The sequence below is a fragment of the Ylistrum balloti genome, unplaced genomic scaffold (genome assembly GCF_031769215.1).
Source record: "Ylistrum balloti isolate Yb309-2 unplaced genomic scaffold, AGI_CSIRO_Ybal_v1 Utg369898, whole genome shotgun sequence".
In the NCBI taxonomy this organism is placed as follows: Eukaryota; Metazoa; Mollusca; class Bivalvia; order Pectinida; family Pectinidae; genus Ylistrum; species Ylistrum balloti.
In genome coordinates, this window is record NW_026782027.1 from 1,392,737 (window position 1) to 1,512,561 (window position 119,825).

General features: G+C 35.4%; 1 protein-coding gene and 2 pseudogenes across 1 annotated transcript; 1 reads left to right on the forward strand and 2 right to left on the reverse strand.

Annotated features, from left to right (window-relative positions):
- Positions 1 to 72,241: 72,241 nt before the first annotated feature.
- On the reverse strand, positions 72,242 to 89,410 carry LOC132546585 (mucin-3A-like). The gene is made up of 10 exons (XM_060210305.1): positions 89,316 to 89,410; positions 89,043 to 89,158; positions 88,744 to 88,844; positions 87,179 to 87,284; positions 84,436 to 84,548; positions 82,889 to 83,053; positions 81,649 to 81,745; positions 77,945 to 78,081; positions 75,208 to 75,351; positions 72,242 to 73,684 (listed from the first exon to the last, which is right to left on the reverse strand). Exons 3-10 carry the CDS (start codon positions 88,787 to 88,789, stop codon positions 72,768 to 72,770), a joined length of 1,725 nt encoding a protein of 574 aa, XP_060066288.1. The 5' UTR covers positions 88,790 to 88,844; positions 89,043 to 89,158; positions 89,316 to 89,410; the 3' UTR covers positions 72,242 to 72,767.
- A 2,723-nt stretch (positions 89,411 to 92,133) lies between these two features.
- Positions 92,134 to 93,795, forward strand: LOC132546622 (uncharacterized; annotated as a pseudogene).
- A 5,332-nt stretch (positions 93,796 to 99,127) lies between these two features.
- LOC132546623 (uncharacterized) lies at positions 99,128 to 115,486 on the reverse strand (annotated as a pseudogene).
- Between the last annotated feature and the right edge of the window lie 4,339 nt (positions 115,487 to 119,825).

The window sequence follows — 119,825 nt, forward strand, 5'->3', positions numbered from 1 at the left end:
AGGACCACAGATAGCATCACACGGCCTAACAATGATGGAACAAGGACAGGACCAAAGTTAGCATCAAACGGCCTAACAATGATAGAACAAGGACAGGACCAAAGATAGCATCACACGGCCTAACAATGTTAGAACAGAGACAGGACCAAAGATAACATCCCACGGCCTAACAATGATAGAACAAGGACAGGACCAAAGATAACACCACACGGCCTAACAATGATAGAACAAGGACAGGACCAAAGATAGCATCACACGGCCTAACAATGACTGAACAAGGATAGGACCAAAGATAGCATCACACGGCCTAACAATGATAGAACAAGGACAGGACCAAAGATAACACCACACGGTCTAACAATGATGGAACAAGGACAGGACCAAAGATAACATCACAGGCCTAACAATGATAGAACAGGGACAGGACCAGCAATAATATTACACGGCCTAACAATGATGGGACAAGGACAGGACCAAAGATAACATCACAGGCCTAACAATGATGAAACAAGGACAGGACCAAAGATAACACCACACGGCCTAACAATGATGGAACAAGGACAGGACCAAAGATAGCACCACACGGCCTAACAATGACTGAACAAGGACAGGACCAAAGATAACACCACACGGCCTAACGATGATAGAACAAGGACAGGACCAAAGATAGCATCACACGGCCTAACAATGATGAAACAAGGACAGGACCAAAGATAGCACCACACGGCCTAACAATGATGGAACAAGGACAGGACCAAAGATAGCACCACACGGCCTAACAATGACTGAACAAGGACAGGACCAAAGATAACACCACACGGCCTAACGATGATAGAACAAGGACAGGACCAAACATAGCATCACACGGCCTAACAATGATGAAACAAGGACAGGACCAAAGATAACACCACACGGCCTAACGATGATAGAACAAGGACAGGACCAAAGATAACATCACACGGCCTAATAATGATGGAAATTGATAGTCGGCAAAGAAAACAGCTCATGGCCTGGACATTACGTGACGGAAATTGCTATATATAAATATAACCTGCCATAAGCAACCTTTGTATATAAATATACTCTTAACGAAATGTTCGACTTGCAGTTATGACGTAAAATCCATTTGAAGTAGCATGACTAAGGTATGTCATTATTATGTAATTTGAAAGGTGTCTCTTATCTATTTGGACTTTTATTCCTTTTAAATTTAAATTTTACTTTCGTGAAACCGTTCTATATTTCTTTTCTCTGTAAACCGTTTAGAAACGATTCCATGGATTTTTTGCTTAATCAAAATGCATTGTTGATTCTAGGGGAAATGGAGAAAAATCGTTGTGAAAATAAATGAGTATTGTACTTGAGTGTTCCTTTTTTGTCAAGTTAATACTGCGCTCTATAAGCACACCGCGTTAAATATTTATTCTGTGGTTGCTGTTTCCTTCCGCCCAGCACATAAAACGTGTAAGAAATGTCGTGCCGGGTGTTAATTTAGGAAGTGTATAGAAAAGGCCAGGATCCCCGCTAAGATGAAATGTCACACCTCTTTGTTTTAATTGCTCGATGCAAGCGTCTATAATTTCCCCATGTGAAGGAAATGTCACAGATGAAGGTCATAAATACAAGGTCTTAAAACATACGAAACAATTTTAGTTTGACATTTACAAATAGGTAGTGATCCAACATTCGCAATATCTATTTGAAAACAAATCGAATCAAAACCTCGACACAAAATGAAGGGAATATGTTCACAGTATACCGGTATATCCTACAGCACCAGGAGTTTGGAGTTAATGGTGACATATAGGGATGATAAACATGAAGAAAGACGATTCTATAGAGGTAAGAGATAACCAACGCAGAGGGATGACACGAAGGGGTAATAGAGACCGACGGTAAACACGTGTTAACTTGTCTTTTGGAGAGATTGTATAGAGAGTGTGCATGGAAGGCTGACATTAAGGTTCAATATATACGTAAATCTTGTGGGTTATATAGAGGTGTAGGGGAGAAACATAAAGTGGTCATCTATATATAGAGACGGCATAGAGAGACGTCATAAAGCGGTGACTTAAAGGGAAGAGAGAAAGACTGATATGTATGAAAACGGTCTTTTTGAGAGACAACATAGAGAGAGGCCATAGACGGGTGAGATGAACGGAACGTGGAGAACGGACATAGAGAGGTGAGAGACACGGGTGATAGAGAGCGGACTTAGATGGGTGATTAAAACGGGGGAAGACAGACGGATAGTAGAACGTGGACGAAAAGGGGTGATCAAGAGGGACGAGAGGGACGGACTGCAGATAGCGGAAATAGAGCGGTGATATAAGGGGATGAGAAACACGGACGATAGAAAATGGACATAGAGGGTGATATAGAGGGGTTGAGATAGACGGACGGTAGAGTGCGGACATAGAGGTGTGAAAAAGAAAGGGAGACAGAGATGAACGGTAGAGAGTGGTCATAGAATGGTGATATAGAGGGTTTGAGATAGACGAACGGCAGAGAGCGGACATAGGGGGTGATATAGAGGGGCTGAGATAGGCGGACATTGGACAGCGGACATAGAGGGGTGATATAGAGGGTTTGAGAAGGACGGAGAATGGACAGCGGACATAGAGGGGTGATATAGAAAGGGAGAGAGATGAACGGTAGAGAGCAGACATAGAGAGGTGATATAGAAATGGAGAAAGAGAGATGAACGGTAGAGAGTGGTTATACTGTGGTTATATAGAGGAGCTGAAATAGACGGACAGAGGACAGCGGAAATAGAGGGATGATATAGAAAGGGAAACAGAGATGAACAGTAGAGGACAGATATAGAGAGGAATGATATAGAGAGGTGTCAGAGACGGACGGTGAAATAGAGGGTGGAGATAGACGGTCAGCGGACATAGAGGGATGATATAGAGGGTTGAGATAGACGAACGGTAGAAAGCGGACATAGAGGGATGATATAGAGGGTTGAGATAGACGAACGGTAGAAAGCGGACATAGAGGGATGATATAGAGGGGCTGAGATAGACGGGCGGTAAAAAGCAGACATAGAGGGATAATATCGAGGGTTGATAGAGGCGATTGGTAGAGAGCAGGCATAAAAGGGTGATAGATATGGACAGTAGAGAGTGGATATAGAAGGGTGATATAGAGAGGTGACAGAGACGGACGGTAGTGTCATAGAGGGATGATATAAAGGGGATGATAGACACGGACGGTAGAGAGAGGAAATCGAGGCGTGATATAGAGGGATGAAAGAGACGGAGGGGAGAGAGCGGATATAGAGGGGAGATATAGAGGGGTTGATAGACACGGACGGACGGAAGAGAGCGAACATAGAGGGGTGATAAAGAGTGGTGATAGAGACGAAGAGCAGAGAGGTGAAATCGAGGCGTGATATTGAGTGGGGAGAGAGACGGACGGTAGAGAGCGGATATAGAGGAGTGTGGTTTCAGACAAATAGTTGGCATAGCGAGGAAATATAGACGGGTGATTAAAATCTTTTATCGATTTTTTACGAAAAATTACAAAATTGTATCATACATACATTGTGTAGCTGGTTAACGTAGAGATGATACATGTGACATATTTAGGTATATTAAGGATGTTATGTAAAAAATAAATATTCTCAGAAAACATTGATTTCTTTCACATCTCATACATCTCCTCTGTAGAGCTTATCTAGCTGTTAAAGAAGAATTATTGAAAAAAACGTAATATACTACTCGCTGTTGCGAAGCTACAAAAAGCCTTATTTAGGCATGATATTCTGAAGACGGAGATGCCATGCTTATAAAACAGACTACTATAGAGCTTTATTCCAGGTGAAGAAATTCGTTATCAGTGTTTCTCAGAGACGTTGACTATTGTATTTTTACGGTGACGATTTTTTTATGTCAGTCGGTATTAATTGATATAAATATAAACGACTCACTTCAGTATATAATAATATATACATATGAATAATGATTAGAGTGTTTAATCTACAACATACATACATCATATTAGTTCTACTGCTTCCAATAACTAACACCATGCATCAATTTACTCCCTCGGGATCTATTTTTCATTATTCAACATCTGTATGAATATCCTTGCCCATTTATTGAGGTATTAGAATAGTGGCATTGGTAAATAGGCATCTATTGTTATTCTCAATTAATCGTTATCAATATTATTATTACCTATTTTTCTTCATTAACGTCAGCTTTGCTGAATACATCGTGCGACCTACATTAAGTTTCTGCTGTAATAAGATCAGCGCAATGGAATTCATTGTCGCTAATTTTAAACAAGTCTCGAGCTGCATATAATGATCCATAATTTTAGTTGTGTTTAAAAAAAAAGATTAAAACTGTTGATGTGAAAACCTAGTTAAAAAATTAATTTAAATTTTAAATTTCACAGTATTTGAATAAAACAAACTTAATATGCATGGTTTCCAATTTAGATCTTCACATTGAAAAGTATACCGTCAGGAAATGATTTTAAAGTATCAATACTGTATTGCGTTCTTTCATATTAATCTGCATTTTTATGAGAGAAAAAAAAGCAAAAAAATAAATAAATAAATAAATAAATAAAAAATAAAATTTAATAATAAAAATCTGCTGATTTGTGATAAATATAGGATAGAATAGTTATGAACAGTATGGTACATGACTGCTAGAATAGGTCACTATGACCGACAGCGTAATAAATAACGACTTCTTGGACAGAGTCTATTATTTTAAGGCGTAATACAGAGTTTCTAAAATATTTATTTAAACAACCAACGATATAGAGATCTGAAATACATTTTCTTATTTATATTTCACGATACGAAAATCTTCATCACAACAAACAGCAGGGGGCTTGATTAGTGGATAAATAAACATTACAGGGAAGGATGATTGAGTTGTATAATCAAACAGAAATTTGATGATATAAAGAATACAATGCTTTAGAAAATAAACAGATTCACAACAAAAACAGTATTTCAATTACGTAATATCAAAATGTTGGGGAATAAAAATTTTATTTATCAAAAATTAGAAATATCTAGATTACAAGCACGCTGGAGACGAACAAAACAGAAATCTACACTTAAAAACAGATTTAGATGTTAAAATTTTATATAGGGTTAAACTCAAAATTGTACACAAAATAAATTGAAATAATGCTACAAGTCTCGAATGTTGAAACGATTTCAATTTCCCGCCTGCCGAAATTCTCAGACATCTCAAATTTTCTTTCGGTGAATGATGGCTGGTCTGACATAGATGAATACGACTTATGTCACCGTATATGAATGATGCATTCTTCAAAAACAAATAAAAAACAGAGCTTGTATCAAATTATGTTTACCTGATAGAGATGAAGTAGATAATTTAGCATTTGATCTATGTCCGCTTTGTGTTCTACCCCTGGAGCCAAACAGGCCACGGTTACCGTTGTGCTCCCCATACTGTACGCTTCAATGTTCGTGTTTACAATTACATTTTAATCAATTACCTCCCTTTGATAAATAATATGATTTATGTTTCCCTTGATTACATCAGTCCCGGAATACAGCTTACCCAATAGTGAGAAACAAATACCCAAACACACATAAATCGCCAAATGACGTGTAGAATGCGCGTGCTTTAACTAACGACACGTCCCCTAGCGGAGGATCATCGATCAGACACGAAAGATCAAACTCAAAATGTTTCTGAATATCATACATGAACATCAAAGGAATCTCTAACATAATGTATCTTGTTTGTAAAATTTTGCCTCGATCCTTCCGTGTTTATCGGCAAATCTTTCTTCTTTAATATCAGAAGTAGACAATTAGAGGAATGGAATTGTGAATTATAGCGTATGCATGGTCTCCCTTGATGAGCAGACAGGGCAAATATCCTGCTATATGAAGTATCGAAGTTTTTATTTTATAATCCATTCTATCACGCGTTTTATTCTGTTGTGTGTTTATTGCATGTAAATCACAGCTGGTTCAATGAGTTTGCTTGACAAAAAAATATGATTTTTATAAAATGTGTTGTTCAAATAGTATATCATGACTATATGGAAAACACGTTCCCGTATCAAGAATCTATATAACATGAAAATAGTGATGAGGAATATATTTTCGAAGTTACATCACTTGATCATATTGTGGAACAACACCAGGACGCTTCACATAACAAATTGTTCGGTTTACTGAGCCTTTTACCCGTCATGCGTCATCCGTGTACGTTTAACATCGTTTCTTCTTCTCAAAAACCGCTGAGCTTATTCAAACCAAACGTTATTGCTCGTATTAAAAGCTGGAGGACAATATCTGTGTTCCCAATCCGTTGGGTTCAGAGTGCGGGGAAAATATTATACAATATCTCCTACCCTTGGAGACAAATAGTATTAAGTATTTTATATTTGTTTTTTTATGTCAAATAAGAGCTATAGAAAAAAAATGGGGTCTCTGGAGGTGTACTATTTGGCTTCCTAAGTCGGAATTTGTTTTGGCGGAGCCAAAATACTGAAACAGCAATTAAAGTTTGATTCGTTTGAAAACGGTCAACTTCTGTATAGGCATACCTGTAAGGATTTGTTAGGAGGCGACTTCAATCGCCAAGTTGAAAGATCACATGATCAAAAGCTAAATGTCATCAACACTTTTCTCGATTTTTTTTTTCAAATATCTGTTTCGGCTAAATTAAACAGCCTGTGGAGAATGATGTGAAAATTATCTTTAACTTACTAAAACCGAAGCCGTTACTCTTTTTTTGTATATCTAGGCAATATGTAACATTATTTTTTTCATCGCACAAAACACCATTTCTTTAATCAACACCTTGTCTGAGTGCCACATGCTGGTTATTCATAGACATTCCAGTTTTTTGGAAACTCGCGTACCGATATAAAAGTACATCGAGGTAGACATTAAGATTTTAACTATTCGCCCCTTGTTCTTTTGATATTATAAAAGATCACAGAAAGATCTTGATGTTGCAACCAAACAGTCTTCATTAATTAGTTTTAGCTTATAATCATATTACTGACTCATTCATTACTGGTTGTAAACGACTATCATTGAATATCAAAGATTTTCTGTCTACCATCCTGTTTTATAATCCCTACATAGTAAAAAGTACAGTGTCTCTACGTGGTAAAGTAAAGTGTTTCTTCGTGGTAAAGTACAGTGTCTCTACATTGTAAAGTAAAGTGTCTCTACGTGGTAAAGTACAGTGTTTCTACGTTGTAAAGTGTCTCTACGTGGTAAAGTACTGTGTCTCTACGTGGTAAAGTAAAGTGTCTCTACGTGGTAAAGTACAGTGTCTCTACGTGGTAAAGTACAGTGTCCTTACGTTGTAAAGTAAAGTGCCTCTACATGGTAAAGTACAGTGTCTCTACGTTGTAAAGTACACTGTCTCTACATGGTAAAGTACAGTGCCTCTACATGGTAAAGTAGAGTGTCTCTACGTGGTAAAATAAAGTGTCTCTACATGGTAAAGTACAGTGTCTCTACGTTGTAAAGTACACTGTCTCTACATGGTAAAGTACAGTGCCTCTACATGGTAAAGTAGAGTGTCTCTACGTGGTAAAATAAAGTGTCTCTACATGGTAAAGTACAGTGCCTCTACATGGTAAAGTACAGTGTCTCTACGTGGTAAAGTAAAGTGTCTCTACATGGTAAAGTACAGTGTCAACAACACCAACATATCATAGGTCAACATATTTTGTGTAGTTTCTAGGAATATCTGGTCAGTATTTTTCTATGGATGACGGGTAGAGGCAGATTGTCGTCTACATCGTGTTTAAAGATATAACGGTAAACTATGTTCGCAGATTGAAAATTCAACAAACAGGTTGTATCCCATAACCAATTGTATCTTTTTCATTAGTTACTGACAATATGTAAATAATGTAAGCAAGACGCATGCATATTCATTTATTGCAAATATGAAAAAAGTTATTTATAATTCAGGGGCTTTGCGGTTTTAGTTTGTGAATTATTGATATATAGAAACTTAATTAATCTATTATATATTCCGAAAAAAATACAAAAAATAATTAACAGATGCCAGCCTTTCAGTTATTCAACTGACATAAAATAAATGGTCTTAAATTTAGAACCTGCTCACTATTTTTGTTGACAGCTATGACTCAAATTACGTTAGAGTCATCCATGTGGCAATTGATTTTTCCATTCATGATGAAAGTTTATTGTGTTTGATGGGGTTTAATATTTTTTAATGTTAAACAAATAAGGAATCAAAATGTTACCATACACTCATCGGTTACACCACTTTGGTTCGTCTTTTAATCACAGCAAAAAATATGTCGCAACTCTACTGGCCAATGAAATGTAAGAAAATTGAGAACATTGTTATTCTTTGTTTAAGAGAAATAAACATTTGAACGCTTAAACAATAGAATCTCTAACCGGATAAATATGAAAAAGTGGACAGTTCTGTACAACCATGACTTTATCCTAATACCAACACGAGAACACCTGACCAGTCCCATACATAATGTACTTCATTCCTATCCTGATATCTCACGGCTAATCCTATATCCCAAATACCAACACGATAACTCACTACTTCCCTTAGCCAAGCTTGCCAACCCGAGAACATAATTCTTGTACCAACCCTATATCCCAAGCCAGCCGATTGTCGATACTGTTACATAATGTATCAGGGGACTTTTAAAGTACGTTCATTCCAAAAACATATATAACATGTTTGCATATGACTGTTTGGTGCGAAATTCATATGGCCGCTTCACCCTCAGGATTTGACTGTAGAGACGGCACTGAATCATAGTCGGCTAAGAGTGCAAACACAAGCAAACGAACCAATTGACAGTTGCTACAGCTATTACATGCAGTGCAGCGTCCTAAAGAGTCTCCGAAACGTTGACGTGGTTATCGCTCTCCCTCTGGTCAGGACTGTGACAGATTATACTGGACTGTAAACATGGCGTCACGTAGAGGGGAGATAATTTGTCTTTGACTGGTGATCTATGAACTGACATTGGACGCTATAAACAACAAGTTGTCGTGTGGTTACACCATTAACTTCAGGGAAACATGTCATTTGCTTTCCTCTGGGTGTTCATTTCCGGTGTACTTATCGTCATCCGGACAGGGCAAAGTGTGTTCGCAACCCTATGGAATCCCTGTAGCCCTATTGCTGACGTCTGGTGTTAAAGAATGATATCTCTTGCGAACGACGTGTTTTGTTTATTATATTTTTATGTGGTTCAGTAAGTGTATTATTTACGTGGTAGTAAACTAGTGGCATTAATTAACGATCACTCATGCATGTTATTGTACACAGCGTCCAGCAGGACAAGTTGAATTGGGTACAATGTGACATAAAGAGATAAAATGATGATAACATTCGGTGACTGTCAGTACTTTTCCGTTTGAACTTCTGTGTGCTAGGTTGGGTGTATGGTGGTAGACACTGATTTGAGTAATAGTGTGCTGGCACAATTATGTAAATGTTAATTTGAACGTCGGTGTGCTGGCACAGTTCTGCAGAACGTGTTGTGAGCATCACTATGCCTGTGTAGATCTGTAAAATTGGTACAGTTCTGCAGGCCTTGGTTTGGTCCTAGGTTTGCCGGTACAGTTCTGCAAGATTTAGATTAAGTCTCGGTGTGCTTCAACAAATCTCTTAATCCTGTTTTGAACCTTGTTATGCTGGTGAAGTTCTGTAGTCTCTGGGTTAAACTTTGTTGTGCTGGTACAGTTCTATAGTCTATTGTTATACCTCGCTTGTGAATGTCACCTCAGGAAAAAGAATTTCTTATACACTAAATATGTTGGAACGAATTTTGCTCTTTCAGTTTTGATATTAAATGAAGGCAAATGACAAAACACAAAAAACATTTACACATAGATTTCCCCAAAACGAACAATGACATTTCAGAAGAGTAAGAGACAACACTTGCCATTTAAATACTGTTCGGAAAATGTCACGTTCCTAATGAGTAAATCAAATCAGGGAAATATCAGTGAAAATGTTAATGGGAATCAGATATCCATTATACTAAAGTAATGCTATAGAGAATTAAGAAAATGCTTTTTTTCAAATACCAACATGGCATCATAATAACAATTCAACTCAAGTTCCATAAAACTATGGCAAAATATGAAAACAAGAAAGATTTACGCGGAGCCTCCTGAAAAAGTAAAAAAGGAAATAGACCAGGTATTCCGGAAGAGTAAGCGTCTTCTGTTTTATCGACGACACCCGCCGTGTAAACCTTGGTCAATCCAAGCAAGTGAAGTCAAGTTCTAAAATGAGAACAAGGTATGCAACAACGGAACCAACGGCAAATCAACGAGCATCAAATACATCCAGCTTCATATCACACATGGAAACAGAATATTTCTCAATGAGATAACAATGGTGGCCAAAAAACATAGGAAAATATATAAAATTATCATGAAATATATACAATTAAATAATTATAATGACAATTACTGAGGAACAGTGGAGTAGCAGAAGCTCGTTTAAGTAATGTTCGTTAGTTCACTCCTGGCACGGACACTGTGTCCTATCCTAGGATAAAATTCTTTAGTCTGCTTGTTGAAGGCGAAGGAAATGAACGCGTGATTGCCTCTGATTGGCAGTGCTGAAAATATTGTTTACATGCCGTTTGCTTCGAAGGGAGTTTCAGTAAGAAAGATTATGTCAAGTAGCAAAAGGTTTAATAGTTTTTGAAACAGATATGATGCTGTGATACAGCGGTATAGAAGACATTTTATATCATTTTTTTAAAAAGATACCCTGAATCAAATGAACAATATCATACTTTATACAAAAGGTGAACGAATCACTAACCTTAAAATCTGCCTTTGGAACTATTTGTTATTATGGTGTTCAATAAAGCCCAGATGACGCCCCGTACTGTTTCCGGTACAAATTACATGTATTATATGGCAGCCCAAATAAGTTCGCTGCAGGTGTAACAATGTACTAGAAGTACTTCGTTTGTAAATGTGTGGTGAAAATACGTGGTTATCAAATGTAAATATAAGGGTTGTTATTTATTTTCTGTATAAGCACCAAAGTGTATTTACATGTGGGAAATAACATATTTAATTTAATGCTCTTTGAAACCTTGCTTGTTTACCAGGTACTTTAGGTAGTGAGAATAAATATTTACGAACTTGTTCTACTCAATGACCAGCATTTAGCAACAGTTACCCTTCAATACCTGTAATTTGTTCCAGTAGACATACATATCCTTTAAAGGATCAGGGTGTTTATATTATACGAAATTTGCTTACATACCTGTTATTTGTTGTTCCAGTAGACAGACATAAGTTCTACAGGATCTGGTTATTTAATTTATTCAGATTTTCTTTTATCTACCTGTTGTACCAAAAGAACAACACGCTCTTCTGGTCATCTGAATGTCTGTTTTATATCATTTCTGTGTTTAATCCTAAATCAAATGGTGACCAGAGTCTTGTCTCACTGATGGTTTAGGCTCTATTGTGTGGTTGTTCAATATCATAAGGCGACGGCGGTCAGTTCTGATTTACGGACTAAGTATGGTCTAGCTTTGTTTAAGACTTTGATTATATGTTGGTCACGTAAAAAAGCTCTAGAAAATAATTATAGAAAATGTACCTTGTATTATCACCCTGCCTTGACATGATCAACTGGTACATTCAACAGGTTCTGTTTTTCTTCGTGGTCAGCATTAACCATAGTTTTAATCCTAATTTGTTAATTATCTGCTGAACTAATTGATTTTATTATTTAAAGCAGGTTTGCAATCCTGGTATGTGATTGTGCTTGTCTGTACGGTGCGATGTGCTTAAGTGTATGTAAGGTAATGTCACGTGTCCTTTTGTTTCGATACATTGGTTGCTATTATTCAGTCTATCCTTGTTCAGTAATGAGAGTTTCCGGCATTGATGGCAGCCTATACATAAATCCTAAAACAGAAACGCTTGCTCTAAAACTAGTTGCTGTTGACAGTTTTTTGTCAATTTTCTCGAGATGAAAAAAACAAACAACAAAAAGGAAATTAGCCTGAAAAAGATTCGAAATACTATGCACTAAGAAAATCGAGACTTCATTCTTTATGCGTCAAGGTCTTGGCCTGCAAATTAAGATTCAATTATACAAAAACATCTTTCATTGTATTTGTGTCAAGGTTTGCAGTTTGGCTTTAGGTTGAATTGGATCCTTTCCATCACTTTGAGAAAAACGATTTTATACTACAAAGTGCAATCTCTGTAAGGACAGAACAATAGATCTTCACATCTCTTCTCCAGTATCTTTTGTCTGTCACCGTTTCATCTCGACAAAGGACTTACAATCCAGCTAGATTATGACCTGTGATATTTTCCATCCTTTGAATTGTCAGAGTCAGTAATGTTACTTCTGGAGTTGGTGCTTTTTCTAACACATACTCCAGGCGAACAAATCTTAAGTGAGAGGACTGTTACGTTGGTTTTTAATGGAAAAGAATGGCTTATCCTTACGGATATAACTTGTTACCCGATGCCATTTACTGAAAGTTATTAACCAATACTGGTAAATGAAAAGGACATGACACTGGAGGCCATTACCCGATATTAGCTATGAGATATCGCCGAATCGCAGCCAAAGTTTTTTTAACAACATGTAACTAGAGACGCGTTCCCATACAATTACTTAACCTTGCTGTAACGTGTCGATTTCCTGCCATTTACTGCAGCGTTGAAACGCATGTTGACGGCCATTGGAACAAACAAGCTTAAAATGGAGACTTGTCAAGGAAAAGGTCAACCATACCCCATCAACCAAGCGATACACATTAGAGATAAAACGTGTGGGTGGCTTCATTTATTTTTTCAAATCGAATTTAGACAAGTAATTTCCGAAGTTTTCTGTCACACTTTACGTTTATCATTACCAGAGACGTTATTCCCTTTTGAAAACGATTACGGAGATGAAGGAATCGCTTTTTTCCTTCAACTTTTCGACTTTCACCTCGAGGATATTATGTCCAGCATGTCTATAGTGACTTCGTATTCATAACCAAGGATAGTTTTAACCTTACAAAACAAAAACAAAAAAACGGTCTTTGTTCAGGTTTGGACTTTCCCGGCAATTCTGGATTTACGTTTTAAATTAGTTCTGTCATTCATATAAACAGATGAAAGGAAATTTCAATTTTCTGAGATCTCTGTCTGAATTTTTTCGTCATGAAGAACTGGAGCTCCACGACAATGCCAGGAATAAATAGTTAACCACGTTTAAATGAATGTTGTCAGCGAAAGAAAAACTATAAAAAAGCAAGCAAACAAAGAAAAAAATATATAAATAAATAAATAAAACAAACAAAAGCAAAAAATGAAAACATTAATAATAAAAATGAGAAAAGAAAATACAAACAAAGCAAATTGCAAGCTATTTTCTGTCAGTATACGTTCTGAACAATTCTTTTGTTCAGGAAACATTACGCGACGTTATGACATACTTACAAAATATATTAACTGGCGGCCAATACAAAGAAAGACTTTATTATGTAAAATAGTGTGTACAGGTATATATTGATGACAGTATTAAATAGTGTGTTGTGATTGAACATATTTATCGACTGTAATAGTGTGTGTTTGCCGTAATGATTGGGATACCTGTCAGAGTGATATCACCCTGTGTCATAAGTATGCAGATTTATTGCACATTTTTAGAAACAATCGGGCACAGTCGACGCAAGAGGCATGTGTCTTTGCGGTTTTAATATTTAAAAAGATTTTTTTTCTGTATCTTGTTTTATATCATTTTCGATAACGACCTAGCGGTATGTTTGTAGGTTTGATGGTATATTAATGTTCTCGCTGTCATTCTCTATGGAGATGGAACTCTAAAAACCTATAAAACACAACAATAAAAAAATATAGCGTCGCGGGATTTATCATCGAAGAGTATTTGCGCATAGACAAATGAATAATTCACAATCCCCATCCATTCCGGTGTCCTGTACATCTGAACGACGCAATAATGTAGATATTTGTGGGTGTCCCTATTGTTATAACAGAAGAAAACATGTCTGCAATTGACAAAAGCTTCGTGTGAATTCTACCCTCACAGGAAATATGGCTATTGTGTTCGCATGTGACATCAAGGGTTTTGTAAAGCTATAAACATCGACACTTAGAAGGGAGGGGACCTTGAAGCGTACACAGAGGGTATGGTAGCAGTCACGTCACTGAATGTACAGAGATCAATCATACATACGTAGAAACTACCAATTTATGAGTGTAATGAGAATATTAAATTGTTTTTTGAACACATACAAACTGATGTTTTGTATCACATGTCTGTTGCTGCCTCTTTACAGCACTCGAAACAAAGCAGTTATAAGCTCTGCACGTGCATATATTATTCATTTACTAAAAGTATATATTTGAGTGTATGTGATAGAGTTTAATAATCGTATCTAAAAAAATAATTATAGGAGTTAAACTTTAAGTAATATTAAGAAAGTTATGTATCACATGGCTTTGAATCTGGAACGGAAAAATCTTAATATACAATAAAAGAAAAAAAAAAGAAAAAAAAAAGAAAAAAAAGTGCATTTGTAAATAAGATGGCGTTAACAACAGCACACGCTGAGTCTGTATTCCCCTAATGAAATAGGCAGCTTTGTACAATGTAAATCTTCTCATACAGAGAGAATTTAAGCTTAAGTCAACCTTATCTGCACGTGTGTACTATATTTAGGCACGGAGTGGTTGGTGTCGTATGTACCCGTGGTCAGCCATTACCGCCACAGCTTACTTAATTATGTCCTCTGGGGTCCTTACGAGCAGTGCCTCACATTAACCTTACAGAGGGACCTGTACGGCAGTTTTAATCCACAAATGTCCCTATTATTAACTGTTGAGACAGGGATCAGTCTTTGTACTCTACCACCATGATTAAATCCACGAAGTTACGTTTTAATGGCAGATTAATGTACCAACTTATGGTTTGTATAATGAGATACTAGCCGGGAGGTGACGGCAATACCTCAATTACCATACCTACAGGCGCTGTAAATGGATAGAAAGACCAGTGACGTGGGCGATAATGTTATGATAAGGACGGCGGTAATCTGACTAGCCCGTCGATTGTCTAGACCTATCAGGCAGCTGGCTAGTGTCCACGTGTTTCTACTGCCCAGTGAGCATATTCTATGCGTTCCTCTTTTCATACATCTTTTCTTTATCAAGTTACAGAAATTAATTCAAAATTTCCCGCGGGTCATCTTCTTGGATCAGACTGGTACTTTCTGTCACGGTTTTCACGGATTGTAAATGATGAAACGGAACCGGTGACCCTAAAATGGGGAAAAAATTATGTAGACATTTTCTGCAATGCATTTGACACTCTAATGTCAGCATCGTTTCGAGACAAATGAGGTGCTTCCAGCTCAGACTAATGCTTTGATATGTACCAGGGAAAGGAATTTAAATCAGTTCTAAACTTGTTTTCCCATCCCATAGTATTATGTGTATGTGTTCAGTTGTTGAGTATTGAATGAAAGATTGTTTAGGTGAATAATAGAGAAGTCACATGGAATCCATCTTATATATTTACGAGACACATTTTTATGTATATGTCTAAAATGTTGGTGATGATATGTGAAATTGTGACTTTTCAGCCTATACTGATGTTAAAGCAACAAAGATGGACAACTCTGTTTTTGAATTCCTAGATCTACCATGGAAACCCCGATACTGCACCGATACATGGAAATAACTGAGAAGATTTATGATTTATAAATTCATAAAATTATAACATTTTTCACCTGTTTATACAAATATTGCTCAGGTTAAGGATAAAGACGCCGAAGCGCCAAAATATAGATATTGGGGCTGTAATCGATAACTCTCGGTCAAAATCGCGATGTTTACCGATGTTTCCACTTCGGCAATCTTCGGTTTACGCGACGATAAGGCGGAGTCCATTGTTAATCTTAAGGTAAGACGGAAATAAAAAGGTATGGGCGCTTTACTTTCAACAAGACAAAAACATAAGGAATAAACTGTACAATTCGCCCCGCATTCCTTGGTAAAGAAATAAGTAGACCTAGCCTCGGTGCATATATAAGCCTAGATAGATAGTTCTAACTGTTGATGACAAAAAGGTTAATATTGATGGATGCAAACAGGAGTGGCAGTTGGTAGAATTTCATTTGTCTGCTATCGACAATAAAGACCTTTAAGTTTTGTCAGAGGGAACACAATAGTTCAGGGATGTCCCAAAGTTATATGATATTGTAAAACAGGGATTTCACATTGTAGTGTTGTATTTGGTTACGGCTATGTGATATAATGTCTGATATGTAGTATCTGTATGTTAAATGTAGCGCGTTCCCAATCGCAATTTTAGCCGCTGTTTACTGGTGATTAAAATCTTCCAATCAATGTTTGTAATAGAGACAGCATAATTGAATTGAATATTGTATTTATTCTAATAAAATATAAGTATTTATCATTTATGAGTTTTCATATTTATTTTTAATCAGTGACAAAATTTTATTTTTTTAAAATTTCTATATCGTGTAATTAATCGTAGAAATCTCATTTCAATGCTTACATTGGAAAAGCTTCACGACAAGTATTTACATATTAAATAGAAAGTGTCGATCGTATCAAATTAGACTGGTTGTACTGTGCTCTGATTTTTGATACTGCTGATGGAGTTTTCAGTCTTCAATGTTTGTGGTAACTGTATGCCACCTTTTGATTTATTCTAATAGGAGCACGGTTCAGAATATACACATGTATCTAAAATTACAAAATAAACGAAGAACACGAAATTTATCAAAATATTGGGCAAGTGACCTTTTCGATCTATTATTATCATTATTTTGGTTTTACCACAGTTGCCTCTTATGTTTTAAAATTAGACCTCCAGCATCACTGACGAGTCTTGGAAGGACGGAACAACTGCACGATGTAGTTTTATTAACTATTTCGGCTCAACTTTATCTAATTCCTTTGTATTTGAACTGTTATTCATTTGTATTTTTGGTACAATATTTGACTTTATTTCCACTATAAGGTATTGAAGTTGGATGTTTGATGTAAACTACAGTTCATTGCCTTCCCTCGTTCTTTGTACCGACATTTAATTGAATTCTTCATTTCGATTCAACATATTTTATTGTCCAATTACAATCGTACAAGGCAAAAAATAATCACAGCTTCGTAATACTTTCTCGAAAGTAAAACAGCAAAAAATGTACATGGCCGCAATTACAAACCTTAATACAATATACATGAATAGAAAGCTGGAGCTTCATCTCAGTCGTGCAATGTTAGAATATAAAATCCGTAATTGAACGTGTAGGTTTTGTTTGCTTTAGCTGAGAATGGAATCTTGTCAATTAAGCTGTGTTTGTTGTTGAGGAGATGTAGAAATAAGGTTCTGTCATCCGAGCATTTGTTAGAGCCACAAGGTATTCATCAGATACAAGATAAAAAATCACGATGAATCACCCAGAATGTGTGTCTACTTGTAAAAGCGTCCAGCAGCCACCAACAAGTAAACAATATAATGACTCAGAGTGATAGTCACTTAAGTAAAAAGTAATGGTAAACAAGGGACATTGATAAAACATCAGCCGGGCCAATAACGCTTTTGTTTTCAATAATTATTATCGCCTAAAAATATTCTGCCCAATAAAGTAATTGACGTAACCGATGATCGTTACTTAGAGTCAAATGTTTTATATTTCAGCAGGGAATATTTCATCTATATTCATGAAATAGTACACAAATTTCTCTTAATATCGCAAACATAACTCACAACTATTTTGTTTTTATATTGTTTTTATTAAGAATTTATTAGTTGTTGTTGTTGTTTTTCTCGACCACCACTGATACCTACCAACATCACATAGCTTTATTGTATATTATGTCATTGATTACTTATGAAAAGACAGTTCAACCTCATAATCTGGAAGTCGACAGGTCAGAGATAAATTAAGATTTAATTGAAGTCGAACGTTTGGTGTGAAGTGAGGCTATAACCGACGAAATAATTCGAATTAAACGGAGTCTGCGAGTTATACGAGTTTGAAATAACGAGGTTCGACTGTATGAACATTTCAGAGTAAATTCTGAAGACTGTATTGATAATGGAGAGCAGTTCTCAGCTACAGCTAAAGGTAATACATTTCAATGTTGTTGATGGTTTAATTCCTCCCATTTGTATCGAAATGACACAAACGCGTTACTTACATTAACCAAAAATTGATCACTTTTAGATGACAAAATATTTGTCTCTATAAAAATCATTTATCAATTTTCAACCAAGGTCAATGTAGTTAAAGCGCTGTAGTTCAATAGTTGTTGTAAATTATTCCCAATTTTTTAAAAATTTCCTTATTATGTCAGACGAATTTCATTAAACATATAAATCGTTAGTTAAGAAGTATTTATGGTACAGCAATTGTGTTGTACAGTTACGTGTATTCACTTGTCCGATACACATGTCAAATCAGCCTCTGATACCCTGTGTTCACTGTTAATGCTTAATCCTTAGTATTCATACCAGAACTGGAAATCAAAGGCACGACAGACACTTCTGTATCAGTCATTAGCCTCCATCTTTCCCCCACGACACCAGCATTAATAGCTCGCCACCAGTTTGTATGATAAACGTGATAGCGGGTGTCGTCAATGAATCAAAAGAATTTTTTTTCCTAATTTGGTGTAACATACACATATTTTTTGTTCCCTTTTTCACAATTTTTGTGTGTGAATTAAGATTCTGTTGAAATGTCGATAGTTGCTTTGTTGTTATATGTACTTTGTATAGAACAATTCCAACGGGTTATTTAGACCAGCGCATTTCTTACATTCGACATGAAGCTGGACGTGTTTGATACTTGTTAGTGTGCCTGTTGGTTCCATTGTTCCATTCCTTACATGGATTGATTGAGGTTTACATGGCGGGAGCCGTCGAAGAAGCAGAAGACGCTTACTCCTCCAAAACACCTGGTCTTATTCTTCTTGTACTCTTTCAGTAGACTCTTCCGCGTAAATCTTTTTGTTCATATTTTGCCTTAGTTTTATTGAATTTGAATTTGATTACGATGATGTTGACATGTTGATATTTTCTAATTTTTATTGTTTCATGACAAAATGAAACTGAAACTCAAACAACTGTATTTGAAACAACTTAGTAATGTATTGAATTATGGAGCAAATGCACCTTCCTATCCAGCTTTTTCAATCAATTTGTATTTACCTAGGTTGCCTCATAGGTTTAAGAATTAGGCCCTTCACTGACAATACCTAGAGGGATGAATTTATTAGTACTAAAAGGTGTTATTCGCTTGAATGCATTATTTCAGAATGAAATTATCGTTGCCACGTCTTTATCGACAACCAAATTTTGTAGGAATCAGTTTTAGTTGCATTTCAGAGGTTTAAATTATTTCTTTTTTTATGTTCCTTTCCTTTTCTTTTCTCTTGAAGCTGTCACTTGCTGATAAGTCCACAGATTAGAATATTGTCTTTTATTCTAAGATATTCTAAATTTCTCCGTATTGCATTTTGATTAATTTTTCAAAAAACTCTAAAAAAAATTTTATATTTTGCTCATGACCTCTCACACGCGCTACATGGTTTTTTATTCGCACAGACACTATTTTCATCTTTTTGTTCAGCTGACAGATAACTAAATATACATAAAGCATACTGCAGCACCGATACAAATGGTTAAAGTCTGTGAAAGCAAGTTGTAAAATATCGCTATCAAAATAACTACTTCCTCTCTAGACAATTCCAAACGTGCAAAGCAAAGTCAGGACATGCATTTCGTTGTCTCTAACAGAAAAGCAATTAACCTAGGTACATGACCATTGAACTGCGGAAAAGAGTATCCGTCTGAGAGATGACATCTGCAGAAGACAAAGCAAATTAGTGTTCTCTGAGAATACTTCCAAACGTCACTGCGACCGAGATCGTATCCGTCGGCAGCATGCTTGACACTCCATCACGGGCAGTCGTATATCAACACTATATAGTCCAGACGCTCAATTTGATTGTTAGACAGTTCTCATTATCGTAGAAATATATCCTTTTCACGAATAACTACACTCGATGAATGAATAAAGAATAATGTCGAACAAGGTATTATATTGAGAATAGAATAAGAAACACGATACATATACCTACATATTTGTTCTCCTATTGCAAATGAATTGCAAATACATAATTTACGTCTGATAAGAGTTAAACAATACAACGAGGCGGGCAACTATCAACATGCTTTTGTTCTACAATGAATTTGATTGGATGAAACGTCATGAGATCTGGCTCAAGATTCACGAGATCAAACTTGGTCGCTAGATCATTGAAAAAAAATATGCGTTCATATTTGAAGTTCAGCACAGGTAACAATTATCTATATTCATTGGAAATATACCTGAAAAAGGCTACAGATGACGTCATTTGTTAATTATAAGTGACTACTAGGACTATCACCGTCTACAGTTTACAGTTTTAACTTCTCACCAAGTAAGAGACACGATACACTAGTGTAAATCCGCCAACAGATATTGAAATATATAAAACTATTCATTTTTGTAAACTTGAAATTTTGCCACCCATGAAATTTTGTCATTCATTTCAAACGCGTTTCGGATGTAATTATGTTACGAAATCTTAATGGGATAATCCATTACCTTTGAATGAAACAGCCTGCATCGACCTACTTAATGAACCTATACGTCATGTTTTAATATATCTGCACATGGTAAAGACCAGAATGTACTCATGAGATTGAAATCTCAATGTTGAGATCTATAGGAGTTATTGAATCATACGTAAAGCCCCTCCTTCCTAGCTGAATTATAATACTTATTTCGACCAATTTCGATTTTCCACCGTCGCCTCTCCTAGACTTAAATGCGTTTGGGTCTAAGCATCACTGACGAACCTAAGGGATGAACAGTTTGTGATGCAGGCAAACCGCATATGAAAACAAGGGATGTGTAGCAGAATTCGTTAATATTTTCGCGAGTTGTTCCTACCTGTATTTGTTCAAATTATTCTTAATTCGAATTCGAGGCTTGATCATTATCTTTTCATGTTACTTAACTGACTGACCATCATGCTGTATAGACAGCTAGTGTCCACTCGGTGTCTCTCTAAATAAATGTCTTGTTTGTGTAATGACTGTGATACATAATAAAGACAATGGACAGGGACCAGATACACGACCTGTGACTATAAACATAAGCATGTTTCTATTACATCACCAGATAATTGTAGCCCTGTAATACACTTAACACCGGACATATTGCCTCTTCTGATTTCTTATATACATCAACTCTACTGGGATAAAGACTATATTGTTTTATGTCTGTCTGTAATAATAAAATTCGTTCTTTATATTCTGTCTCTTCTTTATAAACAGGCTTTAGGAAGTTAATGGACAATTACTGGATAGCCATATGCCCTTATCTGCAGCAGAAATAAATGCATTGAATAGATAGAAAATTGTCTTGGAAGAATACTATAAAACTGAATCATATTAAGACATGTTCATAGATAGTGGACGTCTGAAGATAATTTAGATACGTCAGATTATACCTTTATCTTAGTTTAAATTTATGAATATGTCGCCTGTGTCGGTTTAAAAACTTGACATAATACATGTACCTGTTCACAGGATTACTCAATATTAATATATATATATCAACGAACAATGTACAAACCGAACATTTGTTTATCTGGCTAATTGGTGAATATACCAACATGATATTTTTACGTATTACACTTTTATGATATACTTCATCGTGACGTCACCTTAGATAAGAAATGACGTAACGCATTCAAATATTATAATGTGATGTAACAATGGTGACCATAGACATAGAGCGGACATGGGTTCAAGATGGCGTAGAAGTGTCTGTTTGACACCATATTTGCTTCGGAAAATCGAATGTGTTTCATAAAGTCACTTCTCAAAACTAGTTTGCTCGTTAATCAAGATATTTTAAAAGACAACTTTATTTAGATATCCATTTTGCTTCATTTATCGGATACTTTGTTACCGTTGTAAGATGTGAATATCATTTATATTTATTAATAAAGAAATGACAGATTCACAATCCAAATCAGTTGACTTTAAGATAACCATGAAATCGTCCATTTTTAACATTTTTTTTAAAAAAAACAGCTTCTTTATTTCTCATTTTTCACGCATTTTTCATAGAAACTTGCTGTAGTTAATGATTCACGCTGATTCCAGCGACAAAAGTTACCATCATTAATAAGTTTTGAAGGCTTTTCTTGAGCAAAACACGAAAGCAGTGTCTAACTCTGGCGGTAAATCCCATCAATCTTCATCAGTGTATTGTAATTGTGCCTGACAATCAGTTGGAAGGGGAAGTGCTATGTTTTGATAGATACGAAGAATTTAGAACACTATTCCTCATTCACGCACAATTATTCAGACACAAAAACCTTTGACACATAGCTAACAATCATTTTAGAAGATAATAACCGTACTAATGATTTTTAAGTTGACCTGGCAACGGAATAGACATTCATCATACTTTGGTATCTCAGCGATCTTCCGTGGTAGTTCTTCTCTTCAAAATATGTTTCAGTTATAATAATGCTTTATATTTCTTCCTATCGACTGCATTTATCAAGTTAATAGAGACATCCAGTACATATACACTTAATACCAAAACCAAGGTTGGAATGTTCGAATGGTTTGTCTTTTGTTGGAATGCTTGATCAGCAATTCTACATAAAAATTTAACATGTGCAGCTTTGTATGCATAGATAAATAAATGGTAAAGTGTTCAAGAACAATCCTGTTTCAATGGGCCCTTTTCCATCACACCATCATAAAACACTAAAAGTATTGCTTAATGATTTGAAATAGTAACTATAACAGATTTAATGTTAAGGCAGAGAACACCAGTACAAACAACATGTATGATAGGAGTAACAACCATACACTTGCACATCTAAAAGTTCAATATACTTACAGCGATTTGACCAAATTTTATTAATTTCTATTCATCAAAAGAATAACGCTTATCGTTCTTGCACCACTTAAATATAATTTGCGATAATTTGAAAGATAATAACATATACGACATCATTCTGACTACATACTATAACTTTTCATGTTTTAAATTATACCGTTTGATAAGTTCTCGGTGCCCACTGTTTGATATGTTCTCGGTGTCTGATATGTTCTCGGTGTGCACTGTTAGATATGTTCTCCGTGTCTACTGTTAGATATGTTCTCGGTGTCTACTGTTTGATATGTTCTCGGTGTGTACTGTTTGATATGTTCTCGGTGTCTACTGTTTGATATGTTCTCGGTGTGTACTGTTTGATATGTTCTCGGTGTCTACTGTTTGATATGTTCTCGGTGTCTACTGTTTGATATGTTCTCGGTGTCTACTGTTTGATATGTTCTCGGTGTCTACTGTTTGATATGTTTTCGGTGTATACTGTTAGATATGTTCTCGGTGTCTACTGTTTGATATGTTCTCGGTGTCTACTGTTTGATATGTTCTCGGTGTCTACTGTTTGATATGTTCTCGTTGTCTACTGTTTGATATGTTCTCTGTGTCTACTGTTTGATATGTTCTCTGTGTCTACTGTTTGATATGTTCTCGGTGTGTACTGTTTGATATGTTCTCGGTGTCTACTATTTGATATCCTTTCTTGTTTTCATTTCCGCCTTCGGTTTAGTAAGATATTGATATAGATGAACTTGTTTTCTACCTTTTATCAACAGGAATAGTTTTCGACGTGTATGGACATTTTCCTGAGAGACGTTTCCCCTGTTTTGTCTTACTTTTCAACACTCAGAGTTTCTCACATATGATACATGTACCAGCTTTGTTAACTCATAATAACGGGTTCGTTTTCGTCACAAAAATAAGTTCTATTTGTAATCCTGATTGATACCTTAAATGTCAGGGGTCTGTAAACATATCGCCGCAGTTACAGAATAATGAAAGTGATCACTTAGATTTTGTCCACAGTAATCTTTCAATTTTCCATATGATAATAACCATACTTACCTTGACTGTGGTGACTGAATGGCGTAGTTATTTAGATAAACAAGAAAGTGTGTATGACGAACATGCTCTCCGTTCACGATGTCGAGAGCAGGCAGAAAAACTCCCAAGATAGGGCTTCAGCGTCGGTTAATGTAAACTGTGGGGGACGTTTTTTGCCATTATTTTATGAGAGATATGATATTTCCTATTGCAGTATGAAGTTAGACGAGTTCCATACTCATCGTTTACCTGGTAGTTTGGTTGTTGTTAATCTTCGTTTGATTCGCTAACGTTGCATACTTAGATTAACTAAGTAGCAAGTTATGTTGGCAAGAAGGAAACGCTTATCCTCTTGGAGCTTTTTTTCTTATCTTTTAGCCACGATGTCTTTGATTTTCAAATTTGAATCGGGATTCTGTTGACGGCTGGGTGTATCAATACCAGTTTTAACATCATATTATTTCTACAGATCTGACCATAGAAACTTACCTTGCACAAACATCAATAAATTAAAGTGTATATACAGATTTCGTTTTTTTTTTTTTTTTTTCTTTTTCTTTTTTGATCTAAAAAGCTTCTTTTTAAACGTGCTTATAGTTAGTTTCTTAAGGGAAAAGTTATGAAGTTGAAACCATGGAATCGATTTTAGCTCCTCTGAAGCCACGGAGCCCAATTACCGTTCTGCTTCTTAAAATGAGTTTCCTTTAAAGCATAAAAATACTGTTAAAAGGTTGCAATTTAAGTTTGACTCTAACATATCATCATTATTCTTCTCCATCATAATGACAGGCATGCAAATCTGTAGTGACTGACTGTAAATTACTCGGGTTCCAGATCTTATAAAGCAAACAATTAACATAGAATTCTGCAATTTAGAATCTTTATTTTTGCATGGTGTTCATTTCATTTTACATGGCCTGCGTCTGATTATTCGGGCTGAAATCCGTTTTTGTAAGAGACAAATGTTTTACGACCTGGGTCATGTATCACTCTCGTGTTAGAGATCGTGTGACGAGGTTCAATGCATCAGGTGCTGCTATCAACATCTGACCTCGCTCAATGCTATCTGTATCGATGTTTTTTTTTCTTTTTGCAATTATCTTTGATTCACCAATAATTTACTGTTTTTACTGGTCATGTGATTGATCACTGGAACACACCTCCCCAATTTATATTGTATAACAGCATATCACATATTTGTTTAATAACATTCGTTAGTGATTTGATAAGGAATAAATAGTCTTTAAAAATGAAAAGAAAAATCTTCGTTGGAGATTTTGTTTGCTTTGATTTCTTGACAAAGTCATATTTTCAATAGCAATAAGAATTAGCATAAACAGCTTTATCGAGGTGTGTTTATCATCCAAATAGTAATATTTTGAAAGAAAAAGACACGAAAATTGAACCCAGCGAATATGATTCTACTGTATTTATTTATGAATCTGATTTGAACGCATCAATTGGAAACATAATTGCACAAATATTCTTAAATTAAGACATTCATTTTCATAATGATTATCATTTCAATTCTTAACAGAGATAACGAATTCTTAGCGCTTTCAGTCTAAAGTAAAGGATTCCGTAAAGTCAAACGCATTATTTGGATTCAAAGCGTGATAAATATAACGGGAATTCTTTATGATGAACATACACTAACATTTGAGAAAAGAATAACATAAAAGCAATGCGCGTGTCATGTCTATAATTTTATTGGATGTGTAAACTTTTGCGCGTGACGCAGTATAGATCATATTCTGTGATGTGTTGGTCCTCGTGTGTGATGTTGATATTTGTGTGACGTATTAAGTTTCATTGATGACGTGTTGATCATCTTGTGAGATGTGTTGTTATTTTGTGTGTGACGTATTCAGCTTGATGGATGACGTGTTGATCATCTTGTAAGATGTGTTGTTATTTTGTGTGAGACGTATTCAGCTTGATGGATGACGTGTTGATCATCTTGTGAGATGTGTTGATATTTTGTGTGTGACGTTTTCAGCTTGATGGATGACGTGTTGGTCATCTTGTGAGATGTGTTGATGTTTGTGTGACGTTTTCAGCGTGATTGATGACGTGTTGTTTATTGGATGTGCTATATTTGCTTGTTACACTTCTTTCAGCCTGTGACGTACTGATGTATAACTACCCTATCGTATGATATATACCACTGAGTCTGAGAACCCGTAAGAACCACGTGTTTGTCTCAGATTGTTGCGGTTGATTAGTGTGTCTAATTCCGTGTTCTATTTCAGAAATTATCACCAGCGAACTCCGTTTGGTCATATTTGATGCTTCGCTGCCCTTTTGCATTTCTCCAAGAGCCTTCTTTAATGGGGCCTGCAAAAGGTTCTTAATATACACTATGTGATCGTGTACATATCTAGTGTTTGGTAACTTCATTTTGACCATAGACAAATTACAACAGGCAATAGTGAGACGCCATGGATGATTTGTTAGAAAAAAAACTCTCATTGAACTTTCGTGATTGTTAACATACAATGTACCATAGATGCATGAAGAAAAATGTATCTGCTATACATGAAAACACATATGTATACGTGTACACACATGCAAATAAAAGTATGTCACTGGATTTTATGATTGTAGACATCGACGTATTGGAAATGTTGACTTGAAACGATGACAGATCATGGAACCTAATCGTGGAAGACAGACAGACAGACAGACAGACAGACAGACAGACAGACGGGCGGGCGGGCAGGCAGGCAGGCAGGCAGGCAGGCAGACAGGCAGACAGACAGACAAGGACATTTGATAATGGCCGTTGTTGCCGTTCAATGATGACACACAATCATGCTCAATGATGACAGACAGCATTTGATAACGGTAGACCTTGTCATCTGATGGTGAAATAAGCAACACTTGATGATAATATGGTGTGACATTTCATAATGCCCGTTCCTTGAGTTAAATAATGACAGACAATAAACATTTCATATGTATATACAGCTTGTGTACCTAATACACGGGCAGATACTGACTATCAGACAGACACACAGAACAAATTATCATGATGTCTATAGTGAGACTGACGAAGATGACAATTTAGTCTTCTAAAGTTCTTTGTTCTACTCTTGTTAGAGTAGCCATCTTCGGCTACGATTCGGAAACAGTATGAGAATAAAAAAAAACTAACAGTAAAGGACACATTAAGACTGCATTAAAATAACAACTGTTACCATAAGGTCGATACTTGTACATATACATGTATATATATATAGATCTGTTTAAATGTCTTACCAACAGAAAGGCACGTGAGGTAATGCCTAGGTTTGTGGTCCCATTTTACTATGCACTTAAGCGCTCTTTTTTTACCCGGATCGAAAGATCGGGGATATATTGTTTTTTGTGTTTTCTCTCTGTTGTCAACTTTAACCATGCTGCCCAATACCACTGTAAGAAGTAGAGCTTTCATATTTGGCATGTGTGTTCCTTATGACAGGTTTGACCTTAACCGTAACATTTTACCTACATTTGAAAGTTTTAAAAAAGTGAATTATTACAATGAACATATAAGTGTTCCATAAAGTGTGTGTACTATAAGTACATGCCTTAAACAGTACAGTTTAAAGTCCCACTTCAGAACGATGTTACAACCGGGAACATAGTGTTATAAATGTGATCGAAACATTTTGGTTCATCTCGTAACTCATAAGTATTGAATCTAACAAAGTGTTAGAAATGACCAAATGGACCCTCAATAGTGCCTCTTAGAGAGGAGCGAGTGTACAGAAGCGTGCAAGTTTTTTGCGGTTTGCGTACTCTACAGTCAATACCTATATACAACAAACGATCCGGAACTTAAGTATATATGTTGTTATGGTCAACAGTTCAGTGACAAGTTAATATTTCACGACTCCGAATGGAAGTAAGTCATTCATCCATAATAGACATCACACGTTTCACTTCTACTCAATTAATATGATGGTGTACACCAGAAGCCCTTCCTTCCAGCAATTCGTGTGTGATGTCAATATTACCGGTTGCCTGTTGCGGTCTAATAGCAGGTTCACATGTTGAAGTATAATCCAATTCTAGTGTGTGATTTGGTGTAGTATTGTGACAAACTATGCAACAATCGCCATAGTCATCCTAGAACGTTGTTTAACTATTTTTTGGGGGATTGTCATCACTTTGCTTCATTTTCGTTTTCTTTTTAATTTGACCTTTCTGTACTCTGTATTAAATTTAAATGTCTTTTTACTGCCGGAAATGTCATATATTTGTCTGAAGGTTTCTTTCAATAACTCAATATTGCAGATTCAGATATTTTTCTAACTTCACATTTTATAAACAAACTTCTCTTAACAAATTTGCAGTAGATATTTTAATCGTCTTTGATATCTAATTTGTTTGTTATTTTCACATGTTAGTGGCAACATATCTAAATGAAAGGACCTTGTTCTGTAATTTGATTGCTACCAACGTTTTACAGAGGAAGAATACTAGCTGAACCAAACACTTTGTTTATTGTAGTAAGGAAGACACGGAGACATTTTCCATCGAAAAAGAAAGTTTTTTCTATCCATTCCCGAAAACCCGTTTTGTGACACTAAGTACAGATTGGTACGACCAAATGTCTAAATGACGGAAAAATCACCCACTTCAAGATATTACGTGCATCACAGGATAAAAAAGCGTTAAGTGTTTAGTGTTAGTGTTTAAGACAAAACAATCTTTTATGCCCCCGGATCGAAAGATTGGGGGCATACTGCTTTTGTGTTGTCAACTTTAACCTTGCCCATAAATATCATATCATTTCATATTTGGCATGTGTATTTCTTGTGGTAAGTCCGATATAATGGTAGCAAAATGTCTGTCCCTTTGGTCTTGATAGTGACCTTTAACCTACATTTGTAACTACAATATGGTGACTGATATCTGTCATTTCGTGGTTTCGTCTTGTCGCCCCGACAGAACGATAATTATCGTCTTTTCGCCCACGCTAAATTCCGTCTTTTCACAGCGACATAACGAAAAGACGACAAATCTCAACGCGAAATAACGAAAACTTGAAGTCGCTATTTAGCGGGGACGAAGTTATATTATCGTTTTTTCGCAGTGACAAAACGATAACTTTCGTCTCTTAGCCCCGCTAATCGCCCCGATGATTATCGACGAGAACGAAACAACGAAATGGCAGAAATCAGCCACGATACTACAATGAATATACACGTGTTTCACAAAGTGTGCACGCACTTAGCACATGCATTACTCAGTACAGTAGCAATGCTCCACTTCAGGGAGCATAGCGTTTCATAAGATCGTCTTGTCTCTGAATGACTCTACTGTGTGAAACGGTAAATGTCAATAACGCCGATACAACAGCAGTGTCGTTTTAGATAATAAAATTCAGAAATCCTCTCCACACTCACCACTCCGCAGCTAATATGTATTCTTAATATATATTTGATACAGCCCCTTTGGAAACGAAATTAAGCGTGTCCCTCACAAAGCCTGTCCTCAATATATTTCGTCGCGTTTTATCGTGTTCCTATCAGTTATCAAAAACTCAATTATATGAAATTCTTAGCTTTATTACTTTTTTAGTACGGACATTTCTGCTTAATATCTATTCACCTCCAAAGAAATTGCAACTAAACAAACACAAGACATTGAGGTCCAAATATTATGGTGTGACTAAAAACAATTAATGATCAATAGTTGGTCAATTTGGGTCGCAAATAACAGATAATTATGACGTGAAAAATGTGACAAATCTTATCAGGCTGTTCTGATTCTGTCGCTTGTAGTTGATTGGCTACGACGGATATTGTCATATCCTGTAATTAGCGGTCATTTGTCACGCGATCGTCTATCCAGGAACCACATATTGTCACTATGGGAATAACGGCAAATACATGACCATGCTCAGCGGTCTGTGCCGGACTAGAATAACACTGTCTAGATTGTAATTCATTCATCCATCAAGTCATTTCATATTCATCGTCCGATATTTTTCTACTCAGGGCAAAAATAAAAATGGATTTTCAGAAATTGAGATAGGAGAACTGTTACCAGTACTAACGACATACTAACTATATTGATACTTTGGTATATCTTGGATAGAGGCTTATTATATAAGAACCGTGTCTTATATATATGGATTCTGAACAGCTATCGCTGTCTAGGCAGTTATAGAAAAGCCACACACACGTAAAGTCGGTAAAACTTGGAAGAATCTTGAGAATCGCCAAAAAGAAAAAAAAAAAAAAAAAAGAATAAAAAAATGCATTAATTTCATTGCTGTATTTGTCTGCCGTCCCATTCATAACCACTTAACCAATAGATATATGATGTCAAATATATTCACAGCAAAAATTACTTGATATCCTATTGTAATTTGTAACACATTGTTGTCTGATATCCGTACCCTAGAGATAAGCTTTAGGCTACATTAGCAGTGTTGTTAAATACAGGTCTATTAGCCCTTGAAATCTTGTCAGACTGACTGGTAGGATTTAATACACAGCTTTTAATGATGTTATGTAAAACTACACAAAGTTGGTTATAAAATGTCAGAAGGGCTTATCACTATATATACCGCCTCCACATGGTCAATAGTTTCATAAATGTTTGATGCCGTTTGGGTAAGATTATCTATCTACGACTAAAACGTTTCAGTTATCGTCAATTCTATTGGCGTCGTGTCATAACAATGTTATATGTCTGTGTTAAGAACTTTCAAGTATCTTGTTCCTCAGTTGTGTTGACACTGTGGCATATTTTGATCTGAAGTATAGACGCTGTGCAATACATTCCCCAAAATTCACCAGTACTCACTTTCACTTCTCAACCATATTTGCCAATGAAATATTTTACATGTCCATCAAATTGTTATTTCCTTATTCATTGCGTTGCTTGTATTCATTATCGGAAATACTGATCAAACAAAACCAACAATCGTGAAAGGAGACACTACAGAAATCACACATCTATTAAAAATATTAGCAACGATAGTAAAAGTGAATTTGATAGAAGTCAATAATAAAGCTGAAAACTTTGGGTGTGATGCCCTGGGGTACTAATACTGTTTTTACACCGCCTACGCATGTTCGAATTCCCATTTTAGGGAAAGGCTCCCCGTTCAGCAATTATAACTGGTCCGTATCAATCGACCGTGCAATATTATATCTCTCTTCCAAATATAAAAAAAAATCTATAAATAGGCAGCAGGAGTTAGTAGTTTGGAGAGTCAATCCCAATTCACCTAGCAATACTGTTCGTAGTTTCTGTAAAGTCCTCGTCTCATATTTTCTGAAGCATTTCCGATAACGTTTTTTAGATCCTTAGATTTTTAGAGAATTTAGATCCTTAGCAAGCTTGCTAGATTCAGTTTGGTGACCAGTGTTTTATGGGGTCGTGTATTATCACCCATTAGTATAAATTATAGTATATATTAGTATCTGTCATTTTCAGCGGCCATGACACCCTCGCCGCGTTGATGAGGATATGGTCATTCTCCATCATGCAGAGTTATGTGGATTTTAGCTTCGTTCAGCCGATTTGGAATATGACATTTACAGTATCAGCATATCAGTTGTGTTTCAGAGGTCATTTGAAAGTCGTTGTTACCGTGTCGGTAAAAATGATAAAAACACGAACATGTTGACATAATCATAATCCAAACTCAAATTCAATAAAACAAGAACAAAATGGAAACAAAGAAAATAAGGAAACTTCTGAAAAAGTACAAAGATAACAATACCAGGTACTCTGGAAGTGTTAGCGTCTTCTGCTTCAACACCAACACCCAACATGTAAATGTTAGTCAATCCAAGTCAATCCAAGGCTCGTTCACAATTGAGAACAAAATATACAACAGTTGAATCTAGAAGCAAACTAACTTAACTTCTTATTGAGATCACTATGACAACCGTAAAACTTACCCATAATTTTCTTCATCTGACATCTTTTGAAACCATGCGTTACATGTTTGTCCGCTAGTGGACAACTTGCACAATAAAAGGAACAGGTCCTGAAATATCGAATCAACGTAATTCGTTTCAGGTGCTGTTGATTTTGTGTTACCTCCAACAAGACGTCTAATGAGTTTCGGAAGACTTGTAAGCGATTTTATACACCATTAGATATGCAAAGGTTTGTTTTACCTAACGTCTTGATGTGACAGTGTCTGTTACGTTGGCGTTCCTGTTCAGTTTTGCAACATTCAGTTGATGTCAAGTCAGCCTAATAAGATATACTCTTTATTCACGCGTATTTTGCAACCATTGCGAAACATGTTATCCGAATACCGACAGGTGAACAGAATAATTAGCCAAACTCAAAGTCAATCAATCTACGACAAAATATGAAAAAATGTAAGAATTACACAGAGACAAAGCACAAGGTGGAAAAGACCAGGTTAACTTTGCTTTATCGTCAACACCCGCCTTGTAAACTTTGGTCAATCCAAGTAGATGCGACAAATACTATTCACGCTTGATAGTCCGAATTGAAGCACTCGATGAGTCTCACCGTGGAGAGGAAATAGGAGAATCAGGGAAAACCCACGCAGTCGGGCAGTTGACCTGGTTTCTTTTCACGTCCCTTCCGGGAATCGAACCTCGGACGTCCAGGTGAAAGTTGGGTGCGCTACCATTTGTCATCCGACAACCCAAAATTGTATTGAAGCCGTATTTAAATAAAAGACTAGACATCTTGGAAAGAAACACATTCCCGGGTTAGGTGATCACGTGCCCATTGTAGTCTTTCTTGTTTGTTCCTTCCAGTCCACAGACATTTCACTGGTTGGCGTGATTGAAGTTGTCTATCTTTTAAACATCTGTTGATTGTGCGCTAGAGAACACTGACGTTCCAATGAGGTTATAACCACGGAAATGACATTTATAATAACCTTTTTTACTGGTCAACTCAACCAAGCATCAAGAAGTTAAGTTGATCCCTAACTGTTGAAGTGAATGCTCTGTACCAGATAACTGACATTTTTGCATCACTCTGCCGATATGACTATCAGAGAGCTGCGTTGTCTTCATTGTGAGACCTCCAACATGGCGTCTGAAATGGCTTTTATTTAAGTAGCTATGTGGTTGCTGCACCTCCCCGTCTAGTCTTTTACTTTTCTTTTGATAACTTTGAATTTCCTTTAGTCGCCTCCTAGGCTTCAAGCCCTTACCATCACTGACGAGTCCTAGAAGGACGAAACAGCTGTATTATGCAGTTTAATTCCTTGTAACTTACTCTAAAATATGAAAATGTGCTATTCACTTGTGTGTCTTTTGTACATTCTATCGTAAGTTTCGAAATAATAACAGATCTTGGTACAAAACTTTAGTGCACACCGAGATTTGTAACTACATGGCGTTGTATTAAACTGGTTTCCGATTCTCCTGTTCATTGTTTATATGAGATGATAGAGGTTAGTCTTTAGTCCATGACGAAGCAGAAGCTCTTGTTGGACATAGATGAACATATCCCAGGGTTGGTTTACACGCCTATGCTATTCTCTTGAATACATGTGTTATTTCCAGTTTTTAATCAACATTTTCAAAATATCTTTAGTAAACTTCATGCTATATAAAGATACTTTGAATGACTTTCATACTCTATTTTCTCTCCCTAATGTATGTAAGACCTGATATTTTCAGTCTATTTTTTGTCTATACTTACATGTTGATAGCAATTTGCTTGTACAAACGAAATGTTACATTGTAACCACCTGCTTGTTTTGGCTTTATATGCGACTTGACATTTACTTACTCGAAATAATTGTAATGAATGAAGTCAAACTCGTACCAGTTAACCGAGATCAATGTCAGTTTGACAGCAAATCGATGCGTCTGTGGAACTATGACGTCGACTTCTACAGAACCAAATGACCGACAGGTTCCTTGGTGGATCCGTGTCGTAAGGTGCAGTATGTTTTAAACTATGATAACGCTCGAACAGCTTTAACTAAGAAAGAATTGTAAATGATGAAGTCACTTTTCAAATTGATATCTTTATTTCTGGAGTTTGACTACCTCTCTGGAATATAGTATAAACCCTACCGAACACAGGCTCTATGCAAAGAACATAATTTCTATCAACATTTTTGGCTATCATTAGGAACAACAACTCATTTTGTTTGCAAAGAAAAGGTTTCAATAAAAAAACACTGCATGAAGTTTGAGATTCATTAGTTAAAAGCACATTCTTTATTCTGCATTTTTTTCTGAAATATTGCGATGACCTTTATGCAGTTATAAGGATATGACTAAGGTAGTAACTGTATCATACTGTTGTTGTATTGGTCGACAGGAACGGAGTTTATCCTACGAAAACCAATCTATTATCGAAACTATTACAAACCTTGACATTTGGTTTTCAGACAAGATGCTTACAAATAAACGTTTTTGAGGAAACAATTTTGATTACGGCGCCTGAGGGAACTTCATGTTACTATGCAATAGACAATTGTGTAATGATAGTAATGGTGACCTTTGTACATACAACCCTGTGCTATTCTCTTCCTTGTTATCGCCTTATGATGTCGGTGGATTTTTTTTTACATAAATAACCTATTATGTCGCCTCCTTTTCTGATATGAAAGAGAAATTGTCAGAGAGATTTTGCGTCGTGTACATCTCTTTTTCTTCCACTGTCCGAGAAATCTACGTGTATTAGCCGAAAACAAATAACTGTCATACGGATATCAATTTCTCGAGATTGTATTAAATATGTTTATATAAACCAATCTAAATAACATAACCTTGGCATTCATATTTAGTGTCCTTAGATAATACAGCATATCGACTGAATACAATTAAAAGTTAAGATAAACGTAATAAAAGACGGGTCCTGTTGAGATCACACGTCTCATATAGTTTAAGTTCATGTACAGAAAATAATAGACATTCTTTAATAAATACTCTGAAATACAGACTTGGTCAACGAACGTTCACGCTGAACCCAAGCACTGTATAAAAACTCAGCATACCTCTACAGATATGGCTCGGACATAAAAGTGGTTTGGAGAAGGGATTATGAAAACACTATTTTCTGGAGTTTTGTTCATTTAACAACCCAGGCTTGACAGAAAAATTACACTTGGCTTTCTTTTTCAAAAACGTGTTGAACTCATTTTTTTGTTTCCTATATACATACAGTCGGATAAATCTCAAAAGCAATGTTTCTTTTAAAAATATACTAATATTATCAAAGAAATCGGACAGCGAAGTAACGTCGGATATTACATTTTGTAAGCTGTAGAACTAAATTTCTGTTTTCACATCCGTTTAACTAATCTTTGCTATACATTTTGTCCTGCAGAAGTGTAGGAAGTGGGATGTAGAGATTGATAATATGGTGTTATTTGAATTTTTGTGATGCTAGTATTATTATTCACTAATGTACATCTGAAAAAAACGTCCTTAAAATACTGCCCACATGCTATTTATCTTTGATTTTCTTTGTTTTCTCAAGAATGTGTTCAATATTTGAGATTTCAAATTTTTCACTTAGTCATGTATAACGTAACAATAACACAATGGAAAGCTTTCCGCTCTCGACACCATTGGTCACTAGATCGAATGTCTCATTGCCATTGGGTTTGTTTGGGTTTATTTTTTTTTTTGTTGTTGTTTTTTTGTCAAAAACCGTGTAATATCGAATCTTTCAAGACACCAGCTTAATTATTCATTTATGTAGAAACTATCTTTAAAACCTATGTCACACGTTATCTAGTTTTGTTTTTCATTTAGTTATTATTTTTACATGTTTTGTGTTTCAAGAAACACGCAACTAAACCAGTCTATGATCCGGCGTTTTATGAGAAGTTAAATCATATCTAAATTTAGATTTCGTTCAGAACCCTGACAGTTCAGATCTATAATCAGTGGCGGATTTTCCTAAGAAGAAAATTTGCAACTATCTGACATTGTGAAATTGTACAGTGTAAACGTATTTCAATATTCGTTGGCAGAATAACACATATGTAGATCGTCCGGCTTGTTGACCTTGAAAACGATGACGCCCGATTCTTTTTGACCTACCAAATTACATATGTATGCCATCTGTAGCATTTACCAAGTATGTATTAGGTTTTTATGAAAATTATGCAAAAAAATACGCAAGTGAAAAACCCATTTAATTTATAAAAAAGTTAAACACAATAGAGCAAAATGATCAATTAAACTGCATCATACAACAGGTTTAATCTTTTAGCACTCATGATATTTAGGGACTAAATTTTAAATCATATAGTGCGTCTACGGCTAATCCAAAGTGACTGAAAAACGCTAGACGATTGTCCATTGTGTTAAACTGTAAGTGTAAATTCTATAAGTATTAATGTTCAGTGTAAAAAGGCATACAGGGATTGGTTTTCTTTTTTGAAAGAAACATTGATATTTCAAACTTCCATTTATGAGTATTGAATCAGTAATGTAATGGCAGCACACAGTGGTTAGATCCCTGCCCTCGGCTCCAAAGGTTCTTGGTTCGAACACTTCTGTCATCGTTTTCTTTTCTTCTTTTTCTTAACATAACATTTTCCTTTTTCGTGCAAAAAACTTTAGAATATGAAACAATTAAATTGTTGATTACTGGGTATAAGAAATGAAATGTTAACATAAATATATATAAATACTTACATGTATATGGTCTACTTTCTCTAAAACTTCAGCGTATCTTCTTCGAATGCAAAATTCTTTATGTGGAATGTGGAATGACATAATTATTTGTATCAGGAATTCGTCTACTATCAATTCATTTAAATCAGTTATCAGTAACACAAAATCGATACATTAAATGCTTTCAGACATGAAGTTTACGTAAGTCAGAAATAATTTATTTCTGTTTGAGAAACTTTCAAGCTCTCTTGATTATGACATCTTAAGAGCAAGTTTAAGTAATACAGCTGAATGTAGATGCGACTTTTTATCACTATCTTTGTGTTTGTCCCTTATACACCCAGAACCGAAATCTATCAATAAACCACATCTACAACCTTTTCTTGAAGACTTAACTTTAGATTAACTCAAATAGGCGATCCGATATTAAGTAAAGACGATACTATCTTGTTTGTAAATATCAGTTCCAAATTACATGAACCATAGCAAACGGTTTGACTCTCTCTCTCTCTCTCTCTCTCTCTCTCTCTCTCTCTCTCTCTCTCTCTCTCTCTCTCTCTCTCTCTCTCTCTCTCTCTCTCTCTCTCTCTCATCTTTCTTACATGTACGTCTTTCTGTCGTTCATCATTACAACAATCATTTTACACAGAAGGTGAAAAAACATTTAAAATGGCAGAAATGAAATCAAATAACTACAATTACTTTTAAAACACTAAGATTCTTATATAACGTCAGTTAAGTGTTTACGATCAAATGGGGTTTTACCGGTGAGTTATCTAATACATCTTCTCGTTAAAAACTGCGATCTCTAACATTCACACCTATCACGTGAAGGCAACGTTCTAACTTCAGATACACCCATATTGTGCACGATTTGAAACATTCACTGCTGCATAAAATCTCATGAGAAAATCAAATTCTGCGTCATGTTCAACCCCGATTGTGTTAACAGCCTTTTCTGAGATAGACGATACTAACAACACCGCGGTTTATGCCGGCTTTTTTTTTTTTTTTTTTATCTGAAACCGGGTTCCTATAATGCTGTGACAAGGCTGCTATCTCCTGTTGTGAATGATATTGCAGAATTTAGGTAGGAAAAGGACACTCTATACATTTATCGGCAATTCAAACAGAATCGATTTCGCATTTGATTATAAATTTCTTCTTTTGAGTGTAGAAACGTTTCGTTCGTTCGGGTCGTTATTCTACCATGTCTTAATTACGTATAAAGCGAAAGTTGTAAGGAAGGCATTTGCACGAATTACTGGCAGGGATGAAACTGAAAGTAGCCTAACTTTGAGTCATTCATACTATTTGAAGAGTATTAAAAATAACAATAAAAGGCAAAGGATGAAACTTTTATTTAGATTGCGGCAGTGTATACCATTTTATGTACGCTACATTTTTAACGGAATTGACTTCTTGCGTTTTCGAAATTATCATACAGAAGCAACTTTGCTTTGAGACAGTAAAAAGCTTCATTAATCATTCCGTGACACATAGACCGATTCCGGATTTCTGTTACAGTCACATTGTTGGCCATTCCCGTAATTACAAACCCATGTAGAGGATATTTCCTCAGTGACTGACGTCAAACGATCAATTTCAAACTGAAGCAATAATTCAACCATTCCTCTCTAGAGCCTGAAAAGTAACACATTTATACTCAGTTTCTAATAAATTAGAAGCTGTCTGACGGTTAACTACAACGTATCGTTCTCCACCGGAAGTAACTGCTTTGATATTGCTTACCAAACAATCCCATAGTGCTTCACTGTTTGATGTACTTTCGTGTTAATTAGAATTCATTGAACAATTACATTGATTTAACAAAACCATATTACGCTGGACTCTTTTTTCGTCCGTTTATAGAGCTAGGACCTTGGTATCAAGGTTTTCTATAATTATACACCTTAGCTTTCATTAAATAAGACACATTTTCCTATACCAAAGGCTTCATTAAAAACGTAACAAAGAGGCTTTAAATTGATTATACAAACAGAAGAATGTGTTTCGGAACTTTTTCGTTGGGCTGATAATTACAATAGATTAAACATGTTTGAACCGCAACAAGTAGAAGGTCGAAGTGTGAAGTTCCGATGACTACAAGGCCACTTTCATCAGACAAATGACAAGCGCGTACATTGTGTACGAGATCGTAAGGAATTTACCAACTTGTTCGGCTGTACTATAATCCTATGTATACAAAGGTCGAAAATAGTGTGACAAGATGGTAAATAGAATACAGATGGTAACATCTAGTCGATTCGGTCATGCTTTGTTCGCGCGTCCTTCTTGGAATCGTCAGTGATTCTAAGGGTCATTTTTTTCAAACGTTGTATGCGACTGAGGAACACGAATTTTGATCGGAAATATGTCAAAACCAAAAGGAGAGAGTGCAGAAGCACCATAATTTTATTAATTTGGTCATTCTAATTTCGAAATTCTCAGACAAGATAGCAAGCTACAAGAAAAGAATTATATCTACACTTGAGCTATACCTAGACACTAGACACATTGTGTCGACGCCTACATAATCAAGGATGTCTCAACACCGGTACTTATAATTAAATACCTCAAAAATAGATATTTTAGCACTGTAAAAATCTGTACAACTGCAATAACCTCGTAAAAACACGTGAAGTCATGGCTCCGGTATTGTAGTATATGGCTCATAGGATATAGGTGTATCGGGATGTATGATGTGATGGTACCTTGTTCCACAAAACGAATTTACGGATACGGGGGATGTCGTTATACGGACTAAGACGTTAGGGAAGTTAGATTCTAACGAAGACATATATGGATTCTGGGATCAGCGATTTTATCAGAATGGAGGAGATAGATAGTGGAATCCTATAGTGCTAATGAATGTAGCATTGTCGCCATTTGATGAGATATCAGCGTGCCACAAAACGCATCGAAATTTAATTACGGTTCGATGACTTAAATCCCTTATAACCGTTTCGTGGTAGGAAGGATTGGCCCCTATTCATAATTAACCATAATTAGGGCGTGATTGTCTCGTGCGGTGGATTTAGTAGGACATTGATAGAATGATGGTGTCAAATTACGACATGCTGTAGACAGGGGGTTATACCTTTTCCTAATGGGATGGAGGTTAACAATACGTGCCTAATCCTAGAAAATCTCTTTACTGGTCCGTGTTTGTCTTGATCTTACTTTGGTGGATATGGGCATGAACTGTTACAATTTCCGTCCAAAGAATAGCGCCCTTTTATCAAATTTGTAGATACAGGCTATTTTGTACGGATAAAAACTGACGTATATATTTTTATTTAAATCTAAGGAAGCCTTTGCGTTGCATCACAGCGTTTGCTTTGCACGCCCGGGGTGTTCGCGTTGTACCTTACATATCATTTGCGTTTACCGTTTCTAATGACATTTTTTATGAAAATTTTAGCTTTTCTTGATACAATCATGTTACAGGGTCAGATCTTCATGTATATATATCACACGAACGCCTGTGTAATAAGTTCAGGTGGACCATTCGGTCCGTTTATTCCATTAGACAGTTGCACTTACAAGATGAACTCTGCAATGACAATACACAAATAACATTAACCATATAACAAATATCACACACACAAAACATACATATATCACTTTGACAAATAGATCATTTAACTGTATACTTGCAACACTAGTACAGCATTGAGTAATATTGAATTTTATTAAACTGTTGTTACATAATTCCATTACAGATATAGCGAATATAAAGATATTTCTATGAACAATGCGTTCCTAGTTTATTATTTACAATATGAAGTATTATAACTAAACCTGAATACTATAAATTATCTACATACTTAGTGGAATACATATAAAATTAATTACCTGTGTATGGCACAGAGTTTGTAGGTATTTTGTCACTTATTTTTTTCATATTAGTAGGGGAAGTATGTAAAGTTACAAACAGAGAAACTAGAAATCCGGACTAAATTAACTATATCATTATGTAATATTATAATGTACATATATCAAAAATGGATTTTAACAGATTCAAATAATATGTTATTTGAATTCATTCACTGGTTTACCGTAGTTTTGTATAAATACATAACAATGAAACTATTTGACATCAAAGTAATATAAATCTTACTCTTTATAAATATAATAATTAAATACCACCAGTAGGAGAGTACAGGATAATAAAGATTAAACTTACGATTCTCGTCCTTTACCGGCCGGTCACACAATGAAACAATGACCGGAACCTAAAAACTACCGCGAAATCGACGAGCCAATGAAATAAGACATAAGACTGTGACGTAAGACAAAGACTAAACTGACCACACGATACGATACTAGCAGACGATACTAGACTATACTCTAAGACGAGATACAGTTATAAACGGAAACTAATAAATACGAATGAACAATTAGGAAGACAAAGCAATTTACAATATATACGAACAGTCGATCCTTCTACAATCATTTAAAAATTCTTTGTTAAAACTAAAAATCTGAAAGAGACAGGGGATGTTTGGCGATTGTTCTAATAACCAGGAACGACCGTGGAGCTGAAACAGAAGGATTGTGGACGGGATAGATTTATATCTTAAACTCCCTTGATTGTGTTCGTCACATCATCGGTCAAGTGATATCGCCACGTCCGTGCCTACAACGTCGACCTTTTTACAGCCGCGGGTGATAGGGACTTGGACATCACTTTGCGAAAGGTTCATTACTCTGCCTAGAGTCCGCCCCTGAGTGAACTACACAGATCGGGGTCCGTCACCCACAATCAGATATATAACTGTCTTATACACGTGCTGGCCGTGTCTTGTCTTGTCTTCAATCTTTGTAGACGATCAATGCCCGAAATAGAGAAAAGTAATGTCAATAAGATTGTGTGGTTGATTTAGAGGATATGGAAGGAGAGGGTGATCCGGATCAGTCGGAAATGTTTGATTTAGGCTTTACAAAATGTTTAGAATCCTTTAAAATAAAGCAACATGTAATTATACCAACATGGACTGTCTATTCAGTAAGCATCCAGCTTAATAGCTTGTTTATTTTTAATTATCACAACTTTAACTACTTTTTTTTTGGGGGGGGAAATCGCTGATACACAGTGATCTGCTTTACCCTTTCTAGCCTCGCATTAGAATGGCTTAATACTCTGTGCGTGCTACTAGTCATTTCTGTACATCTTGCAAGCTGTTTGTTATCTTAATGCCGAAATGTGTTAAGGATCTACATCCCTATAGGCCTGACTATTGTGATACGGAGACATTTCTCAGCACAGTCGTATTCTACATGTCTACTTCAATTGAGGACGAACAACACCAGCACTGCTCCGCTGATTGATTTCCCAACCATGTCGACCGCACCAACCTCAAAAGACATGCTATTTTCTTGTATGTCAAATATTTACGTGTACTGAGTTTTATGACTTGATTTTTATTTTCTTTGTTTCAAACTGCTGTGTAGAAACTTTGTTCTGAAGTATCTAGATTTATGTATAAATCCAGACTACTTTACTGAATGTTCAAAAGAGACACACAAATAAAAACAGTACCATGTGATATAGTTTAGATTTAGAGACAACAATTACAGGAAAGCCAAACAAGAATGATTTAAGCTACAGCTGTTCCGACCAGTGATGCGAAGACGTACATTCTAAAACTTATGAGGCGTCTAAGGAGAGTCAAGAACAAAAAACAAACAAAACCAAAAAAAAAAAAAAAAAAAAATGTCAAAATTTAGATGGGTGCCCTAGCGCCATAACTGATATTAAACTGATATATATGATGAATCAAAGAATTTAGACAAAATGTCAAATCGGACTGAAGTTGGATCATTGAAGATAGAAACTAGGTTTGCAGACTGTATTCGAGATCTTGTTGATGGTATTGAAAATCGTAACAAATTATAAAGATTAAATCAATTTTACATGTGATCCCGACCAAACCGATTTGTCTAACTGTGAATTAATAATTAAGACCTGTAAATATACTCGGGAAACTAACCGACCCCTTTTTGTCTATATTTGTCAGTTTAGAGGTTGTGCTGGTACTCTCAGTTGGAGGCCCTATGGTGTGTGTCCCTATAGTTGGAGTCCCTATGGTTTGTGTCCATATAGTGGGAGGCCCTATGGTGTATGTCCCTATAATAGGAGTCCCTATGGTGTGTGTCCATATAGTGGGAGGCCTTATGGTGTATGTCCCTATAATAAGAGTCCCTATGGTGTGTGTCCCTATATTGGAAGGCCCTATGGTGTGTGTCCCTATATTGGGAGGCCCTATGTTGTGCGTACCTATAGTGGGAGTCCCTATGGTGTGTGTCCCTATATTGGGAGGCCCTATGGTGTGTGTCCCTATAATAGGAGTCCCTATGGTGTGTGTCCCTATATTGGGAGGCCCTATAGTATGTGTCCCTATAGTGGGAGGCCCTATAGTGTATGCCCCTATATTGGGAGTCCTTATGGTTGGAGTCCATATAATAGGAGTCCCTATGGTGTGTGTCCCTATATTGGGAGGCGCTATGGTAAGTGTCCCTATAGTGGGAGGCCCTATAGTGTGTGTCCCTATAGTTGGAGTCCTTATGGTGTGTGTCCCTACAGTGAGAGGCGCTATGGTAAGTGTCCCTAAAGTTGGAGTCCCTATGGTGTGTGTCCCTATAGTCAGAGTCCCTATGGTGTGTGTCCCTATAGTTGGAGGCCCTATGGTGTGTGTCCCTATATTGGGAGTCTCTATGGTGTGTGTCCCTATAGTCAGAGGTCCTATGGTGTGTGTCCCTTAAGTTGGAGTACCTATGGTGTGTGTCCCTATAGTTGGAGTCCCTATGGTGTGTGGCCCTATAGTGGGAGTCCCTATGGTGTGTGTCCCTATAGTGGGAGGCCCTATGGTGTGTGTTCCCATAGTCGGAGGCCCTATGGTGTGTGTCCCTAAAGTTGGAGTCCCTATGGTGTGTGTCCCTATAGTGGGAGGCCCTCTGTTGTGTGTCCCTATAGTTGGAGTCCTTATGGTGTGTGTCCCTACAGTGAGAGGCGCTATGGTAAGTGTCCCTAAAGTTGGAGTCCCTATGGTGTGTGTCCCTATAGTTGGAGTCCCTATGGTGTGTGGCCCTATAGTGGGAGGCCCTCTGTTGTGTGTCCCTATAGTTGGAGTCCTTATGGTGTGTGTCCCTACAGTGAGAGGCGCTATGGTAAGTGTCCCTAAAGTTGGAGTCCCTATGGTGTGTGTCCCTATAGTGGGAGGCCCTCTGTTGTGTGTCCCTATAGTTGGAGTCCTTATGGTGTGTGTCCCTACAGTGAGAGGCGCTATGGTAAGTGTCACTAAAGTTGGAGTACCTATGGTGTGTGTCCCTATAGTTGGAGTCCCTATGGTGTGTGGCCCTATAGTGGGAGTCCCTATGGTGTGTGTCCCTATAGTGGGAGACCCTATGGTGTGTGTTCCCATAGTCGGAGGCCCTATGGTGTGTGTCCCTAAAGTTGGAGTCCCTATGGTGTGTGTCCCTATAGTGGGAGGCCCTATAGTGTGTGTCCCTATAGTTGGAGTCCTTATGGTGTGTGTCCCTACAGTGGGAGGCGCTATGGTGTGTGTTCATATAGTGGGAGGCCCTATGATGTGTGTCCCTATAGTTGGAGGCCCTATGCTTGGTATCCGTTATGATAGAAGTCCTTTGATTTTAATCCCTACGGTTGGAATCGCTATAATATGATGAAACAGAAAACACCTATGCAATATACCCTTAACGGAACACATGGACTTTTATTAATTTCATATGTTAGTGTTGTTTATTTATTGTATTTTATGTTATGTTCTTTGTTTCTAGAATTTAGTGTTCATATGGCAGTGAAAATACTATGAATCTATTTGCTAAACAGTACCATATCTACGTATTGAGTATAACATTGGGACGGCCATTATCTATTGTTCGTTTCATTCGAACATACTTTAAAAAAATACCGATCACAATATACAGTTCAAAAAGTTCAAACAATTCAACGAGAGAAAAAGTTACAGAATCCATTCCCAGCATCAATTTTGCTTTATAACATATGATAATACCTAAGGCAGGCAGACAAGAATTCGCTTCAACATTAAGTAAACTAAGGAAATCTGAATGGTATGGTGGTCTGCAAAGTAACGTGGTTCACGATAATCGAATCACCACGTCAAAGGGAATACTAATCTCTTATTGAACAGTTTTTGAATGGCCAATAATTTACAATTCACTCATTTGTTTTAAGTTGTATATTCAACAGACGATGATCCACACTACGTAATTTAGTATCGTCCGTACAATATTAGATCATCGCCTTCAGACTTCATAAACATCACAACATCGACATCACACAAAGGCTAAACTGGGACCTCCTCAAAATAAATAACCAACATTTACCACATCGACAGAACACAAAGGCTAAACCGGAATGTCCTCACAATATGCAATCATCATTTACAACATCGCATCAGCATCGAAAAGCAGCACCAAATCGTTGAAGAACATTATAGAACCATAACTACAGCATTGTTGGCACACCATGGCAACACTGGAACACTAGAACACATTGAACATATCTTTGGAACAATGACATATGTAACCTTATAACAACAACAACAACAATGGAATATTGTCAGAACACGAGAATGACATCAGCATATTTTTGGAACAACGGTCACCGTCAAAAACTAAAGCAACGATGAAAGACCGTAAGGTAAACAGAGGAACGTTGAAATTTGAAGCCAAGTCATATTTATGAACGAGAAACGGGAAAAAAAGATTTCGTAAATAAATATTCATCAGAAGAGCCGAACCGACATTAAATGCACCTCCTGAGTTACTGAATAAACGACGATGATACGAACGTCAATAAAACACGAACCGTGTCATATCCTACCATATGTAATGTCACACAATTTAGCTCACAATGACAGAATTTTAGGATATTGTAAAAGTTTTCATACAATGCAATGTTCATTTATTTATCTTGGACATATTCCATTCCTGAAAGCTTTCATTTTGTTACGACGTTTCAAATGTTGCGGGCCAACAAGGGTGACAAGGGTGACTAGTATAAGTTAAAATAACTTATTTGTCAATTTTTAAAAAAATTAATGAAGTTTGAATTTATATTCAAATCGAACTCTATCTTGTATAATACGATACTGAGGTTATATCTGTTAATCATTTTACTGGAACCTTACTACCTATATCCACTTAATGGCTCACATCTGAAAGAGAATTTAATAAGATAATTTTCACGCCGACAGAGGTAAACATTTCCTTGCGTTGTGTTACTAAGAGGCAATCATTTGAAACCAATCACCAACGTTCAGAGAAGCATTAGTTAGCCAGTGTGTTTGGTAGCCCATTACTACAGCTGACAATCCAATTTACCCCCGCTAGTTCGTACATGACAATTGCCAATTTGCTCACTATATACTCAATCAATTTCTAACCCCTCATATTCTCTCCGTGATCTCCCTAACAAGTATTTAAGACTTCGTAAGAATTCATTAAGGATTGGGATGACCGGGACACCTGTAAACACAAAATGCTTGTTGATAACCACATTCGTCATTCCAAACATCGTTACACATAGATACTTTGAAAACAACATGTTCTTCTTAAGTCTAATGTTAAAAGTGACTTTATCCCAAATTAAATGGATGGAGCAATCTCTTAGAAAAAATATATTTACGTTTGTAGAGCTAACATTAACCTAAAAATCCAAATATAGGCTATTTCCCAATAACATTAATTACTGACATGGCTTTTGTAACTATCACCTTTAAATATGTAGATAAATTGATATATGTTACAAAATATTGAATGAAAACATTTTACAATCACCTTTAAATATGTAGATGAATTGATACACACCACTGAATGAAAACATTCTGACAACCAATACTTAAAATTGTACATATATAACATTCTATTACTTTAAAAACAATGAGTTTTAAGGAAGATTTTTAAGGCTCAAATTACGGTTTCCGACTACTGGCATTCCGATACAAGCTCTATAAGTACAGATAGTTCCTACGCTGATACGTCACATTTTCTTTGACTTATGACTTCGACAAAATAGCAGGGATTGATTGAGAAAGTCATACAGTCAGTATGAGTGTGATTATTGGTCGTTTAACATCTAGACTTTTCAAAATGTCTAAGGTCAGCTAAAATGTGCCACTTTCGTTTGTCTACCGACACTGCCAAGTTCAGCAACGCTTCTGATTTCAAAACGGATGCATCCATGGTTAGTCAGTGTTTTTTGTATATATCAGTTGACACATTGAAGGATTTATATCAATTTATCAAAGTAATTCAAACGAAGGAACACATCACGATACTTAAAACCTGTATGTTTTATCAGCTGTGTGTGAAACGTAATCTTGTTAAAACACGGCTGCGTCATGTCAGGAAAACCTATTACGGCAGATTATAAAAAAATAACTGTAGTTTCTCATGAAATGTGATTTATCATCAGGGCCAATGACATGGCGTAATGCAGTCAAATCACTCACATATACCATATCAACAATGATTTGTTATTCAAAGCCAAGTGCTCGGCTCTCTGATCATATAACCTTGGGGAAAAAACTGCAATTCTCATAGGACGGACACACGTTCAAATCTTTAAAGTATGGAATGTTTGCCTTTGAGCGTTCGTGCCTAGTTCATTTATATTTTTTCTATTGATACGCTTGGGACGTATATATTATATTTCACAGCATTTGAATTTTCACCGATAGCATATTCAAGTACAAAGTTCGTGCGCGGCTGGATAGCATCATACGCCACTCACTCTAGTATATCCATGATAACATCTTTATCAATAAAAAAACCAAAAACAGTACAAACAAACAAACACAAAAACAAACAAATGAATTAAGAAAAACAACAATCTTACTGTTTTCCAGGTGTGAATATACACAAGTACTTGACGTTATTTCAAAATCGTTCAAAATTTTAAAGTATGTGCTTAAATTTCGGTGTGAATGTGCATTCCTATCTCATGTTTTCTTTATTTATTTTTTTTTCTCTTTCTTTCGACCAATTTTGATTTACCTTAGTGACTTCCAAGGTCCAACACTTTCAGTCTGTAGCGTCACTGATGTGTCTTAGAAAGACGAAACACTTGTATTAAGCAAGTTCGATCACCATTAGGCCCTAGCATCACCGACGTGTCCTAGAAGGACGAAACAGTTGTATAAAGCAGGTAAGGTCATTATTAGAGTCTACCATCACTGACGGGTTTTAGAAGGACGAAAAGTTGTATGAAGCAGGTAAGGTTATTATTAAAGTCTATCATCACTGACGAGCCCTGAAAGGACGAAACAGTCGTATGAAGTAGGTTTGGTATTTTTTTTATTTTTTTTTTACCGTAGCATCATTTACGCGCCCTAGAAGGACCAAACAGTTGTATAAAGCATGCTAAATCATTATTAGACCCTAGCATCACTGACGAGTCCTAGAAGGACGAAACAGTTGTATGAAGCAGATTAGGTCATTATCAAAACCGGGTATCACTGACAAGTCCTAGGTATTTAACACCTGTGTGGTACATGTGATCATTTGTCTCTACACTTTCTTATTTTCTATGCTTAGAATGTCAAAGGGATCCTTCACTGATGTGGACTTCGTCTGCAATATACTGATCGGAAGCCGTAACTATGTAGGTGAACTGGTACCTTAGTATCATTTACGATCTTGATTAACAGTGTTGTAAACGTAAACAAGGTGTTTGCTTCAAGCACGATAAACAAACATACAAACAATCACACACACACACCACCACCACCACACTTACACACCACCACCGCACACACCACCACACACATACAACCACACACCTACACTCACACTTACACACCACCACACTTACACACCACTACACTTACACACCACCACACACATACAACCACACACAAATACCACCAACACAACCACACACATACAACCACACACCCACAACCACACCTTACACACCACCACACTTACACACCACCACACACATACACCACCACACACATACAAAACCACACATACACACCACCACACAAATACACCACCACTCACACACACCACCACACACACCACACACACACACCACACACGCACACCACCACACATATACACCACCACACACACACCACCATACACACACACCACCACACACATACACCACCACACACATACAACCACACACCCACACTTACACACCACCACACATACACACCACCACAAACATACACCATCACACACATACACCACCACACACATACACCACCACACACATACACCACCACTCACACACACCACCACACACAACCACCACCACACACATACACCACCACACACACACCACCATACACACACACCACCACACACATACACCACCACACATACACACTACCACACACACACACCCACCCACCCCCACACACACCACGATCACGACCACCACCACCACCACCACACACACTACCACACACAAACACCCACCCACCCCCACACACACCACCACCACCACCATCACACACATCACAACATTACATACACCACACACACACACACACACACACACACACCACCACCACCACCACCACCACCACCACCACCACCCATACACACTACCACACACACACACACACCCCACACACACACACCACGACCACGACCACCACGACCACCACACACATCACAACACACATACAACCACACACATACAACCACACACCCACACCACCACACTTACACACACACACACACACACACACACACACACACACACACACACACACACACACACACACACCACCACCACCACCACCACCACCACCACCACCACACATCACCACCATGCACCACACACACCACACACACACCATCACCACACACACACCACCACCATCACACACCACCACCATACACCACACACACCACATACTCACCAACACTCACACACACCACCACACACACCACCACCACCACACACATCACACGCACCACCACCACCACACACCACCACCATACACCACACACACACCACCACACCACACCCCCCACCCCCACCCCCCCACACACACCACAACACACAATAATCACAAAAACAAAAATACCAAAAATTAAAAAAATAGTAATAATATAAGACAATATAAGTTGTATATATGTACTATTTTATGTTAAAGTAGCTTTCATGTGTATTTTAGATAAAAAAGAGTTGACGCACATGTAATACAAACAACCGGTCTTTTCCTTAATTTGATGCACATGTAATATAATCAACTGGTCTTGACAATAAAATGGCGCACCTCACATTGTGTGATGCTTGTCACTGTCATAGGATGTTTAAATGATGAAGATACACCTGAATTTTATGCATCTTTAATGATACAAACTGAGAATATCAGTTTATCAATCATATTTTATTTCAGTCTAAAAATTCTAATTTTTCATGAATGTTTGAAACAAAACATCCAAGTTACATTGTACAGAAAAAAATGCATTTACCTTCACTTTATGGAATTCACGATTTTTTCTCGTCGAAAAGACCCCTCTGAACTTGGGTTACCTATCTCATATAAACTGTAAAACAAATTCTGTAGAGTCATCAGTGTGTGAATTCACAAAATCCTGGCAGAAGTGTGAGTAAAGGTTACAATCGGCAATAAAACAAACATGAACATCATATAACAGTTTAACACTCGCGTTGATGTTATCTCTAAAGTAATCAAATATTGTTATCGTAGGAAATTACAGCAACTAGAAACTTTTACTGTTTTCAATCTTCTTTTGTAGAATACTTTTTCCCGATGTATTAATTTACTATGATGCGAGTTGGTGTTCCTCACAATCAAATGACAACCATATCAGCCCAAATTCTGGCAGTTGTTATATCCCAAAGGTGGAAGAAAGAACTCGCAATGTTATTTGAAAACAAAAGAACATAACTATTACGATCGGACTGATACGAATATTTTCTGCTTGAGATATTCCATAGGGATAAGGACGTGATTAAAAAATGAAAATTAATTTTTTTTCCCTGTCGATAACATCCCACTTTACCGATAGTTTACTGTAACTTGTTAACAAGTTTTGCTTTAGGTTTTAATTACAGACCCGATGTTTCTAGTCATAAACATTTTTCATTAAGATCATATGATTTATGTATGTATCATATGCCAAACACAAAGCGCCACTCAGTCACTCTTCTGGGACTATCATTTATCATTCAGATGACATATTCAAATAATGTCTTAAAATTCACATACATTTCGTTAGCAAAATCAGTTTTAACGAAAATATGTCCTTTATTGCGTGACGAAAGTGAAATATGACCTTTTTTTTAAAAGCATGTTGATAATGAATTAAACAGCAATACATAAATTCGATTACACAGCCAAGATATTCCAAACTGCCTTACCAATACACCACAACGACATCCATAAAAAAGGATGTTTGGAAGCTGTACAGATAGACAGCTGGAAATGTTGTGGTGTTGTAATGATGCGGGATTTCTTGGCGAGACGATTTGGTGCCGTAGATCGTGAGTTCGTGTTATATCACAAATCGGGACTCCATCTTTTATCTATGAAAATTTAAACAAGTGTCATATGTCTGATCTCTCAGGTGAATGGCATATGTATATATTACATTGATATATTATTGATACATATGTATAAATTAGCGAGATAGAATTCAGTATCTATGATATGTTATTAACATACTTTGCTACATTATGTAAAAACAATGACAGAAAAGAAAAAGAGATAAAAGCGAAGGCGATTAAACCCATGGCTCCCAATCCTGCTTTCCCTAATATTATGCTGGGACAATAAAACAACAAATAAAACATGTCGAATAGGGACAGACGCGCACTTTGGTGGTGTAGGTAGTGACATAGACGACCAGAGCTGCAACAAATCAACATTGGACCGCTTTCCAAAAAGCTGTATGATAGGCATATGATTTCAATTACCCTATTGTAAATTTATCATTTCTGGATAGCAACCTCCCTGCGTTCTCTACCTTTAGTATTTACATGTCCTAGTTGATTCGATATTAATTGACGGAGTTTCAAATGATGCAGGTTAATGAAAATGATGAAGAAGTTTATGGTTGTCATAGTAATCTAATGGAAAAATGTTTTATTTCTTTGTGCGCTATGAAGCTGATGATGTGTTTAATGCTAGTTACTTTGTCCGATGATTTTGTTGTTCTTGTTCTCATTTCAAACGTGGCATTACATTGATTTTTCACTGCGGATGTCGTCGATGAAGCAGAAGATGCTAACTCTTCCAGAACACCTGGTCTAATTTTCTTTGTACTTTTACAGACGTCTACTTGAACATAAAAACTATGTCTTGTTTGGTCTGGTCTCATTGGTCTGTTAACATTTCGTTTGGTCTGGTCTCATCGGTCTGCTAACATTCCGTCTGGTCTGGTTTCATTGGTCTGCTCACATTTCGTCTGGTCTGGTCTCATTATTCTGTTAACATTTCGTCTGGTCTAGTTATATTGGTCTGCTCACATTTCGTCTAATCTGGCCTCATTTAGTCTGCTAACATTTCGTCTGGCCTAATATCATCGGTCTGCTGGCATTTCGTCTTGCGTGGTCACATTTGTCTGCTAACATTTCGTCTAACGTGGTCACATTGGTCTGTTAACATTTCGTCTGGTCAGGTCTCATTGACCTGGTCCCCAAGTCTTGTCTAGTCTCGTAGATATAATTTCCTCCATATTTGTAATGGGTATATTCTTAGAGTTGATTGTGTTGATATCATCTATCTTTATTAATAGTGCATTGAGTGGTGAATGTAGGCGCAAACAATACTTAATTAACGATCTCTATACAAGGCGTTATCTTCATCGTCGGCCCTCCTCACGTGGGTGACATTGCCCCCTGAGTTACAAATGATATAATGTGTAGATGTCACGAGTATCGCTACCATAATCACACCATAATGAAGTTTTTAACGAGAAATCCAAGAGTCTGTCCGAGTAGGTCGTTCACCATGAATCTTAGAAACCTTGAACTGCAAATTAGGAACATAAAATGGATTGGCTGAGAAGACGAAACATTGCACGCCTGTTACCTCTTGGAGTCGTAAATTCTCCCTTCGATGAATTACAGTAAGTCTAGTACAAACGTCGGCGAGTTATGTTTCGCCAGTGAGAAAGTTGTTACAACACTGTGTAATTAACCTACTTTTATAATGATTGGACCGAGAACATTACGATAAAACAAGAGTAATTGACAAGGTCTTTATTAATAATTCAAGGTCGTTTGATGTGTATTCAATTTATCTTTCTAAGACTTACAACAAAACAAAGCCTATAGACTACACAGACTGCATAAAACACTCCAACAATCATTGCAGGTAAGACTGGTGCTCCATGATAAAGACACCGGTATTTGGTCAGCTTGAGTTAATATCAATCGGAAATGGAAAATTTCAAGTAAGGGAGAAAGATGATAAATAGTAATAATCACTTTCCTTTGGTGATTTTTTTATAGACTTATTATGCAAAATATCGTCATTAAGCATCTCGTGTCGCTTGGCCATTTTCAGAAACATTTTGTGATGCAGATATTGATATGGGCTTGTGGTAACTTACGATTGAAAACTGACCGACGGACGGTAGCTGTGTAATTCAGTTGTTAATGATTATGTGTTCCCATATCTTGTATTACTTCCATTGTTTCTGACGAAGACTGGGTTGATATGAATGTATAAGTGATTGACAATATATTCGATGAACTCGGTTGCAAAATCTTCTAAACCTTTGAACATGCCTGATGGACGAAATAAGCCCTACTATTGGCCAACTTTTTTTCTGTTGATTGGCTTTCAGTTGCAGGGTTTGCTGTAATCTGCATGCTACGTTTTAATGCATACAAATGCACGTGACGTTGCTCTTAGATAATCAGATATATGATGATTACGAGATTTATTGAAGTATGGAAGTAATGACATTTCGATCACCTGTAGACGTTCCTCAGCCGCGGCCCTCCGCATCACTGCCGAGTCCATGATGGACGAAACAGCTGTATGATGCAGTTTGATTCACTGTTGGACCTACTGTATAGAACCCTTAATTTGTATTAAAAGGTGTTATTCACTTAAATATTTTTTGGACAATCTCTGGAAAGATGGTATCGATAAGCATTTATATAATGGTTGTCACTGATGGTGTTGATGTTGTTAAACCTTTCAGAACACTCAATATTAGACACATACGCACAACGTTCACGTAATTGTTTATAAAAAAATGTTAAAAATCTGTTGTTGTATATAAAAATGTTGACCCAAATGAATGACCCAAAATGTTAATTCTTGGAAATTTGGAATCTTGGAAGTTTTTAAAGCTGTAGTTGGGAAATTACAATGAAAGCATTCATTGGTAAATAAATGTCACAATAGTTTGCTAAGACGTCACATTTTAGTGGAATTTAAACATTGATGTTCGCGTTGTCTCCCTTGACACATGCTTTGGTGTAGTCAGCTACATTTTCTACTTGAAAGTGTCATACTTGAAAAGGACAGTATTTATGATAGAACGAATTTTTAAAATTCAAATTTAAATCAAACAAATTTTCATGGAAATATTTTAGGTGGAAGGAACACGTGTAAAAATTTATTTTGATTCAAATGTTTGTAAAACTTATTGTGTTTACAATTATTTTATGCATATTATAATATGTTTTCAGTTTGTATCCGTTACGATAAACACTATATTGAACATGCCATATATGGAGGTCATCGGTATATGAGTGAAGCTGCGCGTATATCTATAAATTATCGTTACACTGACACAATCTAACTTATCTGCACTAAAGAACGAGTCACATGGCTCATGTTTCCATAGAAAACTTATAAGTTGTGTTACTAAAGGCGGATATCAATTAAGGTTTTATATACATGATAATCGTACAGGATCTGTTGACGGAAGCCCGTACAATACTTTCTTGATGAAATGCTAGCGATACCTATTAATGTTGATTGGTAATCGCCTTTATTTACATGTATCTTTCATCTAACATGATCAGGGAACCCATACTAGGAAAATAAAATGTATATTCTTTGTTGTCTCGTTAGGGGTCAGTAGGTTTCCGTTATATAGAAAGCGGTGAAGATTCTTATCCTGTACCAGAGATATTTACATCAAGATATACCGTATATTAATATAGTGGAACTATTAGTTTGGACACATGGCTTCAACTATTGTTTGTCTATATAACAATCTGTAAGTCGCGGGTTCAAGGGCGTCTTTTATTAGGTAACACACACAAAATGAATGACAACTTCTATCTCATATCTTTTTAAAAAGAAAATTAACTTGATTCAAAATATAAGCTTGTAAAATATAACAATTCCAATGGATTTAATACATATTTTCTATATAGATGATTTTTTTTTCAAATTTATTTTTATCTTTTTATTTTTATTCTTTTTTTTTTGCTCATGAAATTTTGTCATCCATTAATTCATATTTTTGTCATATGCACTGGTTTAAAATCTTTTTTTACAACCATGTGATAAATTGAAATGAATGAAAATAAAAAACAACTCTTGAGTTTCCAGATGTACGTGGAATGAGACAATTTCATTTGAACACACGAATTTCATACAGCTGAACTAACCACAGTATGAAACAGAGCGACGTTTATTGAAAGGTGGCATTGATTCGGAATTTTTCAATGTCGTATATTTCAAAATCTAATCAGACAGCTAGCAGACAAAGAACTGAAACATCAGAACGAATTAGGCTACTAGACGCCCATCAGCTGCTTGCTTGGTGAGCAATTCGGCTTGGTCAGGAACCGGCGAACTTGACATCATAACTTCAGATCAGGCCACAATCAGTTCTAAGCTAACTCAGAAGGCGTTTGAACAGGGTATACATTAGTTTTAAGCTTACTTAAGAACAAGGTTTTTGAACATGGTGTATATTAGTAGTAAGCTTGCCCAGTAACAAGGCTTTTACACAGCGTGTGTATTAGTTGTAAACTTGCCCAGTAACAAGGCGTTTGAACAGTGTGTGTATTAGTTGTAAGCTTGCTCAGCAACAAGGCTTTTGAGCATGGTGTCCATTACTTGTGAGCTAACTCAGAGCTAGGCTTTTGCATAGTGTGTGAACTAGCTGTAAGCTAACCCAGGAATGTTGGTTAACTCAGAGTTAGCCTTTTGAACAGGGTATGCATTAGTTGTATCACGCCACATATCCATGCTTAATTTTTGGTCATGTTTCTGTTTCCAAACGAAACGATAAAATAAACAAGAACGCCGATATACAATATTCCTAATATAGTTATCATAAAGACTACTAACAATCGATTTAGTTTCATTACTTACCAGAATACATTATCACCAACCAACCTGGACCTAAAACCTTGATTATCGAGTATCTTACTTTTGTCTGTTTTGCCTACATGTATGTTGCGTATGTTTGGTGAAATAAATGTGAAATCACGAATGAAAACTCCTTTTTAAAAACGTGTCCTCTTTTTGGCATTGCTTTGTGTATAATATCATTCCCGTTATTTATTTTTTTTTAACGTTTAGTATACAATGCTATCATAATTAACATGAAGACAATTGATTGAGAAAACCGTTTCCATGATACAGATTATCGACCAATGTAATCCTGGTAAAGTTTAACCCGCACTTAAACGTATGTCGTAACATTTTGATGTCACAACGTACCAAGACAACCCTATCGACTTTTACGACGTCTTTTGTGACCTGCACGCTGCCCCGCGTGATGTTCACGATGACCTGGATGACCAGCGTGACATCCGCGTGACCCGACAAACCTCCATGGATAATTCTGCCTTTCATAATCTCACTGGTGTGTACGTGTGAATTTGACAACTTCAAAGACGTCAAAATGATGTGCCAATAACATAAGAAAGTCCTGAATGACCGAGCTTGACCTTGCTGTCTGTACTCATTTAAAGTTATAAGGTGTCGGGTCTCTATCACATACATTATATTCAGACAGTTGATGACGTCAACCGATCAATGGGGAATGAATTATCAAGATACATGTATACAATATACAAATAGAATTCATCCATGTATATCGAGGGTACATTAAACTATATATATATTATCTAAATTAATATCATGTTTTTAATAATTCCGTTACGGTAAGATGCACGAACACTTCCAAGACTTAAACAAGATATTTTAAAAGACTCTTGAAATTTATATTTAACATAAAAGTAAAACTTCTAAATTAGTACAGTGATGATAACGACGAAATTTAATCTGCATGGCTCATATATGTCAATAAAATCGATATCATGACATTTTGACAAAAAAGATGTGTTTAACTAGCAAAAAGAAAAAAAGTCATAAACCTTAAAATGTTTGCAAGAATGAAAGAGTTATGTAAGGCTAAATATCTGCTGATATATCGCTTGTCTTTTATGATTTGTCACGACAAAGAAATATCATGTTCCTAAAAAGAGAACCGTAGCAATGACAGTCAAACCACGAGGAATAGTATTGGACACTTAATACGTCTGACTTATCCTGGTGAGTATGAAATGAGTCAAATTACGTTTTTATAAAAATGCCACCATAAGTTTGTTTGTAACTATTCGATTTCATTTTCAAACTGCAGGAGGTATAAAAATAAAATTGAATGTGTTTTCTGCGTCCATGTCACATTTAGATATTAACTATATTGTACATGAATTTAAATAAATTGTAATCTGTTTATCTGATGACTAAGAAGAGAGTTAGAACTACTGAAACTTTTGCTGTTCAAAACATTTTACTGACACGTTCAGTTGATTGTATATATATATATAAAACAAAAATTTACGGTACAACTTTCTCTTAGCATCCTTCCTGTTTTCACCTCTCAGATATCCCAGACATTTTTCGGATTTCCAAATTTGTTTCAACACCATGTCGTCTATTCTATTAAACGACTCTACAAACCAGTGCTGATGTGGACAAGGAAATACTCACACATATACATAACATAATATAACTGATGGTTTCCATCATCAGACAGTAGAAGAGATATCCTTGTGGAGCCCCGTTTGTCACCCTGAGATCGCCGATATCCGTCTGTGACTTTTGTGACCTATTCTGGTGACTCTGAATGTCTGACACTCCATTGGTCCTTCTCTTCATGTTCCTGGAGGGGTGTGATTTACGCGGACCAGACATGGCAGCGGTCCCGAGAGACCCGGCAGGTGTTTCTTGTCTGCAAAATCGCAACAAAAACGGAAGACTCAATGACAATCCCTTAATGACTAAAAGCCAACAAGCCAACAATGCAATATATACAAATAATAAAGACTCCAGTTTTACCTACAGTGGTTTACGGACTCGGTTTGATGAATTTTCTTGATAACGTAGAATACCCCGAGGAAGTATCCATGTATCAGATCCCTGGAAAGCGATCCTTAATTGATGAAAAAGTCTATGCTTTGTAATGGCGATTCAATTTGTATACATCATATTAGAGAATGACTGTCGTACTTTATTTCTTAAATACTCATATAAGCTGACAGTCTTCGGCGTCTGAGGGAATACCATCAGACAGTGTATTAATCTTAGTCAAGTACACGATTAATATTCAGTTGGAATTTCAACCTGTCTGTGTGATATGAGTTAACTGGTCGCGGAGATTTCCACGCTTGTATCGAATTTTAACATCGATGCGTAAGATAGATCGTGCAACACAAACTTTTTACTGTATTGCAAAAGTGATTTTTTGCTTTCTTGTTTGATTGGTGAAAGTATTTATTCATTTATTGATCGTTTGTGATTGGTTGTGTGATCGATTGATTGATTTTTTCTTTCTTTTTTTTCTTTTTTTTTTTTCTTTCTTTATCGATTACTTTATTTATCTTAATGATTGAATAAGTGATTGTATTAAATGAATTATTCATTCTGTGATTGACTTCTTTCTTTCCCTTTAAGGATTGAATGAGTGGCTGGTTGAAATTATTCATTCCTTCTTTGATTTGTATATATCTGTGTTTCAACTACTTATTAATGGATGGAAGGACGGGTGGATTGATGGATGATTGATAGATTGATTGATTGATTGATCGATCGATCGATTGATTGATTGATTGATTGATTGATTGATTGATTGATTGATTGATTCATTCATTTTACAATGAAATATGTTCGAATACCTTATAGAATGGTTTCGAGTCATATGATATTGATCAAATGACTCATACAAAAAGAGTACATTAAATATACAACTGTCACCTTCCTTGCATGCCATCATCCGGACGTTGTAAATCTAATTATGCAAATAGTGAAAATTGCCAAAGCAGAACTTCAATCCTGTGGAAACCTATCTAGAAAAAAATCTTTATATGGCGGTGTAGATAAATCTTATATTAATCGACAGCTTAATACTTTTAACAAATCCATATGAATAATTCAGAATTCGAATTCGCACATGTACCGTATTAATGGGAACATAAATTATAGTTGGGTCTATCTAGGTCCCTGGATGAAACATCAGGTAATAAGTGGTTTCAGGTTGTATTGCTGGTTGGTGGCCAAACGCTCAGAAATTTTATCCTTGTTCTGATAATGACGGGTTAGGTTTCAAAAAGAAATCCAAAAACAAAACAAAAATCCTATGCCGCTAAACTCTTTTCCCGATACAGACTTCAGAGTATGTGTACTAGACAGAAATAATCAAATATCGCATTTTAATCCGACATTTATCATGAATAACAGACATTCATTTGTATTTCCGATGCAGCCTGGTTATGAAATAAATTTCCTCTTCCATTAAAAGATTATGAAATGAAACTTTATTTTGAAGAAATGAAATGTGTAAAACACTAAATACATATTTGATATAACGAGCTTTAACTGCTAGGCAATAACATATGAACATTTGGAAAAGAACGAAAATTATTTATTTGACAATGGCCGTTTTTTAAAGACTTTGTACTTTGATAAAAACATATTTCAGTTATATTTTCATGATAAAAAAAGGGGGGCCTATATGATTTATTATTATTATTATCATTATTTTGTTTGCAATTTCCACCCAGATAGACAGTTTTGTCCAATATCAAGTTACAAGCTGATATCGTTGTTTCTGAGATGTATCAAATCGCAATTCATAGTTTTATAGATTTGCATTTGTGTGATTTCTGAAGATAATCCATTTAAAATTCAGTTGAGATGAAGATGTCAAGATTTTTTTTTCTGAACATGATCAATTTAGCAACGAAAACATCTTGAGATCGTTGACGCCATAAACCGAATCTCGGTGCCAACTACGCCGAAAAAAAAAAAACAGAAAAAAAAATAAATAAATAAAACCCACAAAAAACACGTTATATAGGTTACCAAGTTCTTAAAAACACAAACGTCGACGATATCGTGTTGGATTGAATTTGAATTATGTTATACTTCCAATCAAATGTGAGTTTCAAACATATAGTAAAGTTGCGTTAGTTTTTCATGGTTAGTTTATGATTGCTGTCCTACAGTGTTCACCGGTCACATGACTGGTTAAAAAATCATATATAATCATCTGGAGATCTTATTTTTTCTTGATAATGCCTGAAAAATTTGATACAATATTTATCAACTCCCTCCTCACCAACTAAATAATGAAGATCAGCATAATTCGTCAACTATTCACGAAAATGGATCCTAGAGGGTCTATTACTGCTAACATGTTATACATTTTGGCGTATTAATACATTTTGAGATATAGTTAATTTCATTGCCTATTATAAAAAAATATTACAACAGCTGTATGGTGAAGTTAGCTTACTATTTGGCCCTGCTATATCTAATTCTAAATCTATATTGAAAAAAGTGCTATTCTCTTGTGTGTCTTTTGTAAAAACCCTGTGATGACTTAATTCGTTTAACGCTATTACATCCTAAAAAAATGGGTTTGAACTATAAACTTCAAAGAAAAAACCCTTGCTGGTGAATTACCCAAAACTATGGAAAACAAAAAGATCTATTGTTTACGTCTAAATATGGCACCACCTTGTCACTGATACGTGATTTTATCAATAAAAATCTACACTAGCCATGATGGAAGAGAAACTTACCAAGACAAAAAAGGAGATAATTTGATGGCACGGAACCCCCATAACATTTATCTCGTTTTCCAGCGTGATTCTATTAGTTTTACATGATAAAGGACCTCGCCTCTATCTTATCGTTAACATATTGTACAAATCTTTTTCTTTCAATCCTGAAAGCTAGTGCAACAGATCGCACGGAGTCACTAGATTGATGAGTGATGGGACATCATAAACTGCCACCACCGATTTATATACCATATCAGTCACGTGACGTTTAGGCTGTAAACTAAGCATGGGCGTATTTTTTGGAAATATGTCTTGCGTGATAAAGAAAATTAAACACTAGAACCGATGTATATATTGAATTTATCGAACGCATTAAATAATTTGATGTCACTCGCCTAAACGTTTATGATATAACAAATTACTAAATTCTGTTGATAAATTAGTCATTAATGCTAGATTCTTTATTCGTACTATTTTTGTGATGAACCATTGACCGTTAAACATTTTTATTGGACTGCATTGGCCTTCTGTCTACTCGAGAATTTTTTTTATCGATACGTCTAAAGTCCCTTTTGAAACTGTTGAGATTTATAAAATTTTCGGTTATCTGGAAAATGTTGGTCTATATTATAGAATATGACTTACTGTTTTAATCTTTTGTGAAAATATAAACATTTAAGATTTTTAGAATGTGTCTTTTACTTTTAGTTTGTTTGATAATATTTCCGTTTTGGATCTCTGTGTATTTCACCGGTTGATGGCACTAATGACCTTTTATGCGTTGACGTAGTTGTAATGATAACGATTTATAGGATTTTTAAAACTACCAAAGATGTTCAAGTATTTATATTTATGACACACATCTTAACCTTGAAATAAAATTAGATTAGATACATATATGTACGAATATGTAGCGTAAACATAATTGAATAAATACCATCAAACTTTAGTTTCGCCTCATTAGGACTCGTCAGTGACACCAGGAACTAGAACTAGAAAAGGATAGAAACAAAGCCATTATTGATTTGATAATGGGTTATTGTTTGTTGCCTAATGCATTTCAATAGAAAAAGTAGATTTTATAGTAGGATCATATAAGATTTCTCTAACTTTCATGCTATATTTCCACACCATCTCTGGAGAGTGAAATCTGCAAAATATGTAAAACATTTAAAGGTATCAATTCCTTAATTCTTTTTATAACATACTACAACAAATTTCGAATTTTACTGAATCATATATATTTTTTGATAGTCCATTCACCATATGAATAAACTCAAGTGATAAGCAATTTCATAAATTAGTTATTTTCAAACGTCCGTTTATATCACAGCGCATTCATATTTGATCGCTTGACCGGACAATTACAGACGGAGTCGGCCACTCGCAGTTGAGTCTTCTTCAAATGAGTACCCCTAATTCATGGCGTTTCATTTAGGAGTTTTGGACATTGCAAGCGCGATTTCCGGTTGTTATCAATGGAATAATGGCCCAATTTCAGTGACCAAATGGCGAGAGATTTCAAAACAGACGTCTCGGAATTTTAACATAAAATCAACTTGAGTAGTAGGATAAGGTAGAACTTGATATTCTGTCTTCTGTGTGAAAATTGACTGGTTTTGTTGAAATAGCTTAATACTATATTGGTAATTCGTTATGTGTTATGTTAATAATTCATTGCCTTTGCTTTGGAGAGACAAATTCATTTGTTCAAATAATTATCATTCAAGATGTCTCGTGTTCAAAGAAATACGACGATTATTGGCGACAATACATATCCGACAAAGTAGAATCCATCTTCAAATTGATAAAATATACCCTGGTTCTACAGTAATATCTATTCCGGACAGTTTAAAAATTAATCTACAATATCATCAAAAGGGTAGTACTAGTTCATTAAACCCCCAACTACCATCACCAACGATTACCCAGATTGTATTACTAAAACTTTTAGCTAAATAATTATATGCAAACAATTAGCGGCAGCCACCACCTTACACCTTTCTCGGGAGTAATTGGAATTAAACTTTACAAACAAATCCGCTAGAGTATTTAGATATTCTGCCTAATATGGCCATGACTAGGAGATATGAACTTTTGAATGTACTCTTCGTTAATCATATATTGATTTCTAACTAACTGTCATCGACCACTTTACCATATTAGGTAGTTTGAATTAAATCAAACCTTAGATTAGTGGTATTACTAAATCAAATTATAAACGGAAAGAAAACAAGTTTCCATAATTTAATACTAGTCATAGCACTTTCGATTACAAGCCTCTTTAAAGTCTCATAGAACTCGTATGAAATGGAAAATAAAATCTGCAAAAAAAAAAAAAAAAGAAAACCGCATTTTGAATTAAATATTAATTGATGGAAACATAAAATCGATGAAAAGAGCGAAACAAATAGTTTCTAATTCGTCATCCTCGACGACATCGGAGTTTTCAATGTTAGACAAATCAAATAAGTATCTCGGTTTAAAACCTTCACGTATACTTCACATGTACACCGAACACACACACGAACACACACTCACACACACACACACACACACACACACACACACACACACACACACACACAGACCCACACACATAAATCTACACACTCTCTCTCTCTCTCTCTCTCTCTCTCTCTCTCTCTCTCTCTCTCTCTCTCTCTCTCTCGTTTTTTTGTATATTATAATTGTATTTAAACATGTCGTCTTGTCTTGTTAATATGCATTTTGTAACACACACACACACACTTTATATACACACAAACACACATCCATTGTACATACTTTGTACAAACACAATATGTTTAAATATATACACACACACACACACACACACACACACACACACACACACACACACACACACACACACACACACACACACACACACACACACACACACACACACACACATTTACATATACACACAAACACACATACATTTACATATACATACAAACACACATACATTTACATATATACACAAACACACATACATTTACATATACACACAAACACACATACATTTACATATACACACAAACACACATACATTTACATATTTTTCGCACAAGGAAATATAGTATTAACCAATTAGGTCAAAATATGTATGGCATCTTTATATACACATCACCTTCTTTATTTGGATCTTCTTTTATTACCATGGACCAATAGACGCATTACCACGGTAGTGATGTCTCAGACGGTGGTAAAGGTCATTGCCCTACTGTCTATGAATACAACAATTAAATAAAGAATCTTTACTTAACAGAATTTCCATCGAAAGTATGCACAATATGTAGGAAGGTTTAACCTTTTACAGTACATGCGAATAAAGTCAGGTGTTCCGGAAGGGTAAGTGGCTTCTGTTTTATCGACGACAACCAACAAGTAATCAAAGTGAATAATGTATGTGTATGTTGCTATCTTTTCAACAATTTGTTGAATACTAGAGGCAATAATTAAAATTAAAAAAAAAGAAGATTATAAGATGATTATTAATTTTCTAATAGTAATACCTCTAAATCATACCCTTCGCCGTAATACAAATGAACAAAATTAGCAAATGGATTAAACCTCAAGATTACGCAACCTTTACGGCTTAGTTCGGACACTCAGTATGAAATACGCACATGCATGGGTCCGGGTCATTTCAATTCATTATTCAACAACCATTTTATCAGCATCTTCTGCAATTGTCGGCAAACACGTACCCTCTCCTGATCTTAAATTCGTATGTTTCTTTACAACAACGATAATGTGCTCCGCACAGATCAAGCAATGTGAATGTACTTCCGTGTTTTAATAAACTATCGGGATGAAAATATCACGACCAAATATTAGCTTTCTTTCGGATTTTTTAAAGTTTCTAAACATAAATACCCAGAGTTAGAGTTAGAGTTTTGTATTTTTGATGGACGGATACGAACACTGCCCGCTAGAAGAATCATGTCAATCCCTTTCCGGGTTCAGAATATAAAATGTCCTTTAAAATGTCTTATAATGTGAAGGGCATATTGAGTATTTGATATAATAAATCTAATTTAATTATACTTGATAAGCAGAGAACTATCCAGCAAATCCATGTATTTACATGCATATGCTTAAATGATCGGATAAAAAGCATCAAATCAACTTCCTTGATTCGAACGTCTCAAGTTAAAACAGAAAGACGTCGGGGGTCAAACTACTTTAAACCACCTGGTCTTAGTATCTTTCTATTGTTTTCAGGGAATATCCGTGTAAATCTTTGTTTTGTGCATAGTTTGCCAATGGTTTTATTCAATATGAATTTGGATTGTGATTAAGCTGACATGCTGATATTTTTTTATAGTGTATAAAATAAAATAACATTACGAAATGAGCAAAAGTTTATTATTGCTTGTGATATTGTGAATTTATACTACCTAAAATATTCACATAAAGAAAAAGAAAAAAACTAAGATATCAAAACATTTCCTATGAAATACTTAAAAATAATCCCAAGCAAAAAATATCTGCATTGCTTCTTAAAAAGAAATATAAGATCAAACACATCAGCAATTCTCTATCTGGTCATAGCTGCTGAATTATCTCCCTTTTTAAATGTAAATGAAATTCTCAAATTAACAAAGGGCGATGATACTTCTTAAGGTTTTTAAATAAAAATCCTGCAAAGAATAGAGTAAGTATATATGCTATGATACTTATTGAGAAAGGAGACTTCAATAACGGCAAGTAAACCGTGTACAAAGTCCACCGTATGGTTAGGTAATCAGATTTAGTCAATATGTATTCAGAGCAGTTGTTGTTAGTCGTTACAGTTATCAACATAAAGGTTAGTAATATTCAATACTTATTTAATTACTTACTCAATTAGTGTTGTGTTATCTATCTTTCTGACACGGTTATACTACATGTCATCGCTATCCAAGGTCATGGTGACAGCAAATGTCCATACCAGGCTTTTCTCGATCGAAGAATCTGTAATTACCTAGGGTGCATGTGACAGGTCAGTTATTCACTCAGAGGTCATTGTACTCTGTACGTGAACACGATTGATTAAGACGCTGCAGACACAACTCAGCAGGTCCATGGAGAAAAATTTATATCTCCTGCTGGTAGCAAGAATCAAGATTATTTTTTACGCTCGACGAAGCTAAGTTCACAAAAGAGCCACAGCAAACAGTACAAATTTCAGTAAAATATTATATCAATAACAGCTTTTCATAGGATTTCATCACTGTATACACGTTCATTAGTTTGCCCTAGAATCCAATCTTGATTCTCATGAAAACATTCATCTCTGTTGGACTAGTAAGATGAAATGTCATGGCACAAAACCACAACTACACTGCGATTCTTATACCAACGGAGAACTTCTACAAGTCAGAATTTATCTCGAAATACATGATGTATAGAACAATAAATGAGGTAAGCACAATTCGATAATCGACCCTCTGAGAGTGTTCTGTTGTTAAAGGATATAAATGTGTTGACATAAAGCAGGGATTTTCAGAAATGCAAAGTTCAAACGCATCTTATTTTCTGTACTGATATTAACAGAGTGTTGTAAGGAATATCGACATTTTAGTAGAGTCAGGCAAGATACGACTGATCGTAAACATCACAATCGCATCGATCGAGATTAACAATCACCAGAAAAATAGGTTTTTTTATCACATGACTACTACTATGTTCTCGGTGTAATATACCACAATGATTTAATATTCAATGCAACAAGTACTTTATTGGCCATTTCTCCATGTTAGCATCGCACAGTATGCAAATCCAATATAAATGTCAAAATATTGCAATATGTTATTAAATTTACCTAATTATTATCATTAATCATAATAATCATTTGTAAATCTTTCTTTTGTTCACTTTTTCACCTGGTTTAACTGAATTTGAATTTGCATTATGATTTTGTTGCCATGTTGGTATTTTCTTGATGCTTGTTCGTCACCAAAGCGTGCTTCAGACAAACCTGAACAGAATCCTGTAATTTCTACACTCCATCTTTTTGTACATTTGTAATTGTGATTGGCTGGAATTTGGAATTATTTCCATTGTGATATGACATTATGGCGTTATATACCATTTGACGTCACCACAATAAGGGACAAAGTGAGAATCTTAACAATTTAGATTTTGTATGTGCTGAATACAACGCTGTCAACGAGTATATATAAAGGTATCTACGATACGTGATCAACATATTTTTGTTCTTTGATCAAAATTCCGTAGCAGATTTGAATTTTTGAATATCTAATTTTCTCTCTAATGTCAAAACGAAAGCGTAGGAATCTGAATGAACGCTCGTGTAAAATTCGACACTCATATATATTTTATACCAATAGACATATATCAAGACACGCATGGTAAACACAGAAATAAGGCGATGACTTCATATACATACCACAGAATCAAAATATTTATCAAGAGGAGTGTACCACACATACGAAATTACAGAAGACTTAGTAAAAATGCTAAAACATAGGAAACAATAGAAATAAATATATTTATATAGAATACATTATGTATACGATATGTCTAAAGATGGATACACAGTCATATCAATATATTTTGACAACGTAATACACCAAAAATATAAAATATATAATAGAACGGCTTAGTAAATAAAATATATAAAGCAAAAATAAATAAATGAATAAGCAAAGAAAAAGAATAACAAGCTCAAAACCAAAATAAATATAACTAGAGTACAGTTTGTATAAAGACGGATAAACACAAAACCTAACAACTCAGTACAAAGAATAGATAAATTAGGTTACAATGTACAGATATATTTGTATATCTGTACATAAAGATGTATAAAGATGAGCAAATATAACAATATTCATGTAAGGTGGGTGAAGTTTGATAAAACAAAAGAAATGGGGGGAAAACACTCGTATATATAGTCTATAAACAATGGACACCATATACACAGTATGGTATTCACAAGTGTGCCTTATGTTAAATAAACAAACGACAGTTTGCCCAAAACATTTGTCGAAACTATCCTGGTTTCTGCAATATTGCTCAATAAACGTTATATTAATCATTTCAAGTTATAATGGCCTTAATTGACAGTCCGCTCCATCAGAATGGAGAAATATGATCTGATGTTGGATACTATGACAAATGAAGGATCGTTCGCTGGTCTACTAAATCATTGTTCACTGACGCGATCAGTGGTTCTTCTGTGTTGTTTGATAGATGAGAATCAAATTGGGGAATGGTCATTAGCCTGGGGAGAGCAACTTTATCAGTCATCTTGGTTTTCCTAGATGTACACCTCAACAATATCACTTACTTGATGGTCGTTTTGTATTCTTAATGGATAACAGTAAAAAATATATCAGAGATGAATGTCGATCTCCAAGTATTCCACAGTATCTTTGCTTCTTGCTTCCTCAGTATGCAGTGTTAAATACTACTACCAATGTCCAGGCCTCTTGATTTCCCACTACTCAGTAAGCCTATTCATTCCACGCCCTATCATACTAATACACACCATTCCTGTTAAATTACATTGTGGTCAAAGTGAATCTTTTTTTCAGTATGCAGTGCTAGATAACAATAACCTTGGGCTATGCTTCTTGTTTCCTAACGACATCTGTATATAGTGTTCTATTAGCCTGAACAATAAACATTCAAGTGAATAACACCTTTAAATAATGAGATATAGGGGAGTCAAACAATGAATTAATCTTTATCATACAGCTTATTCGGACGTTTAGGGTCGCCAGTGATACTAAGGGTATAAACGTTGAAACCTAGTAGGCGAATGCAGAAAATCCCAAGTGATCGAAAAAGGTGAAATTTAGATAGATAGGTGCACTTGCCCAGTAATCCAATAAACGACTAGATAAAATAAATGATATTAATCAAAACGACAGAACCACATATATTACACCAACTTATTGTATTTTCAGGATGTACCGCCCTATAACTTCACTCCTGACTAGGTCTTGTGTTTTCAGGATGTACCGCCCTTTAACTTCAATCCTGACTAGGTCTTGTGTTTACAGTATGTACCGCACTATAACTTCTCTCCTTACTAGGTCTTGTGTTTACCGTATGTACCTCCCTATAACTTCACTCCTGACTAGGTCTTGTGTTTACAGTATGTACCGCCCTATAACTTCACTCCTGACTAGGTCTTGTGTTTACAGTATGTACCGCCCTATAACTTCACTCCTGACTAGGTCTTGTGTTTACAGTATGTACCGCCCTATAACTTCACTCATGACTAGGTCTTGTGTTTACAGTATGTACCGCCCTATAACTTCAATCCTGACTAGGTCTCTTGTGTTAACAGTATGTACCACCATATAACTTCACTCCTGACTAGGTCTTCTGTTTACAGTATGTACTGCCCTATAACATCACTCCTGACTAGGTCTTGTGTTTACAGTATGTACCGCCCTATAACTTCACTCCTAACTAGGTCTTGTGTTTACAGTATGTACCGCCATATAACTTCACTCCTGACTAGGTCTTCTGTTTACAGTATGTACCACCATATAACTTCACTCCTGACTAGGTCTTGTGTTTACAGTATGTACCGCCCTATAACTTCACTCCTGACTAGGTCTCTTGTGTTTACAGGATGTACCGCCCTATAACGTCACTCCTGACTAGGTCTCTTGTGTTTACAGTATGTTCCTCTCTATAACTGTACCCTTGACTAGGTCTTAAGCGTTTCTGTAGTATGTACAATTCTTTAACGTCACCCCTACATAGGCCTCTTGTGTTTTTAGTATGTGACATTCTATACCTACACCCTTGACTAGGCCTCTTGTGTTTGCAATATTTACCGTTCTATAACTTCATCCCTGACTTGGTGGTTTTTTATAATATCAGTAGGTACCGTTCTATGATTTTGCCTCTTGTGTTTACAGTTTGTACCGCTCTATACGGTCAACCCTTACTCGGTTTCTTGAGTTTTCACCCTGGAGCTCTAATTTCGTTAATCTATAGTAATCAATATTATCCAAGTTGCCTTATATTTGTGGTTTATGATATAAGACTAAATATTTACAACTTATGTTGCTATTTGTCTAATGGTAAAGTCAAAGGCTGTCTCTTTTCATTTGTTGAATATCGGAGTAAGCGTGCAACAATGATTTCAGAACAAAAGGAAAAACAAAAACAACCTTTGTTGTCTCATTCTCCATCTATTTAGTGTTTAAGTATGATATCCTGCATTAGGAATACTTTGATATATGCTTGATATTTTGGGGGTTACATGTCTTCGGCACAACTATTACCCACTCGCTTGACCACTCAGCACAAAGCACCAAAGAGATTGCCCTATATAATAACTGTTGTGTAGAACATCTCCTTAAATACTGTGAACTCTATCAAGCGGATTCCAGCATAGGTCTTACAAATCTACAAATCCCATAATATTTAATAGTTAATATATTAGTATCAATGACAATATCGGATGTTATATTCACAAACTGGACTTGGAAATCTGGAAATAAGTATTATAATCGCAAAGAGACAATCCTAATCTTCCATAAAGACGCTTACCATTCAGGAACTCTTTGTCTGTTTCACCTTGTATTGTTTTGGAATGGATATTTAAGTTTTTTGGGGTTTTTTTGTTCAAATTGTTTCTTCGTTCACAGATTTTTAGTATTTTGAATTCAATTCTGTTAAGATGACTTTTTTTTTTTCTTTTTTCAGGAGAGCAAGTCTAATTTCCCTTTACGCTGATATACAACGGAAACAAATATGAATCATCATTGTCCGTCGTTGCTGTAAAGGGTATGAAGATATTTGGATCTACTGAAGCACATGCAATAACGTCCAATCGATTACATACTATCCTTATAAATGTGTGAGTTTGTTTTAGGCGTCAATTATGTAACAATAAATGAATAAATAAAAAAAAATTGTCATGAAATTTGCTATTTTAATGAATTAATAACAACTATTATAAGAAAGAGTATTTGACAAGCATTTCTATCAAATTATGACGGTTAATGGCAGGGGACGTCATCTGGTGAGAGAAATAAAGTTATCGTCGTGCAATACGTCCTCATGGAGATGGGGTTTATCCAGCGAATTACCAGCATTGAATTGAGTATACATCAGCCATTCGATACTGTAAGCGTACAAGTACCGTTGTAAGTAAAGAAAGACAACTCGTATTCAATGAACAAATAATTTAGAGATCGGTATCATCTTTTTATATATTTGATTTAATGTTTTAATATATGTTTTTTGAACTCGAAATTGTCAAATTAGTCAGGCATAATGTAATGTTATGACGACAATATGCTATGATAATGAAAAACGCTTATAAACCATTGCTTTAGAGATTCCAGCTATAATGGAATCGTTATAGTTTATTCACTAAAATTTCTTAACATGATGTGATGACAAGAACAAAGATAATGTCTACAGATTCTTCATTCAAATTAAAATTCGAAGACAACAGTGCAAAATATGAACACAAGAAACGCGGAGACTCATGAAACAGTACAAAGAGAATAAGGTTAGGTGTTACGAAAGGGTAAACCTCTTTTGTCTTATTCTCTTTGTTCGTTTTCGGGAATCTGCGTTTAACCCTGATTCGTCGATCTGGAATTAAAATTTATAATATGTTCACATGTTGGCATGTCACTTACTGTGCTTTTATGAGTCTTTTGATTATGTGAGAGTTATCCTTCCTGGAATCGCTATGCAGATTTTTATACAGTTATACAATTGCGCTAAACACTTCAACCTTTTCAGTGTTCTGATAGATACCATTTACTGGTACTTAACTTCTATAGAGTTCGCTCCCCTTATCGCTTAACTTCTGTACAGCTCGCTCCCCTTTTCGCTGTTACGCGTGATCTTGGTTTTTAACAAAGTAAGCTGATGATTCTTTTTCAAAAGGAATGAACACTGGGTAGATGAGCAGCTTATAAAGCGGTTATTATAGAATACGATGTACGTAGATATCACTTTGTAGGTAAGTGTAGATTGTGAACATTAGGGCAAATGACGTACATGTGATTTAAAAGGCCTTTTTTCCCTTTAAAGAACTTTAAAGCGCTATAACGATTATTCAAGTCACGCCTACTTTAAGATATTTTTGATACATGAAAACGCTACAAACTGAACATTCTATTTATCTCAGAGTTAAGATGATGGTTTCTCTCATTTCCACCTGTGTCAGATAGGCCTGTCCAGGGTAATAAACATGGTCATGATAGACGTTTATTACACAGGCGCCTGTGTAATAAAGCCTCGCGCGCGGAGTAATTCATAGTTTTTTTCCCCACGCACTCATCGACTATGTCCTCGCAAACCGCTTCATCCACAAACACGCATAGTCGATTGGAGTCGTTGTTTGCAGGGTATTTACAAAACTGTTCTATAAATATCAACATCACCAACCCTGGGGCTCAGCCTTTCCGCCGTCGTCCACGTGTGATTGAAAGTGACAGTGACTAACTTTCCTCCTGTCGGTGTGGCGCGAAATGTGTGACGTAAGTGACGTCATCTCACAAGCAAACCAAGAATTCCATTCAATATGTAAGATTTGTAAGATTACTATTGACAGTAAAGTAGTATTAATAACTTGACCAACATGTTCAAAAATGTTAAATGTGTATATGATATATTATACATTGAACAATAGTAAATATTAAAAAGAAAAGTGTTGTTTTATTGCGTGTTTTAAGGCACTATATTTGAACGCGTATGCATGTCTCTGGGTGACATATTTGACAGGGTATTTGACCCAGCCCGCTTGAAGAAAAAACAGTTAAACACTGACGTTGGAAGTTTACATTCACTATCCATATTATGTTTTCGACCGCAAACATAGCTTGCAAAATTCGGCGATGGAGAATCTATTTCAGCAATTCTTTTCATGTATATAACCCAAGAAAAAAAATAGAATCATTAAAAAATGGCGGCGTCCAGTGATGGCTACCACGAGGTGAGTGCAAATATTTGATAATATGAGATTATAAATGAGAGAAAAAAACTCTTTCCTATATGGGTTTGTAGGATACGGATATTCCACCCTCGGGATCGCAAGCCTCGGGTTTTACCATATTTTTGACCCCACGGGTGGAATATCCCTATCCTACATACCCATATAGAAAAGAGTCTTATATTCTTTCCCTCATTTGGTACATGTCTCTTTTACGAGTCTGGGTTACACAAAGTGCCGCTGCTACTACACACAGTACAGACAACAGGAGTAGAATGGAGACTAGGACGGGAACCACACAGGTTAACAACTTACAAGAATTCGTCTGTCCTTCTACTTGTTTTTCGGTTACATATTGGGGTAATACTGGACCTGTACTTTCTATGTCATTTTCTGTGTTGGTCTTGACGCCCGGTTTGGTGCCATTTGGTGAAACATGTATATCCCAGACGTCAGAGACTTGTGTTTCTGTAATTTCTGAATAATTTTTATTCAAACGATTCCCAACAGATGTGACTGGTGTTACTTTTGTTGTTATCCTATCATACGATGTAGATGAAACGTCCCCCCGTAGAGGTATCATACCCTCTGTCGTAGAAATATTGACTTCTGTTGTATGCATCCCGTCGTCTGATGGTACCGTTTGCTTCAATGTAGATGTTAAATCAACGGAAGTCGGCATTGCACTCTGTGTTATAGATACATCAACTGCTGTCGACAAAATTATCTCCTGATTATTTGTAGTTGCATACTCTGATGTAGTCTCTGGGGTTGCAGTAGTCTCATAATCCAGTGTAGACGCCGTGTTTTCAGTAGCGCTTGACTCCAGCGTAGACGCCAGGTTTTTCGTGGTTCCAAACTCCGATGTAGACACCGAATCTTCGGTAGTTCCTGACGCCACTGTAGACGCCGACTTGTTCGCAAGTTCCGATGTGAACGCAGGGTTTTCGGTGGTTTCTGTTTCAAATGTAGACGCTAATTCCGTAATAGACGCCGGGTTTTCGGTGGTTTCTGTCTCAAATGTAGACGCTAATTCCGTAATAGACGTCGGGATTTTGGTTGAGGTTAGCGATTCCGCCATTAATCCTACCAATTCTGTAAAAAGAAAAATATACAATCTTTACACCATTTAAATTGTTACAATTCTCATTTCATTCTCCTTCAAATAGGCTGTAAATTCTTACCCGTTTTATACTCTGTTAGGAATCAGTGAATGAAGTTTGACAATGACCTTTAGAGCGGTACTATCACTACATTGTAACCTGTAACTCAATCACTCAAGACCGTAATATGTACACAAACATCTTACACATCAGCATATGACATTAGTCATCACCACATAGTTACCTGTTACTAAACATTCTCCTCTCAATACCCAGCATACACATACAGAACCCATCTCAATACCCAGCATACATACACATACAATAACCCTCTCGATAGCCAGAATACACATACAGTAACCCTCCCGATACCCCAACATGTTCCTACTGTAACAGTCTCGATATCCCGAAAGACCCCTTCTGTAACTCTCTCGATACCTCAACACACCCTTTCAGTAACACTTAAGATATACCGAATACTGCAGTAACCCTGTCGATACCCCAACACACTCCGACAGTAACCCTCTCGATAACCCGATAATTTCCTACGGAATCGTTCTCGATAACCCGACACACCTCTGTATAGATACTTCCCCTAGATATCCACTGTATTACCTACACTAACTTGAGTGATTACCCTGCATGTATGTACTGTACTCCTAGATATTCTCTGTATTACCTACATTAACCTGTATTATTACCCTACATGTACGTAATGTACTCCTAGATATTCTCTGTATTACCTACATAAACCTGTATGATTACCCTGCATGTACGTAATGTACTCCTAGATATTCTCTGTATTACCTACATAAACCTGTATGATTACCCTGCATGTATGTACTGTACCCCTAGATATTCTCTGTATTACCTACATAAACCTGTATGATTACCCTGCATGTATGTACTGTACTCCTAGATATTCTCTGTATTACCTACATTAACCTGTATGATTACCCTACATGTACGTAATGTACTCCTAGATATTCTCTGTATTACCTACATAAACCTGTATGATTACCCTGCATGTACGTAATGTACTCCTAGATATTCTCTGTATTACCTACATAAACCTGTATGATTACCCTACATGTATGTACTGTACTCCTAGATATTCTCTGTATTACCTACATAAACCTGTATGATTACCCTACATGCATATATTGTACCACGAAATATTCTCTATATTACATGTCTGATGATTGTAAAGCCATCGATTTATAGCAGTCGACCCAGAAGATTTATTGTTGAATAGTCATGTGCCTCATTCTGTTGTCTTTGTAACAAAATAATTTAGTGTGATTATGAATGATCATTGTGAATACTTGCAAAAAGATGAGATGGAAACACAAGTATGGAGCGAAAATTCATAACCGGTATTTGTTGATTTTTTTACGCTGTTAATTGATTACTGCGATACATTATGCCCCCGTATCCTAACAGAATACACCAGATTTATATAGCGAAAACACACTAATGCAAATATATAACAACAATACAACTGCATATACATACCGTAATAAAGAATGAATCCGGAGTAACTGGTATCAGAGTCAGTTACAAACGTCAGGTCAACATCACCCGTGGATATAATGACATTGTCTTTAACTGGTTCAAAATTCCAACGTCCAGAGTACCGCTTTGGTGGCACAGGATGGTCTGAAACATTATTATTCATTTTATTAAGTATCAGTCTTTAAACCTGAAAAAAAAACTTAAACACTTTAAATAGACTGGTAAGATTGTCATTCTATAGAAAAAACATACAAGTCAGAAGCTACTTCTCTATTGTCAGAATGATTTGTTTTCGTGGTTATGTGGAATGGACGTCTACATGCAACGTTGTATAGCTACAGGTAAGAGTTTGAAGAAGGACACATTTATATCCTGAACAACAGAACATGCGATACAGTAGCACCAGATATTATGAAATATGTACACGGAATAACAGAACTACCAAAATATTTGTCATTCCAACACAGTCATTTATTATTTTTTAAAAGCAGAATAACTGATAGATTTATCCTCCACTGTTAATTTTAAATTCTCACAAATATATTCAAATCGAAAAAAAAAAAATTCACTAAACATCTATAACATTTTAATGTAATTCCTTACATATATATATGGAAATCACAGTTTTGTCATGAAAGAGTATTAATCCAATGCATTTGAATATTCCATGATCAAAATTTTATTTCTTTCATTTAGCGAAAACGCTGTGTTGTATAGGTAAGAAACCTGATCTGTGTTTCAAATGATTTCATGTATGGTATATGAACACCATCTTTAATGATGATGTTCATTGTCTTACTATTATGATCGTATAATAAATGCATATTCCTTAAAGGAAACATCATTATATACTTAAAAACCTTTTATCGGTAACTTTTGCAAGTATCTTTTTTTGCGAATTTAGCGACCCCGTCAAAATCGCAAAATCAAAATTATAAAATTTGCATGATTTGTCTGTTTAATCAATTTTAATTTTAAAATCATGAATACTTAACATGTTACACAGTATATTGCTTAACGGTGGGTACAAATTTTGTTATTAAAACATACACTAAAGAGACATAAATTTTATAATAATTGCGAAACAAGCTTCAAACGACCACTCGATACCAAATTATGGTAAGAATTAACTAAACTTTCTTGTATGTATACAAGTTGTAATGGTGTCATACAATTTACCCGACGTTAGATTGAAACACTATAATCCTTTAAATACACTGTAATAAATGCGTAGCTGTATAATTTCAATAGTGAATAAAACCACGATTAAGAAATTTATTTAGTTACCTTTTACATAGAGAAGTTAATTAACTTACCTGTTACATAGAGACGATAACCAACTTACCTGTTACATAGAGACGATAACCAACTTACCTGTTACATAGAGACGATAACCAACTTACCTGTTACATAGAGATGTTAGTTAACTTACCTGTTACATAGAGCGGTTAATTTACTTACCTGTTACATAAAGAAATTACTTAACTTACCTGTTACATTTTTAATTAACTTACCTCTTCCACTGACAAGTTAATTATCTCGCTTGTTTCATAGAGAGGGTAATTAACCTACCGGTTACAGTCAGATGTTAATTAACTTGTAAATACCTGTTAGGTACGTTTATTAATTTACCTGTTACATAAATACGTTAAACGAAGAAGTTAATTAGCTTACTTGTTTCATGGAGAGGTTTAATAAATTTCCTGTCATAAAGAGAGGTTGACTAACTTACCTGTTACAAAGAGAGCTTAATTTGCTTACCTGGTACATGAAGAAATTAATCTACTTACCGGTTACATAGAGGAAATCGCTTACTTACTTGTTACATAGAGACGAAAATCAACTTACCTGTTACATAAAAAATAAATTACCTGGTACATAAAGAAGTAAGTTAATTTACCTGTTACATAGAGAGGTTAGTTACCCTATCTGTTAAATAGAGAAGTTAGTTACCATATCTGTTACATAGAGAAGTTAGTTGCCTTATCTGTTACATAGAGAAGCTAGTTACCTTATCTGTTACATAGAGAAGTTAGTTACCTTATCTGTTACATAGAGAAGTTAGTTACCTTATCTGTTACATAGAGAAGCTAGTTACCTTATCTGTTACATAGAGAAGCTAGTTACCTTATCTGTTACATAGAGAAGTTAGTTACCTTATCTGTTACATAGAGAAGCTAGTTACCTTATCTGTTACATAGAGAAGTTAGTTACCTTATCTGTTACATAGAGAAGCTAGTTACCTTATCTGTTACATAGAGAAATTAGTTACCTTATCTGTTACACAGAGAAGCTAGTTACCTTATCTGTTACATAGAGAAGTTAGTTACCTTATCTGTTACATAGAGAAGCTAGTTACCTTATCTGTTACATAGAGAAGTTAGTTACCTGATCTGTTACATAGAGAAGTTAGTTACCTTATCTGTTACATAGAGAAGTTAGTTACCTTATCTGTTACATAGAGAAGCTAGTTACCTTATCTGTTACATAGAGAAGTTAGTTACCTTATTTGTTACATAGAGAAATTAGTTACCTTATCTGTTACATAGAGAAGTTAGTTACCTTATCTGTTACATAGAGAAGTTAATCAACCTACCTATTACATAAAGAAACTAATTTACCTACCTGTTACATAATGAAGTTAATGAACCTGTTACATAGAAAAAGTTAATTTACTTACCTGGTACACAAAGAAGTTTATTACCTGACCTGTCAATAGAGAAACTTATGAACTTACCTGTTACATAGTATATCTGTAAGTAATCAACTGGATGAAGCGAATGCGTAAATCCGTATTCAATGTCTACTAACTTTATAACGATTCTGATTTTGTATCCAGCTTTAGACAATATCCTCCAACGACATGTTTGTTTTCTGTTGGAAACATAAAATCATATACGAATCAGTTAGCCTTTTTTGAAACTATAAAAATTGTTTTTTTACTACGTCACATAAATCACCTGCATCCATACATACGAAGGTCATACAAAGCATCTATACTTGACCCTAAAGCAACATGAAACCTCATGTATTGATTGCATATGGATTTCAAGATACACAGGATTTTCGTTGAAATGAGAGCATGCTGTATTTGATTTACCTTCAGAGTGGGTTTAAATCCATTTAATAATTTATTCAGAAATCGGTAGCTTGAAAAAAATGCTAGTCTGCATTTCGCAGTTTAGATGTTGTCTTAACACTTCACACATGAGAGTGACATTATACAGAACGAACATGGCTAGCTCGTAACGAAGGGAACACTGTCTAGACATTATTCAATATTTCCAAATAAGAAATACTGGCGACTGATTACAAATGTCTTACAAATATTAAAAAAAGATACGGACCTCCCTCTTTTATATTGGATTAAACAAGGTCTTAACGCTGGATCTTCTATATATTAAATCAAATATTTGATTCTTCACTCTGCATACAACTGTTTATTTCCCGTTCCAAATTGAAAGATTGCTTTGGTTCTGTAATCATGAATATAATTATACGGTAGTGAGCTGTTCTGAAGCATATTTGGTTGGAAATATATCCAAATTAAAAAGAAGATAATTTGGGGACAAGATCATAAAATTGATCGAATTTCTGGTTGAGTATATCTTTGTTCAGTGTAGTGGCAAAATCTCCCAACAGACTATCTACATGACTATGGAAACTGACTGACAGGTCATAAATACCTTGCAATAACTTTCAATTTTAATCTTTGCTTACAACGATTTTCCTATTGTGAACCTATATGCCGAACTTACGGTGTTTACATGTGTCAGTTTGATATTAAGGGACATTTGACAGACAAACTCACAATAGATGCGGGATGATGAAGACTCAGGTGAAGTTTTCTGGTCGTCATAATGATAGGGAACAATCTATGTTGGAAGGTGTTATTGTATACCTAGTTCTTAATAGAAAAAGGGACATTGTATAACCTACCTGGATATACCACGATTTATATCGAGGATGTCGTACATGAAGCAGAATCGCTTATTGTCCTTGTATTTCTAGAAGTCTCTTCGTAAATCTATGATTTGTTCATAGTTTTATTGGATTATATTCACATGTTGGTTTTTTTTCATTAAATATCTATTTACATATCGGCAATGTCTTTCTGGTTCTTGATGAAATAGTTATCCAAACTGAGCTAATACAAACACTCGATTCGTAAAACCGTTTTACAAAAAATGCAGAATTCTAGATTTATTACTCCTAAAAAAAACAAAAAACAAAAGCTCAAAAGACTCGACAAAAGAGGAAAAGCGTCATTACTGAAGGAATTTATTTCAAATGATATGAACGTTTGTACGCATTACATAAAATGTAATAAGATATGCATTAATATACGTTTAGGCTTTAAAACTCCAAAATATGAAATGTCCAACCGTAAATAAAAATCTGATATGAGCAAAAATCCTTTATGATTAAATCACAGATATTGAGAAATACAAAATTTATAAAAAAAAAAAAAAAACTTAAAAGTATTATATCTTGTTTTCTCTAACAAAACATAAAGATGAATATGTCATAAATTTAACAGACATTAATCGTGCAATTGATTAAATGTTACATTTGAGCTGTAATTTATGATATAGCTCATCCACGTACAAATTTAAACAAGAAAAAAATATCAACGTGTCATTATAATCATAGTCAAAATTCAAATTCAACAAAACTTGGACAAAATATCAACGAAAGAAAGATTTACACGCTGAAAAAAGTACAAGGGTAGGCATCTTCTGTTTTATCAACGACATGCGCCATGACAATCCAAGTAAGTAATGTCACGTACTCAAAAGAAGAGCCGGACAAACAGGCAAACTAACGACAACCACACACGTCCAGCCTCATATAGCACAAAGAAATGAAATGTTTCTCAATGAAATCATTATGGGGATCGTAAAACTTGCCTACAGCATAGTGTCATTAATCTGAATATCTTGAAACCAGGTGTTAGCCGTTCTTCCGTCAGTAAGCGACTTCTTGCAACGAAAAGCGTGATAATTGGAGAAGGCCCCTGAATAACGAATCAACTGTGACATGCAAACGCCATGGATTTGGGATGTAGAGGTGTTGTTATCCAAAAAAGGAAAATTCGTTATATGGAAATTAAAATTCTCACGCTCATCATACAATTTGGTAGAGAGGTGCCCTTGTTTGTTTCGTTGTTGGAAAATATTCTGATAAACGGCTGTTGAAGAATATATCGTGTCCTTGATTTCCAACTCTGTATGATATATACGACGAAACTACTCCATTACATGAATTTCTTAAACGTCTTGTTATCTAAAGACAAACCACCATCAATATATCTTAAAGTGAAATTAAACGACTTTACAAGGTGTTTGATATATGTTTTGATAAGCTCTTAGATAAATTGAGCCTGTTATGAAAACAAAAACATGTCAGTCAACAAAGGAATAAAGTTAGTCCCTTTAAGTCTGCCACAAGTTTGTTGGAAGATCTTAAACCAAACACGACCAAGATGATTTCAACCAGAAACTCAATAACTTTTTTATGATTTCGTCATCCAAATATTTCTGCTTTCATATGGGCGTATTTTTCGCGAAATATGCTTCAGAGTAGTTCATTACCATATATTTATACCGCCGTTCACCTTTCTTGGAGAAGCTCTGAAGATAACTCAACATTTCGTTTAGTCTTTGTATCGAAATTCTATTAATCTCACTCCATGAATAAACAATATCACAATAATACCAACCCTGTTTTTATTGTGACAAGAATGACAGTCAGTAGTTTTGACAAAGGTTTTGATGAACATCTAGACGAGCCAACAATAAAACATTATCTATGTGAAATCTTGATAAGTTATGAAGTCCACTATAAACGAGGGAGGTCCGTATACCTATTATTGGAAGGCAATCTAAACGATTGTAATACCGAAGCACGATAAGCCAGTGTTTTGTTTTTGTAAATGGTGCACAATAGATAGGTGTGATTTCCTCCTTCGTTTTCAAGCAAACACAGTTTTTTTTCGTATAAAAAAGTAATCATGTCTACAGACAAGGATCATGTCTTTGGTTGCCCTTACCTGCAGACACAATAACATATCTGTCATTTAAACTCTAAAGTTTGGATTTAAAGGGATAGAAGAATGCTGACATGTATTTCTAATTTTGAAGCTTCAAATTCTTCTAAGAATAATGGACCATAGGGATTTAACCTAATTATGTAATAATATTTATCTATTTATCTTGTTCTTAATATGTCACCACTATCATATACTAGGGTACCCTAAATATTATTCCGTTCGCCAGTCAGAAATCGATTTTTATGTTACAATATTGACAATGACATTACGTCTAAAATTGTATAGCAAAATTGCTCCCGTCTTTTTACCACCTTGATAAAACATATGTCAGTTGATACTTAAAACTGTATCAGATATTAAAATATCTTATTAAATAAAGATCCACTTACGAAGGATATTTTTCAGGGTAATTTGGTGACGTTAACGCTTTAGCATATGTTTCAGCTTCAAGCTCGATTTCTTCCTTCTCTGGACAGACAGTGAAACCTGAAAATACAGTCTGAATTTCATACAACTACATAATGCATGGATTATGGTTATATATATATACATATATATCGTTCTGATTATTGCATCTTCGTAGAACACAACATTAAAACATCTTTGAATTTGGATTATGATTATATTGGCATGTTGAAATCATCTTGTTATTTTCATATGACCTAATACACCAGCAACCTGTTTTATCTAAAGCTATTCAGCGGAATACATATGTTATTTTATATTAATTCTAAGCAGTTTTGATTTGACCTTACATATGTTTCGGTTATGATTTACCAATAACTCTAACAAAATACCAATAAAGCGATTCGTATTATCCATAAAAGAAATAGGGAACCTATTTGAAAATAGATGGTGTTCCAGCTAATTAAATATGTATTTTACACGAAGTATGGATCTAAGCACTTTGGAACTTAATGCCAACTATTTAGATTAAGTGTGTTTAAGTGTGAGATGATGGGCGATGGAAGGAGGATTTCACTTAAACAGGACAGCTATTTATAGTCACTGATAACTTAGGCCTTCCAGTTTTATTATGTAACACCGTGATATCTTTAGCTGACATTTTGGGATTCAGTACGTCCCTATGTACTTCTTAACAGCCAAAGGTAAATCCGAATCTTATTCTCCATTTGCTCAGATTTTTCATCTGTACGAGAGATTATTTTTTTTTTTAAAAAAAGAAAACATTTTTTCTTTGTCGGATCCAGAAATAAAATTGGAAACAATAACCAGATTTTTGTTTTCATTTTCATTTGCCTGATCCTGACAACTGAGAGGGGTCATATAGTGCATTTTTCATTTTTTTTTTTTTTTTTTGCCTGTGAAACCTGACTTCTGATTTTGATCAAATTCGGTAGGCATGATCCAAGATAAGAATACATATACTTGAGAACATGCTGGCTGATCCCTTGGAAATGATTGACATCCACAAGGAAGTGTTAGTCAGCAGTTTGTGGAGTATATGTTTTCATGCACGGCTGTCTGGGATCATTTCAAATTTAATTTTGACGTATCACACACCCAAAGTTTGAATTACTGTCTTTCGTATATCGAAGTCAGAACATGATCACATGTGGAACCGCCTGACAACGTTTAGAATCTCTATATCCTACGCCACCTACGTACCTGTTTTTCCATTCGGAATACTGGTGACTTCAATCCGGAACCCCGTGTCTCGACTTTTTTGTGTATCATCGGTTATGAACGTTACCTCCTGTCGTCCGGGCCGTCTGTAGGTGTAACTTGTTGTAGCATACCCACAAAACTGAATTTTGTCTATGTCCGACTGATCTGGAAAATAGCCAACCTTTATTTAAGATATGTTCTAAAAAGGCAACTTGGAATTTGTTTCCATTGGAAAATAATATACCTATACTTAACGTGAAGTAAAAAAACAGTCCACATTTGTGTGTTGGTTTTCGACATCTTCCACAAAGATGAAGACCAAAATATCAACAAAAGAAATATATACAAAGGTACAAGGAGATTAAGACCATGTGTTCCCGAAGGATAAGCGCCGTCTGCTTCATCGACGAGGACAAAACGTATTCAACCCAATGTCATGTTCTCAAATGAGAACAAGGCCAACAATAAGGGAACCAACAGATACAGGCTCATGTACGTCGAACTTCATATCGAAGAAGGAAAAAGGACATTTTTCGGAATGAAATCATTATGATAACAACATACCTCACAAAAAGCAGAAAGGGGGAGTGCCTTCAGCGGTCCCTGCCAAGCTATATCATAAGCGTGAGGATTTAATTTCCCTATTATGAATTTTCCATTTCTGGGTAGCAACAGTCTTATATCCCCAACAATTTTAAATGTCGCAGTTAATTCGTCATCCAAGGGCGTGTTCCCATTATCACGATTTTCAATCAGGAAGTCGTCAGCTGACGGACTAACTCGCAGCACATGGTTTTAAATGATGTAGGTTGATACAAAACATGGGGAAGTTCACCGTCGTTATATTGATCTCTGTAAGAAATATCCAATATCTTTGAATGATATAAAGCTGGAGGTATTTGATGCTTGTTAGCTTGCTTGTTGGTTCCGTTGTTGTATACCTTATTCTCATTTTAGAATGTGACATTACTGACATGTATTGACCAATGTTTATACGGCGGGTGTTAGACGCTTACTCTTCAGGAACACATGGTCTTATTCTTCTGGTTTTTTATTCAGGATTTCCCGTGTAAATCTTTCGTTTGACCATATTTTGCCCTAGTTTTATAAATTGGTGTTTGGATAAGGATTATGCTGACATGTTGGTATTTTCTTGTTATTTTCTATACTTCAAAACCATATCCATATGGTGTATAGGATGCATAATATAAGAGACAGAAATAAAGTGCTTCTGACAAGTTTTGTCATAATTTGAAACACAATACAAAACAAACATGTATGGTAAGTTTCTGATATATATATTTAAGTAAAGGTTCAGTACAGAATCCCATCAATCTGTCCATTAAGAATGATACCGACCCGTCCACTTATGAGCAAGGCAAGCGACACGCCCAATCACAAGAGCAAGGTACTTAATGTAACAGTGTCTACTGTGGAATACGTTCTTCATTTACACTGACATCTAGAATAAATTTTTTTCAATCAAAGCTTTTTAGGGTTGAAAATTAACACATAAGAGCGTGTGATATCTAAAACCGTATACTTACAAGTCGTTATCTGGATCATATCCCCTCTACAATCAACGTTGACATCCTTCAGCCGTATTAAGAAGTAGTCCATCGCATTATCTGGCTCGAAAATCCAAACGCAGCTTAGATTACTGAAACATGTTGAAAGAAAAATACTCATCAGCAATGAATTATATGTACACTTATTTCTGGCCGATTACGGCAATATACTTTCCGCTTATATGTGAACTAAATTGAAGTTAATTCCTTGGTGCCGTATGTGCAGCGTGTTTATATCTATATCTACGTTTACCTTTAAAATCTAAAATAAGACAAAATTATTTTGATGAAATCAACATGTGATGTTACTTTCGTACGGAAGTGTATTCCGGCCACGTTGTGTTTTATTTTAACTCGAAATTTCGAGATAGCATCTCGAAATTTTGAGATAGAAACCCGAAATTTCGAGTTAGTAATCCGAAATTTTGAGATACTATTCCGAAATTTCGAGTTAGTAAGTCGAAATTTTGAGATACTTACCCGAAATTTTGAGATAGTAACCCGAAATTTCGAGTTAGTAAGTCGAAAGTCGAAATTTTGAGATACTAACCCGAAATTTTGAGATAATAAGTCGAAATTTCCAGTTAGTAATCCGAAATTTTGAGATAAAAACCCGAAATTTTGAGATAATAAATCGAAATTTTGAGTTAGTAATCCGAAATTTTGAGATACTAACCCGAAATTTCGAGATAGTAAGTCGAAATTTCGAGTTAGTAAGTCGAAATTTTAAGATACTTACCCGAAATTTTGAGATAGAAACCCGAAATTTCGAGTTAGTAATCCGAAATTTTGAGATACTAACCCGAAATTTCGAGATAGTAAGTCGAAATTTCGAGTTAGTAAGTCGAAATTTTGAGATACTTACCCGAAATTTTGAGATAGTAAGTCGAAATTTCGAGTTAGTAAGTCGAAATTTGAGTTAGTAAGTCGAAATTTCGGCTTAGTATCTCAAAATTTCGGATTACTAACTCGAAATTTCGACTTACTAACTCGAAATTTCGATTCGACTTACTAACTCGAAATTTCGGGTTAGTATCCCAACATTTCGACTTACTATCTCAAAATTTCGGGTTACTAACTCGAAATTTCGGGTTACTAACTCGAAATTTCGGATTACTAACTCGAAATTTCGACTTCCTATCTCAAAATTTCGGGTTACTAACTCGAAATATCGGGTTACTATCTCAAAATTTCGAATTACTAACTTGAAATTTCGAATTACTAACTCGAAATTTCGACTTACTATCTCAAAATTTCGAGATGCTATCTCGAAATTTCGAGTTAAAATAAAACACAACGTGGCCGGAATACGCTTCCGTACTTTCGCTTCAAATTATCAATAAAAGAACAAGCATGTTAACGTAGCTACTGTATTTACAGTCGAACTTTGTTATCTCGGGCTCGACGTGACCACGGGAAAATTTCGAGATAACCGAGTATTCGATCTCATTGCTTTCAAATGTTTTATATATAGTTATAGTATATTTCGATTTAAACGGTGTCTTAGAGTTATACGAGTTCGAGAGAACGTGATTCGACTGTAGTATCACAAAAAGAAACAAATCCATATAGTAGAATCGTTTAATTAGACACTCCTTGTAGATAACAAGTACTACTGTATAAAAGCGAGTTTTTTGTCTCGAGGTCGCAGCGTGTGAAAGTTTACGTAATTTGAGATTAGTATATAAAACAGTCTGATAATACACAGGAACTTAAATACGGTCTGCTTGTGTAAACATTTAGGTCAGAATTCCGTACGTCGGGGTTCCGGGAGTTGTGTGTACAGCATTCGTAACTCAATATTTCGCCATTTTTTAATTTGCAGTTTAAATGTATTTTTATTTTTTTCCAAGAAGTAAAATAAATAAGATAAAAAAGAAACGACTATATACAGATGTACATGTAAACAAAAGTAAATTACATCACAATGTTCGTGTTTATACGGAAACCACGGAGTTTTATTAAATTATCTGTTATGTGGCATTTCTACGGTGTAACTTTACCAAAGTTAAATGTGTTTTCCAAGGTCATAAAATGTGATATCAGAGTTGAAAAGTCTAAGTACATGCATGATTTAAGCTTAGGTGGCATTACTGGGCCTTAATGTATACTGCAAATAAACAAGTTCTGTATAAAAGAAGTGGATGTTCGGATGGTACGCTGGTAACCCACTAGCTTGTCACTAAGGCGTCCGGGGTTCGATTCCAGGAATGGACGTAAAAAGATACTGATTCATCTGCCCGACCACAAAGTCAATTTGACGGGACCACACAAAGTCCTGTCGCAGACAGGTATTATCTCCGTATTTTGGTTTCAGTATTTTTCTGTAGTTGAACCATCAAAATTTATATATATTTAAATGCTTAAGCTGACACCATTGTGGCATGGAGGCGTAAAGTTAATGAAGACAATATGACGCTGTTTCGAAGGCACTAAATAGTGATATGACGCCCTGCCCATGTTAGCGCTACACGTGCACAGTATCAATATTGTTGTTCTCTCGCTATACAACTACGCAAAGTCAAAAGGTCAAACCTGATATATTACTAATAGGGCACAATAGAGAAGAATGGCTCTTTATGTTGAGTAAAAACCGCTTTTAACACCTAGCCATCTGCTGATAACTTCTTACTGAATAATCTTTCAAAACATTTCCATTTTTAATTGGTGGTATGTGTAATACCAAATGTATTATAGGTATAGCAATGATAGTTTGACTCACTTGCCATAGTTTACCGGGTACCCAGGGCTTGGGAAGCTTCTTGTCTCGAAGAGAGTGAAATGAATGACCCGGGGCGAGTTATCACATTGACAACTTACCCAGGCACCTACAACATAAAGACGGCGAGAAATATACAACATAGATACAAGGAGTGAGTTATCACACGGACAACTAACCCTGGCACCTACAACACAAAGACAAGGAGAAATATACAACATAGATACAAGGAGTGAGTTATCACACGGACAACTAACCCTGGCACCTACAACATAAAGACGGCGAGAAATTTACAACATAGATACAAGGAGTGAGTTACAGAATGTATCACACGGACAACTCAAAAAGTCCTGGCACCTACAACACAAAGACAAGGAGAAATATACAACATAGATACAAGGAGTGAGTTATCACACGGACAACTCAGAAAGTCCGCTACAACATATAGACAATGAGAAATATACAACATAGATACAAGGAGTGAGTTATCACACTTACAACTCAAAAAGTCCGCTACAACATCAAGACAATGAGAAAGTTACAAAAAAGACACAAGGAGTGAGTTATTACACTGACAACTTACATAGACAACTTTATCATAAGGAAAACTGGGAATAAACACATGAGGCACACAAGGGGTGAGTTATCACACTGATAACTCAAAATGATAGCTACGTCATTCATACAACGGTGAATAAGAAAACAACAGAGACACAATAGTTGAGTTATCACACTGACAACTAACATAGACTTCTACAGTATAAAGACAACTAGAGATTAATAATAGAGACACAATAGTAGAGTTATCACACTGACAACTAACATAGACTTCTACAGTATAAAGACAACTAGAGATTAATAACAGAGACACAATAGTAGAGTTATCACACTGACAACTAACATAGACTTCTACAGTATAAAGACAACTAGAGATTAATAACAGAGACACAATAGTAGAGTTATCACACTGACAACTAACATAGACTTCTACAGTATAAAGACAACTAGAGATTAATAACAGAGACACAATAGTAGAGTTATCACACTGACAACTAACATAGACTTCTACAGTATAAAGACAACTAGAGATTAATAACAGAGACACAATAGTAGAGTTATCACACTGACAACTAACATAGACTTCTACAGTATAAAGACAACTAGAGATTAATAACAGAGACACAAGGGATGATTTATCATAATGGCGTCTCACAAAGACAGCTATAACATGAAGACAACGAGAAATTGATTACAGAACAACATCGACGCCAAGGATGACGTCATGTACCACACTGAATACAGACAACAGACAGAGACATAAGCTGACACTAATAAAACTTAGTATGCGACAATTTTATAAGGATATACCGCTGTTTATTTCAAAACACGTCATATTTTTTCTCGACGTACAAACAACCATTTACATTGAATAAATACGTTTTATGTAAAAAGTAAATGCATTAATTAAATGCTTAAACGTGTATCATTATACAAGATTCAAGAGTTGATCAGAGTCGGATCAACATTGTAGTAATATGTTTGAGATCATTTTACTAGCGATAACTCACCGTGGATGCTGAGGAGGAGAAACAGTGCACACAATGTCAGGGTCATGCTGATACTGTCCAGATTCGGCGAAATAGCATCAATTAAACGAGGCCACAGGTATCTGTAGAAGATACAAATAAAACGTATCGTGTTGCCCTGAACTACAATCTAGTTTGTAAAATAAACTTGTGTGTGTTGGTCTATTACAAAACGTGCGCGGCGGTACTAATAAACATAACGTTTTCTACCACATTTCCGTTTGAAATTACGAATTGAAATAATTCCCTCGTGCAGGTATTCGAGGCAGGATTAAACTCACTCTGCGGATTCCCTGAGCAATGTGTGTATCCCGACTGACTTTAAACGTGAATTCCTCGCATACACTTTACAAACATGTGATGTGTATAGAGTACAATGTTGCCACGCCCGACGATTCTGCAAATATATTAAGAACATATCTAATTTCTTTAATATGACAAATCGCTGGTAAAAGAAATTAACGTTAGTCTAATCGTACAAAATCATATGTACGATAAACCGGTATATCATACCGTGAAATCTCCCAAGAAAGGCAACATCAAATTCAACGTACACGACAAATCGCAACGCTTCCTAGACTTCCGGAAATAGCACAACACTCCCTTGGGGTGAAATTATGGACGCTGTTGATCCAAAGAGGTTGACAGTTTTTTTTTTAAATTAAATCCAGAAAGTACGAACTCAAAGGTCAATCCAATCTAGATAAATTAACGTCATTGTCAATCCAATACAGAGAAATTATAACACCAGTGTCAATCAACAAAGTGGTTCATAGCATTGTCAATCCAGAGACATTTTGACTAATAACACTGTTGATGGGTTTTGTTACAACGTAACGACATTGTCAATCTAGTAATAAAAAAAAAATCAAGGTAGCTTAACGACACTGATTCAATGGAGGGTAGCAGCAATGTGAATCCAGAGATGATAGCAACAATGTCAACTAGGTAGGTTATCGACATTGTCAATCCAAATAAGTTAGTGACACATCCAATCCAAAGAGGTTCGTGACACTGTCAATCTAACAATGTTCACGTAACCGTCAATTCAAAGAAATTCACGATATTGTCAATCCGAAGAGGTTCAAGACACTTTCTATTTAGGGTGTTATTGTGATATTGCAAATCCAGGAAAGATAACGCCACTGTCAATGAGGTTAGAGAGGTTAGCAACATTGTCAATTAAATAAGTGCTGTCAAATGGTGATACAAAAACTTGGATGGGTGGTCGTACAACAGTGGGATTTACGCAACCATACAGTATCTACACGCCCGGATATGGTACACATTACGGATGTCTAGTGAAGGAAGGCGGTTGCTGATAACAAGCTCTCCGCTTTGCAGTATCATACCAAGAACACTCGCCCACAAGTAACTTAAATGCGTATTAAATCACAACACATGAATTTATGACGAGGGCTTAGGCCAAAATTCTCCTAAACGTGACCGCGAATTAAGGAGCGGCGTTCTTAACCCGGTAGAGCTAAAATAAAATAAACATAAAAGCGAAACACGAGACACGTAATAATTAATAAAGTTTTGAGCAGAGTAGATAAAGTCTTACAGAAAGATATCGATCTGATCTCCACGATGTACATTTTGTTCCCTCATTTAACGATTAAGGAAAATTATTTTCTATTTTCCCCGAAGCTAGAATCTGTAAAAAAAAAAAAAAAAACGCTTATATTTCCGTATACAAGTGAACAAGAGTTATCTCCCTTCCATCACGAGACGGACCATCGTTTCTTCTGTCAGCGTTAGAGAAGATTTTTTTTTTATTGTTTTTTACTGTTACCGCCAATGTCTATCTGATACAGGTACAAACGATAAACTCTAATTGTCTGGTACTATCATTCATTAGACTTGAAGGTAAGAGTAGACACGTGATTAGCTCAAAGGCTTACAATGGCACGGCTAGTTACATACAGGCGAATATCAATATACATGTATTTGACAAATAATTGGCTAGACGAAAACAGGCATGAAATAAGTTGAGTCTACCGTTATCTATAATAGTTGTTAATTGATCGTATCTGACACCGGTCACCGAGTAAGGTGTCCTGGCAGCTCTAGAATATATAGCAATCTGCACTGACTAACAAGACAGTCTATAATTGAAAAATATCTGAAACTGCAATTGAATTGCCTCTTAATATTTGGGTTATTATTTCAAATTTACCAGTTATACAACAGCACTACTATTTTGATTTGATACACCCGTACTTGAAATGGTAAAGAACAGCTTTTATAACGATTTGATTCGATCAGTACAATACTATATAGAGGAACTCCAAAATTGTCACGTAGATTATTATTGTCATAACATACTCTGTTTCTTGCAAGTTCAATTGTTCTGCAGTGAGTGACAGCTATCCTGGAGAAACAATAGATGTCTTTTTAAAAGTAAGTTGGTAGGAGATTGGAAGAGGGGATCATAACCATGAGAACCAACTTGTTCTTGTTCACACAGTTGCAGAGAAGCAGCCTATTTGCAGTACATTGTGAAACCGTCGTTTGATTTCAAATGGAATATTTTCAATGACAGGTCATAAACATACTTAAATTACAACGTCTCCTGAAAAAGGTAAAAATAAAACTATACAAAAGTAGAATTAGCTTATAAAATAACAAACATAAAACAGCAATCAATTGTTTTAGAAACTAAATATCCAGTCTTCATGTCTTGATTATCAACACAATTTAACATGAACTATTATCCCAAATCACAGATTTCAGAAAATGTACGGAATGCTGAAGAATTCAAATACTAAATATTGAAGATTCAAAATACAGAATGTTGAAGATTTGAATACTGAAAGTTGAAGATTCAAATAATGAATGCTGACCGGGAAAATTAATTTTACTATTTCATTTTCGTTAACCCCCCCCCCCCCCCCCCCCCCCCCAAAAAAAAAAAAAAAAAAAAAAACTTTGATAGGAAAATTTACATCAATCAGCTGGCCATCTTCCATTCATCTTTAACTTAAATCTATGGCCGTGTATATGTACCTCTCTTGTGTAAATTGTCATGTTCCACTCACAGATACCTTGTTGAATTAGAATTCAATTACCAGGTAATTTATTACAATTATGAGATCGCACGTCGTTAGATGACGTGCGATGTGCGCACGACAGGAAATTTGGACGAAATAAGCTATAGCACATTTGTGCGCACGTTGTGCGGTTCTATTGCACAAATGTGCGATTCTGTTGATGAAAAAAATAAAAAATTACTTATAAATAGATTTATAAATGTGAGATATGGTTTATTCATTTTCTTAATATATAATTATACAGACTACAAAGTAGAAAACAATTTGACTTTTGGAATAAAACTATCGTCTAAGACAATGATCATGACATAGTACCGAAATGGGGATACAACTCATTAAAGGTATATTTTTAAGATGTTTTTTTGTACTTGGGGAGGTGATTGACACACCCGAGTACCTTCAATAATTAATATGAGATGTCCCCTGAGGCGATATCTGTAACGTAAACCAGGTACAGTACACTTATTGGTCAGTATACCGATACACATTCTGACCTCCCGGAGTTACTGCCCTTGGTTTTCACTTTGTCAGATGGCATTGCGATAAAAGGGACACCTGATTTGGGCCGAGAAAGATTGATACATTACCCGAGGCTTTATCCGTAACAGGGGAGGTTTTAGAAGCAGTTAGTGTTTAAAGTTAAAGAAGTGAAAAAATGAAAGATATTTAGAATGAAAAAATGACTAAATGCTCAGAACATTTATAAAATAGTAAAATGCTCTAAATATATATCTCTGGTTTATTTAAATTTAAAAAGTACTTGATATTGGACTTCTCCTCCATACATATCTTATTTTCATTCTATTGAAAGAGTAAATAATTTTCAAAAAATGAGATTTTCTTTATTTCACTATAGGCTTTTATATGTGTTAATATATAAAGTATAATTGGACATTTAAAAATACAAAGTAATGGCGTTCATGGTTTGATATTTGAAATAATATCTAAAAAAAACTTATGTATAATCTGGAGCTGGTATTTTGGTGTATCTCCCTTAAATTTAGCCATGAATATGTTATTATTACCATGATATGTAAAAATCCTCAATGTGTACAGAAATACCACAGGCTGTACTTATACACGTGAATGATACAGAAATCAGACACCGGTAAAACAGAATTTAAAATGCGATACATCTCTTCTCTTCTGAGGTCATCTTCAACTGACAACATTTATGGAGTATAATGTCCTCCAGTTTATACATCAAACCTTTATTATTGTAATTAGTATTTGCAGTCTCTCGTGAGTATTAAACAGTTTGAGTTAATGTAATTCCATGGGTTCATATATCGAATCTAAGCTACTCTGTATTGAGTCTATGTTTTTTGTTTTTTTTTTTTTTTTTGTTTTTTTTTTTTTATGTTGTTGTGTGTGTGGGGGGGGGAGTGCGAAAGGATAATTCAAAAGAAAACAAATATGAATTCATTAAATAATAACAAAACTTTGAGATATTTTACTTTTTATTTATATCCTATAGGAAACCATTCAGTTTAACACTAAAACATAGACGTCATTGTCTACAATCAAATTGTAGTAGAAGCCTTGGCAGATGACTTTGACGGTCCTGAGAGGTCACCATTGGAAGTGACAATCTGCTCGTCTTCCACGAAATCCACAGATCATAGCTGAAACAAAGGTATAGTTATTTTCTGTTTCCTTGTATGTGGATGAATGACAAGGATATGGTAGCGTATTTTCATGACGCTGAGAACCATATTTTACTTGAAAGTTCTACTATTCCATTGCAGTAATCGACAGCACAATTTAATATAGTGACAATACTTGTATCAAGGTTGGTTGTGAATCACAAATATCTTTGTTATGTCTTAACAGAGAATCTGAAGAAAGTGCCGTCTGGATTCTTTTCCCAAGCTGATGAAGCACCATTTATGAAGAGGAATTGCAGTTTGGAGATGTTGGGATTTCATGTCCCAAACCAAAACATCAATTCAATTTTGTAGATGACCCGTCACGAAATTAAGAATGTTTCCTGTCATTTGTAAAGTCTGAATATCATTCCACAGTATATCATAAAACCTGTACCTGACTGACTCCATGTACCTTAAACAAATTGTCTTGAAAATATTCTTGTTAACAAAATTTCAAAAACTACGCTGGGATAATTTTCAGTAAATGTAGCAATATTACCATTTTTTCTTGTATGAAATAATCCTTTTTTTTTTTGCCAACGTAATACAATTAGTATACAGTTCCTTGTTCTTCCATAATTATCATTCGCTTTTCATCATGAAATTTGTGTTGTGTATTTAATGATAATAAGATTTACGAACCCCTCTAATTTAAAGAGTAGGAGTCCTTTGCTGATTTCTGCTATCTCTTTCATATCCTCTTCCGATAGTTGAAAGTCAAACACCTAAAACAAGTTGTAATAAGTAAATCTATGGCCTTTTCTCCGTATGCATCTAGTTTGATAAATATACTGAAAGTGTAATTACCATAGATAATTGATAATATATATATAATGTATGATTGCAATTAAAAGTTGTGCAATTCATAAGTATTTGCTTATTTAAAAGATGTCATAATTGTTTAGCACAACATCTGAATCATACAAATTGAATTTTTTCTTCATACAAGACTTTCCAGTTCGTGACTTTATAAAACATTTTATCTAAAATTTACAGTGTAAATATAAGGTAATCAAATTCATCAAACGTTTCCATTTTGTTGAATTCTGCATGGCTAAACGCCTTTTAGGATCACTTTATTTCTCTGAATTAAATTCCGTAGTAGGACCTGAAAAAAACACAATGTTACATCATCTTGTGTGTGATAGTACCTTTCTAAAGTATTGCCTATGTGTCGGTACACTGATACAGTTTCCATGTCCTCTCATGTTATAGTCGATGGTATTTTTTTCCCGATTTTCTGGAAGCTGAATGTAAGTGATACTACACGAGGATTGAAACGGGGTGCAATATTACACATGGTCACTTACCAGGACCCGGGTCAAATATTTTAATTTTACCATGAGAAGATGTTAAATATCCGTGCTATTGTATAATCAGAAAAAATATCCACAACAGGAGGTGTGCCGAAACATGATTGGAAATCGTAATTGAACACTAACTAATGGACAGTGCTTAACGTCAGAAGCACCTTGGGGAAAGGGAAACCATCTTCGTGTAAATAGTCTTCCTTTGGGCCTGAGGAGCGGAGCTCAAAGGGGAAAATCTATCAGTGTTTCAAGGTTTATCTTGTTCTTCATTAATCGCAGGATATTGTCCAAAATTGGTTTGAAACATGCTTAAGTGACGGGAATTTAGTTTTGTATAAACCCCGGGTAGCGGCCTCGTGGGGCCACAAGGGCGGACCGAACAGTGAAATTAGGGCAAAAATCATTAAATCTACTCCTGTGGGAATGAAGCATCCTTTGATGAAGTGGAATCAGTTTTGTATAAACTTTTGTTTTTTGCTGCTCTAGGTGGGTGAGTAGGGCCTAAAACCGAAATAAAGTAAATTCTTTAAAATCCTGCTTCGGTATGTTGTTTGAATTTTGCCAAATGCATGCTTGGATGAAAAGGAATCATTTTTTTTTTGTTTTTACAAACGTACGACTTCGACCCCATATAACGGGGGTAATTGGACCCAATAGTGGAAGTAGGCAAATTCTTCAAGGTCATTCTTTTTTGTATGAATGCCTGGATTCTGTCCTAGTTTAGTGTGAGATCAAATTTGTATGAACAGTTGGTTTCAGTCCATTGGGACCAGAGGGGCAGGGGCAAATAGTGGCAAATTTTGTAAAAAATTCATTATGTTGGACTGAAGACGTCCATAGTGAAGATTCCTTAGTTGTTTTCAAACAGCTGCATCTTAATCCCCTTTTGGAGCAGGTCGTGTCTGTTCAGGAGAGACAGATACAGGCGCTTTAAATATTTTTCCTTTAATTGAAATCAGATTCAGCAAACTAAACCAGGTGACCGATACAGGCCCCATGGGCCTCTTGTTTATTATGCTTAATTCTATATCACCCTGTTTTAAGTGTTTAAAATTGTCACGAATGATGTAAAAAAAATCACCTGTCTATATGTAAGCAAGCCAGAGGGAAGGTAAACCGATACCGTGAATGACAGTTGAAGGTAGAAATCGACATGTCCCTGTGACGTGTTCGGAGAATTGGAGACACTGGTGTTCGAGAAATGAGTTTATCAAAGGTCAGCGAGATTATCTATGTGAGTATCTAGACCACAGTGCGATAACACTGTATCCATAGCTTTACATAGGATGGTCCAGCTTGATTTCATCCCTTTGATAATATTTGTTTTTCTGGTGAATCATCAACAAGGACATATTGAAGATGAAATTACGAAAATTTTCTTTTATCTTAAACTTAATCTGAAAGAGTGTAGGATTGTGTATGAGGATATCAAAAATGTCCCTCAGTTTATCCTCTATTATAGGTACATGAACAGATCTATTTAAGTTTTGTTTCATTTTAAGTGTAGCGTTTCCGTATATATCCCACTTCTACAGCACTTGTGTCTACGACTTCCCGCTAAAAAAAAACAAAAAAATGTGACATTCGAAAAACATTTTATGCCATCTATTTAAAGCAAATGGTGTCAACAGAATTTGTCTGTATATGTAAATTTGATAATGACATTAGCATAACAGAAAAAAAAATGGTAATGATATGACGGCATTAGCCAATCTGAGGTCCTGGTTGCAACAAGCGGTACAACATTGGTGACGACTTTACTGTGATACCCCATGCGTTCTTACAGACTACGAAAGCACTAAACCAGGTACACAGCAGTCACACAATTAATGTAACAGTTTCACCAATCATATAGTTTTTATATTCAACATATTACCGACGACGAGAAACATTGCTGTGAACATATTTCTGAAAACAGAAACAAAAAAACATGATCAATATCTTTGATCAATATCTTTGCATAGAAGTTTTATTAGGATGGCGCCAACGGAAGATAAAGATACCGAGCCTTTGTGGGGTGCGAACATACATATCTTTTTCAGGAAATTAAGAAGGAACTCGGCAGTCAGCAGTGTTATGACATTTTTGCTTTTGGTATTTGTGTTTTTATTTATTTATCTATTCATTTTTTCATTCGTGTTATTACCTTTTTAAAATGACAAACAAGATGCTATATATTAAGAGTTCTTTTCAGTTAAAAATATAATCTGTAGGTTTATTAATGTAGTTCCAGTGCAACAACTCCTGTGCTAAAACACAGTGGAATTTTGTCAGTGCCAAACGCAGTAAAAGTACATGTGGCAATTACAACACCAGTTTTATTATACCAAAACATAGTACTTTGAACTAAAATCACCATCATGAAATTCGAATGATTCATCATTTCATGGTTTGTGTTGCGGTCATAGACACTTCATATATGACAGCATTATTATAGATACAACAAAATTTACATTATTCATCCCATAAGTTAATGTAAAAACAGTAATATCATGTTTGTCTAAAACAACTTTTCTGAAATGAATACATTGGCGTTTCCCGTGACTTTGACACTTCTGATTATTGGAGGACGATAACCCTTTGAGATTGTATATCTTAAGCTGTCTGTCTAGTCCACGGGGACAACCCCATACTTTGCAATGTTCACGGATTCGACCTAACTTGCTGCCTTACTGAAACTCACTGTTATCCCATATAAATGAGTGCATATTTGTATAATTTTTTTTCCAATTTGACTGAAACAAAATTGCAGATGTACGGAATCTCATACAATATTACTCCAATACCGGAAAAAACACAAGGAGTGCAGAGACCTTGATATTTCCGTAAATAGCTAAATTTGGTGTATAATTAACTCTGATAACATTTGAAATGTCTATATCACTGAACGGACCATTAAGCTATCAAGCACGAGAGGATTCTATCAGCTGTTTTAGCTGTAATATGATACTGTATACTCTATGGTAGAAAACAGTGTGACGAGATGGTAAAAAAAAAAACAAGACAGTAACTATGAATTACATTTCAGAAACGACTTAACCTTTCTTGTTTTATTTCTTGCAGTGTCAGTGATTAATTTTTTTCAAATGTTATTTGTGCTTTGCGATGAATATATCACACTAGATAGAAATAAAAGATTAAGAGACTGTAAAGCTGACATGTTTATGCATACGTGGTCACACAGGTCACCTTTATCGTGTACTCCCTAATATGAACTTTGATGAACAGTACAACAATTGAATGTTACCTGTACTAGGCTACTTCTGATCAAAGATTGTACAAAAGACACACAAGTGAATAACTTATATTAATTTTAAAGTAGACTATTTAAAAATATTGCATGGTTAAGAATGTACAACTGTACATTATGTTCTTTTGAATTTAACAGATTTTCTTAACTTGCGAAATTTATTACATTATAGACTAATGTGCCTTCCCATTTAGATTTTGAAATTTCTGTCAATGAATTTTTATGTTCTTCAATTTATATCTGTATTATTCATGACGAGTGCTGGAAGGGCGCAACAGCTGTACGACGAAGTTTAATGCATTGTTTGACTCTACTTTATTTATTTCTAATTATGTTTTTTGACACTATTTGTATAAAATTCTAAATTTTATATTGGAAGGTATGCCACTTGTACATCTTCTTTACAAGGTATAAATGAATGAATAAAAATATTCATAGAATTATATTTCCTGCTCCACATACTGGTCATACAAATCTGAAAATCGGTAGGTATTTAAAAAAATTCCATGTTTCCTGGCTGTGCGGTAGCCTTGGTGTCGTTGACCGCAAGGCTAAATCCTAGACATACTTTTAAATAAGATCCAACGTATTACAAATCATAACACTAGAAAAAGGCTGTAACAATGTTTTTTTTCTTTATTCGTAAAGTGTACGTATGCATTATACGACTACTAAATCACATTTTTGACGTGAAAACAAAATGTCTTTAAACATTGCTGACAACTCGAATTGTTGTGTCATCCTCAAACTTAAATTGACATACGCAGCCGAACTTCCCTACAGATCAGTGTTGAATGGGTAGTCGACGAGGTGTGCCATTCTGAAATAGAAATTAAACCATTGATATATCTTTTAGTCTGAATCGGATTCAACTGGATGACATTTAAAACTGTAAGACTGTCTCAAGTTCCTTAGATAAACCATATATATGTAAAAAGAATCTAAAAAAGAACACCGACAACAAAATCTTTTGTATCTATATTCAAAGGTAATAGCAATTCACGAAATTACACCTTTAAGTTAAACTTTGTAACACAAAGTTGTTTTTTCTTCTTCCTCATATATATTTTGTTTTTCATATAAAACCTGTTGTGTGCTAAGCATCTAATCAAGATATACAAACATTTCTGCTTTAAAGAGTCGGAGTCCTTTGTTGATTCCAGCTATCTCTTTCATATCCTCTTCCGATAGTTGGAAGTCAAACACCTAAAACAGACAGAAAGCAATAATGCTGTATCTCTGTATCCATTTCGTTTAACTGATAGAATGAATTTTGTATTACCAAATATACATATTAAGATAACAATAGAAACGTATCCCAGTCTTCATTAAAAATTACTTCAATAAACAAATATTTATAATTAGATAGCTATAAGTAAAATATACATCTAGTTTCAAATTTCGAATCAAGCTTTCAAACTCCGTTGACAGATTTTAAGATTCTCCATAGACACGTGACAAACATAGCCACGTGACTATATTGGTTGACTATTGGATTGCCAATCGGATATATCATACATATTACGTGGTACTATGCATAGTTTACCACAGCTTTCTCTTCTCACTTTAAAGCTTGCCCAGACAAAAGTTACTACGTTATGTTTACATGATCAGGTAGAATTTATATTACATTTCCATTTTGCTGAATTCTGCTTGGTGTAACGCTTTTAGGGATCACAATGATATTCCTCTGAAGTAAATTCCGTAGGAGGATCTGTAAAAAACGCCAAAAACATATAATATTTTCTGCGTGACAGCACAATTATTATCTATATAAAACACAATGACGCAATACTGCCAATGTAACAGACGACCTTATCTATTTCAATGCCTCTGTATCGAACCAGGGATTCCTGGTTTAATAGCCAAGAGGTCTATCCAGACTAGCATTTTACCTGGGTCATATAACACCGCCAGGAAATATGCACCCCAGTTCCCAGGGATTCTGAAAGTACCGCTACAATGACATTCCCGAGTCCAAATATGGGGCAAACGTAGCGATGTTCTTACGTGTATCATTTGTGGCTTCATTGCCATTCTTACACTCGTTCGATTGAACTGAAGAAAATATCTCTCTAGGTAAGAATACGGTAGTAGTTTACCATGGTAACATCTAATTACTTATGCACTGATACGATATAGTTTTACGTCAGCGCAATGGAAACAAATATTTGAGAAGACAAAAGAGAATACCAAATTTACCTGAGCTGGAGTTTTGCTATATTTTGCTGCAATTTTTGCAACAACAGGGTCATCAAGGAGCACCGGTGTTTCGGTCTTATCTGTTATCCTGCAAAACAAACAAAATTGTAGTAACCGAATCCTGGTTATATTCCCCCCATGCCACTATCAATACTTCAGACACTTATATAAGGTCATATGTGGACGAAACAGATACTATTGGTTGTATATCTATATGGAGTACAGGTAAGATCAATCATAGTATTTATTTATATTGAAACGATTACCCCGCCAATGACTGTGTATACTTGTAATGATTACTCACACCTGTGAAGCTTGCCTTCCGGGGGATCCGATGGGACTGTAAGCCATTATAGGCATACCGTACTTCTTCATGTATTCCTCCAGTTTTGTCTGGGGAAAGTAGGCGTGGCATTCCACCTGACAATAATAAGATTGACACATTTGTATTGTTATTTTCCCTCCTTGTCATCATCAGTCAGTGATACCGAATGACCATCTCTACAAACATTGTATTACAGTTATTTTAGAGATCAATACATCTGACTAGAATCTCTGGCAAAAAAACACCGATTGACTGGTAATTTTTGCGGGTCAAAATCTTCGCGATTTTCGTTTAAAACACTCGAATTATACATTTAAGAATTAAAAATTTGCACTTTGAATGTAAAAGGACGTCTTATACACATATGTCTCATTTCTTCACGTGCTTTGTTTTCTCGATCGATTTTACGCATCGCGAAATTTCGAACATATGCCCCCGCAAAAAATACCAGCTTGCGGTAATCGTTTTATTGTACACATTCCTGTACCTGATTTGTCGCTGGCATTATACGAGCCACTTTTCGAACACGATCCAATTGTGCTGCATTGAAATTTGATATACCAATACTTTTAGTCTTTCCTTGATCGACGAGTTTTTCCATTTCCTGTAAACGTAAATGTATCATCCACATTTTTATGAGTAATGGCAAGCATGGGACATGAAAACAAAAGGAAGGTAGCTGTGATTATTGTCATATATCAATAGTATTTTATACAATATTCACGACGCCATGAAGCAAAATCGGGATTGATTGATAGAATTAGTTTTTTTATGTAAATATCTCAGGAAATGAACGTAATATTCAAGGTCAGACACTATTCTTTAAAAAAATCAGTGAAAATGTCATGATCATGGACTCTGTAGACACTCTGTATCATAATATTATAGCTATCTTTGATATATTTTGTAAGAGTTATCTCTCTTTGATAACATGTATAATTATCAGAAAAGTGCAAGGGGTGATGATATAACAGAGAGGGATTATGTGGAAGTCTTTTAAGACATACTTACCTTCCAAACACCTTCTATATCAACTCTATCTTCAGCGTCTAGGCGGCCATCTTTCATAGGAAAAACATTATTGGGGTCCTCTGGTTTCTGAATTCATTAGAAAAATCATTATATTTGGTACATGAAAACGATTCATTTAAATTGTCGCATAAAATGACAAGTCATGGTGAAAATAGCAAGAAGGCGGCATAACTCGTATTCATTAGAACGTTTTTGCACATTTAAGAAATAATTTAGATTTTTTGTTATTTACTGGTGTGTAAACTGCAGCTTTTTGACAGATATTTTCGCTTTAGCGCGTCATGTTAAAAAATCTGTAAAAAAACTGCAGTTTACACACCAGTAAACAACAAAAAATTAAGATTATTTCTTATATTTACATTTTTTTGGTTTCCTCTTTGAGAATACCGCATTAAAAAATTCCGGTTTCACTTGTTTGGACATTACACGCTTGGGCGAGAATACCCGACATCTGATGGAATAGCCGAACAGTTGGCGGGAACAATTGTCATACACAAGACGTAAGGAAATATAGTTCCACAATATAGCATCATTTATTTGAATTATTTCCTATCTAAATTTACAACTTTTTTTTTCCTTTTATCATTATACTTATATTTATTCAACATTTTTAATTTAATAAAGGTTTATTAAATGTAAGAACTTTGAAGAAAAAAATCACTGCGCATTGACATTAATTGCGTAAGAGTGTTACAGTGATGCGGCCACTTTGAAGAGGAAGATCACGGTTACTAAGTGTGCTTGCTGTCAAGTTACTGAAGGTATTCATACGCGTAAGGTTTACCGAAGTGTAAACGTCAAATTCGTTGGTAGGTCTATATAGAGGATACACACCGGAAATGTAAATATTTATGTTTAATGGTAGTGTGAGATGATAGGCCGTCATTTTATACTATGTTTGGCCGTAACAATCTACATCAATTAATTGAAAATTGTACAAAAGACAAACAAATGAATAGCACATTATAATGATTTAGAGTGAGATACATTAAAGCCAAACATTGAATCGAACTGCATCATAGAGCTGTTTTGTCCATCTTGGACTCGTCAGTGATGCTAAGGGCCTAAAATATCTGAGAGGCCTATAGCCAATAGCTTTGAAGGAAAATTCAAAGTGACCGAAAGACAAGTCAAAATCTAGACGAGAAGGTGCAGCAGCCTCTTAATTAGATAGATTTTATAATTTGCATATATCGGTTAATTTCAGAACAGCATCAAATACATGTGCATAGTCTGAACCGTGTAACTATCCGAATGGATTAAAACATGGTAGGCAGGTTACGGCAAATCTCGGGAAATTAAAGTTCACTAGCAGTGTCGACAATCTGCTATCTTCAAGATTGTACAAAAGACACACCGATTTGCTCTGTGCAGTTAATTTGAACTAATAAGGAAATCTTCATTGATCACGATCTTCGGGCCAGGTGGATGCACTCTGTGGGTTTCAATATCATTGAAAATATGGATTTCTGGAAGGAGTAACTTGTACAAAGAATGGCTGGTGAAATACATATCATAATCTATGTTCTCGGTCAGTCGTTTTTATAGAGATGTAGACTTTCAGTATGTTATACTGTACCTTACATGCCATAGGAGCATGTATCAGGAATAGGTCGACATATGCCAGACGAAGTTTTCTAAGGCTTTCAGACATCGAAAAGGCAACATCGGCTGGTCTGGTGTACATTGAGGCAAGCTTTGAAATGATAACATTTATTATCAATTAATATATGTAGCCTACGCAGAGCAAGTAATTAGATATGTTGAATTCACATATAATTCTATTTTGCTGTATTAAACAAAGTTAAAAAGAATGTGTATGTGACTGTCCTTGATGTCAACAGAAAATGGTCACTCCTAAAACAGGGTACCATTAAATATGTATAAAGTCAATAGTCATTTTCACACTATTTAAGGATTAAGGACATATTTACAGAAAGAAATATCGAAATAATGTGTGGTAAATCACCTTAGTGCAAATGAAAAGTTCCTCCCTTTTCACTTTACCAGCATTTAAGTACTCCTCCAGAACCTCACCAATCGCGTCCTCGTTCAGGTAGTTGTATGCCGTATCAATAAGACGATATCCAGCGTCTAGAGCGGTCCGAACGGCTGTCTTGACTTCCTCTGGCTTGCTCTGAAGAAAAAAGGACTTTTCCTTATTAGTTTGTAGTTTCTTTGAGAATAACTACAATTTACGTAAGATTTATTTTTGTTAAAACCATAACCTGTTAATCGTTAGATAGACACTTTACACGTTTTGGTGTTTACATTTTAGCACAAGACACACAAAGAAATAGAACATTTAGTACATATTAAAATCATATATAAAATAGCCATATATTGATTACGAAATCTGATCAATTTCTTAGTTTTCAATTTTCAATATGGAAATACTATGATAATATTATTAATATTATCCGGCAGATTATGACCCATTTTTTTTTTAAATATTTGACGAAATGTTTATTTAATTCGCATCGAACGAAAACTTAAAAAAAAAACTATTGATCTCTATGTCCAATGAATTTAATCAAACTAAATGCTCTGATTGGTCCTGGTCTTCAAATAATTAATCATCGTTCAGAACAGGTTTTAAGCTATTAAACACAACAAAAAACATTCAATCAAACCAAAATTCGACTGAAATTATGTGTAAAATATGAAGGAACGAAATATTAACAGGGTGACGGTTAAAAAAATAAGAGGGGGGTAAGACCAGATGTTCCGAAAGAGTCAATGTTTTCTGCTTCATCGACATTACCCGCCATGTGAACTTTGACAACAACAAGTACTTAATGTCACATTTCAAAATAAGAAAAATGTAATCAACGATGGAACCACCAGCCATATTAATGGACATCAAATACGCCCGACTTCAGAAGGTACAAGGTAATTGACTACTTCACTAATTAGATCATTATGACGACCGTTGAATATCCTCATAATGTCATCATACTGCATGTTTCGAACTCAAAGTCGTTAGGTCTCTACATCCTTCAAAAATCATTTCGGGAACCCTTGAATATTGTCGAATTAATCGTTATAAGTACAAATTATAAGTTGGGGATGGAAGAATATTACTATCCCGAAATAGAATTTATAACAGCTGGAGTAATCAAAATCATCATGCTTATCATACAGCCTGTTGGAAAGCCGTCCTTGTTTCGTTGTGGGGAAAAAGACAGAGGTAAGCAGTATATGGAAGAAATTGTCGTATACTTTGATTTCCAAGTCTGATGGTATACATGTAAATATTGCCAATTAATATATTATCTAAAGGCAAGGATTAATCAATATATCTGCAAGTGATAGTGAAATATTTCGCGAGGTCTTCATGGTATGTTTCAATAAGCCCCTGTATACATTCTTACATAAAACAAACAAAACAAAAAAGTCAACCAATACAGGGACACAGTTTGTCCCCTACCCAATATTCAGTTTACTACGTACAACAATGATAAAAAAATTGGTTGAAATAACAATGATAGGACAGTGAAACACATATTAAATCAAATATTTTTGTGGCTATCTATATTTCGCTGTTACCGTTAAACAGACAAGCTAGCAAACTCGACAGTTACCGTACAATCAATAAAGTCTACACCCGTGAACACTACTGATAACACACTTAGCCTGAACCAAACGCGCCTCACAACTGCGCTATTCGGGTAACAGCAAGTAGGTATTATCACCACGTGTACTGAGATAAATCCAATTAGTATAGACTGTAATATTTCCTATTATTGTTTATAACAATAGTTTAATAATCATTTTTGGGTTAGTGGTCTAAATTATATTTTCACAGGAGTAATAAAAGCCCACACAAACTATGTATAGGCAGAGCTGTTTTTTTATGAATTGATTTTTACAACCCTAATGTAGCACTCAAAAACAGAATGACAAAATATTTGCATTGTGAGTAGCCATTCTTATTTCTAACGAGACTATTTAAATGATACAGCAAAACTAACAATTCATTCCGTAACTGTTTTTCTTTTTTATGAAAGTTTGTACATTAATTATAAACTATGGTTCCAAAGGAACGTCATAGGACACGCACGAACAAATCAATCCATGCAGTACACAATATCACCTATTACAGAACAAGATATATTGTAATATGTGTTCAACATATACATATACTAACCTGCCAAGTCCCAAGTCCAAAAAGTGGCATTTTCTTGCCATTGTTCAAAGTTACGTCTAAGGTTGAAATCGACATGACGCTCTGCAGTTCGTAACGTTAGCAATTACTGATTATCAGAGACACTGCTGTACGTAAAGAGAGTGGACCTAACGGCAAGAGAGTTCAGCTTATATAGACGTGAATATCTAGACCACAAGGTCACCGGGGTGAATCTAGGGTATTCGTTGTGTGACTCAGTCTGATATTTGATCCGTTGATAATGTTTACTTTCTGATGAAATACAAACTATTCCTGTCATGTCTCAATTTTAAAGTCGATCTGATCAAAGTCCTGTTGTGTATAATGACATTAGAAGTGTTACTTCACGAAGCAGCACTCACAAATTCTTTGCCACTACTTTTATTATAATGTCCAAAGCAGCACTCACAAAGTCCTTCCAACTTCTACTTTTATGATGTCCAAAGCAGCATTCACGAACTCCCTACCACTACTTTTACAATGATGTCCAAAGCAGCATTCACGAACTCCCTACCACTACTTTTACAATGATGTCCAAAGCAGCACTCACGAACTCCGTCCTATGATGATGGTTTACATAACAAATCTTTCTAGATACTATTATTTTCAAAAATATCTTTAAAATGATTTGCCTTAAGTGTTACTTTATTGCACTTATATCAAATACCAAAATTACTGTTATAGATCAAGAATTCAAGAAGACGGCAAAAATATTGGTCGAAATTAAAACATATTTCACTTACGAATCTACAAACGTATAAATGAGCTACATGTAGATGTTGATTTTTCAAACATGACTCCAAACAAAAACCCTGCTGTCATAATATTAGATTAATTAATGGTACGTATCACGCAATGTCCAAGGAAATTGACCACAGATACCAATTGTATGCAACAGGTGAAGGTTCTCATCTGTAAGTTCCTCTCTTATAAGTGCAGCAGCGTGTTACTTAAATAATACACCTTTCTTCATTCAGTTACCTGATAATGATTCCATATTGTTTCAATAAAGCATGTGTTATTGATTTGATTTGGCGCTCGATTATATCGAAGACAATCGTGACAAAATCGCAATTGTGTGCTATGGCTCTTCTTGTCTCAGAAAGTTAAAAATAATATGACGTAAGAATAAAAAAAATATTTCAAAAGTCTATATTAGTAACTTTGCTGTGCTCTTAATCTGATACAGGCTGATATTATATTGTCAAAAACTGATCTGAAATCAATCACATCTGTTGCAATCAATTGAAATTGGCAGCGTGTAGGAATATCCTTCTTAAATAGGCACACTGCATAGAGGTGAATGTTCTCTCTTGGCTTTGAACTGGGGATATGTATCTTACTCATTCATTTTTTTTATGAAGGGATTATCCAGTTTGTTTATGGCTGTGATATCCTGAAAATGGATAAAATGTTTCAGTACGTCAGAGAGATTCTGAATAACCAATATTAAGTATAAACCATAACAAAGCACTTTCACCTTAAAACATTTCTCTCTCTCTCTCTCTCTCTCTCTCTCTCTCTCTCTCTCTCTCTCTCTCTCTCTCTCTCTCTCTCTCACACACACACACACACACACACACACACACACACACACACACATAACTTTGATTTGACATTCATGCCCTTGATCATACATCATATCGGCAGGATACAAATTTTTCGCAATTGATTGAAAGTTAAATAAAAGAATTTAATAATTATAATTATAATAATTATATTTTGTACAGGACAAATTTTAATCGAGATGTTTCAAATGCTTTCATTTCAAACTACACTAATCTAAAAATTGTGGTATTAAATTTTGCTCTTTACATCCGTTTGACAAATTTTGATTAAAACATTTTACATGGTATCATTACGTATCACAGGATAGGTAACGTATATTGGACGTATGTGAAACAGATCCGCTTCACCAGGTTGGTTTTATTAATTGCGTTGAATTTTAAGTGAAACAGCACCATACATGCAAATGATTCTACCACCACATAGACGACGCCATGACACCAATGTAAGAAAAGCACTAGAGGGATGATATTTAAATGAGTTATTTAAATATGCAAATTCGATTTTCCCGATATTTCCAATTTACGCTTGATCAAGAATTCCTTCGATTATTTAAGTAATCAACACGGATATGATCAGTTTTTAAATGATCGGGTGATTGGAACATCGCGAAATTCAGATTTACGTATGACCTTTTCAGTTTTTACGAAAGGCTTTTCCATCGCAACACAGTTAAATGTGTATTTGTTTATTTTTCATTCAATTATATGTGACAGGCCAGAAATCATTGTGGAATTCCAAGATGAGCTTTTGTAACGATTATACATAGTTTATAGAAAACGTGAAACGCACACTGGGGCTGTAATACAGGTTATCTATCTTGTGACATTTAACGTTCATTTACAGAAAAACACTAGAGAATCGATACTTTGTTTCCTCAATAAAAGATTAGACTTGTGTAGTGTATATTATTTGGTATTTTATAGTGTAAGAGTAAGGTAGCAGGGTTAAATAATGTGGCGATATTTGATCTCTCTCTCTCTCTCTCTCTCTCTCTCTCTCTCTCTCTCTCTCTCTCTCTCTCTCTCTCTCTCTCTCTCTTCAGCATATGGAACAGTTAACACAATACTCAATGATTCATCAGCATGGTTATTTAATTTAGAATTTATTTTATCACACATGTTCTACCTTTCTAACCCACAGTTTGAAGGGTATTAGAAACGTCGCATTAACATCAATGTTCATTGGATAAAATTCTAATTTAGTTGGTTTGAATGAAAGGAAATCAGAGTGTGTCAAACAGTCACACCATGCCAAAGGTGAACGGAATGACAACAAAATGTTTCTAAACATCACAGCTGAATGTAGAGAAATCCTTTCCGCTCACCATTGTTGAATGGATAGAACTATCTGTCTTTGCAGCATATTCGAATTGGTAGAAATCCATGTCTGTGCATGTCAATACTGAATGCTAGTAAACAGACATCTTCAAAAATCATCGTGGAATGGGTGATCCTACAGAGAAGCCAAGCTGGAAGAAAAAAAATAACTTTCACGTTGCATTTTGATAAGAGCGTATTTTGATGTTTTCGCGATGGTTAAAATGTTGATAATTTATACCATTCATTAAATGCTTTAACATTGAACCTAACTTGTAATCGAATTGTACAATACATTTTTCTCTGCCGATCTATATTTTATCTAATTCAGGGTTAATGCAATATACATACGCTTCCGTTTTGAAGAATCGTAGTCCTTTGTCAATCCCTGCAATGGCTTTCATATCCTCGGGAGAAAGTCGAACACCTGAAATCACATTACCTTACCGTATCATTAGTTTACAACAGTGATAGTGATTATCGACATTTTTGGCGTGAGATACAGTACAGTTGTTAATTTTTTGCGGCAGTAATACTTCCGTATTTGTCCTCTTCGCTGGAATGTGATTTCGCGCAAATATATGAACTGGTTTCGATATATACTAGCATAACAGATTATTCCTGAGGTTTTCATTCACTGTTAGAGTATTCGTTTGGTATTCAATTTTCACATGGTCTTCCTTGAACGACAAAATAGTGAAATTAAATCCCTCGAAAATATTACCAATTGTACAGTAATTACATGAAATAATCTGTGATCCAAAAATATCAAATGTGATATTCAAAATACGTATGCTTCAGCTTTCTACGGACTAGACTGATAGTCGAAAAAAGCTATGGTAGGTGTCTATTTTGATTATTAAATATAGAACACTTCAATTCCATTGGCTGATTTAGAAATCTTTATGAAAAAATGTATTCTCTCAATATAAATGGAAATTATTAAACAGCTTTATTTTCCAATATATTTATCTCATAATTTGCTTACTAACGTGACTAATTATAAAGCTAAGAACGCTCTTGTCAAGTATACCATTCAAGATCATTGAAAAACTGTGCTCTTTTCTCTTTGTTTTTCTCGCATTTCTTGGTAAAAAATAGAATTTATCTTACATTTCCATTTTGTTGAATTCTGCTGGGCTTAACACTCTTTGAAATGACTATTAAACTCCGTTGTAGTAAGTTCCACAGAAGAATCTATGATTAAACAAGAAAAAAAAGTTAATAAGTTAAGTAAGGAATACACTTCTTTAATTCCATTACAGTGTACGAACATGAAACAATCGGATCGAGTGATGTATTAACAGCTATTTTCTACAATTTGTAATTATAACATTTTGATCATGCTAGTCTCTGCAGTAACGATGCAATATGATATTACCTGAGCTGGTGTTTTCTTATATTTAATTGCAAGTTTTGCAATAACAGGATCGTTGAGTTCTAATCCACCTTAGAGTACAAGAATGTTTCATTAAAATGATAATGATAAAGTAAACAAAATTAATCAAAATCATCGAAATCTTCTTGATACAAGTTCTACCCTTTGTTTGCACGCTATCATATTAGAATTAGCCAACATCTTTCAGCAAAAGAAGTAGATCATGTCTGAAGGACGACTAGCTTTTGCATTTTTTTTTTTTTTTTTTGGCAAAAAACTCCGTCTCTTTATATAGAGCTCTGGTTAATGATATTAATTAACTTTGATAGTTACAATTTTATAACAGAGTAAACATGTGTAAGTATCAGTTTTACAATTACAATAACTGTACGACATTCAGACATTAAAGTGATCTAGTAAATGACATTTTATGCTCTCTTTCCGAAAGCATCTAACCTTAACAATGATTATTTTGTTTTTACAATTCTCGATGACCGGACTAAAGATAGATGGTTCAGGTTTTTATTGACGTCTGAAGAAAGCATACGCTGAAATCCTATTCTTAATAAGATTTCCAGTGACCACGAAACGTTAAAATAAACACTCACACCTGAGAGGTTGCCGTTCCTGGTGACCCGATAGGGCTATAGGCCATGGTAGGCATGTTGTACTTCTTCATATACTCTTCAAGTTTTGTCTGGGGGAAATAGGAGTGACACTCTACCTGGCAACAAAGAATCATGGTAACCACGTGCTAATCGTAACACAGCACTACATATGTTGATTTTCTTACACTGCTATTTAAACAAGTTTATGTGTTATTGATTATTTTGGATAGTTATACTTAAGTTACACCAAAAGATATCCAGGGAAGTTCAATAGACTTGCAGATTTTGTTATGTAAGAAGCAATAGGGTGATTTACTTGTATCGTTACTAATATTTACCTGATTTGTGACTGGTATAGTGCGCGCAACCTTTTGGATTCGTTCCAACTGAGCTGCGTTAAAATTTGATAAGCCAATACTTTTAGTTTTGCCTTGATCGACAAGTTTTTCCATTTCCTTAAAATAACAAAGACAGAATTGTCAAGTCAGTGAAAAAAAATTGTGACATTTTTTCAAAAACCTTTTTTACACAGGACGAATTCCTTGAAACTGCGATATATAATTCGAGTTCAAATCTGGATATCATTGAGTACACACTCTACATTGTAAAAGTAATACAAACTTTCCAAACGCCTTCCAGATCCACCCTCTCTTCCGCGTCGAGTTTGCCATCTTTCATTGGGAAAACATCATTTGGATTAGTAGGTTTCTGAATTTATATCAAACGATATATGTCAAGGACAAAGTAACATATCTTTATAAGTGAACACACACTTGTATGTGTATTGTTGGAATAAGATTATAAACGTTGCATTGAATACATTCCTTTAACGTATTTTCCAAACCTTTATTGATGTGAAACCCCGAAAGTAAAGCGTGTATTTATAAATTAATAATATCTCAATCACCATAGTCTATCCGGAATGTTTTCCCACTCCAACGGAAACTCCTTCACTATATTTTGAGATTGCTGTTACCAACTTCTACCCATTCCAAGACAAATACCAACTACTGTCCACTCCAGGACAACTGTTTCACTTTCACTCACTCCAGGACAACTACCCACTACTGCCCACTCAAGAACACCTATCTCACCTTCACTAACTCCAGGACAACTACCCACTACTGCCCACTCCAGAACACCTATCTCACTTTCACTCACTCCAGGACAACTACCCACTACTGCCCACTCCAGAACACATATCTCACTTTCACTCACTCCAGGACAACTACCCACTACTGCCCACTCCAAGACAACTATCTCATTTTACTCACTCCAGGACAACTACCCACTACTGTCCACTCCAGGACAACTATTTCACTTTCACTCACTCCAGGACAACTACCCACTACTACCCACTCAAGAACACATATCTCACCTTCACTCACTCCAGGACAACTACCCACTACTGCCCACTCCAGAACACATATCTCACTTTCACTCACTCCAGGACAACTACCCACTACTGCCCACTCCAGAACACCTATCTCACTTTCACTCACTCTAGGACAACTATCCACTACTGCCCACTCCAAGACAACTATCTCATTTTTACTCACTCCAGGACAACTACCCACTACTGCCCACTCCAAGACAACTATCTCACTTTTACTCACTCCAGGACAACTACCCAATACTACCCACTCCAGAACACCTATCTCACTTTCACTCACTCCAGGACAACTACCGACTACTACCCACTCCAGAACATCTATCTCACTTTCACTCCAGACAACTACCCACTACTGCCCACTCCAGAACACCTATCTCACTTTCACTCACTCTAGGACAACTATCCACTACTGCCCACTCCAAGACAACTATCTCACTTTTACTCAATCCAGGATAACTAATTCACCACTACTCATTCTATGACAATTATCCACTACTTACCCATCCTGGGATAACTATCTACTATTAACAACTTCAAGACAAGTACCCAATGCTACCAACCCCAGGACAATTACACCACTACTGCCGACTACAGGACAACTATCCGCTACTTCCTAGTCCAAGAATAATTACTCACTCTGAGACAACCATCCTATCCAAGACAACTACTCATTCTAGGACGAGTACCTAATGCTACCAGCCCCAGGACAACTACCCACTGCTACCGACTACAGTACAGCTGCAAAGTACTTCATACTCCAACAAAACTAGAAACTCCAAGACACATCACTGTAATTCAACCATCCTCTCCAAAACAACTACTCATTTTAGGACAAGAACCCAATGCTACCAGCCCCAGGACAACTACCCACTGCTTCATAAGTATTCACTACTACCAACCCCAAGGCAACTACTTATTCCATTACAACTATCCTCGCAAAGACAAATATCCATTCCAGCACAACTATACACTACTAACAACTCTACCACCCACTTCGAACGCAGCATCACATCTCCTTCATTTCTTTAGTATCTAAGACAATGTTCAATATCATGGACTATAAAAAGCTATCTATATCATGTGTTTATACTTGTATTGTATATCAACAAATGTAAGGTATGCATTTTATATCAATGCTAATGTATGTAATGTTTATCAAGAAAATAATGTAAAATTATATGTGACGTGTCAAGAAATGTTACATTATTCTACAGTATGCATCGTATAATCATATGCTATGTGTATTATGAAATGTGATATTTTTGGATGTATTTCATGGCGGAAGCAAATGTGAAATATACATCATAAAGTGTATTGCGATTATCATATCAAATTCTTAATTTAAAGGAACACTCAGGTAATCGATAATAAAAGTGAAAACAAAAAACAAGTACCATGTAAATAAAATGGGGTGAAATAGATGGTAAATATGTAACTAGATATAATTCGTTTGATTTTTATCTTCTTAAAACAACACCTGTCTTTGCCTTATAACACTAAGGCATATCGGATTCCTCTTATAACCCAACACTTAAACCTTACTTTTGTATTTAAGTTTTCTTAAACAAAGTGATAGAAAATAAGATCATCACAAAAGCAATGTAAATAGAATGTCCCTTGGGAAGGTGTATGGGTTTAGATTGTTTACATAGAATGCATATATAATAAGTGACTTTACAATGCAAATAGTCACCTGTGTCACTTTGAAAACACAACACTGTTAATTATACGGGTATATAATTATACAGCGTGTACCAGATAAATCTACATGTGCCTTACAACTTATTAATCATTCATTCCTCAATTTATATCTACCATCAAAAGATCGAACATCTATTCAATAGAACCTCATACATCGTGCCCAAATATGAGCGATAACAAATTTCGTCCAGTGTTCTTATCGTGCAGACATCGTGTGGTCATCGTGCATACATCAAATGCTCATCGTGCAGAAAACAGCATGCCTTCATCCTGCAGGCAACGTTCACAATTCACACATCCTACCAATGCACAAAGAATTCTGAAGGAGAAAACATTATCTCCCTTCCACTGTAAACTTACCTTACAAGCCATGGGTGTGTGAATAAGGTATAAATCCACATAAGACAACTTGAGTTTCCTTAGACTCTTGGACATCGATAACGCAACATCTACAGGTCTGGTGTAAATTGTACCAACCTTTAAAAAGAATATAAGCATTAGAACTTCTGTATATGTTAGAAGCAACGTCTTTTATCATCTTCAAACGTGCGATTTAAACTAATGTTAAAGGAATACGTGTTTATTTGCAAATATAATGGCGTTGATTATGGTAAGAATGAAAATAGAAATTATTAAAAGGGAATAAGTATCAAATTGCCAATCTATTGAACACATTATCTATTAGACAAAGAATACAGAAATAAGGAACACAGTACTGATGTAAAACTACTGACAACCTTGGTACAGACAAAAATATCCTCCCTTTTCACTTTGCCAGCTTTGAAGTAATCCTCCAGAGCCTCACCAATTGCGTCCTCGTTCAGGTAGTTGTATGCCGTATCAATAAGACGATACCCAGCATCTAGAGCGGTCCAAACGGCTGTTTTAACTTCCTATGGCGTACTCTGAAGGGATATGTATTCTTTATTAGTTTGAAGTTTCTTAGTTAATGATTACCATTTATCAGGAGGCTATACTAAAGTAAGAAAGAAGATGCTTCACGGTCGTCGGTATATATGTAGATGATTTTATCACCAGATAACAAAATGGTTTCGTATTCCATAAATTAATGTGTAAATGCCAATTGTTTCGACTAGCTTAGATACCAGCACAAATCCATTAAGGTGATGATGGTACATAGTTCCTTTACATGTACATTAACAATATCAGGGAAAGTTAACTATAAATTAAATGTGTCAAAGAAATAAGGTATTTGCTATTTTTGAAATGGTCCTAAACGTATTTGTACATTTTGTATAAATAGCTTACTCACACAATTGAATATTTTAGGAACAAAATTTAAAAGGAGAGAGAGAGAGAGGGGACAGGGCTTGATGTTTTTAAATACGCCTCTCCAGTTCATCCCACAGATGCTCAATGGGGCTATAAAAGGGTCATTCCGGAGGCTGAACGTCGTTTGCCGTGAGAATATCACGACAGAATCTGACAACATGCGGTCGAACGTTGTATTGCTGGAAAATTAGGTTATGACGTCTGAGAAGTAGAGGGACATGTGGTTGGGGATCTGGTCTCTGAACATTGCACCCGTGATTAAACTATTGTGTTACAAATTATAGATATATACTTTACCATTGTTTTTTTTTATATAACTCTTCATAGATTCAAACCACGAAAACATACATCGATACACTGACGTTGTGTTTCTTTTGTTTGATCTGACAAGATATGTACTTACCTGCCATGTGCCAAGCCCAAAAAGTGCCATCTTCTTGCCATTATTTAAAGTAATACACGTGTTTGAAATCGACATTGATGATGTGAGGTTTTATGTTGCTTCAAACAAACGGGTTTACAAGAAAGTGTTTATTACCAGAACTTAAACAGATCCAGTACGAGTATGTGAATATTTGATTCCCATAATATATGCCCAGGAATGGATTTACACACAGCCCGTTAAACTGCGCCGTGATAGTTCCATGATCAATAAGAATATGTGAATATCTAGAACGACGCATGATAACAACGTTACTAGAACACAATTTAGGTCGTTCACGTAAATGTTTTACAACAATCATGAAATTTTCTAGTCTGATGAAATATCAGAACCAACACACCCAATGACAAAATTTCCGGAAGTTCTTTCTCTTTCAAGGTGTACTTGACCAGCACTTGACTTGGCACAGAAACCATCTTTTCATAAGAAATAAAACAAAATCCCACTTTTTTTTTATTTCCAATATTGCAGCAACAAACATACTTATATACTAAAACAGCACACATGGTTAAGAGAAAACATTTTATCATGACTAGTGTACAGCGTATCTCAGTATGGTCATATTAATTGTCATGTGCAATTTAAAGAGGTGATTTATCATGTGAATATTAATTGTCTATTTTTTGCTAGTATATTTCACGTAGAATCATACCGGTTGATATTCCAGACCCTAATGTTATTACAATATGATATACTTTTTGTTCTAACTTGTGTTCAACAATTATTTATTAAATACCCATGTGTATGAAGACCTAATGTAGGAATTCCCGGAAAAAGATCGAAATGTAAGATGGAAATTTCCATTTGTTAAATATCATATCAACTTTACTGAATTGTCTGTTCTTGTTGTCTTACTTCGATCCAATTTATCAGCTTCACTTTTACGATGCACAGTTACATGTTTATTTTGAATTTATAGAAATCGCTTATGATATAACAGAATATGATTTTTTTTAAAACTAAGCAAAAAAAAAAAAATAATAATAATAAAAAAATACGATTTATCTAATAACTGCGACATGCCAGTATGTTTTTGTCTCCACATCTCGCATGCTGGTTCGTCATGTCGTTTGATCCATTTAAAGATGTTTGATATTGGACGCTAGATTCTATGCATTTCTATTGGATAACTGTCTTGACAAACAATGGGCAAATGATAAATTGGCTAAAAATATTGACAAAATAGATTTGATGACGCCATTGTTTCTACTTACAAGTACAATCGATACCCATTGACCAACAGTAGCCCTAAACTAATAGTAGCCAGAAACACCTGGTTTAGAGGGAATTCCTAATGAAGTTAACCAATGGTATTTTGATATTATCTTTTCTTGTGTTTTAGTTCTACATACAAAGGAGACACATCTGATGCAATCGTGATGTATGCATGCTCTATTCCAAATGATATAGGTCATTAAAGTCATAGCGATATTCGTGGCAGATTGGATTGATTGCGTCAATTTTCGGCGGCTCTAAACTTCCGGCCTATTTCACCTCCATGTATTATTGAAAAACATGACGCATTCTTGTAATCAATTCAAAATAAAGTTCCTTGGATTGGGTGTACCACGGGACTGTAGTAGAGGTGTGTTACTCTTAAACAGTTTGATATCTGCTTCTAACAAATCTCTACACAAAAGAAAATATACATGGTACCATATTGAATTGCATGTATGTGCCTTCACAATTTACATTAGATTTAACATCTTTATAATAAGGATATGTTTCACAAGGCAATCATAGCCATACATATCAGCCATTGAACGAACTTAGACAGAATCAATTAAAAACCTGATATACCGATAAAACAGCTTAACATTATAGCTACCTATGAAAGGGGCCCAACGCCAAGTAATACCAGAGATTAAGATGTATTTTGGGCCTTCCTCGTGATGATTTTTGTTATACATTCCAATATGTCATCCAGTGACTAATGTAACTATACGTCTTAATTCAAAGAAAAACATTTCTCGTTCATAATTAATTTCTCTATCTTTTCCTACAACGAAATTAACATGGACAGCTTTCCATCACGCTGTATGATAAACGTGATGATTTCATTTGCCATATTGTGAATTTTCCATTTCTAGAAGGCAATATCCTTGCATCTTTATTCTATGGTATTCGATATTCAAGGGCCTGTTCCCCATTTTCGTGATTTTCGTGCAAGAAGTCGTCAACTGGCTGACAACTCGTAACACAAGGGTTCAAAAGATCGGGTTGATGAAAATCGTGGGGATGTTTTTATAGTCGCCAATAGTGATAGTGAGAAATTTTGTATTTGACGCTCGTTCGTTTGCCTGTTGGTTCCGTTGTTGTATGCCTTGCTCTCATTTGAGAACTAGACATAACTTACTTTGGTTGGCCAAGATTAACATTGCTGGTGTCGTCGATGAAGCAGAAGACGCTTACTTGCTCATGTCCAGCCACAAATGCCAGAAGTTGGTATAAACAACTAATACCGTATAAATAAACAGTCGCATTACCTTTTCGCCGATGATATGAAGGTCTCGTCAGTTTCATTTGAAATCCACAGTAAATTCAACTTTCTCTCTTGTTATAGCGTTGCTACCTCGGGACAAGGGCGGGTTTCCAAGAATATTTCGTTTCATGATGCCAGTCCCGTGTCCAGCGACAAAGTAAAACATGCCTTAAGACACAATGTAAACGATTATTCATCCAGGGGTAGGCCATTCTCGACGCGCATAACAGTCTCTGTTGATGTGGAACATTTCTGTTTTTGGTAGTGAGTATCCCTAGTGTAATTTTATGTATCCTTACAGCAGTTTTGCTGTTGTATAGCTGAATCTATAGGGTATTTTTCATAATCCACACTGCATTCGATTTTTAAACGAATTTCGGAATATTTCTATATTGGAAAACATCGTCTGACTTAGTACGACATCCGTTGTCATAGATGAGTGTACAAGGGTGTCAACCTGAATAATTTCAACGTGAAATGATAAAATAACCATATTTTCCATACAGAAATTACCGTCACATGTCCCATGACTTTAATTTGATTGTCCATTAAGTGACAAACCATGAAAACTATGCAGATGGACAGTAGTTTTTGAATGGTTTAAACAATGCTCGTTCAGCTTAATTTAGAGGTTGCACTTTGATGGGAGAGATTGCCCGCGACCCAGAGGTGGAGACCAGGTAATAAAGACGGTCAAACGACTGCATGCTTGTGTAGAGATGTTGCTATCAAGAAATGAAACTATCACCAAGGAGAAATTTAAATCGTTGCATTTATCATACAGCTTGGTAAAAAAACACAATCATGCAATAGATTATCGTAGTTATGCCAATAGTCTTGGTGAAGCTGTTACCACTAAAACCGACGAAGGTGTTGACAATGATGTCCTCCTCTGTATACCTTTCTCTGATTTGGACGTATAGTTCCCGAAAAACGCTTCCGTATAGTTGGCAAATCATACATTTGTAACACCGTTCACCTTTCTTGAAAAAAAGCTTTCATAACAAGAGAACAACGATGTTCTGTCTGTTTAGAACGGTTATGCCTGTGCATAGAATGGGAAAAAAAATAAACGTATCTATAGAGGATATTTTAGAGGAGAGGCTGAAAGATTGGTCAAAAACTCGTTTGAGGTCTTTAAAATCCACATACCTTAATGACCCTACAGACATAAAGTTATATATATACTGATAACCAGTTTTAAGTATTTTTATAATGATACTAATTTTTATGTTAATGACCTTAACCACGACACAACAACTGATCTGAATAAATCTTGATTAGATTAGATAATCAGGCCACATGTGGACATTCTACCAGACATGTTTTTTTTTCGAAATGTAAGCTGTTGAATTATATTCCAGCTTGTCCGGAGTTATCTCCCTTAACTGTTTAACTTATATTGAATACGATCAAATGGCTGATGATGAGCTCACTTTGATAAAAAAAAGTCATTATCACCATAATATACTGTTAATTTTTAAAATCATATTAACATGTATTCCTTCTGTAGGCTACAATAGGTTCAATAAATGATGTAAATATCGTAAGTGTCACATTAAAATATAATGATATTTTCCAAACTGGCAATAAAACGTCAGGGAGTTAGACACTTACGATACGGTGATACATACATACTTATGAATAATAACTACCAGTCTATTTGTAATAATAATAATAAACATACAGTATTTTGATTAGTTTCACGGTCTATTTCGCTGTTTAAACATTAATTCATTCTTAATTATTTTAATTATGTAAACTAGATACCGATGCATCTATATTAGAATTACTAATTTTAATGATTACAATTTCGCATTGTAAAATAAATCTCTAATGTGATCTATGGAAGTGAAACAGGGAATATGCATTAGCTGTCCGCTTGATTCAATT

Excerpts from the sequence above, each read along its gene's own strand:
- LOC132546585 (XM_060210305.1), bottom strand. The coding sequence starts at position 88,789 with ATGACCCTGACATTGTGTGCACTGTTTCTCCTCCTCAGCATCCACG. Across the intron at positions 75,352-77,944 it reads ACAGATATACTATGTAACAG|ACCATCCTGTGCCACCAAAG; the intron begins GTAAGTTCATAA and ends ATAATGTTTCAG. Across the intron at positions 73,685-75,207 it reads CGGATTCATTCTTTATTACG|AATTGGTAGGATTAATGGCG; the intron begins GTATGTATATGC and ends TTCTTTTTACAG.